The 135,717-nt window shown below is 61.1% G+C and overlaps 7 protein-coding genes across 15 annotated transcripts in view; 4 read left to right on the top strand and 3 right to left on the bottom strand.

Moving 5' to 3' along the window:
• Positions 1–14,697: 14,697 nt before the first annotated feature.
• PSENEN (presenilin enhancer, gamma-secretase subunit) lies at positions 14,698–19,473 on the top strand. The gene is made up of 4 exons (XM_077841072.1): positions 14,698–14,774; positions 16,091–16,174; positions 18,626–18,730; positions 19,130–19,473. The coding sequence occupies exons 2-4, from the start codon at positions 16,114–16,116 to the stop codon at positions 19,267–19,269; spliced, it is 306 nt and encodes a 101-aa protein (XP_077697198.1). The 5' UTR covers positions 14,698–14,774; positions 16,091–16,113; the 3' UTR covers positions 19,270–19,473.
• An 8,626-nt stretch (positions 19,474–28,099) lies between these two features.
• HSPB6 (heat shock protein family B (small) member 6) lies at positions 28,100–30,761 on the top strand. The gene is made up of 3 exons (XM_077841078.1): positions 28,100–28,417; positions 30,011–30,133; positions 30,210–30,761. Exons 1-3 carry the CDS (start codon positions 28,214–28,216, stop codon positions 30,405–30,407), a joined length of 525 nt encoding a protein of 174 aa, XP_077697204.1. The 5' UTR covers positions 28,100–28,213; the 3' UTR covers positions 30,408–30,761.
• Positions 30,762–31,622: 861 nt separating this feature from the next.
• LIN37 (lin-37 DREAM MuvB core complex component) lies at positions 31,623–42,389 on the bottom strand. Of its 5 annotated transcripts, none has more exons than XM_077841338.1 (10): positions 42,241–42,387; positions 38,833–38,887; positions 35,202–35,277; positions 34,767–34,817; positions 34,349–34,378; positions 33,594–33,679; positions 33,187–33,353; positions 32,854–33,000; positions 32,156–32,229; positions 31,623–32,019 (listed from the first exon to the last, which is right to left on the bottom strand). In XM_077841338.1, exons 1-10 carry the CDS (start codon positions 42,319–42,321, stop codon positions 31,938–31,940), a joined length of 849 nt encoding a protein of 282 aa, XP_077697464.1. In that variant the 5' UTR covers positions 42,322–42,387; the 3' UTR covers positions 31,623–31,937. The 5 variants fall into 5 exon arrangements, with proteins under 5 accessions (XP_077697464.1, XP_077697468.1, XP_077697467.1 ...); XM_077841342.1 differs by having other exon boundaries at positions 35,202–35,312; positions 42,241–42,258; XM_077841341.1 differs by lacking the exon at positions 42,241–42,387 and adding an exon at positions 42,192–42,215.
• Positions 42,390–42,726: 337 nt separating this feature from the next.
• Positions 42,727–54,369, top strand: PROSER3 (proline and serine rich 3). Of its 5 annotated transcripts, none has more exons than XM_077841308.1 (12): positions 42,727–42,864; positions 43,553–43,676; positions 44,032–44,309; positions 44,602–44,744; positions 44,913–44,956; positions 45,288–45,376; positions 45,616–45,746; positions 46,017–46,198; positions 52,258–52,956; positions 53,169–53,346; positions 53,680–53,761; positions 53,909–54,369. In XM_077841308.1, the coding sequence occupies exons 1-12, from the start codon at positions 42,800–42,802 to the stop codon at positions 53,976–53,978; spliced, it is 2,085 nt and encodes a 694-aa protein (XP_077697434.1). In that variant the 5' UTR covers positions 42,727–42,799; the 3' UTR covers positions 53,979–54,369. The 5 variants fall into 5 exon arrangements, with proteins under 5 accessions (XP_077697434.1, XP_077697436.1, XP_077697433.1 ...); XM_077841307.1 differs by having other exon boundaries at positions 42,740–42,998; positions 43,553–43,661; XM_077841305.1 differs by having other exon boundaries at positions 42,740–42,998.
• Positions 54,370–62,066: 7,697 nt separating this feature from the next.
• Positions 62,067–106,103, top strand: ARHGAP33 (Rho GTPase activating protein 33). The gene is made up of 22 exons (XM_077841368.1): positions 62,067–62,134; positions 66,288–66,382; positions 69,809–69,893; positions 70,451–70,537; positions 70,901–71,038; positions 71,517–71,609; positions 72,287–72,409; positions 72,820–72,897; positions 76,207–76,273; positions 77,240–77,308; positions 81,234–81,395; positions 81,960–82,062; positions 82,809–82,953; positions 83,225–83,307; positions 83,935–84,042; positions 84,292–84,437; positions 87,935–88,133; positions 88,324–88,421; positions 94,025–94,099; positions 94,481–95,125; positions 102,387–102,739; positions 103,362–106,103. The coding sequence occupies exons 6-22, from the start codon at positions 71,517–71,519 to the stop codon at positions 104,544–104,546; spliced, it is 3,732 nt and encodes a 1,243-aa protein (XP_077697494.1). The 5' UTR covers positions 62,067–62,134; positions 66,288–66,382; positions 69,809–69,893; positions 70,451–70,537; positions 70,901–71,038; the 3' UTR covers positions 104,547–106,103.
• Positions 106,104–111,747: 5,644 nt separating this feature from the next.
• On the bottom strand, positions 111,748–115,113 carry UPK1A (uroplakin 1A). Its single transcript, XM_077841435.1, has 7 exons — positions 115,051–115,113; positions 114,469–114,669; positions 114,040–114,114; positions 113,712–113,819; positions 112,327–112,506; positions 112,024–112,107; positions 111,748–111,792 (listed from the first exon to the last, which is right to left on the bottom strand). The coding sequence occupies exons 1-7, from the start codon at positions 115,111–115,113 to the stop codon at positions 111,748–111,750; spliced, it is 756 nt and encodes a 251-aa protein (XP_077697561.1).
• Positions 115,114–120,811: 5,698 nt separating this feature from the next.
• The window catches only part of APLP1 (amyloid beta precursor like protein 1), a 16,162-nt gene continuing 1,256 nt past the window's right edge, over positions 120,812–135,717 (bottom strand). Inside the window, exons 2-17 of the mRNA XM_077840958.1 lie at positions 132,572–132,736; positions 131,918–132,047; positions 131,593–131,705; positions 130,497–130,675; positions 130,086–130,327; positions 129,129–129,259; positions 128,704–128,778; positions 128,138–128,296; positions 127,275–127,403; positions 127,066–127,165; positions 123,929–124,093; positions 123,297–123,320; positions 123,109–123,179; positions 122,659–122,727; positions 121,300–121,443; positions 120,812–120,910 (exon numbers count right to left, since the gene is read on the bottom strand). Of these exons, the coding sequence (XP_077697084.1) occupies positions 120,812–120,910; positions 121,300–121,443; positions 122,659–122,727; positions 123,109–123,179; positions 123,297–123,320; positions 123,929–124,093; positions 127,066–127,165; positions 127,275–127,403; positions 128,138–128,296; positions 128,704–128,778; positions 129,129–129,259; positions 130,086–130,327; positions 130,497–130,675; positions 131,593–131,705; positions 131,918–132,047; positions 132,572–132,736 (1,995 nt within the window). The remainder of the gene's footprint in view (positions 120,911–121,299; positions 121,444–122,658; positions 122,728–123,108; positions 123,180–123,296; positions 123,321–123,928; positions 124,094–127,065; positions 127,166–127,274; positions 127,404–128,137; positions 128,297–128,703; positions 128,779–129,128; positions 129,260–130,085; positions 130,328–130,496; positions 130,676–131,592; positions 131,706–131,917; positions 132,048–132,571; positions 132,737–135,717) is intronic.

The raw sequence follows: 135,717 nt of genomic DNA, 5'->3' as shown, positions 1-135,717 counted from the left end.
CCTTGCATCTGGGTGGGCTCTGCCTGCTCTCCCTCTCCAGTCCAGAGACCCTGCACTTCCCAGCTGAGCGTCTGATATCACCAGCCCCAACAGCTCCTCCCCTGTCCTTTGTCTTCGTACCAGGTAAACAGGTTGCTGGGGTCCTCTCTCCTCAGCCCTTTGTCCTCCCACTGGCCAGAACAAGTTGACAGCCAAGTTGGGGTGGGCCTCTTAGTCAGCAGGTCACCAGTTGTTAGGGTTCCCCATCTCCAGCTCGTTGTCCGGGGGTCCCAGCTGCTAGGCGAGGTCATACCTGGTCCTCTGCAACAACAAACCCTCTCCCACCACCTTGTTAAACATGCAGCACACAGGGAAACTGAGGCGTGCACATGCTATTTATGTAAAACACTACAAAAATCCTCAGCTTCGTCACACCCCGTCCTGATGCTGGGCTGGAGGTGACCCATGGCTCCCCACCATCTCACTGTGGGGCTTACTGTGACCCATGGATTCCTCCTATACACACACATCCTGGTGCTGAGCTGGCTGTGACCCATGGCTATCCCTGTCCTGGTGTGGGGCTGGCTGTGACCCACAGCATCCCCCATCCTGGTGCAGGGCTTGCTGTGACCCACATCTCCCCCCATCCTGGTGCGGGGCTGGCTGTGACCCACGGCTCCTCCCTATCCTGGTGCAGGGCTCGCTGTGACCCATGGCATCCCCCATCCTGGTGCGGGGCTGGCTGTGACCCACGTCTGGTCCCATAGCCCGCCCCCCCCCCCCCGACTGACTCAGCCCCAGTGGCTGGGCGGTTTAGGGACTGTCCCGAGGGCAGGAGCCGGGTGAGTCACCGCAGGGCCTAGCAGACATTGCCGCCCATCTTCCCCCCTCCCCGCCGCCCGCGGTACCCATCAAGGAGGAGGGGGAGCCCCAGGGCCTCACGGCTGGCGGAGGGGGGACTGCTGCATCCCCCCTGGTGGATTCTCTCTGGGGCAGGCCACTAACCCCCTCGCAGGCCTGGGGTTCCCAGCCAAGGGGCTGAACAGCATCAGGCTCGGCTGTGGGCAGAGGGGAGGAATGGGATGATATGGGGTCTTTCCCCTCCGGGGGGAGCCAGCTCTCATCTGGCCCCAGGGTGGGGACAGGGAGTAGGGAATGGGGCTGGGTGGCTGGGCAATTGAACCTGTCTGCCTTAGATGTCAAGACAATTTCAGACCGGGTTTGGCCTGGGGCTACGACCCCCCACCCCCAAGTCTCCTCAACCAGCCCCTCCGGGAACACCCTCAGCACCCCCTGGAGTACCCCTTCCTGCCCCGCCAGCAAGGGGGTTTCTAGCCACAGCTGCTTCAAGGGAGGTGGCTGCAGAGCCATCGCTATGGTGATAACAACCCCCCTGCTCCTGCGCGGCCCCCATCCCACCCTGCTGTCATGGGACTAGGGGCCATCAAAGGGCCCTGGGCAGCCACACACAGGAGGGGTCAGGAGCTGGATGGGAGACTGAGCAGCAAACTCCAAACTGAGGGGCTCAGCAGGGGGCGCTAGGCCGCAGGGAGCGGGGCAGGGGCCCAGCGGGGGGGGTGGGGGGCGCTGGGCTGCAGGGAGCAGGGCGGGGGCCCAGCGGGGGGGGGGGGGGGCTGGGCTGCAGGGAGCAGGGCGGGGGCCCAGCGGGGGGGGGGGCAGGCTGTGAATAGCAGTCACTCTCCTCACACAGTCAGTGCCCATACTGCACTGCAGCACTAGGGGGCGCTTTGCTCCCACATCTGCACCCAAGACCCTTTTCCCCAGGGATCCCGCTCTCCCAGCTCAGGGGATTTCAACCTTTTTTTGTTTGCGGATCCCTAAAAAATTCTGATCTGGTCCCGAGATTTGGGTGGGGGGTTACAGCTGGCTTAGGAGGACTGGGAATGGGCCACAGGGTCTTGCCCCTCTAGGGGGCACCGGCCCCATCTTGCCGGGGTGGGGAGAAGCGGCTGGCACAAGCGGGGGCGGAGCTTGGTTACCAAGGGGAGGAAGGGGGGCTGCGTGCTGCGCCCTCCAGCGGGGGGGGCTGAGATTCGAGTGGGGGCAGGTCAGCAAAATGGCTCTTGCGGGGTTTCGTTTCCTGGAAATGGGCCCTTTGCCTGGGCGATGATTCAGCCTGTCAGTGACGCCCGGGGGGGCCGAGCGCTGGGGCGGGGGCAGGAAATGCTGCCGGGGCCTTGGTGATGACGGTGCCTGGCCTCACCAGCTCCTGGAAATGCCCCGTCCGCCGCCACTCACCTAACGGCACGGGCACCGAGCGCAGCACATCAGCCGAAGCATGGGGGCTGCGGGTCGGGAGAGAGGGGCACCGGCAGAGCTTGGGGGGCAGGGCTGGGCTAGCCGGGGGCTGCGGGTCGGGAGAGAGGGGCACCGGCAGAGCTTGGGGGGCAGGGCTGGGCTAGCCAGGGGCTGTGGGTCGGGAGTGAGGGGCACCGGCAGAGCTTGGGGGGCAGGGCTGGGCTAGCCGGGGGCTGCGGGTCGGGAGAGAGGGGCACCGGCAGAGCTTGGGGGCCAAGGCTGGGCTAGCCGGGGGCTGCAAGTCGGGAGGGAGGGGCACCGGCAGAGCTTGGGGGGCAGGGCTGGGCTAGCCGGGGGCTGCAAGTCGGGAGGGAGGGGCACCGGCAGAGCTTGGGGGCCAAGGCTGGGCTAGCCGGGGGCTGCAAGTCGGGAGGGAGGGGCACCGGCAGAGCTTGGGGGCCAAGGCTGGGCTAGCCGGGGGCTGCGGGTCAGGAGAGAGGGGCACCGGCAGAGCTTGGGGGGCAGGGCTGGGCTAGCCGGGGGCTGCGGGTTGGGAGTGAGGGGCACCGGCAGAGCTTGGGGGGCAGGGCTGGGCTAGCCGGGGGCTGCGGGTCGGGAGAGGGGGGCACTGGCCGCCCTGCGGGATGAAACACTCGCTCCCTTGGGACAGGGCTGATCCTGTGGTGCTGGAGCTCTGGCTTCCCCTTGTGGAGAGTTTTGGGAACCACAACCGGCTCCAGCTGCCAGTTAAATCCACCCACCCAGGTGCGGACTCAGAGCCCAGCCAGGCCCAGCGCGCTCCCTTCTGGCCCTGCAGAGCCCCTGCCCAGCCCGAGCCCCATCCCCGGGGCCTGGCTGCAGCCTGTGCTCCTCCCGCCGACCAGCCGGGCTGGCCCCTCCAGCACGTTCCTGCCACCAACTAAAATGCCTGCCCGGTGCCTGTTTGTACCTGGCAGGCACCAGCCTGCGGTTTCTGGCCAGCTTTTCCCCCTGAGCCCTCATTGCCTGGTTCGTGACCCTCTTGGTTCCTTTGGAGGAGCGAAGCCAAGTTTGCTCACGCTGCCGGGCACGGTTCTTCCATCCCCGGATCCCTTCTGAGCCTGGCCCTGCACCCGCCCCTGATATTTTGCTTTAATCTCCTTCTGCAGCATGCTGGGGCTGGTGCCTTGTCCCCCAGGAATCCTGCTCCCAGGGTGGGGGGCCTCTGGGACAACTATCTCCCCTCCTCCCCCGCACCTGCCGAGTCTCTACCATGTCCTGGCCCGAGATCCATTTGCCCCCAGATGTGGGAGCTGCTCTTGACTTTGGTGTCACAGACTCACAGGACTCATGCTCTCTCTCGGCTCCGTACGGTCCCTGGGGGAAACCCCCTTCAGCGCGACAGCCCTTCTCGGGGGTCCACTCTTGGGCTTAAGGCGTAGGCCCCTTCGCCTCCTGGAACCACACCCCTCTGAGCCCTCAGCACATCTCTCACTGCGGGCCCCCTCAGGGAGTCCACTCACTCTGGACCCCCTGGGCCTCCACTCCTAGAGGGAGCAAAGCAACCCTGGTCTCTAGCCTGCAGTGACTCTCAGCCAGTGTCACACAGGAGGTCTGCCTGCTCTCTCTTCCCAGCCCCTGCTTTCTCCTCTTCCCCTCCTTCCAGCTGGGCATCTGATATCACTGTCCCCCGAGTCCTGCCTCTGTCCTTTGTCTTCTCTCCCAGGTAAACAGGTCGCCTGGGCCTCCTCTCCTCTCAGCCTCTTCTCTCATCCGTCCTTTGTTTCCCCTCTGGCTGGAACCGGCTGGTCAGGTCACCGGGGTCCTCTCTCCGCAGCCCATTGTCCTCCCACTGGCCAGAACCAGCTGTGACTCCTGAGCTGGGCCTCCCGGTGACCAGTCTCTGGGGTGTCCATCCTCCAGGCCGTTTGCTGGTCCTCTGTAACCAGAAACTCCCTCCCCCACCACCTTGTTAAACCAGTAACACCCAGGGAAACTGAGTCCCACTCCCTCTGCATGCAAACCATTGAAAACAACAAAAAACCCACCTGCTTCGTCACACTTGGCCAGCCCCTGCCAGGGGACCAGAAGCCATTCCCGGTGCTGCCCAGCAGTGCCAGCACATTTCCATGCCCCAGGCTGGCTGAGTGCCACCATTCCCTGTAGGGCTGCAGCTGTGGTTCCTGCTGCCAGCCCCTGGGTTTTGTCTCTCTCAGGCTCTGGCAGCAGGGGCAGGGTCCATCTGGACCGTGACTGCAGACTGTCAATAACTCTCAGCGCAGTGGGCAAGGACAGGACGGAAGCGAATCTTGTGCCAATGTCTCAGAAGGGTAAATGGGACCCTGGAGTAATTCTAGACCAGCCAGTCTGACACTGATCCCAGCAAAGTAATAGGACGGCCGACAAAGGCCTGGGCTCTCCAGCGCTAAGGGGATGACGAAATGAATCTTGCCAAGCTTTCTGGATACCTTCTTTGCCAAGTTTGGCCGATAAAGACCAGGGTGCTGAGGTGCAGGAACTTTAACAGGCCTTCACCTTGGTGCCACATGGCATTTTGATTGAGAAGCTAGAACGATGCACAATTAACGTGGTCTACAGTAAATGGATTAGAAACAGGCAGACAGGCATCAAGGTAAAACTGTAACCAGAGAATAGGCACCGAGTGGGTGTGTTTCCAACAGGTCCTGTGGGGAGCGGTTCTGGGCCCTGCTAGGTCACATCTTTAGCAGTGACCTGGACAGTTTGCAGCTGACACAAATTTGGGGGAGTGGGAAATATTGAAGAGGGCAGCGAGACGCAGACTCACCGGCAGCGCCTCCTGCTGGTCGTCTTGGGGAATTAGCATTCCAGCCTCTGGAGCGCCCTCTTCAGGCTGGTATCTCGCCTTGCTGCTGGCTCCTGTGTCCCCCCCAGTACCCTGGTGCCCCTTTCACGGGGTGCTGTCCCCTGGCAGTACACCACAGTTCTGGGTCTCTCCCTTCCAGGGGAACCCCCCACCCACTATCCCTACCTTGCCTCAGTCATAGGCTCCTGCCAGTCACCAGCTAGCCCCTGCGCCCTGGGGCAGACTGCAGTATGAGCCACTCATCACAGGCGAGGGGGTTTGGACCTGCTGCCTCTGCCTACCCATGGCTGCCCCTGCAACCCCCGTACCTAATAGGCCTTACCAGGCCCTCAGCCTGGGGCTTTCCTAGGCTGGAGCTCCCAGGCTCCATTGGCCTTTCCCCAGCCCTGCTCCAAACTAGGTGTCCAGCTTGGCACCTTACAGCCAGGCCCTTCTCCCTCTACAGGCAGAAAGAGAGTCTCCCTGGGCTTCTGGCTCACAGCCTTTATAGAGCCAGCTGGGCCCTGATTGGGGCGTGGCCCCAGCTGAGGCTGCTTCCCCAATCAGCCCCGCTGCTTTCTACAACAGCCCTCTCCCAGCGCTGTTCTAAACCCCTCTGAGCCCAAGCGGGTGTCCACCCCGCTACAGCAGGGCACTGACACAGAGCAATCCGGGCGCAAGCGAACGATACGTGTTTTAACATGGCTAAAGGTCAATGTATCCATCTGGGAATGTGGGACATCGGCCGGAGTTACGGGATTGGGGAGCCGAGCCTCTGGAAGAGATGTGGGGTAGTGGTGGAGAATCAGCTGCACATGAGCTCCAGTGCGATGCTGCAGCCCAAAAAGCTAGTGCGGAGCAGAGGTGGTTTGACCTCTGGATTTGGCTCTGGTGCAACCACAACTGGGATCCTGGGTCCTGTTGTGGGGCCCAGCATCCAAGGAGGATGTGGGTAAATCAGAGCTGGGTCAGAGAAGAGCCATAAGAATGATTCAAAGCTTAGAAAATCTGCCCGAGAGGGACAGACCAAGGAGCTCACCCTCGCGTAACACAGAGATGGTTCGGGGTGGTCTGATCCCCAACTATCAGAACCTGGGGGACAGATCTTTAATAACAGGCTCTTCTAGCCAGCAGGGGACGGTCAAACACCATCTGGTGTTGTTGGAAATTGAAACTAGACAGATTCAGACGGGAAATAAGGTGCCCCATGCAGCACATGGGGGAAACTGATGCACATACGGTTCTCACCCAAAGCACTAGGAGAAATTCCCACTTCATCACAGCCCACAGCTTCCCCAAAGTGTGGCGCCCAGAACTGGACACAATACACCAGCAGAGGCCTAATCAGCGAGGAGGAGAGCTTAAGAATTACTTCTCGTGTCTAGCATCAGAGGGGTAGCCGTATTAGTCTGGATCTGTAAAAGCGGCAAAGAGTCCTGGGGCACCTTATAGACTAACAGACGTATTGGAGCATAAGCTTTCATGGGAGAATACCCATTTCGTCGGATGCATGTAGTGGAAATTTCCAGAGGCAGGTATAAATATGCAAGCCAGAATCAGGCTAGGGATAACGAGGTTAGTTCAGTCAGGGAGGATGAGGCCCTCTTCTAGCAGATGAGGTGCGAGCACTAAGGGAGGAGAAACTGCTTTTGTCCTTGGCGAGCCATTCACAGTCTGTGTTTAATCCTGAGCTGATGGTGTCCAATTTGCAAATGAACTGAAGCTCAGCAGTTTCTCTTTGAAGTCTGGTCCTGATGTTTGTTTGCTGCAGGATGGCTGCCTTTACATCTGCTATTGTGTGTCCAGTGAAGTGTTCTCCTACAGGTTTTTATATATTGCCATTCCTAATATCTGATTTGTGTCCATTTATCCTTTTACATAGGGACTGTCCGGTTTGGCCAATGTACATGGCAGAGGGGCATTGCTGGCACATGATGGCATATATTACATTGGTGGACGTGCAGGTGAATGAGCCGGTGATGGTGTGATGGCGTATATTACATTGGTGGACGTGCAGGTGAATGAGCCGGTGATGGTGTGATGGCGTATATTACATTGGTGGACGTGCAGGTGAATGAACCGGTGATGGTGTGGCTGATCTGGTTAGGTCCTGTGATGGTGTGGCTGGTGTAAATATGTGGGCAGAGTTGGCATTGAGGTTTGTTGCATGGATTGGGTCCTGAGTTAGAGTTACTATGGTGCGGTGTGTCGTTGCTGGTGAGAATATGCTTCAGGTTGGCGGGTTGTCCATGGGCGAGGACTGGCCTGCCTCCCAAGGCCTGTGAAAGTGAGGGATTGTTGTCCAGGATGGGTTGTAGATCACGTCTCTTGTCTTGCTTACAACACTCCTGCTAATACATCCCAGAATGGTGTTAGCTTTTTTTTTGCAACAATGTAACACTGTTGACTCATATTTAGCTTGTGATCCACTATGACCCCCAGATCCCTTTCCCCAGTACTCCTTCCTAGTCTGGCCTCGCCTGGCTGGGATTTAATTGATTGCTCCTTCCTCAGTGTCATACTTTCCACTTCCCCTTCTTGAATTTCATCCTAGGTATTGCAGACCATTGCTCCGCTTTGTCCAGGTCATGCTGAATTTGAATCCAAAGTGCTTCCAACTCCTCATAGCTTGGCATCATCTGCAGACTTTATATGTGGGCTCTCTGTACCACTATCCAAATTTGTGAAGCTATTGAACAGAACCAGAACCAGGACCGATCCCTGCGGGACCCCACTGGCTATGCCTTTCCAGCTTGACTGGGAACCACTGAGAACTACTCCCTGAGGAGCTTTTCCAACCAGTTATTCACCCACCTCACAGTAGCTCCATTCTAGGTTGTATTTCGCTAGTTTGTCTATGAGAAGGTCATGTGAGACACTATCAAAAGCTTTACTAAAGTCAAGTTATACCACATCTACTCTCACTGGTGCAAAGTTACGCCTTATTGCCAGTCCGTATTTGTCTAGCTTCAACTTCCAGCCACTGCATCATATTCAACCTTCCTCTGCTAGACTGACAAGCCTGTTATTAAATAGCTGTTCCCCAACTTATAGACGGAGATCAAGTCACCCCTGAATCTTCTTTTTGTTTAGCTAAATAGATGGAGCTCCTGGAGTCTCTCACTCTAAGGGAGGTTTTTAACCCATTAATCATTCTCTTGGCTCTTCTCTGACCCAACTCCAATTTATCAACATCCTTCTTGAGTTGTGGCACCAGAGATGGACACAGGATCCCAGCCGCAGTTGCACCAGGGCCAAATCCAGAAGTCAAATAACCTCTCTGCTCCTATTCAAAATTCCTCCATGTCTACAACCCAGGATCACATTTGCTTCTTTGCCCACGGCATCACACTGGGAGCTTGTGTTCAGCTGATTATCCACCATGACCCCAAATCTTTTTCAGAGTCACTGCTTCCCAGGAGAGCATCCCCCTTTTTTTAAGTCCGGCCAACGTCCCATATTGCGAGATGGCTACATTGACCTTTAGCCTTATTAAAACACATATCGTTTGCTTGCGACCCATTTACCAAGAGATCCAGATTGCTCTGTATCAGTGCCCTGCCCTCTGCAGTATTTCCCACTCCCCCAAACTGTATCAGGGATGATTTTATGTTTCCTTCCAGGTCATTGATAAAGATAGAAAGTAGTGCAGGGCCCACAACTGCTCCCTGCGGGACCCACTGGATACACACCCGCTCAGTGAGGATTCCCCAGTTACAGTTACATGAAAGAGCCTGTTTACGTGGATCTGATACCTGGAGCATCAGCACCATGAAACAAAAGTACAAGCTGATTAAACTCTTGGAAAGCTGAAACCACCTGTTTTAAAAATAAGTGAAAATACTGTCTTGACTGAACGTTAAGTAGAGAGACAAGGGGGGTGAGATAAATATCTTTTATTGGACCAACTTCTGCTGATGAAGAAGACAAGCTTTTGAGCTGTGTGGAGCTCTTCTTCATGTCAATATCGCTTCTGCAGCTCCGTGTAGCTCGAAAGCAAGTTGATCTAATAAAAGCTATTCCCTCACTCACCTTGTCTGTCTAATATCCTGGGACCAATATGGCTACAACAACCCTGCAATAAACACTTTCATGCACGCAAGTTAAGCGCACACTTTAATGCTGTACTATTTCAAGAAGCTTTGCTGGATGGGGCCGGTTGATTTTATTAGGTCCCCTATTATGACACGTTTCCTTATTTGCCATTCAGAGCTTGTTCCACTGAGTTTGAGCCAAGAACTCCACTTTCAGTCCAGGCATCTGCGACCCCTTAAGTGTGCTGTGCTGGCCGAGTAGGGTTGGAAACTCCATTGAGACGTGGAGGCCTGTGAATCACAGACTAAGCCACTCTCTGTGTTCTGGAGTAGCCCATCTTAGTTCTATCAGTTTACAGCCCATGGCCAGTATGGGTCAGACCAATGGTCCACCTAGCCCCGTATCCTGTCTTCCAACAGTGGCCGGTGCCAGATGCTTTGGAGGGAACAGAACAGGCCAATCATTGAGTGATCCATCCCATTGTCCAGTCCCAGCTTCTGCATCCTCAACACTTAGAACCACCGTCCACTGCACAAGCACTGAGGACCCATTTGCATCTCCTCGCAACAGAACCGAGGGTGTCTAGCTCATGGGAAGAGGCTTGAATGATTGGCAGGTCTCCAGTGGCAGCTGATTCTGGGCCCGTTCTCATGTGCAATTGGCTGAGATGTGTCCTTCCGCCTCATTCAGAGGTTTAGTGATAAAGGCTGTAGCAGAAGCTCCTACGGACTCAGAGCGCCATGCTTTGCAAACAGCTTTAGCTTTGCCATTGGCCAGCACAACAGTGTCGGCTGCCTCCAGGCATATACTGAGTGTGCTGTTGGATGGTGGCTTTAGGTCTTTCAGGACACGCCCCCCTTTGGCAAGCAGCGACCAGGGCTGCACGGACCGGGTCTCTGCCCTCCAGAGAAGCATCGTTGATGTCGATAGCATCGGCCGCATAGCAAACAAACTTCTGTCAAGGTTCCTTCCCCACTCTGAACTCTAGGGTATAGATCTGGGGACCTGCATGAAAGACCCCCTAAGCTTATTCTTACCAGCTTAGGTTAAAACTTCCCCAAGGTACAAACTATTTTAACTTTTGCCCTTGGACTTTTTTGCTGCCACCATCAAGCATCTAACAAATATATAACAGGAAAAGAGCCCACTTGGAAACATCTTTTCTCCCCCCAAAATCCTCCCAAACCCTACACCCCCTTTCCTGGGGAAGGCTTGATAAAAATCCTCACCAATTTGCATAGGTGAACACAGACCCAAACCCTTGGATCTTAAGAACAATGAAAAAGCAATCAGGTTCTTAAAAGAAGAATTTTAATTAAAGAAAAAGTAAAAGAATCACCTCTGTAAAATCAGGATGGCAAATACCTTACAGGGTAATCAGATTCAAAACACAAAGAATCCCTCCAGGCAAAACCTTAAGTTACAAAAAGACACAAAAACAGGACTATACATTCCATCCAGCACAGCTTATTTTATCAGCCATTTAAACAAAACAGAATCTAATGCATATCTAACTAGATTGCCCTTTACAGGAGTTAACCTGCATTCCTGCTCTGGTCCTGGCAAAAACAACACACAGACCGAGAGAGCCTTTGTTTCTCCCCCCCCTCCAGCTTTGAAAGTGTCTTGTCTCCTCATTGGTCATTTTGGTCAGGTGCCAGCGAGGTTATCCTAGCTTCTTAACCCTTTACAGGTGAAAGGGTTCTGCCTCTGGCCAGGAGGGATTTAAAGGTGGTTAGCTTTCCCTTTATATTTATGACAACTTCCATGCTGGGACACAGGCTGGGAGGGGTGGCAGCACTGTGGCAGCAACTTCCGAACTGTGCAGAGCTTCCTCTGCGAGGGCTGCACCCACCTTTGGGATTCCTTTGTCACAAGCACGTGGCCAGCCTGGCAAAGCTGAACACGTTGCTCTGACCTCATTGCCTGGCAGAGGGTGCGCCCAGAAGCAAAGGCTTTGGGTCCATTGCTTTCCACCACTCCCACACATGCCGTGTCTTGAGCCACACATGGCACCTTGACTTTCACTGACTCTTGTTTCAGGTTCTCTTCACCAGCACCACCCTCCAGATGAGATTCTCGCTGCCAGCGGAGGAACATGTGCAGGCTCCCAACCGCCAGCAGCCCCAGTGTCCCCACTGACATTGAAACCGTTGTGACAAAGTATCTCCTGGAATGTTCAATCCCACATGTCCCAGTGACAGAAACACGTCCTAACTGGGCTGGGGAACAGGGCTGGCCGTCTCGTCAGCTTGGCGAAAATCCCTCACACAAGCGATGGAAGGAACTGAACTGAAGCCCTGCTAGGAGCCTGGAATTTTCTCCTTGAGTGACGACCTACGACTGATGCAGGCACGTGGAACGGCAATGCCAGTTTCCTGCTGTAACTGTGCCAAGCCTCAGCTAGCTCCAAGCCTCACCCGTCAGTGGCTGCCTGCCTGAGCGCACTTGGAAGCCGAAGCACGGCTGTGTCAGGGATTTTTGGTGCCCTCCCTCTTTTTCTTCACAGGCCTCGCAAACGGGATGTAACAAGTCAGGTGGCTCTGCCCTTCAGCAGTTATGTGGTAATTCACACCAGCAAAACAAACACTTGTTCTGTGGTCAAAGGCGGCTGCCTTTGTTCTCTGTCGTTGATCTCAAAGGCAATTGCAGAGTCTCTGCTTAGGGAGCATTTCTGGACAAAACCACACAGCATCTCTAGGCCATCGGTGTCACAGAACCAGACTGTCTAGTAGGGCAGACACTGGTGTCTTTTACTGGGATCGCTGCACTCACCACACGTGTTCCATCAGTTGCAGACGCGCTTGCTTTCTGTAACCAGTGGATTTTGCCTTTGTCAGCGGGTTGGGCACAACGATTTCTGTGCCACGCAACTGGTACTATCTGTTCTGAATGGAAGACGGACTCTGTTCTGTCAATGGTCTCACTGCATTTGACATCATGCAGTTTCTTTCTACTGGCTATTGCCTCCTTATTCTATGCAATCACACACGTCTTCTTTACTCAAGAAATAAAATAATGGTAAATAATGCAGTGACTGCAGGAAACTGGCATGGCTCTCTTGAGATTTACAACTGGTTCCATGGTTTACCTTCAACTGGACCCAATCTGAGTGGCATAAACCACCACCTCATCTAACTCCATCCCCATCACATCTATGTTAATTCTAGTCTAACTACAAAGCCTCGTGTACAATAAAACAAACACTAAGCATGTGAGAAAATGAGAAAATGATTTCACATATTACAGGAAAAAGAATTTTTTTCTGTGTCATGATTAACATAGTTCGAATGTTCTGAGAGGCAGATGACTAAACACTGTGAGAAGTTGCAATCAGGGTCCAATAGGTGTTAAGACCATGGTGCGTGTCATCTCATTTCTGGTCTGAATAGACTGAGCAGGAGTTATGCCAAACCCTTTGATTTTGCTGACAAGTTCCCGCACGCAGGGTTGACAAATCAGCCATTGCTGGTGAATGTTGGTGACCATATGTATATGCATGGGCCTAAACACCAAACATTTGTCTTGGTAACAGCCGGGTTTGAAACCAGGAGGGTCAAATGATGTTGGAAAAAGTTACCACCAAACTTTTAACAAAAACTACTTCTGGAGCCCTGGGACCCGTATTCCCACCCTACACACTATTGTAATAATCAAACCCCTTAGAGAGGTCAATTCTGAGGTTTCTGTCTAATCTATTCATGGTTAAAATTGTTCAGGGTGAAGTTTGACTCTCCTGCAAGGGTTGAGCCAAACTGATGAGCCAAAGGGGTTGACAGGCGCTTGGGGCTCTCTTGAAAACCAGCGGGGCTGCTATGTCCACAGTGGGGTGACTCAAGGTGACATGCTTTGGCCATTGAACTTGAACAGCACTCGCATGGCATGAGTTTGAGCCTGGCCCTGTGCAGCATCCAGAGAACGTGTCTTGGGTGTAACCCTTGCATTCCGCAGGAGCGCCTTCAGGAAACTTTGCCCTTTGACCCGAGTTTCTGGAGTAAAAGGCGATATTTCAACGGCTCCAAAATCCACCTCGGACCCTGATTCTGCTTCACAAACACTGACTAAGAAAGCACCCAGGAGCCAGCAAAGAGAAGATGAAAGACTTGGGAAGCAGTCTGGTCACAGTTCCGGTCGCCCTGTCTCAACAAAGCTACAGAAGAATTGGAAACATTGCAGAGAAGGGCAATGAAAATGATGAGGGGGATGAAACAGCTTCCATAGGAGGCAAAATTAAAAAGACTGGGACTGTTTAGCTTAGAAAAGAGACAACTCAGGGGGGATATGATAGAGGTCTACAAAGCATAAGTGTGGAGAAAGTGACTAGGGAGGTGTTGTTTATCCCTTCACAGATCACAAGAACTAGGGGTCCCCTGATGAGATTGATAGGCAGCAGATTTAAAACAAACAAAAGGAAGTAGTTCACACAAAATACAGTCAACTTTTGGAACTCACTGCCAGGGGATGTTGTATGTACATGAAACAGCTATTAGGTAAAGAGGGTAAAGGCCTAAGTGCATTTAACGTGTTGTATATAAACAATTGACTTGTTGGCATAGTGGTTAGTGTGGTTGATAAGACCTTTGATGACCCTTTCAGGAGAGAGCGCAAAGGCAGCCTTCTTGGTGTGCTAAAGATCCTGCTACTGTGTTTTTGGGATGTCCCTGACTTGAGGACAGGGCACTGAAAGCACAAGCAGGGCAAACTAGGGAAGCGCTTGTCCAGTGATAAGATTAGTAGCTTTGTTGTTGCTAATAGGCAGAGAGACATGTTCCCTGCTCCAGCGTGTAATGGGGAATTTGGTCATGACTATTGCTCTGTGACGAATCGGAGGAGGGGATGGGGATAAACACAGGACATCGCTCAAGGTAGGGAAAGAAAGACTCCAGGCTTGACGTAATACAGCCTTTGGCTTGCGAAGGTGTTGCCGCCCCGTGGGTCGGGCCCCACAACGAGGCCTGCCAACAGCCCCTTCTTACAAGGGACGTCCCTTGTTTCTTCCTCGCTGTACAAGAAGGTCGGAGCAGCCCGGAATCCCCCGGGCGAACGTGTTAATTAATAACAATGCTGATTTTGGGAGGGGGTGGGGGAAACAAGCCCCTGTTTTTAAATGCAATGTTGGCAGCCCCACCCCGATGGACAAGGCAGCCGGGACCTGGCCTGGGCCTGTGATTTGAAATTGGAATTAGCTGCGGATTTTGTTTCCTCCCAAACTGGGGATAGAATCCAGGAGTCCGGGCTCCCAGCCCCGCCCTGCTCTAACCACTAGAACCCCCCTCAAAAAAAAAAAAAAGGCGGGAAAGGAACCCAGGAGTCCGGCTCCCAGCTGAGGTCCAGCTGACCTCTAACCCCTTGCCAGCCTTGACCCTCGCCCCGGGGCATGCTGGGAGTTGTAGTCCCCACCCCTAGTAGCGCAAACCGGTTCTGGCCGGGATCCCCGCCTGGCACCATCCTGAGCCTCGCGCTCGTGGGGACCGACGAGACCAGAGGGACAGCGGCGAGCGAGCCCTGCCCAGTCCCGCCAGAGAACGAGACTACAGCTCCCAGAATGCACCGCGGCAGGATGGCGGCTCGCCCTATTGTATCGTGAAGGAGGACTACGGCCCCCAACATGCACCGCGGGCCGGAACCGATCTCGGGACTACAACGCCCGGCATGCAGCAAGGCAGGCGCATGCGCTAGGCCGGGCTCAGGAGGTCGAGTAAGTGCTTCGGTGGGGGCAGACAGGCCGCCTGTCCCCAGTGCGGGGGGGGGCTTCACACGGGGGCGCTCTAGGCTCCCGGTCCCCAGTGCGGGGGGGCTCCCTGGGCTCCCGTCCCCAGTGCGGGGGGGGGGGCTTCACACGGGGGCGCTCTAGGCTCCCGGTCCCCAGTGCGGGGGGGCTCCCTGGGCTCCCGTCCCCAGTGCGGGGGGGGGCTTCACACGGGGGCGCTCTAGGCTCCCGTCCCCAGTGCGGGGGGGGGGGCTTCACACGGGGGCGCTCTAGGCTCCCGTCCCCAGTGCGGGGGGGGGGGCTTCACACGGGGGCGCTCTAGGCTCCCGGTCCCCAGTGCGGGGGGGCTCCCTGGGCTCCCGTCCCCAGTGCAGGGGGGGGCTTCACACGGGGGCGCTCTAGGCTCCCGGTCCCCAGTGCGGGGGGGCTCCCTGGGCTCCCGTCCCCAGTGCGGGGGGGGGGCTTCACACGGGGGCGCTCTAGGCTCCCGGTCCCCAGTGCGGGGGGGCTCCCGTCCCCAGTGCGGGGGGGGATCTTCACACGGGGGCGCTCTAGGCTCCCGGTCCCCAGTGCGGGGGGGCTCCCTGGGCTCCCGTCCCCAGTGCGGGGGGGGGGCTTCACACGGGGGCGCTCTAGGCTCCCGGTCCCCAGTGCGGGGGGGGCTCCCTGGGCTCCCGTCCCCAGTGCGGGGGGGGGCTTCACACGGGGGCGCTCTAGGCTCCCGTCCCCAGTGCGGGGGGGGGGGCTTCACACGGGGGCGCTCTAGGCTCCCGTCCCCAGTGCGGGGGGGGGGGGGGGCTTCACACGGGGGCGCTCTAGGCTCCCGGTCCCCAGTGCGGGGGGGCTCCCTGGGCTCCCGTCCCCAGTGCGGGGGGGGGGCTTCACACGGGGGCGCTCTAGGCTCCCGGTCCCCAGTGCGGGGGGGCTCCCTGGGCTCCCGTCCCCAGTGCGGGGGGGGATCTTCACACGGGGGCGCTCTAGGCTCCCGGTTCCCAGTGCGGGGGGGCTCCCTGGGCTCCCGTCCCCAGTGCGGGGGGGGGCTTCACACGGGGGCGCTCTAGGCTCCCGTCCCCAGTGCAGGGGGGGGGGGGCTTCACACGGGGGCGCTCTAGGCTCCCGGTCCCCAGTGCGGGGGGGCTCCCTGGGCTCCCGTCCCCAGTGCGGGGGGGGATCTTCACACGGGGGCGCTCTAGGCTCCCGGTCCCCAGAAGCGGGGGCTGCACGGGAGGGGGGGTGCTCTGGGCTCCTCAGTGGGGCGAGGGGTGTGTGGACCCCTAGGCTGACCCCATTGTTCCTCCCCCCAGCTGCCCGTGGGGCCGGAGCCGGCATGAACCTGGAGCGGGTCCCTAACGAGGAGAAGCTCAACCTGTGCCGGAAATACTACCTGGGTGAGTCGGGGGGGCCCCGGCATGGGGCAGTGGGCAGCGCCCACAACGCCAGGCTGCAGGGGGAGATGGTGCGTGGGGGCCCCTGTAGTTGGGGGGGCAGATGGGGTACTGGGTTAGGGAGTTGTGGGGGGAAGGAGGAGGAGGAGAGGGGACACCAGGCAGGGAGGGTGGAGAGGAGATAGGGCATTGTGGGTGCCCAGGTACTGGGATGGGGGGTAGAGGAGGGGGCACTGGGCAGGCAGGGTGGGAGGAGAGGAGGCATGGTGGTTGCGCAGGTACTGGGGTGGGGGGGAGAGGAGGGCAGGCAGGGTGGGAGGAGAGGGGGCGTGGTGGGTGCGCAGGTACTGGGGTGGGGGGGAGAGGAGGGCAGGCAGGGTGGGAGGAGAGGAGGCATGGTGGTTGCGCAGGTACTGGGGTGGGGGGGAGAGGAGGGCAGGCAGGGTGGGAGGAGAGGGGGCGTGGTGGTTGCGCAGGTACTGGGGTAGGGGGAGAGGAGGGCAGGCAGGGTGGGAGGAGAGGGGGCGTGGTGGTTGCGCAGGTACTGGGGTGGGGGGAGAGGAGGGCAGGCAAGGTGGGAGGAGAGGGGGCGTGGTGGTTGCGCAGGTACTGGGGTGGGGGGAGAGGAGGGCAGGCAGGGTGGGAGGAGAGGGGGCGTGGTGGGTGCGCAGGTACTGGGATGTGGGGGAGAGGAGGGCAGGCAGGGTGGGGAGGAGAGGGGGTGTGGTGGGTGCGCAGGTACTGGGATGTGGGGGAGAGGAGGGTAGGCAGGGTGGGAGGAGGGGGGCGTGGTGGTTGCGCAGGTACTGGGTGGGGGGGAGAGGAAGGCAGGCAGGGTGGGGAGGAGAGGGAGCATGGTGGTTACGCAGGTACTGGGGTGGGGGGGAGAGGAGGGCAGGCAGGGTGGGAGGAGAGGGGGCGTGGTGGTTGCGCAGGTACTGGGTGGGGGGGAGAGGAGGGCAGGCAGGGTGGGAGGAGAGGGAGCATGGTGGTTGCGCAGGTACTGGGGTGGGGGGGAGAGGAGGGCAGGCAGGGTGGGAGGAGAGGGGGCATGGTGGTTGCGCAGGTACTGGGGTGGGGGGGAGAGGAGGGCAGGCAGGGTGGGAGGAGAGGGGGCATGGTGGTTGCGCAGGTACTGGGGTGGGGGGGAGAGGAGGGCAGGCAGGGTGGGGAGGAGAGGGAGCATGGTGGGTGCGGAGGTACTGGGGTGTGGGGGAGAGGAGGGCAGGCAGGGTGGGGAGGAGAGGGAGCGTGGTGGTTACGCAGGTACTGGGGTGGGGGGGAGAGGAGGGCAGGCAGGGTGGGCGGAGAGGGGGCGTGGTGGGTGCACAGGTACTGGGGTAGGGGGGAGAGGAGGGGGCACTGGGCAGGCAGGGTGGGAGGAGAGGGGGTGTGGTGGTTGCGCAGGTACTGGGGTGGGGGGGAGAGGAGGGCAGGCAGGGTGGGAGGAGAGAGGGCGTGGTGGGTGCGCAGGTACTGGGGTGGAGGGAGAGGAGGGCAGGCAGGGTGGGAGGAGAGGGGGCGTGGTGGTTGCGCAGGTACTGGGATGTGCGGGAGAGGAGGGCAGGCAGGGTGGGAGGAGAGAGGGCGTGGTGGGTGCGCAGGTACTGGGGTGGGGGGGAGAGGAGGGCAGGCAGGGTGGGAGGAGAGGGGGCGTGGTGGTTGCGCAGGTACTGGGGTGGGGGGGAGTGGAGGGCAGGCAGGGTGGGGAGGAGAGGGAGAATGGTGGTTACGCAGGTACTGGGGTGGGGGGGAGAGGAGGGCAGGCAGGGTGGGCGGAGAGGGGGCATGGTGGTTGCGCAGGTACTGGGATGTGGGGGAGAGGAGGGTAGGCAGGGTGGGCAGAGAGGAGGCATGGTGGTTGCGCAGGTACTGGGGTGGGGGGGAGAGGAGGGCAGGCAGGGTGGGAGGAGAGGGGGCATGGTGGTTGCGCAGGTACTGGGGTGGGGGGGAGAGGAGGGCAGGCAGGGTGGGAGGAGAGGGAGCGTGGTGGGTGCGCAGGTACTGGGTTATGGGGAGAGGAGGGCAGGCAGGGTGGGCGGAGAGGGGGCGTGGTGATTGCGCAGGTACTGGGTGGGGGGGAGAGAAGGGCAGGCAGGGTGGGCGGAGAGGGGGCATGGTGGTTGCGCAGGTACTGGGTGGGGGGAGAGGAGGGCAGGCATGGTGGGAGGAGAGGCGATGTGGCAAGTGCCCGAGTGCTGGAGTGGGGATTGTAGGTTGGGGAGCAGGGTTAGGGGGGCAGGGAGTAGAGGAGCAGCGGGTGTAGATGGCAGCCACCCAGTGGGCCATGTTTTTCCGCCAGCCTTGGGGCTGCCTGCCATGTGACCCCTATGCTGGTGCCTGGAGTGCTGTGAGCTCCTAGTGGCAGTGCTCTGACTGGCAGCCTTCCAGAGCAGGATGGGATGGGGGTCAACTTCCCCTGGGCCTGACCCCTCTCTGCTGCCCTCTCCCCAGGCGGCTTTGCCCTTCTGCCCTTTCTCTGGCTGGTCAACGTGCTGTGGTTCTGCCGCGAGGCCTTCCTGGCACCCGCCTACACCGAGCAGCCGCAGATCAAGAGTTGTGAGTGGGGCAGAGCCTGCTGAGAGGTGGGGGGGCTGGGGCTGGGCACAGAGCTGCAGTGGGCTGGGGTGGGTATGGCTCTGTGATGGGAGCAGTGCCAAGGGTATCGGGGGCAAGGAAAGGGTAGGGAGAGCTGAGCTTGGGGGCAGGCACCAGGGGCATGACAGGTGGTTCCTGGGAGGGCAGGAGGGGGTATTGAGTGTAGACCATGGGGACAAGAGGAGGGCATTGGGGGTGCAGCTAGCGGGTATGGAAGACAGTGCCCAGTTGACTGGGAGAGGGTATTGGGACCTGAGCTAGGGGACAGGGCCCTGGGGGGCTATTGGGGCAGGAGGGAGCGGTCATCAGGGCAGGACCTACATGTGGCGGGCACCGCACTCAGCCCTCCGTCTCTTTCAGATGTCCAGCGCTCAGCTGTGGGGCTGCTGTTCTGGGTGATCGTGCTGACCACATGGGTCACCATCTTCCAGACACACCGGGCCCGGTGGGGCGAGCTGGGCGACTACCTGTCCTTCACCATCCCACTGGGCATCCCCTGATGGCACCCGGCGTGCTCAGAGGGCATCCAGGGGGCGCCCTCCAGCTGGGACCAGCGGGGGTCAAGTCGCTGCCCCTCCTGCTAGAGCTGCCGTTCCTGGCTGGGGGAGCTGGTCCTCCGTGTACCCAGTTCTGCCCCGTGATCCCACCTGGGCTGTGCCCCCCACTCCAGGAGAATCAATAAAGCTGAGGCCTGTTTCACCCTGTCCCGCTGGCTCTGCAGCTGTGTGTGGAGTGAGTTCCTGGGGGAGAGGTGTGTAGGGGCCCAGAGAGGCAGCGGGGACAAGGAAGGACACTTCAGTGATTCAAGCCACCTGAAGTGGGGGGGGAGCAGCATGTGAGGAAAGGGGGCACCCCCAACGCGATAGTCTTGGCTCCTGCCTTTTCTGGGGGGACGTGCACATTCCCTGCGGGGGTGGAGAGCAGAGAGGTGTCATGTAACTACGCCTGGGCGAGAACCAGAGCTACTGCTGCACAGCTATGTGGTGGAATGGACCAGGGGTGGGGGCAGCGAGTGCTGGGACACAGTCACACCTGGGGAAGTTTAGCTGTGGAACAACCATACATAACGCCACACGGGAACGACTCCCTTAGTGCTGAGATGCAGCCACATCTGCAGGGCAGCTGGGGAACAGCCACACGGAACACCACATAGGGACGGCTCAGCCAGCTCTGAGATACAGCCACCTCTGGGGAGCAGTCGTACAGTGACATTCCAAAGGCAGCTGAGCGCACTCTGTACAATCATAACTGCAGGGGGCAGGAAAGAACCCTCGGCTTGCTCGTGATAATGAAGGATCCCTCCGCCATCAAGCCTCTTATGAAAGGCAGGGCTGTAAGCTAGGAGAGGAGGGGGCAGATGCTCCTGTCATCTCCACGCCTGGCTTCAATAGGAGGAAAATGATTATTTATGGCAGCTTGGAGCCCTGGGCATGGAGCAGGGGGGCAGGGAGAGAGAGTGAGGGTAGGATGTGGTCAGGAATGGGCGGGCAGGGAGAAACAACTGAGATGTTGGCACATTACTGCCATGCTGAAGCCTGGGAACTGGGAGAGCTGCCAGAAGGGAACTGGGAGAACTGGGGCAGGCCGTGACGCTGGATATAGACTGGCAGGGGTTTGATTATCTGAGGTAAACGTGGATTTCACTATGGCTGGCGCCCAAGTGTCTCCATCCTTGAGAATTGCCTGCTACAGCTCGGCAGCATAATGAAAATGCAAGTGGAGCTCAGGTGACATACGGGTGTGTTTTGGCTGGGGATGTTCCCCGGGGTGTTGGAACGGGGTTAAAGCTGGCGCTGTCATTAAACAATAGTCTGATCCTCCCATTGTGTGACATCCCCCCCCCAATTTCTCACAACTGTGACTATTTAAATCAATAGAAATGGGTGGGGAGGCTTAAACCCCATAATTTTGTGCCACTGTGAAAATTTAAGTTGCTAAAAATCTTTAAAAATGCTTAAAACTAAACCCTAATATTATCTGCCAAAATGATCAAAAATCAGAATCTGATTCTTCCGGCTTGCTTAGGACCAGCAGAACCCCAGGGCCCAGCCCTCGTGACAGAACAGGAGTTGAAGGGTACAGGGTGTTCAGAAATGATGGAAGTAAAGGTAAGCGTTGGGGGGTAGCATTGTACCCGCACTTGACAGGAGTTTATTTTTGTTTTATGATTTCGATGGATAAGATCAGTTTCTTTTAAGCTTTTTTTAATTCAGATTTTTGATTTACATTTTTCCAGTTGCATGAGCTTAGGGGTTTCACCATTCTCTATGTTCATCAATTTAAATTTCCAATTTGTCCCTGTTTTCACTATTCAGGGGTAGTCTGCCTGTAAACTGATTATCGTGGATGGAAATATTTTTTGTCAGTGTGTCTGCAGTGACACCCCCGTTTACCGATAATAATCTAATCCTGCCAAGCCTAGCTGTACAGCAGTAATATGGAGACTGTAGAGGAATCAGAAGTGGCAGCGTGGATAAAACAGAAGCGATGTGAGTCAGAGATCACATTGGGGAAGGATCACAAGAGAGAGAGTCTAGCGGGGTAGTGTCAGGGGTCTGCTATAGACACACACACCTTCCCCCTATGGTCAGATATTTATGTGGATTGAGATCCCTAATATTAGAAATACATCTGTGGATGGTGTCATTATGGGAGGCTCCAGTCCCCCCGCCCCCTCCGGCTTGGCGAATAAAGTGCAAAGTACTTCACCTAGGAAGGAGAAATCACACCTCCAAACCAGGCAGTAACTGATGAGTGGGACATACTGTGGAACAGGCTGCTGCGGGGAGCATATCACTAGTGGAAGGGGGCAGCAGGGGGATGCAGCTGCAAAGCAGGCCAAGCTCGTTCTGGGCTGTGTTAATGGGTATGTCGGATGTGAGACACAGGAGGTCGCTGGCCCACACTGCTCGGCCCTGGTGAGGCCTTGGCAGGAGTTCTAGGTCCAGGTCTGGGTGTGGCACTTTGGGAAAGATGGGGACACGTTGCAATGAGTCCAGACAGCAGCAGCAAAACTGATCTAAGGGTTAGCAAACCTGACCTGGGAGGAAAGGTTGAAAGCCTGGGCATGTTTAGTCTTGAGACAAGACAACTGAGCGGGGACCTGAGAACAGTTCAGCCGCATGCAGGGCTGCCACAGAGAGGCTGGGGATAGTTGTTCTCTGTGGCCGGAGGCAGGAGAAGCAGCACTGGGCTTAACCTGCAGCCAGGGAGAGGAAGGGTAGATATTAGTAACCACTTGCTAGCTCCCAGCGGAGTTCAGCTCTGGACTCTGCGTCCAAGGGAGGTTGTGGGATCCCCGCCACTGGAGGTTTCTAAGCCCAGGCTAGACAAACCCCTATCAGGGCTGCTCTAGGGTTACTTGGTCCCACCTCAGCGCAGGGGGCTGGACTAGCTGCCCTCCAAGGTCCCTCCCAGCCCTGCATCTCTCTGATTCCCAGTCAGGCCGGTGACGGAATCCCTCTAACCATAGGGCCCAGGATTTCCTGGCTGTGGCAGCCAGCAGATTTCCTCAGCAAAACCCCCCTGGATGGATCCATGGCACCCAAGTCCTGCAGGCAGGGGCCCCCAAGATCTTCACATTCCCTCTTGAGTCTTGATGCTGCAGAGCTGCCAGGAAAGGAGCTCTGGGATTCACAAACTAGGTGTAACCTGGCTGGCTGGGCTGGGCCTGAGCCCACAAAGAGGGGTTGGGGGTTTGACCGCTTGGCCTGATTTGGAGCAGGGTTTGGCCTCTGTCTTTCCCCTCCATGGGGAACTCCTAATATTCTGGCCCATGTCCCTGCTGCTCCATGTTGGTTATAGAGCCATTGGGCTGGAGGGAGAAGGACTCTGTGTCTGGGCTTGCAAGGAGCTGGGTTTTATCAGTACATGTCACTTGTGCGGGATGCACACGAGCCAACCCGGTGAGATCTCCCTTGCCCATCAGCACACGGAGAGGCAGCGCCAGCAGACCGCAGCCTGGGACCAGTGCTGTGGCTGAAGGCTCCTTACGTGTCTCCTTAGACGGGATGAGACCAGTTTGTGTTTAACGCTTTAACCAGCTTTAGCCTTTCCAATCTCAACAGTGCCTGTTGTTGACTATTGGCTGATCCTGCATGCTGTTGTCTGATCTCCCCCCCCACCCCTCGCAATTTCCTGCCATGCTCACAGTGCCCCTGGATACACCTTGCAAAGATGACACTGAGCGCTGTAATTGTGCACAGCTGGGACCGTGCCCACTGCTGCAAATGCTGCAAAACGCAACATTGCTCTTGTCTCTGATGGATTTGGCCAGGGCTAGCTCTGCCCCAGGGAAGCAGCTGCTCTGGGTTAGGGAGCGCAGCACTGCCCCCCACCCCGCTCGCCGGAGCTAGTAGCTCTAGGGGGCAAGGGTCTCGCACCAGCCGCTGGGTGAAAGAGGCCGAGTTGCCCTAGGGAAGCGTGGCAGGTTGGCAACCAGGGGTGTTGCCCTGGCTCCGAGCAGGGCGGGGTGTTGTGCCCCAGGGCTCTGGCTGGAGTCTCATTTATTTAATCTCTTCATTAATGAGCTTGACCCAGCATGGGCGGGTGAAACCTGCTGATGGTGGGAGGGGGAAATTGGGCAACCGGGAGCGGGATCAGCCCTGGGTGACCTTGCCCACGGGAGGGGCAGACAGGGGATTTGACATCGGGAAAAAGCAAGGGCATGGCATAGGGCCCCTGGTAGGATTGACAGTGGCTTGTCAGTCGGAGGGAACAGGCACACAAAGCCCACAGCCAGCCCCTGGTGCTGTGCCAACAGCCAGCATGCTGCCTGCGCGCATCAGGCTTGGGATTTCCAGCAGCGGTAGAGCCGGGTTAGTGCTGCTGGCCAAGGGGCGGCTCAGAGCCCAGCTCTGCTCTGTTCCCCGCCTGTTCTGGACCCGGGGGTTCACACTGAACTCGGGTACAGCGAGGGGCTGAGCCCAGGCGCAGAGAGTCCATCTCATGTGGCTTGTTCGGCTGGGCACACAGAGACCTCTCATAGAATATCAGGGTTGGAAGGGACCTCAGGAGGTATCTAGTCCAACCCCCTGATCAAAGCAGGACCAATCCCCAACTAAATCATCCCAGCCAGGGCTTTGTCAAACCGGGCCTTAAAAACCTCAAAGGAAGGAGATTCTCCCACCTCCCTAGGTAACGCATTCCAGTGCTTCACCACCCTCCTAGTGAAAAAGTTTTTCGTAAAAACTCTCCCCCCACAATGCACAGGTGACCTTGGCAACAATCCGCTCACACGCTCCCTGATGGTACCTTCTCCCCGCGCACACGCTACACACAACAATACGCACACGTGTCCATGCCATTAACCCACCCACCCGTTCCCCAATGGCACCTTCTCCCCACACACACGACAATACACACACATGTCCATGCCAACACACCCCCACACACGCTTCCCGATGGTATCTCCCCCACCCTCCGCACACAATATACCCCCCCAATACGCACACACATCTCCACGCAAACATACCAACCCCCTGGTGGTGCACACACACAGGCCCACACACCCTCTGGCTGATGCATGCACACGTGCCCCTGCACATGCATGGATCTGGTGGCAGTTGTCAATTTCCACTCGTCTATTTTGGGTGCTAATTATATCGCTGCCCAGCTGGGAGCCCAGCCTTGGCTCAGCCTCAGCCCCCTGCTTGGAACCAGCCAGCCGCGGGGAGGGCTTGGGATAGTCCCCCTTCACCGCCACCAGCCCAGGAAAGACCCCCCCACTCCAGGAAGTGGGCGTGAGCTTAGCCACTCCCCGCTGTGCCCTGTCTGCTGCGGGCCACCCCAATCTGCAGCGAGCACATTCCGCGGCCACTGCCAGGCAGCAGCCAGGCTGACATGGCCTGCAGCCAGCACTGAGTCACGGGCCCCAGTTTACCTGCTGACGTCCCCAAAGCCCCTTCCAGGGGCCTCACCCAGCTCCCAGTCACAGGGCTGAACAGGCCCAGGCTGAGGCCCCCCCAGCCCTGGAGAGCTCAAGTACAGCCGGGCAACAGGACCCCCTGCTCTAACCACTAGCACCTGCCCCAGGGATAGAACCCAGGAATCCTGGCTCATAGCCCCCCCAAATCTAACCATTAGACCCCACTCCCTTCCCAGAGCTGGGGCTAGCACCCAGAGGCACCTAGTCTAGAGGACGAGCCCTGGCCCTAAGGGGACGCGACGGGTGGGGTATTTCTGGGGCAAGAGGCACCAGGACCCAGCCTGCTCCCCAGGCCCAGCTGCTCAGACAGGTCCTGGGCGTCAGGCCAGCACTAATTACAGGGCCCCACTGGCTCTTGCGTTCAGAACAGGTGAGACAATCAGCCCAGCCCTGGCACATCAAAGTGGGAACAGGGTGTAACATCCTGCTCCTCACTGAAAGCAGTCTCACTGCTCCCGGGGCCAGAGTTCTCTGCCCTACGCAGCCCGCACGGCTGAGTCCCGGCTGCTCTGCCTACAGCGGGCTGCGTGTCAGCACCAGGTGAGCCATCCCCATGCGGTGTTATGTGCGGCTGTTCCCCAACTGCTCCAGCCCAGGGGTGGCTACATCTCCACACCCATCGAGCTGTCCCTGAGCAGTGTTGCTATGCAGCTGTTCCCCAGCTGCCCTGGCCCAGAGGTGGCTACGTCGCCGTCCCCAGGTGGCATTATGTGCAGCTGTCCCCCTCCCCACCCACAGATGTCGGTGTCTGAGCACCAGGCCCCTGCTCTGAGGGGGTTAAACCCCATGAGACAGACATTGCAACACTGATTTTTTAAGTGAAACTTCCCAGCCCCTGGGTCAATTTTTATGGTCCAGGTTTGAGCTGAGTTAGTTCAGCTGTTTTGCATTAGGGAGATAAACACCCTTTCCTTGCCAGAATGTAATGCTAGAAAGGCGGAGCCAGGACGCCTGGGTTCTCCCCCTGGCTAGGGGAGGGAAGTCTGGGCAGTTAGAACAATGAGGGCTGGGAGCCAGGACACCTGGGTTCTCTCCCTGACTCTGGGAGGGGAGTGGGGTCTGGTGGGTTAGAGCAGCAGGAGCTGGGAGTCCAGTCAGGATGCCTGGGTTCTCTCCCCAGCTCTCGTCTCCTGTGCCCAGCCTGCACTCTCTCCCTGCTCACAGGATCAGCCTGTCACTGAACGGCCTTTGTGTGTCAGCCGCTGACGCCTCCTGTGCCCATGACCAGGGGGCAAGGCAGCAGGATGGAGCTTTTTGGTGGTTATTGCGCTGCTATGGGGGGCTGGCTGCAGGGGGCGGGAAATCCACCCAGGCCTGGGGGGCTCCAGAGGCTGGGCTGGGGGATCGCTGCAGCTGGTGTTTTCAATTCTGCTGTGACTCCTTGCCTGCGGCTTGGCTGTGCATGTATCTGGCTGTCTGGGTTTGCAGCTGTTTCAGGGCTCAGGCTGTGGCTGTTCTGTATCTCACTGCGTTTGCCGCTGTGTGTGTCTGGATGTGTCTGCATCTGTTGTGGGGCGTGGGCTGTGGCTGTTCTGTGTCTTGTGTTTGTGGCTGTGTGTATTTGTGGCTTTGTGTTTCTAGGTGTGGGTGTCTGGCTGTGTCTGCAGGCTGTGGCAGTTCTGTCTCGTGTTTGCAGCTGTGTGAGTCTGGCTGTGGGTATAGTTGTGTGTCTGGCTGTGTTTGCGGCTATGCATGTGTTTGTGGCTGTTTGCGGTTGTTGTGGGGCTCAGGCTGTGGCTGGGTTGGTGTTTGGTGTGTCTCTAGCCGTGTCTGGGCTGCGAGCCAGGTGGCATCCATGTCTGGCTGTGGCTCTGTAGCTGGGTTCATTTCTTCGGCAGGCGCCGTGCCGGGGGCATCGGGCAGTGTGCAGGCTTTGTCGTGGTGTGCCCCTGCATGTTGTTTTGTGGCTGCCTTTGCTGGGCTGTTCCCTCCAGGGGGTGGGGGTTTGTGCTGCGGAGAATGTTGTGTGTGTCACCAGGTGAGTGTTCGTGTCTCTGAAGTCCAATACAGTCAAACCACAGTATTCAGGCCGGGCTCAGACCCACAACACTCATTACACAGAGACCACCAGCTGGGCAGGGACCAGAGCTTGCACTCCTTAGAGGGGAAAGGCCCTATTCCCTGTCCCCCTTAGCCAGCCAGTCCCCTGCCCTGGGCTGGATTGAACTGGTGCCCCTAGAGGGGAAAGGCCCCAATCCCCATCCCCCTGAGCCAGCCAGGCCCCCCACCCTCCTCCCTATGTGTGGCAGGCGTGCACTTTAGCCACAGTCCCTTGGCGGATGCTTGACACATGGGCTAATCCCTGATATAGTAACATGAGCACATTTGGCCTCAGGCTTTGGGCACCAAATCCCTGGGACAGAGAGACTTAAAGAGACCCCCTGCTTTAACCCCCAGCCCCCACTGCCCTCTCAGAACTGGGGAGAGGACCCAGGAGTCCTGGCTCCCAGCCCCCTGCACCTCCCCCGCTCCAAGCACTACACATGATGTTTTTGCTTATCCAACCCAGCTAGGGACACTGCTGCTCTGAGCTTCCCCACAGCAGTGCCCAGCTGAGTACCCTGCCACTGTGAGCTTCCCTGCAACAGTGTCCGGCCTGACAGGACCTCAGCGCTGCGAGCTTCCCTGTGGCAGTGCCCAGCTCTACAAGCTTCCCCATGGCAGCATCCAGCCAGGCAGGACCCCGCGGGGTAGGGCAATCTTCTGGGCAATGCTCCTTTGTTCTGTGCCCAGCTGGCCCAGCCTGGCTCCATGTCTGGGGCGCAGCTCCCCGAATGGGATCGGACAGGATGGGAAACCAGTGCGCCCATGTGCCTGGGTTTGGGGCAGGGCGCATGTGCCAGATACGCACCCCATCCCACTGTCTGTCCGTCCGTCCCCATTCCCCTGCCCCTCCCCAGCACACACCGCATGCAGCGCCTTCCCCGGGCAGTGGCCCACAAATGTGTGGGGTGAGTGCTCGCAGGGCTGGGAGGAGGGGAGCCGAGTCCTGGTGGGGTGGGGGTCGGGGGGCACAGTCTGTGTTGTGTCTGGCAGCTGGCCTCTCAGAGGGGCTGACATGTGGGTGGGGGTGCACAGAGTAGGGCTCAGCCCCTCCAGCAGGGACAGAGGGACACACACACACGTGCACGGTTTGTGTGTGTGTGTGTGGTGTCTATCCATCCCCCAGCTGGAGGGGCTGAGCTGTCTGTCTGTCCTCACAGCTTCCCCCCCGTGGAACTCCTCCTCCCCCTGGGATCCAGGCCTGCGACCTGCCCCAGACTCGGTCTGTCTCTGGTGACAGTCGGCTGGGGACGGGGGGGTTGCCCACCCTATCCGTCTGTCCACATCAGTGCAGGTCGGTCCGTCCGTCTGTGCTGGTCTCGCCTGGCCCCGCAGGCCTGGCAGGCAGCCCGGCCCTCCCCTTGGCCCGGTGCCCGGCCATCCCTCCTCGCCCAGGCTTCTAGCGCCTTCCACGCCCGTGGGATATAAGGCCCCGACGGAGGGCGGGTGCAGACGGACGCCCCGACCCAGCTGCCATGGACGTCGCCATCCAGCATCCTTGGCTGCGCCGGCCTCTGGGCCCTGGCTTTGGCCCCTTCCTTGCCAACCGCCTCTTCGACCAGCGCTTCGGCGAGGGGCTGCTGGAGAGCGACCTGGCAGCCCTCTGCCCCGCCGCCGGCCACGGCCCCCTCTACACCCGCCCCCCTGGCGTGGTCCTGCCCGACACCGGCCTCTCCGAGGTGGGTCAGGGGTGGGTGCCCCTCATTGCCCCCAATCCCTGCTCCCCCTCCCTGCTCCCAGTCCCCGCACCCCCTCACTGCCCCAAATCACTGCTCCCCCAATCCCTGCACCCCAATCCCTGCATCCCTCGCTGCACTCCAAATCCCTGCACCCCCACTGCCTCAAATCCCTGCACTCCCCCATCCCTGCCCCAAATCCCTGCCCCCCTCACTGCCCACTGAATCCCTGCACCCCCTCACTGCACCAATCCCTTCCCCCACTCCTCGCCCCACCCTCAATGCACCCGAAAACTCCTGCCCCTTCACTGCCCCCCAAATCCCAGCATCACCCTCATTGTGCCCAATCCCTGTATCCCCAATCTCTGCACCCCGACTGTCCCAAAAATCTCTGCATCACCCTCACTGCTCCCCACATCCCTGCTCCCCCCCCCTTGCTTCACCCCCTGGATCTGTGCATGGTCTCCACCCTTCCTGTAGTCACACCCAGGCCCCACCCACTGCTGGCCCCCCAGAGCCACATGGGCCCCCCCCACCCATCCATCTATTAATGTCCACCACTCTCTCTGCTCCCCTAACTCCATAATCCACACCCCTTCTGTACCTCCCTGCATCCCCATTCCCTGCTGCCCCCTCTCTCTGCACCCTTAAATCCAGGTGTTGCCTGTGCTCACTGTACCCCCAGATCCATGCATGGCCCACATCCTCTCTGCACCCCTGAATTCTGCTCTGCCAGGCCCATACCCCAAATACCAGAGAGTCTCACCCCAGTGGCATGAGCTTCCCCAGGGCTGTGCTGGGAGTGGGGGGCTGCGGGGACTAATGCTGTACACAGCCATATTGGGGTGTGAGTGCCTCCCACCCCTTGGGGCATCGGTGAGCAGGAGAGGGGTAATGGGGGGTGGCACGGAAGCAGAGGCTGCCCTATTATGGTAACATTCCTGTGCTGTGCGGCGCCTGCTGCCAGCTGGTTGGGCTGCCGGCCATGGGGACGGGGGGGGGGGGAGCAGCTAGCTCCCCCCAACTTTGGACCCCGTTATTCCACCCTCCCCCAGGCTCTGCATCCCTCACCGCACCAGCATCAGCAGGGCCCGGCAGGGGCAGCACTCAGAGGGGTGGGACTCCAGGACTGCGAGTCCCCCTCCCCCGGCAGTGCCTAGCCCTGTAAGCTTCCCCCCCACAATACCCAGCCCTGTGAGCTTCCCCCCTGGCAGTGCCCAGACCTGGCCCCCGGCACTGTAAGTTTCCCCCAGCTCCCCAAGTCTGTGAGCTTCTCCCTGACAGTGCCCAGGACCGGTGCTGCAAGCTTCCCCCTGACAGTGCCCAGCCCCTGCAAGCTCTCCCCTACCCCGCAGTGTCCAGCCCTGGAACCTGGTGCTGTGAGTTTCCCCGTCAGTGCCCAGCCCTGGAGCTGTGAGCTTCCCTCCAGTGGTGCCCAGCCCCAGGTGCTGCGAGCTTCCCTCTGGCAGTGCCCAGCCCCAAAAGCTTCTCCCTGGCAGTGCCTGGCCCCCAGCCCTGCAACCTTCCCTCTGACAGTGCCCAGCACCAGTGAGCTTCTCCCCAGCAGTGCCCTCACCCCCTGGTCTGCCCCCACAGATGACACTGGACAAGGACCGGTTCTCAGTGCTGCTGGATGTGAAGCATTTCTCGCCTGAGGAGCTGAGCGTGAAGGTGGTGGGTGACTACGTGGAGGTGCACGCCAAGCATGAGGAGCGTCCGGTACGGCCCCCCCAGCCCAGAGTGCCCCCCTCAGCCCTCCTCCCCCCCACACTGACACCTTCTCTCTTGCCCCCAGGACGAGCACGGCTACATCTCCCGTGAGTTCCACCGGCGCTACGGGCTGCCCCGGGGTGTGGACCCCGCCACTGTCACCTCAGCCCTCTCGCCCGACGGCATCCTCTCCATCACGGCGCCCACCAAACCAGAAGGCAAGGCCCAGGAGCGCACCGTCCCCATCACCTGCCAGCAGAGCCCTGCCATCACTGGGAAATAGGGGGGGCAAGGATCTGCCTCTACACTCCCCCCCACCAGAGCCAGGGGGTCCCCCTCTCACCACTAGGGACACCCCCTGCCTGGTGGGCGTCACCCTCCCCCAGTGCCTTGGGACAGCAGAATTTCAGGGGGTCCCCCTTTCCAGGCCTGGGGGAGCAGAGAGCTGGGAGTTGCTCCTTCCCCTTCTCCCCTCCCCCGACCAGCTGCTTTGCAGGATTTTTTCTTATCTATGGCTGGTGCTGTATGAAGCCAGGAGCTCGGCCAATAAACTCCACCCGCCTGCTGGACTGGTGCCTCCCTGTGGTTGTTTTTGGGGGCCACTGCTGGGGGGGGTGGATTTCATCCAGGGGTGCTGCCTGGGAGGAGGTGGGGGTAAGTTACAGTGCATGGTGGGAGTTGTGTGCAGTGGCTGGTCTGTGCTTGTCAGGGAAGGGGAGGATAAACAGGGTTGTTTAGCGGTGGGGGCAGGTGGTACGAAGCAGAGAGGATGTGTTGGGGTGCACCTGTTTGAGGTTATAGGGCAGAATGCCCCTGGTGCCCAGGGCTGGGTGTGGCGGGCGGAAGCCCCTGGTGCCCAGGGCTGGGTGTGGCGGGCGGCTGTTTGGAGTTGTGTGTCAGAGCATAACAGGTGTCTGGTGCTGTGTAAGGAAGCACCTGTTGCATAGGGCTGAGAGAGACAGCCAGGGGGGCCCTAGGCCAGCAGTTGGGACCTATGGCTGCGTATGTGGGGTGAGGGGAGCTGCAGGAGGGACACATGTACCCATACTCCAGGGGCATGGGTTACAGTAACATCCCACCCTGCTCTCTCACCTCATGCTCCCCCCAGGTCCCACACACTGCACCCTCTCACTAGAGCCCCTGGGGCCCTGCTGCGACACCCAGACACGGGCCAGCCCGGCCACCAAAGTGTGGCTAGTGCAAACTCCCTGCCCCAGTGCAGCAGCATGACATCACTGCGACACACCCCTCTGTTCCTGAGGGGAGGGGGGCAGCTCAAGGCTGATTAACCCCTTGTGGAACAGCTCAGGTGGGGTCTACAGAGGTCTGGCCTCACCAGAGCCCCATTTACCCACAGGGGTGAGGCAGGACCCCACTTCCCAGCCACCCCTATCTCCCCGCCCCTGCTGCATTGCCTCCAGCTGTGAATTCTCCCCATAGGGGGCTTCTCCCTGGGCCACTCCAGGGTGTCATCTCCCCATGACACAGGTGAACCAGGTGGCAGGGACTCAGTTTATTGGCTGTGTTGGAACTTGGGGGGGGCAGGAGAGGAGACTAGGCCCAACCTGGGAGACTAGGCCCCCATACATGCACTAGCCGCTGCCTCCACTGAGGGGCAGCCCCACCCCACACAGAGCCCAGCCAGGGGACAGAAGAGGGGCATGAGTGGCACCCCCACACCAAGCCCAGGGTTTTCAGCTGCTTTCTACTACGAGTGGCCTCCCCAGAGGCGGGGCGCCCAAGTGGCCCCATTCCCAGTGTCTGGGCCTCAGTACAGCCCCACCCCCAAGAGAAAGGGCCTGGGCAGGGCCCCTCACTGCCGCTCGTACATCTCCTTGAGGATCTTCATGCTCTCAGCATAGCGCAGCTGGTTCCGGTGCGATGCCTCCTTCCACCTGCGGGGGCAGCAGAGATCAGAGATGGGGCAGGGGGACAAGAACCCCCCTCCCCGAGGCTGAAGTGCCCCCAGCCCTTCCCCCAGGCGGAGTATGAACACCCTCCCTCCATCCCCCACCACTCTGGCACACCCACCGCTGGCGGATCTTCTTCCAGCGCTCCATGTTCTTATAGATGAGAGATGACATCGAGGGCCGTGGGTCAGGGGTCTACATGGGGGGGCGGGAGAGAAGAGAGAGAACGAACACACATCAGGTTGCGGGGGAACCTGAGAGAGCAGGAGCCTACAGGGGGTGGATCCCCTGGAAGGGAGGGGCAGTGTCATGGTAGGAGCATAGTGGGGGGGGTGGGATAGCTCAGTGGTTTGAGATTGGCCTGCTAAACCCAGGGTTGTGAGCTCAATCCTTGAGGGGGCTGTTAAGTTGATCTGGGGCAAAAAGTGGGGATTGGTCCTGCTTTGAGCCCGGGGTTGGACTAGATGATCTCCTGAGGTCCCTTCCAACCCTGAGAGTCTGTGATTCTGTGTGGGGGGAAATGGGTAGTTGGGGGGTGGACCCCAGGGGAAGTGGGTAGGAAAAGAGCAGGGAACCAGGTGGGAGATAGGGGGCAGGCAGCCTGCAAGGCTGGGACAAAGTATCGGGGACCCCATGGGACCCATGGAGAATGGCGGGGCAGCAGTCCAGGCCGTGAGAGCAGAGCAGTGGATGGGGGACAGACTGAGGGGAGCTGCAGCACCCCCTGCAGGTGGAGGAGGGAAGAGGCCAGAGCTCAGCGGGCATGAGGCCCTGGGTGGGGCAGCAGGTGGACACAGCAGCCCGGGGCCCCACCCTCACCATGTCAGGGGGCAGCCCCCCATCCTCAGGTGGCAGCGGGGAGGGTATTCTGGTGCTCACAGACTCCCCACCAGCACTCTCCAGGCCAGCACACGGCGGGGGCAGCTTGTACACATCCTGGCTCTTCCCGTTCAGCCCCTCAGCCCCCTGGGAACACAGAGCAGGTCACAGCAAGGGGTGGGGAGACCCCGCACAGCCCCTCCCCAATCCCTGCCCCTCAGCCCCCTGGGAACACAGAGCAGGGGGAGAGGACACCCGACACAGCCCCACCCTCATCCCTGCACCATGGGGGGACAGGACCCCATACAGCCCCTCCCTCCACATACCCCCCACCTCCTCATCCTCAGGCAGGGTGGGCAGCGGGGGGCTGGGCGAGCGCTCCCTCTCGCGCACAGCGGGGCTGTTCCTCATCCAGGCCCGGCAGATGGGGTACAGTGGGGTGCTCTCCGCAAACTGCGCCAGGTCCACACTCCGGTCAAACAGCTTGATGATGTAGGTGTCTGGGGGTGAAAGCAGAAAAACCATCAGACGGGAACCCCCACTAACCAGCCCGCCGCTCGGGATGTGAGCCAGCACCCCCTGGGTGGGGGGGAAGGCCCCATGCCCCATTCCCTGCCCCCCAACCCAGCCATGTTCCAGTCCCCCCCCCCCACACCCCGAACCAGTCAGTCCCCTGCCCTGGGCCAGATAGGAGCCAGCACCACCTAGAGGGGAAGGCCCTGTGCCCCACCCCCACTTACTCTGTCTCTGCTGGCCACCCTCAGTCAATCCATCATCTGTCTCCTTCCTCTTCTTGCGCCGGTGATGGGAGAACCGTGCTGAGGGCCTGCCGTGGGGGTGGGGACAGATCAATGGTGGACTGCCAAGCCCCAACACCTCCAGGGACTGAGGCCAGGCCATAGAAGGGACTCCCCGCCATAGGGCTGAATGGGGGCCCAGACACATGGAGCCTCAGGCATGATCCTGGGAGAGGAGCCAGCCCTTCCCCACACAGATATCCCCATCCTAGCACCGTCCTGCCACCCCCTCCCCACAAGGGCTCCTTGCACAGGAAGGCTCGCCCAGCACGGAGATGCAGCCAGCTCTGGGGTGGGGCAGCTGGGAAACAGGACACAGTGACTATTGCCGGAGAATCTCTAAGCCCTTTAATAACAAAACTTCAGCCTCATAATGCCCTTCCAAGAGCTGGGGGTGTCACCTCTACTTCACAGACAGAACTGAGGTGCTGACTGCAAAGGGACTTGCATCAGGTCAAATGGCTAAAGAGGGAGAGAACCCAGGAGTCCTGACTCCCCCTCCCTCCCAACCCACCAGATCCCACTACTCACCCACGGCTGAGGGAGAACCCAGGCATCTCTGGTTCCCAGCCGCCCTGCTCTAACCCACTAGACCCCAGGGCCTCCCCCGTCTACTCGTCCATCTCCCGTCAGGGTGGTGTCTGGGCCTGACAGCCCTATGGTGCACAGCGAGGCACAATGCCACTGGAAGTACCCACCTCTTCCCAGTCGCAGAGGGGGAGGAGTCCCTGCAAAGACAAGAGGAGAGGGGAGGTGAGGCCCGAGGTGCAAGGCCCCCCAACCCTTCCCAGGGGCAGCAGACCCCCGCTGCTAGACATGGTGCCCCCTGCTCCAATCCTGCCCACACCCCTGACCCAGGAGAAGGAGGGAGGTCTGAGGAGCACGGGTGGTGATTGGAGGAGGTCAGCATGGGGGTGGGGAAGAACCAAGGGCTGGGAGCTGAACCCGGCTGGAGTAACGCGGGGCTCTGAGTGAAAGGGACAATCCTGCCATCCCACAGCTCAGCACTGGAATGTTATGGGCCTTCCCAGCTCTGACCTGGCTTCCCAAGGGGCCACAGGAGAAAGGCTCCTCCCACACAGCCCCCCCAACAGCTCCTGGTCAGAGGCTCCTTACTTGCTGAGCGGGTCACTGGACGTCTTCCCGGCATCCTCATCCATCTGCTCCCTGCAAGGAGCATGTCAGTCCGAATCAGAGCCAGCCCGATCCCATCCCCCATGGCATGCAACCCTGGGGGCCCAACCCCCGAGCCAGCTGACCCACTGCCGTGGGGCTGGAGGGACCCATCACTCCCCAGAGGGAAAAGGCCCCATTGCCATTCCCCACACCCGAGCCAGCCAGTCCCATGCCCAGGGGTGCCCCCTAAAAGGGAAAGGACCTGTGTCTCTTTTCCTGCTGCCCCAAACAGCCCGCTTGACCCCTGCCCTGGGGGTGGATTAGAACTGGTGCCCCCTAGAAGTAAAAGGCCCCATATTCCCCCAGCTCTGTTCCAAGCCCAACTCCCAGCCTATGCTCTCATCCCCCCACCGGTCCGTACGTATCTCCACCCACCGGTCCACATCACTTTTCTCCAGCAGACACTGCAGCACAGCATCAAGGCGGCTCCGGGCGTTGGTCATCTCCAGATCTGCAGTGGGAAGTGTAACTCAGACACCTGGAGCCCTGAGCGTGATAGTGGGAGAGGAACTTGCGCCTTCCCTCACAGCCAGCCTCTCCACAGCCCCGCCCAGCTCTGCACATCCCAAAGGGCTCCACCCACAGGGATGGCTTGTCTGGCACTGGAATGCAGCCATCTCCAGGGCGGGGCAGCTGAGGAAGAGCTAAACACAAGCTACAACTGGCCAGAGCGAAGGGGTTAGCACCTTGTCTCTTGGGGCTCTTGCAGGGTTAGAATAGAACCCAGGAGTCCTGACTCCAAGCCCCCCCTTGCCATAATCACTAAACCCCACTCTCCTCCCTGAGCCAGGACAGAACACAGGAGGTCCAAAAACTGCTTTGGGACAGGAACTGAAGAAACCTGAACACAGGGGGAGGCAAAATAGAACCGGTCATGTTGTTTTTGCTTTTGCTCCAGGAGTCGGCCTGTGATACCCAGCCTTGGTTATCAATGGGTCAAGTGAGTCCACACTCCAGCCAGCCCGGAATCTCCCCAAACCATGTTTTCTGAGATGTCCAGCCCTGTCCTGGGACAATCAGAGGGAGGTTTGGGTCTGTAGCTGCTTTACAGAGTCAATAGCTCACAGTTTGTTACGTGAACTGAAGTTCCCCAACAGCTGAGTTCAGACACAGCCTGGGATGGGTCGAGATTCAACATAAACCATGTTCATGTAATTCCAAAAAGCTTTGCAATGAGCTTAAGTGGCAGGAACGGTTACAAGAGAAAGGGAAAGAAAACGCGGTCCAGTGACTGAAACTTAACAAGGCAGACATGGTGGAAGGTAAAACCTCCCCACATCTCCGCCAAGCCAGCTGACCGAACCCCAGGGGCCAGATTGATCCCCCAAAGTCAAAGGGGGATAGATCCTCTCTCATCTTAGGGGTCGGCCAGATCACTTGGGGTCTCCTGGCCTCTCAAAAACGTCAAAGACAAAAGCCTATTTCCAGCTGTGAGGTGGCACCGTGAGGTCTGTCCCCCACCACCCAGTTGGAGTTGTCTGCAAAGATGGAAATCATTTAGTCCTGCCTCTGCCGGTGTAACCGAATGAACATGAGACATGTGATTGGCTATCTCCCTCCTCTCCACCGTGGTAGTGCGCCATTCGCCTCCCCCCTTTGTGAGTGTGGTGGGCCTGTTTACACGACATTCTCACGGTCTTTCAGAGCACTGCGGGAGTGGAAAACTCACCCTTCTGGCTACAGTGGGGTAGTTCCTGCTTGGCTGGCAACCAACTTGTCAATTATCATTTCAGTTCACATCCATAACTTTGCACCAGTTGCCTGCAGCCTTGTTACACGATGATATTAATACCCAGTGAGTCATGAGCTTTCCGCTAGCACCTCCCAAGGCATATTTTGTACAAAGGGTGTGAATCCAGGCATGCTTCGGGTCACCTGCCCCCCTTACAATGTTGCAGGAGGGTTACCCACTGGCTGACCCAAAGGCCCTGTTTCCTGGACCAGGGTCTCTGTTCCCTTTCTGTGTACAATTTCCATCTCATATTCTTAGAGCGGCATGCTCCATCAGAGTAGTTTGGGACTGGAGCCATCATGCTAATGCAGAGTGATCGGTTAGGCCCCAGAATTTCTGTTGCACTGCCCACGCTCCGGCCGAGCATTCTCTTTCTATGACAGAGTAATTCTGTTCAGCGGGTGTCAGATTCTCGCTTCATAAAGCATTGGGGGAGTTATTACTGTCCCGATTGCATTAGTGCAGCCCCTAACCCAGCGTGTGAGGTGTCTGTGCACAGCTCAAGTCTGGACTAGCCAGAACAGGCTTCTCAGCCCTCAACAAGCTTTCAACCACACACCATTGTCTGGCTTTTTGCACACATCTGTGATTGCAACTACAATGTCACTGAACCCACATGCCCAGAGAAAATTGGTCAGACTTCTACTGTCCAAAGCAAACATTGCAAAGGTTGATTGGGCTATAAAGACAGGGCGGGGGGGCTGAACCTCAATGATAAGCAATTGACTCAACGGGTTGCATACGATATTATGTATTAACAGAGGGTATCAAGTGAGGTCTTTTCTGAAAGCTAATGACACTTGGTGATGAATATCTGGGGAGATGTCTGTATTAATGCTATGGGGAGAAATACTGACACTTAGTGAGGTTACACTTTACAGCCTGTGTCCACACACAGGGAGAAACAGCTCACTCCCAGCCAGTCAGCTCCCTGCCTCCCAGAAGATTAAGCAAGATGTGATCAGAACTGATGACAGGCCCATTTACACAGAAACCATATAGAGCATGGGAAGCCCATGGGAACGGCAAACAGTCTGAGGTCAACCTGCTGCTTAGAACAAGTTCTCTGAAGGTATAAGGCAAGGACAGAAACCACCTTTGGCACCTGTCACTAGACACAAGAGATCAGAGCTACTGCAAGCTAAGAAAAATGGGTTCTTCCACCACAGGGGTGTTGAAGTCTCTAGAATGGAACACAGGTGAGAAATCTGCTTAGGTAAAGATCTTGCACCTAAAAGGACAAGGGAAGCCAGCATGTTGTGCTTTTGTGAAGGTCCTGATTGAGGCTGGGAAGAGCAAGCAGGCAGACAGACCATCTTGACCACCACCTGTATCTTGACCACCACTGCATTCAGTGGCTGAATCCCACGGCATGCATCCGATGAAGTGAGCTGTAGCTCACGAAAGCTTATGCTCAAATAAATGTGTTAGTCTCTAAGGTGCCACAAGTACTCCTTTTCTTTTTGCGAGTACAGACTAATACGGCTGCTACTCTGAAACCTGTCATTATTGTGTCCTATTGTTCATAAACGGGTCTTATTCTTACAAGCCAACCCACCTCTGTGTTTGAACGGCGGGTGCATTCATCCCAGTGAGATTAATAAGCTGTAATGTGTGGGTGTCTTTCGAGGAGGAAAGGAACCGCATTATTTCTCTGAACTGGCCAGGAGAGGGCTGGACATGGCAGAGCACACTCTGGGGGAAATTCGGGAATTGGAACATGTTGGGGTCAGCTTGCTGGTGGGGCTGTCTAGCACACACTCAAGGGGTGACCTGCATGCTGGTAGATTGGCTGTGAGCCTTCCAGCAGCAAAGCACTGGAAGGCACTCCAGGCTACCGGGCAAGTGGAGACAACCCCTCACTGGGCTGTATTGCACCCTGAACCCTGACTGGACCATCATAAAACTTGTCCCTTTGAATGGGCGTGGATGCCGGGTATGCACCCCAAAGATCCTGATGGCAAGCAATTGGGACCCTCCACTCGCCAAAGTATTTTGAGGATCAAAACATGCCCAGGGTGGGTAGAGCCCATGCAGAGACAGGCATGTAACCCCCAACTGCCCCCATGATGACCCTCCCCCAGGGGGTGTAAGTTCTGTGGCCTCCTTAGAATGGATCAGCTGCTGGGCACATAGCAGCTGTGGTGTGGGAATGTCTTTCAGTGCCTGGCTGGGGGGCAGCTGGAATCCCAGACTAGGTAGCTGGAGGTGCCCACCCTGCCATCTGGTACCACCAGGGCTCTTCAGGCAGATCCACAGAGGTACAGAACCTACCCTGCTTCTCGATTTCCACCTTCGTAGGCAGCATGGTAACCTGGGGCCAGGAACCCTGCAAAGAGAGACCTGGAGTCAGAGAACGTGCTATGGGGACATAGACATGGAGAGCAGGATGGTGGGTTACAGCCGGGGGGGTGTTGGGAGTCAGAACTCCTGGGTTCTATCCTGGCTCAGAAGGGGGATGGGGCAGAGGGAAATAGAACCCAGGAGTCCTGACCCTTTCCATGCTGAATCTGGTTCCAGATTTTTCAACAACAAGCTCTATTGGCCCTCAGAAGCCCAAAATAAGTCACCAACCAGCTTTTAAAGAGAACCGGAGTGCTCAGCGCTACAGGATCACAACACAGCAGCAACGAAGGGACCGACTGCCCAAAGCAACATGGTACAAAGCTTTTGCTTGGCCTGTTTTTCTAGCAGTTGGGCAAAGCCACACAGACAGAAACCAGGGTCATTTCCCTTCTCTTTGTAGCTTAGCTGACCGATATGATGGGCTGAAATGGGTCAAGTCCATAGCCAAGTTCTCCAGCCACACTCAGCTCCAGCTGACAGACTGAAGGGGACGCAGACCTAAGGGGAAATGTGCTAGCCCGAAAGCCCCCACAAGGGCAGGGGGAGAAATGGAGCAGCACTTCACAGATGCTTTTCCGGCTCAGGACGCTGCACAAAACCTGCACAATCTTCACGTCTGCAGCCAGCCAAAATGACATCCCCTAAAAAGGGGACAAGCTGGGATTTCAGGGCTTTTGTCTCCTTGCCATTGGCTGCGGTACCTTTTTCCATTCTGGGCCCATTTCCTCAGGGATGGTGGATTGGGAACTGTAAGCCATCCATCTACCAAAAGTAGCAGCAAAACCAGAACCAGCCAAGCTTGCAGCAGGGGACACACCTCCTCGATTTCCAGACCATTCTGCTTTGACAAAGCCGCACACCCAGCTAGAGGCAGAAACTCCCAGGGGCCCCTCAGGGACCACTCTGCTCTGACAATGCCAGATAGAGGCAGTAATGCCCAGGTGGCACTGGCCAGTTTTTGTGCCACTCAGGAACAAGATGGTACCTGGGGCAGGGCTGTGCTGGGAAACAGTTGGATTTTGAATTTCAAGCACAGTTCCATGGGTACTCTGGGGTCAGTGAGGCAGCTAGTGGGCCTGCCGTTCCCCAGCCCACACGCAGCCCCCGTACCTGGCCAACCTACTACCATGGGCCTGCGCCCCCCACCCAACGCAGACCTGGCTCAGCCCCGGTACAACGCATACACCACCCCATACACACCAATGCAGACCAGGCAAGAGCCCAGTAACATACACCCCCTCACCGCACATACCCCACCACTCAAACGGGCCACGCCCAGCCCTGGTATCACCGCCACACACCCCATACTCTCCCCCACAGGTATCTCCCCCCCCCCAGCATACACCTCTCAACCCTGCCCCCACATACCCCACACATTCCTTCCATTCCCACATCCCCAACTCTCCCCCCCACATAGCTCTACCCCCAAACCCACCCCATACGAACTACCCCACCCCCTGAACTCCCCCGCACAGCACTACCCCACCTCCAACCTCACGTTCCCCATACACCCCCTACGCTTCCCCCCTTCCAACAGACACCGCTCCAACATCCCATCCACCCTCCCACCCAGATCTCCAGCCACATCCACCCCACCCCCGAACTCTCCTCCCCATATAGCTCCACCTCAAACCCCACATTCCCTATACAACCCCTACGGCCGCTTCCTCCCAAGCACCCCTCCGAGCTACCCCACACATCTCCACCTGCTCCTACCGACACCACTCCCACATTGCATGCACCTCTGCACGCCCTACATCCCCCTACCCCCAAACTTCCCCCCCAGCACCACTCTTACTTCCAACCCCACATTCCACATACACCCCCTACACTTCCCCCCACCCCCTCCTACCGACACCGCTCCCACAACCCACACACCTCCCCACCCCCTACATCCCCCCACCCCCCTAGCTCCACCCTGATCTCCACCCCCGCCTCCCACCCCACGTTCCCCATACACCCCCTACGCTCCCCCCACCCCTCCTACCGACACCGCTCCCACATCCCACACACCTCCGCACCCCCTACATCCCCCACCCCCGAACTCTCCCCCCACCCACCTAGCTCCACCAAGATCTCCACCCCACCTCCCACCCCACGTTCCCCATACACGTCCTACGCTCCCCCCCACCGATACCACTCCCACATCCCACACACCTCCGCACCCCCTACATCCCCCCACCCACCTAGCTCCACCCTGATCTCCACCCCACCTCCCACCCCACGTTCCCCATACACCCCCTACGCTTCCCCTACCCCTCCTACCGACACCGCTCCCACATCCCACACACCTCCGCACCCCCTACATCCCCCACCCCCGAACTCTCCCCCCACCCACATAGCTCCACCAAGATCTCCACCCCACCTCCCACCCCACGTTCCCCATACACGTCCTACGCTCCCCCCCCCCACCGACACCGCTCCCACATCCCACACACCTCCGCACCCCCTACATCCCCCCACCCACCTAGCTCCACCCTGATCTCCACCCCACCTCCCACCCCACGTTCCACATACACCCCCTACGCTTCCCCCACCCCTCCTGCCGACACCACTCCCACATCCCACACACCTCCGCACCCCCTACATCCCCCACCCCCCGAACTCTCCCCCCACTCCCCTAGCTCCACCCTGATCTCCACCCCACCTCCCACCCCCACGTTCCCCATACACCCCCTACGCTCCCCCCACCCCCTCCTACCGACACCGCTCCCACATCCCACACACCTCCGCACCCCCTACATCCTCCCACCCCCCTAGCTCCACCCTGATCTCCACCCCACCTCCCACCCCCACGTTCCCCATACACCCCCTACGCTTCCCCTACCCCTCCTACCGACACCGCTCCCACATCCCACACACCTCCGCACCCCCTACATCCCCCCACCCCCCTAGCTCCACCCTGATCTCCACCCCACCTCCCACCCCCACGTTCCCCATACACCCCCTACGCTTCCCCTACCCCTCCTACCGACACCGCTCCCACATCCCACACATCTCCCCACCCCCTACATCCCCCCACCCCCCTAGCTCCACCCTGATCTCCACCCCACCTCCCACCCCCACGTTCCCCATACACCCCCTACGCTCCCCCCACCCCCTCCTACCGACACCGCTCCCACATCCCACACACCTCCCCACCCCCTACATCCCCCACCCCCGAACTCTCCCCCCACCCACCTAGCTCCACCCTGATCTCCACCCCACCTCCCACCCCCACGTTCCCCATACACCCCCTACGCTCCCCCCACCCCCTCCTACCAACACCGCTCCCACATCCCACACACCTCCGCACCCCGCTCCAGGGCCCGGACACCCCTCCCCCCGCTGTCTCACCTCCCTCCAGCCGACACCAGCAGCAACGACTCGGTGCTGCCCGAGCGCGCCCAGGGGCCCGGCCGTCTGCACCCCTCCCATTGGCGAGCATCGCCGCCAATCAGCGCCCAAGACCCAATCGCCACCCGGCCTCTCTGGCTAGGCACGCTGGGTGCTGTAGTCCGCGTCGTGTCTGCGGACCGGCTCTTTGCCTCCTGGGAAGGGTAGCGCGAGAGCGCCCGGCGGTCATTTTGAACGGGTGGAAGTAGACGGGAGCACCACGGGAGCTGTAGTCACAGCGCGCTATGACTCATAGGATATGTCGTCATAGGACGCACAGACCTGCCCCGCGGCCATTTTTATCGAGTGGCCAGTGGCGCGCTGCGCTGCGCTGCCCCATGGAAGTTGTAGTCAGTGGCGAAATGACTCACGGTAGTTGTAGGCAAAGAGGCGCGGGGCACCATGGGAGCGTAGTCAGGAGGCGCTGTGCCTTATGGGAAGTTTAGGATCCGCCGACGGGCGCCTGGGCTGCCATTTTCAGCGGCGGGGCCGGGGGAAATCCCGGACAGCGTGGTGCATTATGGGACACAAGCCCACTCCCATTCTCTGCCGGCTTTTCCCGACATGCCTGGCGGTCGTTGCTAGGTGATGGCCTGGGCGGCAAGTTCGGTTGGGGGAGGGTCCTGGGGGTTGCTGGGACAGGGGGTGGAGCCCGGACGCCTGGGTTCCCATAACCCCCACGGTCCCGCACTTGCGGGGCTGGGAAGGATGGAGTCCAGGTAGGGTCCTTCCGAGATCGGGTCCTGGGTCCTCCCGCTTCCCCAACCTTCTCTCCGGTTCCCCCAGAGCTGGCTGCATACTAGCGTGCTCAGGCCGTGGGGCGGCGATACCGTCTGGTCCCTGGGGACGGGGGCGCGATGGTGTCTGGTCCCGGGGTGTGTGTGGGGACGGGGGGGCGATGCTGGCGGGGATTGGGGGAGAACTGGGGGCGCGGTGGTGTCTGGTCCTGGGGTGTGTGTGGGGACGGGGGGGACGATGCTGGTGGGGACGGGGGCGCGATGGTGTCTGGTCCCGGGGTGTGTGTGGGGACAAGGGGGGTGATGCTGGCGGGGATTGGGGGAGAACTGGGGGCGCGGTGGTGTCTGGTCCTGGGGTGCGTGGGGGACTGGGGGGGTGATGCTGTTTGGTCCCGGGGTGTGGGAGGGAGTGGGGGCGCGATGGTGTCTGGTCCCGGGGGCGGGGGGGGTGCTGTCTGGTTCTAGGGGTTGGGTTGGCGGGGGGGGCCCGGCCCGGCCCTGCCCCTGAGCCCTGCTAATTCCCCTTTTGCCTGCAGCACAGCTCTGTTCTCTGTCCAGGGGAGTCCCTTTGCCTTGGGGAGCCCAGCCCGGAGCCACTACCACCCTTCGCCTGCCCGCCTGCCTGGCCCACAGCACCAGTGCACGGTCCGGTGGGGTAGGGTATGAGAAGGCATTGGGGGGCTGGAGAGGGGAGCTGGGTCATGCTGTGTTATGGAGTTTGGGGGGAAGCTGAGTCAGGGTGGGGGCTGCAGAGAGGCATTGGGGGTCCTGAGAAAGGCTATGTTTGGTGAGTTAGGGGAAGCCGGGTTGGGCTGTGTGGGGGAGTGCTGCAGGGGGGAGCTTGGTCACATTAGGGGGCTGCAGGGGTGGAGCTGGGTCAGGCAGGGGCTGTTACGGGGAAACCAGGTTGGGCTGTGGAGGTCTGTGGGGGCTGCATCCTGGGAGAGATGGGGGTGCAGTCTCTGCCCAGGCTGGCCCCCATCACACTCCTGAGCTTTCTCCATTTCCCCCCTAGGCCCTGAGCCCAGCCCACCTGCTGCCCAGTGTCCCTGCCATCGCCCTGCACCGACAGTGCCCCCCTGAGCCCACAGCCTCCAGCCCCCAAGACCTCAGCTTCCTGCAGGGCCCCAGCTGCTGGGGGACAGCTCTGGACTCAGACTCCACCAATCCCGTCCTGGAATCATGGCCCTCGACCGACTGCAGCTCCCCTAGCACCCCCGAGAAGACGCCAGATTTGAGGCAGCTGCTGGACCCCCTAGCCTCAGCCCGGGCTGGGGTGTCCATCATTGCCAAGTGAGCTGCTCCCAGGGCAGTGGAGCCTGGTGGCCAGAGTGTGGTGGGTGGGGGCTGGGAGCCAGGGCTCCTAGGTTCTATCCCAGCTCTGAGAGGGGAATGGGGTCTAGTGGTTAGAGCAAGGGAGGGCAGATTGGGAGCCAAGACTCTTGGGTTCTCTCTAAGTTCTGGGAGGGGAGTGGGGTCTAGTGGTTAGAGCGGGGAAGTGGTGATTGGGAGCCAGGACTCTTTGGTCTTAGGCCTGGCTCCGGGCGGGGCAGGTGACCATTAACACCATCTCCTTTCCCTGCAGGTACATAGAGCGTTTCCGCCATGGGCAGCCGAGCAGCCGCAGCCAGCGCCAGGTGCCCCCCATCCCCACAGCCAGGGAGTTCTGGTGGCTCGAGCCAGCACCTCCCTCTGACAGCTCCACCCTGAAAGGGGGGGCAAAGCCAGGTACCCCCCTTGCTGGGCAGGGGTCCCCCATTCCCTGTCTCAGGGTCCCTGCTTGCAGGAGGGCCCTTAGACTAAAGGGTCCATACCCCTCCCCCGCTTGAGGTTCCTGCGGCTGGAGGGGCTGGTTGGTTCCCTGGATCCTCCTTTAACTGGGCCATCTCCTTACAGACTGCACCAAGCTGGAAGAGGCCAGACCGCCGCTGCGCCCCATGGTCAGTATGTCGCTTGCAGGGACGCAGAGCTGGCGGGCACCGGGCAGTCACTTAACAAGGGAGAGGGCCAGGCTGGCTCTGGGGTGCCCCTGGGACCCTGTCTAGCCCCTCTCTCTCCACTCTGGGGATCCCACCCCACCCCCAGGACCCTGCCCAGGCCTTCTCTATCTGCTTTGTGGATTCCCCCACAAGACCCTGCCCAGCCCCTATCTGGGGCAGCAGGGGGCCATGTACTCTGGCTGGCTCTGTGGGGGACAGTCCCTGGTGCTGCCAGCTCCCTGGGGCCTGTTTGTGGGGCTGTTGCCTGCACTGCACACTTGCTCTGTTCCAGGGGGTCCCCTCAGACACTTCCCTGCTGGAGTCGCCTGACCCCGACACCTGCAGCCTGCAGGAGAGAGCCACCCGGCTGCTGCTGAGAAGGTACTGTCCAGACACCCCCTCTCCCCCGCACTGGGTATTCCACCCCCCCGTTGGCACCCTCTTCCCTGCCGTGTACACATCCCCACCCCTGCAACCCCCCCCATCTCACCCCCTGTTGGACACACGCACACCCCCGCTGGGTATCCCCCCTCTGGCCCCTCCTGCACACTGGGGAGAGGAGGATGCCCTCCAACGGACAAACCCGCTGCCCCCTCTAAGCTTGCCTGCTCTTCCTGCAGTGAGTCCTCCCTGAGCAGCACCATCCCCGTCAGCTCTGAGGGGCTGCGCTCCACACCTCCATCCAGCATCCCGGACTCGGACCAGGCGCTTCCCAGCCCCCCTCACCTCTCCCTGCTGGAGCCCTCCCCAGGTAGGAACGTGAGTACTGGGCCTTTCCCCTCTAGGGGGCACCAGCTCTGATCCAGCCCCTGGGTGGGGATGAGCTGGCTCAGGGAGAGGGGAATGGAACACAAAAGCTTCCCCTCTAGGGGGCACCGGCTCCCATCTGGGTGGGGAACTGGCTGGCTCTGGGGGCAGGGAATGGAACACAGAGCCTTTCCTCTCCAGGGGGCGCCAGCTCCCATCCGGGCCCAGAGTGGCTTATCCCCAGTCTCTTGTTCCTCCCTTTGTGTCCCCCCAGGGTCCCTGCCTCCTGCCTGCTGGCCTCCTGCCCATATCCCACAAAGCTCCTCTTCCACTCGGCCGGAGGATGACATCCTTTTCCAGTGGCGCCTGCGTCGGAAGATGGAGCAGGCAAGCCAGGCCGGCAGGTCACTGCCCATGCTGGGCTGGAAGAGTCAGCTGGCCTGGGGCCCAAAGACGGTAGGAGCCCAGGGATGATTTGAGGGGATGATTCTGGGAGACCTGCCTCTCCCAGCAGGGATCATGGGGACACAGCCAGCTGTGGGGCTGTTCCCTGTCTGCCCTGCCCAAGAGCTGGCTACATCTCAGTGCTGGGCGAGCTGCCCCACTGCAATGTTGTATGTGCCTGTTCCCTGCCTGCCCTGCCCCAGAGTGCTGGACAAGTCAAACTACCCTGGGATCAGGTCACGGACTCTCATTCCCCCTGCACTCCCGGCTCTGTACGGTCCCTGGGAGGAGCTCCCATCAGTGTGACAGCCCTTCTCGTGGGTCCACACGCTCTCCGGGGGTTAAACCCTGTGCTCTAGCGCCTCCTGGACCTGCACCCCTCTGAATCTTCCATGGGTCCCCTCAGAGTGTCCACTCACGCTGGACCCCGGGGCCTCTGTGCCTAGAGAGAGCAATGCAACCCCAATCTCTACCCTGCAGTGACTCCCAGCCAGTGTAACACAGGAGGGTTTAGTGAGCATCTGAACCCAGCACAGGCAGTTCTCGGGGCTCTTGAGCCTGGCCAGTCTCAGCACCATCCATGTGGGTCTGTCCCAGTCCTGCTGGGCTCAGGCTGCTCTTTGTCCCCAGCTCAGCAGCCTTCTCCTTCCAGCCGAGCGCCCTATATCACCTTCCCTACAGCTCCTCCTCAGTTCACTGTTTTGATCCCAGGTATACAGGCCACTGAGGCCCTCTCTCTTCCATCCCTTGTTCCCCCACTGGCTGGAACCCAGCCGCAGAGGTCCTTCCTCTCTCCTCAGCCCATTGTTCTGCCATGGGCCAGAATCGGCTGACTGCCAAACTGGGGGTCCTACTAGTCACTAGGGTACCCAATCTCCAGGCAGTTGTTGGGGTCCTGACTGCCAGGTGAGGTCACACCTGGTCCTCTCCAGCAACAAACTCCCTCCTACCACCTCGTTAAGCACGCAGCACACAGGGGAACTGAGCCACAGACCGCAGTCATACAAGACACCAAGAAAATCCCCCCCGCTTCATCATAGTTCACCTACCGTTTCTGTGTAACTCCCCCCACCCCACTCAGAGCACCCCCCACCAATTCTTGCACCAGTGATGCTCCCGGGTGAGCCTTTATGTGTGACAGGGCATCATACAGCTGCTGCCTTTCCTAGCCACAAACTGCTCAGAGCCTTTCTGGTCCAGCTCTATTGCCAGCTCTCGCCCTGTCTCAGTGCTGTCCAGTTCATAGCCCGCGTGCTGGACCTCACCATCTACCTCTGTGCTACTGCTCAAGGATAAGGATAAATAGGAGGGGGACCAGAGAAGGGTTCAACGGTTAGAAAACCTGCCCAAGAGCGACAGATGTAGGCCTGGTCTGCACTACTCGGTTCGTTCGAGGTAGGCTGCGTTGGGTTGACCTAGTCGTGGAAGTGTCATCCCTAAGCCCTGGTCTACACTAGAGTTAGGGTGATGCAAGGTAGCCAACTTACGTGGGCACACAGTCACCATTCAATAACTGCAGCAGCCACATGCCAATGTAAGTTAGATCGATGTCCTTTTGTAACATAGTCGCAGCCTGAGATTATAGCTTAACGAAGAAGGGAAGGTGAAGGGGTGATTTATCGTAGCCAGGTCAACCCTGTGACAAAGTGGGGATTTTCCCCTTGTTATGTTGTATGTGAGACTTATTGTTTTGCATGAGTGCTGTGTGTGCCTCAGTTTCCCCGTGTATTGCACCAATGTCTAGGTGGTGGGAATAAGGGTGTGTGACTTTTGCGGGGGCTGATCCAGCTGCCCACATGGATGCTATGGCCGCCCCTTCGTAAGCTGAGACCTAGGAGGGGGATGCGAACAGGAGACTCTTGGCCCAGGAAGTGAGACAAAGGCCGGAGGAGGAGCAACGGCAGGGCAGGGGCCAGGCAGCTGGAAGCATGTTGGTCTTGGCTGGTTTGGTACGCAGGGGGAGAACCAGAGCCCTGGCTCTGGGCTCCCCTCCCCCCCAAGATGGACTTGGCTGAAAATCACTGATTTCTGCCCTACGCTGTGTTCCTGTTGACGAATAAACCTTCTGTTTTACTGGCTGGCTGAGAGTCATGTCTGACTGTGGAGTTGGAGTGCAGGACCCTCTGGCTTCCCCGCCCAGGCGGTGTGGAAGGGGATGCTGAATGCTCTGAGGTCAGACCCAGGAAGGTTGAAGCTGTGTAAGCTTCTTGCACTGGAGACAGTATAGCTCAGAGAGAGGAGGCTGTCCCAGAGTCCTAACTGGCTTCGTAGGGAGTAGTAACAGAGCATCGGCCCAGGGATTCCGTGACAACTGGTGGCAGTGGTGGGATAGATTGCCTTCTATGATGAGGTAACTGGCTCTGTGGATATAGGGAATACGGTAGATGTGATATGTCTTGACTTTAGCAAAGCTTTTGATATGGTCTCCCACAGTATTCTTGCCAGCAAGTTTAAAAAAAGTATAGAGTGGATGAATGGACTATAAGGTGGATAGAAAGCTGGCTAGATTGTCGGGCTCAACGGGTAGTGCTAAACAGCTCGATGTCTAGTTGACCACTGGTATCAAGCAGAGTGCCCCAGGACTGACCCCTGGGGCACTCGTTTTGTTCAACATCTTTATTAATGATCTGAATGATGGTGTGGATTGCATCCTCAGCAAGTTCACACACTAAGCTGGGGGGAGAGGTAGATATGCTGGAGGGTAAGGATAGGGTCCAGAGTGACCTAGACAAATTGGAGGATTGGGCCAAAAGAAATCTGAGGTTCAACAAGGACAAGTGCAGAGTCTGCACTTAGGAAGGAAGAATCCCGTGCACAGCTACAGGCTGGGGACCGACTGGCTAAGCAGCAGTTCTGCAGAAAAGGACCTGACCTGGGGATTACTGAGTACCAGAAGCTGGATATGAGTCAGCATGTGCCCTTGTTGCCAAGAAGGCCAACGGCATATTGGGCTGTATTAGTAGGAGCGTTGCCAGCAGATCAAGGAAAGTGATTATTCCCCTCTATTCGGCACTGGTGGGGCCACACCCGGAGTATTGTCCAGTTTTGGTCCCCCCGCCACTACAGAAGGGATGTGGACAAATTAGACAGTCCAGTGGAGGGCAATGAAAATGATTAGGGGGCTGGGGCACATGACTTACGAGGAGAGGCTGAGGGAAGGTGAAGAGGACAGGCTTGGGGTTATTTAGTCTGCAGAAGAGAAGAGTGAGGGGGGATTTGAGAGCAGCCTTCAACTACCTGAAGAGGGGTTCCAAAGGGGATGGAGCTATGATCTTCTCAGTGATGACAGAAGAAGCAGCAATGGTCTCAAGTTGCAGTGGGCGAAGTCTAGGTTGGATATTAGGAAACACTATTTCACTAGGAGGGTGGTGAAGCACTGGAATGGGTTACCTAGGGAGGAGGTGGAATCTCCATCCTTAGAAATTTTTAAGGCCCTGCTTGACAAAGCCCTGGCTGGGATGATTTAGTTGGTTTTGGTCCCGCATTGAGCAGGCGATTGGACTAGATGCCCTCCTGAGGTCTCTTCCAACCCTAAGATTCTATGATAAACTGCACCCTGTGGACAGAGCATCCTGCAGTAAGTGACTGGGGAGCAGTAGAACGAAAGGGGATTAGCGAGAGAGAGGCATGCTGAAGGCTCTGAGAGCTGAGGTTCCAGGAAGGTCAAAGCTGTGTAAGCTTCTTGCCCTGGAGACAGTGTAGCTCAGAGAGAGGAGGTTCCTCCAGAGTCCTGACTGGCTTCATAGGGAGTAGTTCCAGAGCATCGCCCGGTGACTCTGTGACAAACCCCAAACCCAGCCACATTGTAATGAACCCCACATTCTGACCCTGTCTGTCCGTCCATCCAACCTCCTTGGTCAGGTCCCGGGGAGAGCCCCCAGACCTCTCCAGCAGCCAAGGCTTTATTCCCCCCACCTCGCACTTTCCCTGTCTTCTTTTCCCCAGCTGGGTCTCTGCTCTGCTCCCTGTGGAGAGGTGGGGAAATCCGTCTCCTCTGGGACACTTCCACCTACAGGCAGCGTCCTGGTGACTGCTTGCCATTTCTTCTTGGCTTTTCTATTGATACAGGGCCTGCCTTGGCCAGTCGTTTTGAAGGACCCGGACACCCTTCATACCTTTGTCTCCTTTCCCAGCCCATCCTGAGAGCAAACAAACCTTTTCCCCTGTGATGGTGTCACAGTCTGGGTGCTCTGGAACTGCTCTGTGTGAGGTTCAGCCCAGATTCTGGTGTAGCAAGTCTCCCTGCAGGGGCCCTTCCACAAGAGCAAGAAGCATCTTCAGCTTCGGCACTTCCTGGGGCCAACCTCGGAGCGTTCAACCCCATGAGCTCCCCGCTGTGAATCCACCTGGAACAGAGTCCATTTTGGTGGGTGGGGTATGGAGCCCTGCACTCCACCTGCCCCCCCCTTCCCCCTCATCCCAAACCAGGAGACTGACCCTTTCAGCTGCCCACTGCCCCTCCTCCTTCCTTTGTCTCTTTCCTGGGCCAGCAGGTCCCCTGGTCTGCACCAGCACCTCCGGCTGGTTCTTGCAGAGGAGGGGGCCTGGCCAACAGTTGCCAGGATACACCATGTGGGCCATTCTCTGCAGCCCACCGGCAGTCACACCTGCCCTCTAGGGGTCTCTGCAACAATCATCCCACCACCTAGATACTTGAGTAACATATAAGGCAGGGGTGGGCAAACTTTTTGGCCTGGGGGCCACATCTGGGTATTGAAATTATATGGCAGGCCATGAATACTAACGAAATTGGGGTTGAGGGAGCGGGCTCTGGGGTGGGTCCAGAAATGAGGAGTTCAGGCTGCCGGAGGGGGCTCCAGGCTGGGGTTGGGATACAGGTGGGGGTGAAGGCTCTGGGGTGGAGCCAGGGATGCAGGAGGGGGCTGGGGGTGGAACAGAGGGGTTTGGAGTATGGGAGGGGACTCCGGGCTGAGGCAGGGGGTTGGGGTGTGGGAGGGGGTACAGGCTCTGGGCTAGGGACGAGTGGTTTGGGGTGTAGGAGGGTGCTCCGGGCTGGGACTGAGGGGTTCGGAGGGTGGGAGGGGGATCAGGGCTGGGGCTGGGGCGCAGGAGGTGGTATGGGGTGGAGGCTCTGGGTGGTGCTTACCTCAGCCAGCTCCTGGAAGCAGCGACATGTCCCCCCTCCGGCTCCTAGGCAGAGGTGCAGTGCCAGCCAGGTAGCTCTGTATGCTGCCCCATCTGCAGGCGCCGCCCTTGCGGACAATGGGAGCTGCAGAGATGGCACTTGGGGATGTGGTCAGCATGCAGAGTCCCCTTGTGGGGGACATGCTGCCGCTTCCAGGAGCCATGTGCGGAGCGGGGCAAGCTCCAGCTCCCCGGCAGGAGCTGGAGGGCCGATTAAAAGGTCTCACGGGCTGGACGCGGCCCATGGGCTGTAGTTTGCCCACCCCTGATATAGGGGAAGCTGAGACACACACAGTATTCAGAGAAAACATTAAGAACGTTCCCATTTCGTCCCATCCCCCCCCACCGGGTAACAATGCGTCATATAGGGGAAACTGAGGCACACATTGGCATCATAAAAAGATGACAGAAAATTCCCCCATTGCCACGCAGCTCAAGGAATTCTTCAGAACAGTTCTCAGGTTGTGTTACGCAAGGGGCCAGACTAAGTAATCACTATGGTGCCTTCTGGCCTTGGGATCTAGGAATCTGTAGCAAGTCTTAGCTCCGCCCGAGCAACCCCATCCGCCTGTGAGTCTCCCTTGTCCAGCTTGGGCCCTTGGGCTGGGCTTCCTGTCGCAGGTGAGTAGTTGACAGCAGGTTTCCCCTTGGGCTGCTCTGGAAGGTGCCTTCCCCGCCACCCGAGCTTCTCCTAGGCACTCCGAGCTGGCGTTGGCTGGCCCATTGATTCGGAGAGTGCCTTGAAGTTTGTAGCATTTCCCAGGGTTGCCATCTGGTGTGTCTCCCAGCGAAGTCATGGACGATCCCGTGGTGATGCACAAATGTTTGTGTTTTTAATGCAGTGAGCTCCAGCGATACTTAATATTATTCCAGGATGTTGCAGGCAATACCCCTTCATCGGCACACCTCTCCCCTTATTCCTGCAGGGTGATGGGGTGTGCATGACACGTCCTGGCCTTGGGCTGCTGCCAGGTGTGGCAGCATGGAAGAGCGGAGATGGCACTGCGTTCCCAGCACCTGCTGCCGAGCCAGAAGTGAGATCTGGCCTGGAGTGGGCACCAGGATCCTCTGTGCTTCACCAAGGAATGGGGCACCCCCTGGAGGTGCCCTTCCTGAGTGCTGAGCCAGCTGTGAGGCAGAACCCCATAGCAGTTCATGTCCTGGGGCAGGTGGCATCTGTTGCAACTCCCTCCAGCACACCACAGCCTGAGGGAGATGGAGGAGGAGCTGCAGAGAGGTGGAGCTCCCGGGATGCTCGGCGAGCAGCGGGACCAGGACCGGCGGAGCGGGCCGCCTCCCGGGATGCTCGGCGAGCAGCGGGACCAGGACCGGCGGAGCGGGCCGCCTCCCGGGATGCTCGGCGAGCAGCGGGACCAGGACCGGCGGAGCGGGCCGCCTCCCGGGATGCTCGGCGAGCAGCGGGACCGGGACCGGCGGAGCGGGCCGCCTCCCGGGATGCTCGGCGGGGAGTGTGGGCAGTGGGTGTGGCACAGAACATACTTAAAGAGACCCAGCAGCCTTCCAAACCTCAGCCGTCGCAAGGCAGAGCTGCCCTGGAGCCAGAGACCACCCCCAGCTGGAGGAGCGGGAAGCGGGAGTCCTCCATCCACGGTGCCCTGGGGCAGGTGCAGTACCCAGAGAGAGCCTGGCTGTGGGAAGTGAGGCGGGGTGTTAGTTGGGGGTGGGGTAGGGGAGCGGGGTGGGGCAGGGTGATGGCACAGTAGGGGTGCTGCCTCTGGGGAGCGGGGTGGGGCACTGGCTGCAGGGAGCAGGATAGGGGTGTGGGCTAGAGGCGCAGAGAGCAGGGCAAGTGACCTCCTGTATCTCTCTTTCCCAGGTGATCTCTGAGAGGCTGTTCTCCCCCCCGGCATCTCCCCACCCCACCAGGGGACACCAGTCAGGGCAGGGAGCAGTCTCTCCTTCAGAGCAGGGTGCAGCAGGGGAGCTCCCGGTCCCTGGCTCCCAGCACCCACAGCTGCTGCAGCTGGCAGCTCAGCTGCTAGAGGAGGCAGAGGGTGAGGGGGTACAGGGGGTGGCTGGCAGCCCGGGTAGGGAGGAGAGGGCTGGGGGACGGGGGGGCTCAGTGAGGAGTGGCAGCAGGAAATGGGAGATCTGCTCAGGTCTCATTTCAGGGTGGAGGGGCTCTGAGCAGGGCTAGGGAGGGATCTAGCCAGGGTCCCCGTGGGGACTGGGGGGAACTGGCTGGGGTCTTGTGGGAGGGGGACCTGGCTGGGGTGTGAGTGGGGGCAGGTGGGATTTGGGGGGACCTGGCTGGGGTGTGAGCGGGGCAGGTGGGATTTGGGGGGACATGGCTGGGGTATGAGCCGGGCTCTCTCTGTCGCCCCCAGAATCAGATGGCACTGAGTTCGAGGAGGATCCACTGCTGGAGGTGCTGCGGGGCCAACGAGAGGATCTGCGCAGCCAGCTCCGGTAATTACCCTGGAGCAACACTAGAGGGTGCTGTGGGGCAGGGCAGGGGATGGCTGCCATCCCCATGGGGCAGCTGGCCTGCCCGGCTGGGAGATGCAGCTATTCAGGGCACACTCAGTGCTAATTTGAGCTCTCTCACCCCCCCAGGGCCGTCGACATCGCAGTGTCCAGGCTCATGTCTCAGGGCTTGGCTGAGCCGCCCGGCCGCCCCTGCTGAGGGTCTCTGGGTCGCCCTTTCTTCCAGCCCTGCTCTGTCTGGAATCAGCCTTGGGGGGCCGGTAACAATATCCTGAGCCAGGGCGACTGGCTATGAGTCCACGTACCCCCATCTCAGGGCCGAGTCAGCCCAGAGCCAGGGGTGGGCGAATCTGCCAGCTCCCCTTGGGCCAGATAGGCTACCTAGCGCTGCCTGCACCTCAGCCAGGGCCTCGTGCCCCTTGGGGTAGGGTCATTGGCCCAGCGGGAGCGCTGGCTGTAGGTGGAGCCCCCAGCCTGGTCCAGCGGGGGGCACTGTAGGGCACAGGTGTGCTGGGGGGAGCTGTTCCCTGGCCAGGTGTGTATGGTTTTTGCTGTTTTCTTAGGCAGTGTAATAAAAGTGTGTTTCCTAATTGGCATGGGATGGGCTTGTCTGCAGCCGGCTCTGAGATGTGGAAATGGGGTATGGGGGGTGCCAGCTCCTATCTGGCCCCATGACGGGGGGCTGGCTAGCTCAAGGGGGCAGGGAATGAGGCCGGAGGCCTTTCCTTTCTAGGGAGTTTGCCTCCCAGAAAGAGCTGGTGCTCCCTAGCGGGGAAGCCCCATGTCTCCTCCTGTACTGCCCCCCAGGTGAGGAAGCCTGGCCCTCTGCCCAGCCCCCTGTGCCCAACTCTGGCTCTCCCTGGCCTGGGGCTAGTGCCTGTGTCAGGCCCACAAGTGCCAGCTCCTGGCCCCCCCAGCCCCTCATAATCAGCCCCTTGTGTGTCCAGTCCTCCATGGCCGTGTGTGTGCTGCCAACCCCATGGCCCCACCCCACAGGGAACCACAAAGTCAGGGGCCCCGCTCCCTGCCTATGGCAACCACATCCTGCCAGGACAGCTCCCCTGGGGGGAACTGGGCAGTGGGGTGCTGAGTGAGGGGGCTGTGAGACACTGCCCCTGGCTGGGGGTGTATCCCACTGCCCCGTGTTGAAGAGCGGGGTGTGTACACATACATACACCTCACTGCCTTCTGCTGGCTGGGATACCAGCTGTATCGCTGTGTGTGCTGCACCCTGTCCCGCTGGCAGCAGAGCGGGATTTTCCTCTGCTCCAGCTGCCTCTAGTCCACCAGAGTGATCCCTTCCCCCCAGCGCTCTGGGGCTGGGCCCAGCTCAGTCCCGTGCTCAGGAAGTGAGCACAAGCTGGAGGCTAAATTGGGCTCTTGGCACTTTGGCCCTAGCCGCCTGCAAACGGGAAGTGGGAGCCAGCAGCACGGGGGCGGGGACAGTTCCCGTCCCCACAGCTACTGGGGGGGAGAAGGGCGGGGGACCTAAAGTCCCCTGCTGTCCCAGCCTCCCTCACCTGCCAGCTCTGCTGGTGCCCCTCAATCCTGACCCACAGCACCCATGGGTGTTCTAGTTGGCAGCCGGTATCAAGTGGAGTGCCCCAAGGGTCGATCCTCAGGCCGGTTTTGTTCAATATCCTCATAAATGATCTGGAGGATGGTGTGGATTGCACCCTCAGCAAGTTTGCAGATGACACTAAACTGGGAGGAGAGGTAGATACGCTGGAGGGTAGGGATAGGATACAGAGGGCCCTAGACAAATTAGAGGATTGGGCTAAAAGAAATCTGATGAGGTTCAACAAGGACAAGTGCAGAGTCCTGCACTTAGGACGGAAGAATCCCATGCACCGCTACAGACTAGGGACCGAATGGCTCGGCAGCAGTTCAGCAGAAAAGGACCTAGGGGTTACAGTGGACGAGAAGCTGGATATGAGTCAACAGTGTGCCCTTGTTGCCAAGAAGGCCAATGGCATTTTGGGATGTATATGTAGGGACATTGCCAGCAGATCGAGGGATGTGATCGTTCCCCTCTATTCGACATTGGTGAGGCCTCATCTGGAGTACTGTGTCCAGGTTTGGGCCCTACACTACAAGAAGGATGTGGAAAAATTGGAAAAAGTCCAACGGAGGGCAACAAAAATGATTAGGGGACTGGAACACATGACTTATGAGGAGAGGCTGAGGGAACTGGGATTGTTTAGTCTGCGGAAGAGAAGAATGAGGGGGGATTTGATAGCTGCTTTCAACTACCTGAAAGGGGGTTCCAAAGAGGATGGATCTAGACTGTCATCAGCTAACAAGGAGTAATGGTCTCAAGTTGCAGCGGGGGAGGTTTAGGTTGGCTATTCGGAAAAACTTTTTCACTAGGAGGGTGATGAAACACTGCAATGCGCTACCTAGGGAGGTGGTGGAATCTCCTTCCTTAGAAGTTTTTAAGGTCAGGCTTGACAAAACCGTGGCTGGGATGATTTAATTGGGGATCGGTCCTGCTTTGAGCAGGGGATTAGATGACCTCCTGAGGTCCCTTCCAAATCTGATATTCTGTGATTCTAACTGGGGGGACTGGCTGGCTGCCGGGGTGGGGGTGGGGGCTTTCCCTCTAGAGACGCCAGCCCTATCTGGCCCCAGGGTAGGGGCTGGGAAGCTCAGTGCCATGTGCTGATGCTGCCTGTTGCCCCCAGCCCCCTCGTGGTGCCCAGGGCAGCTCCCTGCAGGCAGTCTGGGAGGAACGGATCAGCAACTCGACTTCCCCTCTGAGCAGCGCGACAATGTGGTTTAACCTGTGGGTTCCAGCTTCCTGCACTGGGCGGCCCGAGGCAGTGCAGAGTCACAGCTCCCCAGGCCCCACACTGGAGCCCCTGGTGCCCCCGGACACGGGCTCTGAGCCACCACAGGTAGGAGGGCGTGGGGGGATGCTACCAGTACCCTGGATGCCTGGGTCCCATGGGCTGGGCAGCACCAGCTGCAGAGTCCCGAGGGGGCGGAGACACCACCTGAGTCCGAGGGATCCTGGCCCGCTTGTTCAGTGAAGGCTTTCCTGCTCTGTCACTTCCTGGCTCACGCCCCGCTCGCTTGGTCTGCCGCCTGCACCCATTTGCACTGGCTGCCCATCAGGGCAGTGCCTGGCTGGTCTCCTGCCCCTCCCCATACACCTTCTGCCAGGGGCCTCTGGCTGGCCTCCTCCCCATGCAGCCCTACGTGCCCCTCCATCCACCCTGCCATCTACCCCTCCCAACGTGCCCTCTCCATCCATCCATCCACCTGCCCCTCTCCACGCGTCCCCTCCATCCATCCACTCGCCCCTCCCTACATGCCCACTCCACCTTTGCGAACTGGTGGGGGACAGGAGAGATCCCAAAGGCCTGGAAAGGGAAACATCGCACCTGTCTGTGCATAGGCACAATCTAGGAGCTCCTAGACCAACCAGGGAGAGAGATTGGCCCTTAGCAGGTGGGGTAGTGAGACCTGACTGTTTGGGGCACATGGGTTTGTCCAGAACAAATCATGTCCATGACCCACTCTCCTCTGACAGGGCCTATCCTTGGGGAAGGGGGGGTGGTTGACATGAGCTATTGCCCCTTCAGTGAGGCTGTTGATATTGTCCCATGTGACCTACTGAACAAATCAGGGCCACGCAGCCTAGCCGAGTCTGCTTGGGGGCAGGTGCCCATTCCCAGGGGGTCGGGTCGGTGGTTGGCACCGAGTGGGGCCTGCCAGGATCAAGCCTGGCTCCGGTTTTGAGGACTATCTTCATCAGGGATTGGGCTAATGGCAGCTTGTAGCGTCTGCAGACAGCACCCAGCCAGGCGGCGCACCAGTGCTTTGGGGGACAGGATTCGAAACCCAAGTGATCTGGAAAAACGGCCCAGGAGACACCTGCTGAAATTCACGGAGGCCACGTGCAAAACACAAGGCTAAGGCAGGTCGATGCAATGCTGCCTGGTGCCGCTGCACCACCTCCATGAGCGGGGTATGAATGTCCCCGGGAGCACTTTTGAGTCTCCAGGGCACTGTCTGTACTGGGGTTAGGCCAGTGCAGCTGCGTCGCTCGGGGGGATTTTCACACCCCCAGTGGTGTGGTTCTACTGTCGCACGATTTGAGTGTAGCCCTGGTTTGAGGGGGAGCTCGTGCTGCCAGCCTAGGAGAGTCCTGCAGAGAAGGAGCTGGGGGAGAGCTGTAGCTCACGAAAGCTTATGCTCAAATAAATTTGTTACTCTAGATATAGGTCACCAGAGTAACACTAGTGCCAAGCCAGCGCCCGTGGTTCCAGCTGGGCCAGCAGGGGCCTGGGGACCAGACAGGAGCCACTCTGCAGCCGTGCCGAGGAGGCCTCGGTCAGTGTCCTGGGTCCGGTTCTGGGTGCTGCGCAACGGGGGTGAATGTGGCCGCTGGCAAAGCCGCAAGGAAAGCAGCAAAGGCGGAAAGGGCTGGACCCCTGGGCTGGGAGGAGAGACTGAAACCTGGGGCCGGGAAGCTGGAGCTGAGACACTGGCTCTGGCGTGTTGTGCAGACGGGCAGCCAGGCCTCTTGGTAGGGCCAGGCGGAAAGGGCAGCAGTGCCGCGAGGCCAGCTAAGGTTGGACATTGTATGTGGGAAGCTTGGCAGGTGCCCTGGGGCAGGACAGGAACCTAAGCAGGGAGTCCCGGCGCAGGAGGCTTCTAAAAGCAGGGCAGACAGAGCCCTGGCTGGGCTGGATGCCCTCTCCAGGTCCCTTTCAGCCCCACATTGCTATGGGTCTATGATCCCTCCATCTGCCCCCCTCCACACATCCACCATCCTCCCACCAATCTACCCTGCCCCACATGCACCCTCCATCTGTCCTTCCCCACACCACCCCTCCCTCCATTTGCCCCCCACGTGCACCCTCCACCCCCCATTTTTCCCCACACCCACCCCTTTCCCTGACACATATCCTCTACCTCTCAATCCATCCGTCCTTCCCCTTCATTCATCCATCCATCCATCCATCCATCCTTCCCCACATCCACCCCTCCCTCCATCTGCCCTCCCACATGCACCCTCCACTCACCCACCCCTCCGCCCCTGCCCACACATATCCTTTACCCCTCCATCCATCCATCCCTCCATCTGCCTGTCCATCCATGCCCACGTGCAGACGTCTGTCTATCCATCTGCACATGTACACCCCCCCCCCCCCATTGGCCCTGCTCCCAGACATCTACCAGAGTCACTCTGGTTCCTGACGCAGCTTCTTCTTGCTCCACGGGACTGGGGTTTCCTTCCACCCCACGTCTGTGCAGCTGGCATGTGTGTGCATGTGAACACTGCCCCCCCTTATAGGGGATGAGCCCAGCTCTGTGTGTGTACTGACCCCTGCTGGAGGAGCTGAGTCCCCCTCCATATGTGTGTCTGTCACTCACTGCCCCCCAGCCCCTCTCCTGCGAGGGGGTCCTTTCTCCCCCAGCCTCCTGGGAAAGCCCCAGCCCAGCTGTCAGCCCATCTGCCTTCCCAGTGGGCGGGGCGGGGGGGGGGCGAGAGGGAAATCCCTTGTCCCCACCCCCCTTCCCTATACAGCCTTTTTTTTTTTTGTCTCCCTCCTTTCCCACCCTCCCCACTTGCACTTCCCCCTCTGCCTGTCTCTTCCTTTTGCATTTCCTGCCCTGCCCTCCACCCAGCCTTTGCGCCCCCTGCCACCAAGATCACCAGTGGGAAAACAGTGAATGTCAGGGACACTGGACTTTGGAGATCATGAGGAGGCAGGCAGGCCAGCTCCCCCCACACACACACACCCCGTGATTGGCTCAGGCTCTCAGCAGACCCAGGCAGCGTTGCTGGGTTGGTCACAGGTGGGGAAGCTCCCCATTCTCTCAGCGACAGGCACAGGCTCTCAGCAAACCCAGGAAGCTTCTATCCCAGGGCTTCTCAAACAGGGTTGGGACCCCTCAGGGGGTTGCGGTGTTATTACATGGGGGGTTGCGAGCTGTCAGCCTCCACCCCAAACCCCACTTTACCTCCAGCATTTATAATAGTGTTAAATATATAAAAATGTGTTTTTAATTTATAAGCGGGGGATGCACTCAGAGGCTTGCTGTGTGAAAGGGGTCACCAGTACAAAGGTTTGAGAACTGCTGGTCTATCCCAACCACTGAGGCCAGAAGCTTTAGCAGCCCGTGAAAGCTGAAGTTCTGTGGGACGTGATGGCACCAGCACAGCCAGAGACCACGTGGGAGGTGACGGAGCTAGCTCACAACTGAGACTCTGACAAGCAGCTGGCTTGGGGGGTGGGAATGGGGCATGAGGCCTTTCCCTTCCAGGGGGCACCAGCTTCAATCCAGCCCCAGCCTGTGCTAGGGGGTTCTGCTCTCTGACCCCCCAGCCTTGTTCCATCTGCAAACTTGGTGCGCAGGGGCGCTGTGCCCATGACAGTGGGACAGGCCCAGCCAGGCCCCCAGACATACCTGGCAGAGCCCCACAGTGCTACCACCCCAGCCCTGCTCTCTGAAACCTGCTGCCCTGCTTGGCAAGTCTCAATCCAGCTGGGGCTGTCCTGGCGCTGATCTTGCAGCCTCGGGCTGGGTAGGGATGTGGGTGGGGAAACCTCCAGAACAACCAGGGGGCTGCAGGGACCAGGGTGGGGGATCAGCAGGGGACGCTCTCCCCTTGCAGTCAGGGCTGGCCCCAGTGTGGTGTCGCTGGGTGGCTCTTCCCCAGCTGCCCCATCCCAGAGGTGGCTGCATCTCATTAGTGGACGAGCATCCCTGTGTGGAATTATGTGTCGCTATTCCCTGGCTGCCCTGCCCCAGAGGTGGCTGCATCTCAGCGCCAGGCGAGCCTTCTATGTAAGCAGTGGTGCTGGACTATTGATAAAGAGGACAGTTGTGGTGAGCACGAAGGGCGTCCTAGTGCAAAAGGCATGGGGGGATGTGCATGGCGGGGCAGAGTAGCCTTGTTCACTGGGCACAGGTGAGTGTACCCAGGAGGATGTAGGTCAGGGGTGGGCAAACTATGGCCCGCAAGCTGTTTTAATCTGCTCCTGCTGGGGACTGGGGTCTGGGGCTTGCCCTGCTCCAGCCAGGGAGCAGAGACGGGGACTGCTCCACACAGCTCCCAGAAGCAGTGGAATGGCCCCCCTCTGGCTTCTACGCATAGAGGCAACCTGTGCCGCACCCTCAGCTCCCTTTGGCCAGGAACTGTGACCAATGGGAGCTGTGGGGGAGGTGCCTGCGGATGGGGCAGCGAGCAGAGCCACCTGGCTGTGCCTCCGCGTCGGAGCCGGAGAAGGGCCATGCCGCTACTTCCAGGAGCTGTTTGAAGTAAACGCTGCCTAGAGCCTGCAGCCAGAGCCTCTCCCCGCACCCCGACCCCCTGCCCCAGCCCTGATCCCCCTCCCACCCTCCAAACCCCTTGATCCCAGCCCAGAGCACCCTCCTGCACCCCAAACTCGTCATCCCCAGCCTCACCCCAGAGCCCACACCCCTAGCCAGAGCCCTCACCCCCCCCAGCACCCTTCCGTCCCCGTCTGGAGCCCCCTCCTGCACACTGAACTCCTCGTTTCTGGCTCCATCCCAGAGCCCGCACCCCAACCAGACCCCTCACCCCCTCCCGCACTCCAACCCTAATTTTGTGAGCATTAATGGCCCACCATACAATTTCTATTCCCAGATGTGGCCCTCGGGCCAAAATGTTTGCCCACCCTTGCTGTAGGTGCACAGGGCCCAGCCCAGCGTGTGTGGCAGGGAGGCGCTGGCGCGAGACTTGTGAGTAAGCATGCACAAGGGGATCTCAGTGCCAGGAGCACAGCCGTGCCAGCCTGCACCCAGCTCACGCTTAGCTCAGAATACAGTCCCCAGATTTAACGCGCCAACAGGATCTGGCGACCCCCAGCCGCTTCCTGCTGCAGTTCCCAAATGCGGGCAGGAAGCAGAAGCAGTATCTGCAGGAGGAGCGAGATCTGATCCAAGCAGCTTAGACCTTTGGGGATGCTCACCCAGCACTGATGTGCAGTCACCTCAGGGGCAGCTGGGGAACAGCCGCACATAACGCTGCACAGGGACGACTTGCCCAGTGCTGAGATGCAGCCACCTCTGGGTTCAGGGCAGCCGGAGAACAGTTGTGCATAACACCACACAGGGACAGCTCACCCAGCGCTGAGAGGCAGCCACCTTTGGGGTGGGGCAGCTGGGGAACAGCCACATGTAAGGCTGCACAGGGACCTCTTATTAGTGTCCCTGTGTGGCAGGGACCCTGGTCACAGCTGGACCCCATCAATTGACCCCACCCTGCTTCAGGGTCTCCAGCTCCCCACCATGGAGCCCCGTGTGCGGCGCCGATTCTCCTTGGTGGACAACAGCCAGCAGAAGTGGACGCCTCGTCTGCGCTCGCTCTCCACGGTAGGGAGCAGAAAGGGAACTCGGCATCCCCCGGCCCCACCATGGGCACAGTGAGTGCTGGGGGGCAAGGCAGGGATTCCTGGAGGGGTCTGGGAGCTGCACCCCAATGCTGCTCCCTGATCTCTCCCCAATGCACAGCCCCCCAACTTCTCTGCCCTGAACCAGATATGCAGTCCCCCTCCCGAGGAGTCTCCCCAGATTGGTAACTCCAAACCCAGACAGCGCACCCAGCCCACACAGAGCAGACCCCCAGACGGAGGCAGCAGGGACTCCCTCACTGACTCACACAGGCCCCCTTCCCTGCACAGCCCCCCAATCCCTCCACAAACCCTCCTGACCCTCAATACTTTCCGTCCCCCCAACTGTTAGAGACTCCATGACCCACCCCATCACTTGCAGCCCTGCTTGGAATACTCTGGCCACCCCGTAGCCTCCATCCCTCCCCTTCCCTTCACCTTGATCAGTTCCCCCCACAGCCCCCTCCTGCACCCTACAGCTCCTTACTCCCCCCACCCTCATGCCCCCCATGCAGTCCCCAATTGCCTCACTTGTGTCATCCCCTCTCCACACCAAATACCCCTGGCACTGACACCCCCCACACCCTAAACTGTCCTGTTCCTCACACTGGGTAGAGAGTGGGCTGGGGGGGCCTCAGGTGGGGAGGAGGATTTGGGGGGGTCAGTCTGTGGAGGGCTGGGGTCAATCTGTGGGGCACAGGGGCTCAGTCTGTGGGGCACTGGGGCTGGGGGTTAGTCTGTGAGGGGCTGGGGGGTCAATCTGTGGGGGGAAGGGGTTGGGGTCAGTCTGTGGGACACTGGGGCTGGGGGTCAGTCTGTGGGGGGCTGGGGGGTCAATCTGTGGGGAGAAGGGGTTGGGGTCAGTCTGTGGGACACTGGGGCTGGGGGTCAGTCTGTGGGGGAAGGCTGAGGGGGGGGTCCTGATGTATCCTGTGCTGAGAACGCAGCCGCACACAGTGACCTAGGAGCATCCTCCCCCGGGAATTCCCACCCCTGACACTGCCACCAAGGGCCTGGGCCTCAGGAGGGGAGTGGGGGGCTGGGGGCTGGGACTCCAGGGTTCTCTCCCTGGCTCCGGGAAGGGAGTGGGGTCTGGTGGTTACAGCGGGGGGGCTAGGACTCCTGGGTTCTCTCCCTGACGCGGGGGGGGGGGGGGGGCTGCGCGAGCCGGGCTAACAGAAGCCCCTTTGTGCGGGTTGCCCAGCTGCTGGCGCCTGGCCCATTGTGCCTCTGCCCCTTTGCATCTCAATGGGAACGTACCAGCGGGCGCGGCCCTCCCAGCCCCCCGGCCCCAGGGGCGCTCCCTGGGGCACCTTCCCGGTGGGGCCGGGCGTGGGGGGCACCCCTGCATCCTGCCCCCCGCCCTCCTCTCCCAGGAGCTTTTCCGTTCTCTCCTTCCCCAGGCGTCGGGGTGGGGGGCTGCCAGCGCGCGCGCGCTCCCCCCTCCCCGCCTCCCTCCCCGGCTCCCCCGTCTGTCTGTCTCCGTCCGCCTCCCCCTCCACGCCCCTCCCTCCGCCTGGCTCCTTCCGTCCCCCCATCCCTCCGCCTGGCTCCTTCCCCCGCTCCGCGGCTCGGAGCCCGGCGAGGCTCTGTCCTGGGGGTAGGAGCGCCCGTCCGTCCCTCTGTCCGTCCGTCTCCCCCCCACCCCCGGTGTGTGTCTCCTCCCCCTCCCCGTCTGCCTCCTTCCCTCTCTCTCCAGCTTCTCCACCCTCCCGCCCCATTGTGCCGCTCTCCACCCATGGCCAGTGGGAGCTGACCCCCCCACCCACGCTCCCTCCCTGGGGGGCTGCGGATGGGGGTCCTGTCCCTGCTAGATGCCGCCCCCCCCTCCGCATGGCTCCGGCCCTCACCCCCGGCTTCTCCTAGCGGTCCGGAGACACAATGGTGGTAAGTGGGGGGGGGGTTATTGTCTGGGCTGACGGGGAGGGGTCCCCATTGGATTGTGCCCCCATGTTTGTTTAACCCTCTACCCACCCCAAAATGCTGCCCGCCCTTCCCGGCTTGCTTCGGCGCCAACGCTCCCCACACATGCACCTGTTCCTTAGTCCCACCCCCATCCCAACCCCCATATATATATTTAGGGTCCCCTCCCCTGCACCTCTAATCCCTCTTCGGGGCATCTCTCAGGTTGGGGGCTCTATTCCAGAGTGTATTTAGGGTCCCCTCCCGTGACCCCACAATCCCGCCTCGGGGCATCTCTCCGATTGGGGGTTATGGAGTTTTAGGGGTGTCTTCCCCCATAAACCTCCCTGACCATAAAGATTTGGGGGGAAGACACAGTGCACACCTCTCACACTTTTGTGGGGAGATTTTGCAGGGAATCCCAGTTCCAAAATCCCCACACCCTCAAAATCCTCTTTTGGGGGGCCAGGGGAATCTCCCCTATAAATGCTCCAAGATTTGGCAGTCCCACTCCCATGCTGTAAGTATTTTGGGGCACCCAGTTTCTCATCAGTTTTTATTTGGGAGGGGGCTATAATTTTTCCAGCTGTCTTGCTCTGTATTTTGGGGACTTGGCCCCTTTCTGCCTGAAATCACCTAGCAGCCAATCTTAGCCTCCCATGAGGGGTTGTGCACCCCACTTTTGCACAGGAAATGAGGGTCTCTGTTAATCCAGTGCGGGGATATTCTGCCCCCTAACCCTGAATGATGCAGCTAGATGGGGGAAATGAGTACGCACACCAGAGGTGTGCAGGGAGAGAGCCCCAACCCCAAACTATTGGGGTGGGTTATAAGGGGGCCAGATAGGCTGGGGGTGGGTTATGGGGGAGCAGCTCACCGAGGGGCAGGTATCGGAGGTGCAGCTAGGTAGGGGTGGGAGATAAGGGGGTCAGCTGGGCTGGGGAAGAGGGAGCTGGGTTATGGGGGGCGTCTTGTGCTTTTCCTGGGTCCCCGTGGGAGGAACTGGGCCATTGCAAGAAGCTGTTATGTAACCCCCACCACGTGTCTTAACCCCCCCCCCCCAACGTGGAGGTGGCGGGAGTGTGGGGGGGTGTCTCCTACGCAACCTCTTGTGGGAGGAAGGGAGGCAGTGGGGGAGCAGGGATATGGCCAGGTGTTTGTGGGGGTCAGTTCCTTGCGGGGAGATGGGAAGGTAAGGTGCGGGGGTGGGGGTGTTACACTCCTGTGTCTGTCTCGCCCTTTGTCTTCTGTCTCCCTTCCCCAGATCTGGTCTGTCGGGCTATGCCCCACAGAGCCCAGGCGCCCCCTTCCCCCCATGGCATCCCCCACTCCCACCCCGCCTTACACCCATCCCACTTGGAGAGAAGGGCCAGGCCGGGGTTCTGGGCCTGACTCGGTTCTGAGGCCATTGGGGCTCCCCCACTTGCAGTCAATAACCGGAGCATCCATGCAACTGACAGAGAGGATGTGGTCTCCGATCCAGCCCCAGGGCAGGGAATGGGGCCTTTCCCCGCTAGTGGGACGCCAGCTCTGATGCAGCCCCAGGTTGATTTGGATTTTGGGTTGCAGTTTGGGGCTCTGTATGCATTTGGGGCTGTAGGGTGTGGTGACTTCTACCCCTCCTGAGCTGCCTTTGCCCATGCCTGTACCCCTACCTCTCCATCTCTCAACAAGGTCCTGCCCCCAAATCTGTCTGGTGGAAATAGAAGGGGAGATGTCCCTTTCCCAGCAATCCCCCAGCCTCTCTGCACAGTGCCAGGGATTTGGGGTTGATGGGGTGCTTTCCCAAAGGGTAAAATGGGGAGCTGCAGGGAGTGGTGGGGGTCATGGCAAAGAATATCTAAGCAGGCAGCTATTGACGGGAAACCTGATCCATGGAGATTGTTGCTCCGCAGGCTGCTAAAGCTAAAGGGGATGGGATTACATGGCGCAGGGGGGAGAACTGGGATGGTTGGCGTGCAGCAGGGATGCAGCCACCTCTGGGGTGGGGCAGCATCTCAGTGCTGGGTGAGCTGTCCCTGTGCAGCATTATGTGCAGCTGTTCCCCAGCTGCCCTGCCCCAGAGCTGGCTGCATCTCTGCACCAGACAATCTGTCCCCGTGCAGTGTTATGTGCGGCTGTTCCCCAGCTTTCTCCCCTGTGAGGTGGCTGCAACTCAGCACCAGGTGAGCACTTTGGGCTCCTTTTGGGGGATGGTAAATTGGGGCTGAGGTCTGTTTGATTTGCTGTTGCAGGCCCGCAGCACGGACAGTCTGGATGGGACAGGGGATGGGCCGATCCGCCCCCTGGGCAACACAGCCACCAGCGTCAAGGGGAAAGCCCCCAAGAGGTAAGCAGGGGGAGCCCTGCTCTGGGAGGGGCACCCCTATTGGTGAGTGTGGCATGACGTGTGCCTAGCCCGTCCATGCAATGGGGGAGTGAGTGGGTTCTCCGCTGGGGTCCCTGTGGGCTGGGCGGTCGCTGATGGGAGAGGAGGGTTCAGATCTCAGGCTCCCCTCTTGGGGGCACGTGTCCCATGGGAGTCCAGCTAGAGAAACAGACAATTAAAGGGACAATAGAAAGGACAGCATCCTCTAATATGTGGGCTGAGATATAGCTCCAGGGGAAGGATGGGGCTGTGTCTGGGTGCCAGAGAGTCTGAGGGGCTACGGTATAGTGCAGGGCCAGGGACATGTCTTGGTGCTGGGAGGCCCGGGGAGGGGGATGTGTCTTGGTGCTGGGAGGCCTGGGGATCTGGGATATAGCAGAAGGGAGGGTGTGTCTCGGTACAGGGGGTCCCAGGGCTGGGATATAGCTTGGGGGAGGAAGGGGCTGTCTGGATATCGGGGAGTCTGGGGCGCTGGGATATAGCGCGGGGACGGGGACGTGTCTCAGTGCCATGGGGGCTGGGATGTATGGGGGGGTTCTAGGTCCTGGGGTTCCAGGGCTGGGATATAGAGGGGGGGCGTGTCTAGGTGCTGGGAGTGTCTGGGTGCTGGGGGGTCCCAGGGCTGGGATATGGGGGGGTGTCTAGGTGCTGGGGGGTTCCAGGCCTGGGATATGGGGGGGCATGTCTGGGCGCTGGGGGGTTCCAGGGCTAGGATATAGAGGTGGGTATCTGGGTGCTGGGGGGATCCCAAGGCTGGGATATAGCAGGGGGCAGGGGAGACACTGGGCTCTGTCTCGCTGTTGGGTACATGGCTGTTACCTGATTAGGATATTGTGGGTGCTTGGAGTATTCTGGGGGTGCTGTATGCTGGGCAGTTGGAGTTTGAGATATAACAACAGTGGGATATAACAACAGGATAGTGTTCTGTCTGCTGTCGGGGTCCCCAGTTGGGATTGGGGTAGAGCTGAGGGGGGATGGGTTCTGTGGGGTGGGGTACAGCAGAATGGGGATGGTTTCTGGGGGGTTGGGGTACAGCCAAGGGGGATGGGTTCTTTGGGGGGTTGGGGTACAACAGAAGGGGGATGGGTTCTGTGGACAGTTGTAGTCCCTGGTTGTGTATAGCAGGGGGTTGGGATATCATGGGGGGGTGGAGTACCCAGTGCTGTGTGGGTGTCAGGGTGTCAGGTTACTCTATGCTACCTGGCATACCACGTGGGGTTGGGTACCTCATGGTGAATAGGATATCATGGGGAGTTGGTACCCCATGTGTTCTCTGGGGTACAGCAGTGTTGGGGTTCCCTGCGGGTGGGTATGTTGTGCTGTCTGGTGTACAGTGGTGCTGGGGTACCCTGTGCTGTGTCCGGTACCATGGGGGTGAGTACCCTGTGGTGTGTGGGGTACAGCAGTGTTGGGGTATCCTGTGCTGTCTTAGTGTTGTCATAAGAACAGCCCGGCTGGGGCAGCCCAGAGTCCGGGGCCTGGCAGGGGCCTGGGCCAGGGAAACAGAACAGGGCCAGGAGCCATCCAGCCCCTGGCTGCCAGTCAGCGGCTCAGGGACAGCGCGTGCCGGCCCCTCCTCCAGGAACTTAGCTCGCTCTTTGAACCCTGTTACACTTCTGGCCCCCCCCACAACTGGCGGTGAGTTCTCCAAGCTGGCTGTGCGCTCAGTCCATCCTTCTGTTTGTCTGAAACCTGCTGCCTGGTAATTTCCCTGGATGCCCTTGGCCCATGTTAGCTGAAGGGGTAAATAACACCCCACAGTCTCTCCCTCCACCCCAGACAGGCTTTTAGAGCCCTCTGGCCTACCCCCTCAATCCGCTCATTTCCAAGCTGAACAGTCCCAGGCCTTTGACTCTCTCCTCGTCCCCTGTTCCCTTCCCTGCACTTTGCCCAGGTCTCTGCTAGGCAGGGGCCTGGATCTGCAGGCAGGCAGAGTCCCCGGGGTGGTGTCCTGGGATAGTGTCCCCAGGCAGTGTCTGTCACGGAGTCACCGGGCAATGCTCTGGAACTGCTCCGTATGAAGCCAGCCGGGACTCTGAAGGAGCCTCCTCTCTGTGAGCTACGCTGTCTCCAGGGCAAGAAGCTTCGACCTTCTCGGAGCATTCAGCATCCCCTTCCACACCATGCACTTCCTGCAGCGAGTCTGCCGGGGCAGGGCTCCCGGGGAAGCCAGAGGGCCCTGCATCCCAACTCCACAGACAGCAGTGACTTGCAGCCAGCTGATAAAACAGGTTTATTATTCGACAGGAACACAGCGTAGAACAGAACTTGTTAGCAAGTCCATTTTGGGAGTCTTGGGCCAGACTCCCTGGACTCCCCCTCTTCCAGTCCCCGCAAGTAGAGTTCCAGCTTCCAGCGACCCGAACTCAGATACCCCTGTTGCTCCTCCTCCTTCTCTTTGACTCGCTTCCCGGCCAAAGAGTCAGTTGGTTGTATCCCCCTCCTGGTCTCAGGTTAGGAAGGGCACCGGCCATAGCATACGTGCAGGCAGCTGGAGCAGCCTCACCTGCCCCAGAGGTCTCAGCCAAAGTCACACACCCCTATTCCCACCACTGAGGTATTGGTGCAGCGCACAGGGAAACTGAGGCACACACAGTATTCATGCAAAACAGTAAGACTCACATACAACATAATAAGGGAAAATCCCCACTTGGTGGTGGTGTCCCCAGCGGTGTCCCCGGGCAGTGTCTGGGGCGTGTGCACCCGGGGTTCACACGGCGCCGGTGTTACGAGATTTTTCTCTCCGATGATCTGTCCCCGTCCCAAGGGTTTCTGGTGCTGCGCAGTTGCAGAGAGCAGCCCACATGGATGCCTGACTCTTGCTCAGTCACACCCCACCCTCCTTCTAAATAGTGGGATTATTTATCGTTGGGTACCACGGCATGTTGGGGTAATCTATGCTTTGAGGGGTACCATGAAGGGATCAGGGTACCCAGTGCTGTGTGGGGTACAGCAGGGATGGGGTATACAGTGGGGTGCTTCATGAGGCACACTGGGGTACAGTGGGGACAGTGGGGTACAATGGGGGTGCTGTGGGGTGCAGCGGGGGTGGGGTACAGTGGGGTGCTGTGTGGGGCACACTGGGGGACAGTGGGGACAGTGGGGATGGGGTGCTGTATGGGGTACAGCAGGCGTGGGTTACAGTGAGGTGTTGTGTGGGACACACTGGGGTACAGTGGGGATGGGGTGGGGTGCTGTGTGGGGTACAGCGGGTGTGGGGTGCTGTGTGGAACACACAGGGGGACTAGGGACAGTGGGGGTGGGGTGCTTTGTGGGGTACAGCAGGGTGGGGTTCAGTGTGGTGCTGTGTGGGTTGCAGCAGGGGTGGGGTACAGTAGGATGCTGTGGGGGCACAATGGGGTACAGTGGGGTGTCCTCTCCCCCCAGGCTGTCCATCACCCGAGCCCATTTCCCCAAGCTGGCTGAATGCGCCCACTTCCACTACGAGGCCGTGGACTTTGGACACATCCAGGTGAGCAACCACCGTGGCCCCCTGCGGAGCCCCAATCCCTGATGCCTGGGTCCCCCCTGGGATCCCTCTGCCTGTACCCCTGGTCCCCTCCCCAGAGAGCCTCTTCCCCGACTCCTAAGTCCCATCCAGGCAATCCTCTTCCCAGGTGCTGCCCCAGTCCTTTCTGGGCGAGGATGGTTGGTCACCCGGATGCCTGGGTCCAATTTGGGGGGCTTTTCTGGTTGCCTAGGTCCCATGTACAGGGACAGGTGGGGGGTCATCTCCCAGACAGCTGGGTCCTTGGGGAGGTGGGAGCGTCTCTTGCTGGAGCAGAAACTGTGGAGGGCTACCTAGACATTGGGTCCCAACTGGGGATCAGATGCAGGTTTGGTGTTGGGTTGGGGACTGAACTCCCAGATGCTTGGGTTCTCTCCCGGACACTTGGGTTCTCTCTCCTGGGATAAGGGGGGACATTCAGGGGATCTGGACTGAGCGTGCTCCAAGTGATGCCGGGGAGACAACTTGCCCCGGATGCCTGGGTCCCTCAAGGGCACCTCTCACCCACTGTATGCCCACAGCTCCTGCTGGCCTCTGAGCAAGGGGAGGGGCTGCCTGGTACCCTGGGGGACGGGGAGCTGCTCTTCATCGTCCAGGTCACCTGCCAGGTGAGTGGAGCCTCCCTCCCAGCCCCCCCATTCCCAATCTTCCCCAGAGCCCCCCCTTCCTGACCCTCCCATTCCCAACCCGGGTCCCTCCTCTCCAGCTGGGGTCCCCTCTGCCATGCCAACTGCTGAGGGGGAGAGGGGACCCACCCCCTCCCCTTTCCCCTGCAGTCCCCCCTTGGTCCATCCTGTCATGCCCCACAGTGGCACCCCACACAGTGCCACTGCTCCCCACTTTCCTTCTTTAGACCCCCAGATCCATCCCCCACTCCGTCCTCAGCAGCCACAGCACCTCCCAGCCCCACCTCACCAATGTCCCCCTCCCTCGCCCCCAGCTGACATCCCACTTTGCCTCCCACCCCGCAGGGGAAGACGTGGCCCGTTCACCGCAGCTATGAGGAGTTCTGCAGGCTGGACGGGCACCTGCACTGCTGCATCTTCGACCGCCGCTTCTCCCAGCTGCCCGAGCTGCCACCGCCCTGCCAGGCCCGGGAACAGGCTGAGGTGAGTCATGGGGGGTGCTGGGCAGAGCTTGGGGACTTGCTCTGTGGCTGTTCCCAGGCTGCCCCAGCCCAGAGGTGGCTGCATCTCAGTGCTGGGCGAGCCATCCCCGGGTGGCATTATGTGTGGCTGTTCCCCGGCTACCCTGTCCCAGAGGTGGCTGTATCTCAGCACTGGGCGAGGTGTCCCCAGGCAGCATTACATGTGGCGGTACCCCGGCTGCACAACACCTGAGGTGGCTGTATTTCAGCACTGGGCGAGCTGTCCCTCAGCATTATGTGCAGCTGTTCCCCGGCTGCCGCACCCCAGAGGTGGCTGCATCTCCGCGCCAGGCAAACCTTCCCTGGGCGGCATTATGTGTGGCTGTTCCCCAGCTGCCCCACCCCAGAGATGGCTGAATCTCAGCACAAGACGAGCCTTCGCTGTGGGGCAGACATGAGGGGGGTGGTTGCCAGGCCCTGACTCTGCTTCTGCCCCCTAGATGCTGGCCCCAGTCCTGCGGCAGTATCTGGAGAAGCTCTCTGCCATTGTGGACAGCAACATTAACTGCGGGCCCGTCCTCACCTGGATGGAGGTGAGATGGGGGGGCAGGAAAGGTAGGGGCCGTTCAGCACGGGACCCGCACCCAGTCAGACCCATGGGCCTGTTCAGCCCACCATCCACCCCCACACCGGCCCCCGGCCCTGTCCAGGCTGGTAACCCCACACACCCCCGTCAGACCCACAGGGCTATTCTGCCTGGCATCCACCCCCACACCGGCCCCCGGTCCTGTCCAGGCCGGTAACCCCACACACCCCCGTCAGACCACAGGCCTGTCCCGCCCAGCATCCACCCCCACACCAACCCCCGGCCCTGTCGAGGCCAGTAACCCGCCATCCCCGCACCAGACCCAGCCCCTGTCCAGACAGGTAATCCCACACCCACACGGCCCAGCCCGCGCAGCATCCCCCCACCTCCTCATCAGACCCATGAGCCCATCCAGCCTGGCATCCACCCTACCCCTGGTCAGACCCACAGCCCCTCCTGTCCTCCCCCCTGCCAATCAGACTTACAGTCCCCCAGCCCTGTATCCCTCCCATCAGACCTATAGGCCTTCCAGCCCAGTATCGGCCCCACCCCTGACCACCTACAGCCCCCTCCTGCCCTCCCCCGCATCAGACCCAAAGCTCACCCCACCCCCCCAGATCAGACCCACGCCCCATCCAGTCTCCCCCTTGCCACATGCTCATTCTTGCACCTCCTCTGTTGCAGATCGATAACCATGGCAACCGGCTGCTGGTGAACGAGGAGGCCTCTATCAACGTCCCAGCCATCGCGGCTGCCCATGTCATCAAGCGCTACACGGCCCAGGCCCCTGATGAGCTGTCCTTCGAGGTGAGGTGTGGAGGGGCACCACCAACCCCACAGCCCCCTCCCACTCTGGTTGGGGCACTGTCCTGGGGATTCTCGCAGCCCTGGAGCCCCCCTCCTGCTCTGGCTGGGGCACTGTCCTGGGGAAGCTCACAGCACCAGAGCCCCCTCTGGCTGGAGCACTGTCCTGGGGAAGCTCACAGCACTGGAGCCCCCTTCCAACCCAACTGAGGCACTGGCCTGGGGAATCTCACAGCACCAGAGCTCTTTCCCCTTCTGACTGGGGCACTGCCCTGGGGAAGCTCACAGCCCTGGAGCCCCCTCCTGCTCTGGCTAGGGCACTGCCCTGGGGAAGCTCACAACTCCAGAACCCCCTCTGGGGCACTGCTCTGTGGGGCTCGGGGTCCCCCTGACTGTCTCTCTGCTCAGCGCAGGTCGGGGACATTGTGTCAGTAATCGACATGCCCCCCAAGGAGGAGATCAGCTGGTGGCGAGGAAAGCACGGCTTCCAGGTGGGTGTGGGGCTTGAGGAGGGTCTGCGAGGGGGAGGGCTTCCCGCTGGACATTGCCCCCACATGCCTGGGTCACCGTGGGGGGGGGCTGCATGGGAGAGCCAGGGGCATGGGGGCACATGGGGGGGTGGGAATGCACGGTGGGGGGCAGCTCGGGGCATGGGGAGTCGCCGCTCCGGCTGAGCTGCCCCACTGGCTCCTGGGGTCTGGGCAGTGTCTGGTCCCTGGTCCTGCCACTGGGTCCCCCCAGCACGCACCCCATGGCTGACTTCCCCCCCGGCTACGGCAGTGAGCCCCCATGGCCCAGATGCCTGGCAGGCCTGGCACGGGGCGTCACGCGGGCTTAACCATTGCTCACTAGCTGCCCAGGTGGACGCTTGCCATCTGCACTGCAGTTGCCTGGCCCCAAGGAGGCGAACCCACTTAGCAAGGGAATGAAGCTAAACGGAATTCAGGCTGCTTCAGTTTGGGAGGAGGAACTGAATGAGATTTAACTTGGGCTTGGTCTACTCTGAAAATTGATCCTGGTACAGCTCCCTCAGTCTGGGGTGTCAGACCTTCCCATCCCAGGCCAGAGCAGAACAGACCCAGCTGTGTCGACAGAGGAGGGCTTCCATCTGTGTGCCGTGCTGGGTGTGTATGTATGCGCCTGCAGAAGAGCCTCTGTTGGCGTAGGCTGCATCTACACCAGGGGGCTCTGGGGGCAGAGGGTCTGTCATAGCCATTGACACGCAGGAACGGGCATCCAGATTCACGGGTGGAGGGTTAATTCGGATTTAGTGTTGGTGGGTTAATTTGGATTTGCTGCTGTTAGGTTAATCCGAATTCGCAGTTAAAGTGGTTTAGGAAAGGAAATCTGGATTCACTGGTGATGGTTTAATACAGATTCATTATTAAAGTGGATTAGGTCAGGAAATCCAGATTTGCTGTTGGTGGGGTAATATACATTCACTCTAGGTTGGTTAATCCAGATTCACTGTTGGTGGGTTAATCCAGATTTGCCAGGAAAATGGATTAGGAAAGAAATCCAGATTTGCGATTGGTGCGTTAATCTGGATTCACTGGTGGTAGGTTAATCCAGATTGGATGTTAAAGTGGATTAGTTAAATGGCGGTGTGGAAGTTGTGACGGAGTCACAGGCCCGATGTGCCGGACCTGCTCTGTATGAAGCCAGTCAGGACTCTGGGGTGGCGTGACTCCCCTCAGGGCACACTGCCCACAGCAAGGAGCCTCCTTGGCTATGGCCTTCCTGGTCTGACCTCAGAGCATGCAGCATCCCTGTTCATACCATACACTTCCCATTGGCAAGTCCAGCTGGACAGGACCCCTGGGGAAGTCAGAGAGCCCTGCACCCCCACGCTGCAGCCAGCAGTGACTCTCAACCAGTGAGTAAAACAGAAGGCTTATTAGTCAACAGGAACACAGCAAAGAACAGAGTTTGTTAGCACAGAAATCAGTGACTTTCAGCAAAGTCTATTTTGGGGGGACCCCGGGCAGGATGCCCTGGACTCCCCTGTCTCCAAGTCCCCCAAAGCTGACTGCCCAGCTACCAGAGACCTGACCTCCAACATACCTGTAGCCCTCCCTCCTGGTCTTTGTCTCGCTTCCCGGGCAATGTGTCCCCTGGTCACACCCCTCTACCGGGTCTCAAGTTATGAAGCCATAACGTATGTGCAGGCAGCTGGAGCTGCCTCAACTGCTCCAAGGGTCTCAGCAAAAGTCACACACCCTTATTCCCACTACCAAGGCATTGGTGCAGTACACAGGGAAACTGAGGCACACAAAATATTCATGCAAAACAGTAAGACTCACATAGGCTCATGTACATTGTAACAAGGAGGAAAACCCCACTTCATCACAATGTTTTCCTTCCGAATGGGAATGGGCAGCAGCTGGGTGAGCGTCACTCCCTTTGGAAGTGGATTAGGAAGAACTGCTGCCATTGGGAGGCTAAGCACCCACTCAGGGGCTTAATTCAGTTTAAGGAATGCACATTGAGTTCACACCTTTGGCTGCTCCAGATTCAGCCCTGGGGTTCATCGTGTCCAGTGGCCTCCATCATGTCACATGGACAGATCCCCATGCCATCCGGGGGGTGGGGCAGGAATTTACCACACAGGACGAGTGGGTGTCCGTCTTGGAGTAGCGTGTGGGGATCCTCCTGTAACAAAGCAGCCTTTGGCAGGACACACTGAGAGTATCAGTTCAGGACAAATTGCTTAGAGCAGGGCAGTCACAGCCCGAGGCTGGAGGTTCCTTCACTACTAAGGCACACCAAACCAGCCAAACAGAGAGGACTTTGGTTTCACCGCACTGGCTAACCAGAAGTCACACAAGCAATTCCCTCAGGCACTCCAGTTTCTCAGTATCACCACCAGTGCCCCTCATTGTGGGGACAAATGGTTATGAAAACCAATACCCCAGTAACCAAAAAAAGGTTCTCTCGATCCCAAAGGACCAAGCCCCAGACCCAGGTCAATATACAAGTCAGATCTTACCCACAAATCACGCTGTTGCCAATCCTTTAGAATCTAAAGGTTTATTCATAAAAAGAAAGAAATATAGATGAGAGTTAAAATTCGTTAAAGAAATCAATTACACAAAGTAATGGCAAAGTTCTTGGTTCAGGCTTGTAGCAGCGATGGAATAAGCTGCAGGTTCAAATCAAGTCTCTGGAGAACATCCACAGCTGGGATGGGTCATTCAGTCCTTCGTTCAGAGCTTCAGTTTGTAGCACAGTTCCTCCAGAGATAAGAAGCAGGATTGAAGACAAGATGGAGAAGATGCAGCTGCCTTTTCTAGTCCCTTACCATGCAGCCTGTGCGTCCTTTGTTTTAAACACAAGCTGGCCAGCACATGGCTTGAAAGCCTCAGAGTTCTCTCCATAGGCAGGTCCCTGCTGCCTTGCTGAGTCCTAAGGTGTATCCACCTTCTCTCAATGGGTCAGTTGTGTAGTTGATGGTCCATAATGGGCCATCAAGCAGGCTAGGCTGTGCTGATGCCACACTGTCTGGGGTGTCACCCAGAAGCATAGCACAAGTTTGAAATACAGACAGTATAGAGCCAATACTTATAACTTTAAATTAAAAAATGATACAGGCATATAGACAGCATAATCATAACCAACGGATCATAACCTTTTCATAGACACCTTGCTTGACCTCCTTTGTACAAGATTTGGTGCCACTATAGGACATTGATTGCAACAATGATCTATACAGTCACAGTTCATGTCAATACATCACACCCCCATGTTCAGCTATTGGGGGTGGGGCAGTGGACCCTGACTCCATCTGTCTGTCTCGCCAGGTCGGCTTCTTCCCCAGCGAGTGTGTTGAGCTCTTTCCGGACCGCCTGGCGCTAGGGCTCAAAGCAGGTGATGCTTGGGTCCCACAGCTGGGGTGCTACTCATACACAAAAAGGTGGCCTTGGGGACTTGGGGGGGTAGGGGGCAGGGTGTTTAGGGGGAGACAGGGTGAGGGGGGCAGGGTGTTTAGGGGGATATTGGGAAGCTGGGGTGGGGGCAGGGAGTTGGGAGGAGATGGTGTGTTGGGGTAAGGAGGGGGTGGGGTAAGGGGTGCTGGATTGTGAGGTACAGAGGAGGCGGGTAAGGGGTGCTGGGGTTTGGGGGCACGGAGGGGACGGGGTGTAGGGGTAGGGCAGGAGTGTGGGGGGACAGGGTGTAGAGGTTGGGCAGAGGGTACTGGGGTGTGGGTGCATGGAGGGGATGGGGTGTAGGGGTGGAGCAGGGGGTGCTGGGTTATGGGGGTATGGAGGGGACGGTGTTAGGGGGTGCTGGGGTGTCAGGGTACAGAGGGGATGGGTTGTGGGGTGTGGTAAGGGGGTGAAAGGGTGTCCGGGGGTTTGGGTTGTAGGGGTGTGGCAGAGGATGTGGGGGTATGGAGAGGACAGGGGTTAGGGGGCACTGGGGTGTCAGAGTATGGAGGGGATGGGATGCAGGGGCGGGGTAAGGGGGTGTTGGGGTATGGAGGGGACAGGGTGTAGGGGTGTAGCCAGGATTGTGGGTTATGGAGGGGATGGGATATAGCAGTGGGGCAGGGGGCACTGGGGTGTCAGGGTGCAGAGCGGATGGGGTTCAGGGATTGGGTAAGGGGGTGTTGGTATATGGGGGCATCCTTTTCCCCCTAGCTGGGGTCTCCCCAAGGACTCCAGGGTCTTTCCGGCACTCTGCAACACGTCTTGGGTTCTGGTGCTCAGCAGGGCCGGGCCATGTCTGCTCCATGGAGGGGCGAAACAGGGTGACCCTTATCGGGGGGGGGGGGGGGGGGGCTCTGTCTCCACCATCCCAACCCCTTTTCTTCCCCTCTGTTCCCCCCAACAGACACAGACGGGATGGGCACCAGCATCCCTGGGGTCCTCACGCCTCAGGGGCCCCTCTCCCCGACGTTGGGTAAGTACAGCTGGTATAGAGGGCCTAAACAAGGGAGGCGGGGGAAACACTACAATAACATTCTGCATCCCAGCGCTGGGCAAGCTGTCCCCGTGCAGCATTATATACAGCTGTTTCCACTTGCCCCGCCCCAGAGGTGGCTTTGTCCCAGCACAGAAAGAGCCGTCCCCATGTGGTGTTGTGTGGCTGTTCCTGTCCGCCCTACCCCAGAAATGGCTGCGTCCCAGTGCCAGGTGAGCTGTCCCCGTGTGGTGTTATGTGTAACTGTTCCTGTCCGCTGTGCCCGAGAGGTGGCTGTGTCCCAGTGCTAGGCGAAACTCCCTGTGCGGGTTTCTGTGCGGCTGTTCCCGACTGCTCCGCCCCAGAGGTGGCTGTGTCCTAACGCTGGGCAAGCTGTCCCCGTGTAGCGTTATGTGCGGGTTTTGCTGGCTACCCCACTCCAGAGGGGGCTGTATCCCAGCGCCAGGCGAACGGTCCCTGTGAGGTGTTATGTGCAGTTGTTTCCGGGTGCCACACTCCAGAGGTGGCTGCGTCCAAGCACCGGGCGAGCCGTCCCCATGTGGTGTTATGTGCAGCTGTTTCTGGATGCCCCGCCCCATAGGCGCTGACTTCTACTGGTGCTGGTGGGTGCTCGACCCCCTTCTGCCCCCAGTCCCACCCCAATTCCACCCCAGCCCTGCCCCCTCCTACCCCCATTCTAACCCCTTCCCCAAATCCCCACCCCGGCTCCGCCTCTTCCCTGCCTCCTCCCCTGAGCGTTCCACGTTCCCCTCCTCCCCCTCCCTCCCAGAGCTTGCTATAGCTGTTTGGTGGTGGCAAGCACTGGGAGATAGGTGAAGGAGCAGGGATGCGGTGCGTTCAGGGGAGGAGGCAGAGACGGAGGAGGAGGAGGTGAGGTGGGCTGGGTGCCTGGGAGCTTGGCTGCCTCCCAGCACCAGCCGAGCTGTACCCGTGTGGTGGTATGTGCGGCTGTTCCTGGCTGCCTTGCTCCAGAGGAGGCTGCATCCCAGCGGTGGGCAAGCTGTCCCTGTGAGGTGTTACATGTGGCTGTTCCCAGATGCCCCAACCCAGAGGTGGCTGCGTCCCAGTGCCAAGCAAGCTGTCCCCGCGTGGTGTTATTTGCTGCTGTCCTTGCTGCCCTGCCCCAGAGGTGGCCAGACGAGCTGTCCCCAAGTGGTGGCATGTGATGCTGTTCCTAGCTGTCCTGCCCCAGAGGTGTCTGCGTACCGATGTTGGGCGAGATGTTCCCATGTGGTGATTATCACAGACTCCCAGGTCGTACCCACTCTTGGCCCTGTACGGTCCCTGGGGGGAACCCCCTTCAGTGAGACAGCCCTTCTCAGGGGTCCACTCTGTCTTGGGGGTTAAGCCCCTCCACATCCTGGGAACCGCACCTCTGAGCCTTAGCACGCCTGACTCTCTCCATGGGCCCCCTCAGGGAGTCCATTCGCTCTGGACCCCCAGGACCTCCGTGCCCAGAGGGAGTAATGCCCCCCTGTTCTCTAGACCGGAGCGACTCTCAGCCAGTGTAACACAGGAGGGTTTATTGAGCGTCTGAACCCAGCAGAGGAAACTCTCAGGGCCCTCAGGCCTGGCCTCCCCCAGCACAGCACATCTAAGCCTCCCCTGCATCCAGGGGGGCTCTGCCTGCTCTCCACTGCCAGCCCAGAGAACCCCTCCTTCCAGCTGGGCATCCGATATCACCTGCCCCCAAGCCCCGCCTCTGTCCTTTGTCTTTTGTCCAGGTAAATAGGGTCGCCTGGGGCTCCTCTCCTCTCAGCCCTGCTTTGTACCCCTCTGGCTGGTCAGCTGACCAGGGTCCACTTTGCACAGCCCATCGGCTGTGGCGTCTGAGCTGGGCATCCCGGTCGCCAGGTCACCAGTATCTGGGGTACCCATTCTCCCGGCCATTGGCCATGGTCCCAAGTTCTGTCGCTGATCCTCTGTAACAACAAACTCTCTCTTCCACCACCTCGTTAAACCAGTAATGCCCAGGGAAACTGAGTCCCACCCCCTGTGCATGCAAACCATTGAAAAAACCACGAAAATCCCCCACTTAGTCACATCTCTCCCCCCTTCGAGTCTGAACTGAGCGGGGTCACTTAGCCAGTGACCTGGGGAAGTTCAGGGCCCCCCGCCCCATGATAAAGCATGGGCTATAACATTGGAACTCCCCCACACATGGACTTCCTCCATGTCATAACCCTGGAGGAGAAGGCCCCATGTCAGCAGCTTGGCATTAGCCCCTTTCATTAGGTGCAGCCACATCAGGGGTGAATGGTCAGCGTACACAGTAAAGTGCCACCCAAATAGATACGGCTTCAGCTTTTTAAGGGCCCACACCATGGCCAGGCATTCCTTCTCTATGGCTGCATAGTGCTACTCCCGGGGCAGCAGCTTCTTGCTCAGGTACACAATGGGGTGTCTCTCCCCCTTAGTATGAGTTTGCATCAGCACCGCACCCAGCCTCATGTCTGAGGCGTTGGTGAACACCAGGAAGGGTTTGTTAAAATCTGGGTTTACCAGCACCGGGCTTTGGATAAGTGCCCCCTTCAGCACACAGAGAGCCCTCTGGCACTGCTTGGTCCAGACCATCTTATCCAGCTTCCCCTTCCTACAAAGCTCCGTGAGGGGAGCTGCCAGGGAGCTAAAGTGGGGCACAAACCTCCAGTAGTACCCCACCATCCCAATGAAAGCCTGGACCTGCTTCTTAGACTGGGGAGCAGGCCAGTCCTTGATTGCCTTCACTTTGGCCGGCTCCAGCTTCAGGTGGCTGCTCCCCACCTTGTGGCCCAGGTATGTCACCTCTGCCATCCCTACCTTGCACTTTCCAGCTTTTATGGTCAGCCCTGCATCCTGGAGGCAACCCAGCACCCTCTTCACTTGGGACACGTGGTCCTCCCAGGTCTGGCTAAAGACACAGATATCGTCAATATACGGTAGAGCAGTGCTACTCAAAGTTGTGGTCCGCGGACCAGTGCCGGTCTGCGAGCCATCGGCTGCTGGTCTGCGCACACGTTGGGGGAAAAAATTGCTGGTCCCGCACATCAGAGAGCTTGAGAAGCACTGGGCTAGAGCAAAGTCCTCCATCCCCCTTAGTAACTGATCCACCAGGCGCTGGAAGGTGGCAGGTGCCCCCTTGAGGCCAAAAGGCAGGACTAGGAACTCGAAGAGCCCGGGGGTGGGGGAGGTAAAGGCGGATGATATTAAACTGGGAGGAGTGGTAGATACGCCGGAGGGCAGGGATAGGATACAGAGGGACCTGGACAAATTGGAGGATTGGGCCAAAAGAAATCTGATGAGGTTCAATAAGGATAAGTGCAGGGTCCTGCATTTAGGACGGAAGAACCCAATGCACAGCTACAGACTAGGGACCGAATGGCTAGGCAGCAGTCTAGTGGCTGCGTCCCAGGACCAGGAGATCTGTTCCTGTGTAGGGCTATGTGCCACTGTTCCCAGCTGCCCCACCCCAGAAGTGGCTGTGTCCAAGCACCGAGCGAGCCATCCCCATGTGGTGTTATGTGTGGCTGTTACTGTCCGCCCTACCCCAGATGTGGCTGCGTCCCAGGGCCAGGTGAACCATACTCATGAGGTGTTATGTGCGGCTGTTCCTGGCTGCCCCGTCACAGAGGTGGCTGCATCCCAGTGCTGGACAAGCTGTCCCCATGCAGTGTTATGTGCCACTGTTTCTGGCTGCCCTGCCCAAGAGGTGGCTGCGTCCTAGCGTGGGGTGAACTATCCCTGTTCGGTGTTGTGTGGCTCTTCCTGGCTGCCCCGCCCCAGAGGTGGCTGTGTCCCAGTGCCGGGCGAGCTGTCCTCATGCAGTGTTATGTGCGGCTGTTCCCAGCTGCCCTGCCCCAGAGGTGGCTGTGTCCCAGTGCCGGGCGAGCTGTCCTCATGCAGTGTTATGTGCGGCTGTTCCCAGTTCGTGACACAGTGTGTAAGAAGCACGGGAAGCTCCTCGGTTTCCTTCGCACCTTCATAAAGTCGCGGCCCAGCAAGCAGCGACTGAAGCAGCGTGGGATCCTGCGTGAGCGTGTCTTTGGCTGCGACCTGGGGGAGCACCTCCTGAACTCGGGGCACGACGGTGAGACCCCTGGCATACAGGGCGTTATCTCCATCCACCTGCCACGGTGCTTCTCTCGGCCTTGTGCTGTGAGGGATTGCCTCCCATCCCCCCGGCCGGATCTCGGCTCCCTTCCCGGGGTTATGGGGCACTTCCTCCAATCCCCCGGCTGTACCCCGTCTCCCAGCCTGATGCTATGGGGTGCTGCCTCCCATCCCCCTGCCCACACCCCTCCCACAGCCTGGCGCTATGGGGCACTGCCTCCCATTCCCCCTGACCACGCCCCATCCTCCGTCCATGCCCCATCTCCTGGCATGGCACTATGGGGTGCTGCCTCCCATCCCCCCCGGCTGCACCCCGTATCCTGGCTGCACCCCGTCTCTAAGCCTGGCACTACGGGGCACTGCCTCCCATCCCCGCTGGGTGCGCCCTGGCCACGACCCATCTCCCGGCCTGGCGCTACAGGATGCCACATCCCATCCCCCAGCTATGCTGCCCCCCCGCCGCCCCCTCCCGGCCTGGCGCTGGAGGTCTTGGTGCCGCCGTCCATTCCCAGGACATCTGCTTACCTCGTGCCTCCTGCAGTTCCCCAGGTCCTGCGCTGCTGCTCGGAGTTCATCGAGAAGCATGGCCTGGTGGACGGGATCTATCGCCTCTCGGGCGTCGCCTCCAACATCCAGAAGCTGCGGTGGGGCCCGGGGAGCAGGGGGTGCCTAGCGGGGGGGGGCACAGGATGGGGGGCACAGGGGAGTGGCAGGCAGCGGGGGGATTTGGGCACAGGACAGGCGCAGGGCACAGCGATAGATAGGGAAGGGTTGGGGGGTTCAGGGCACTGTGTGGGGTGGTACCAGACTGGCCCCCAGGGTTAGGGGGTAAGGTGAAGAGGCAGGGCAAGGGAAGAAGGGTGCAGGGAGAAGAGTTAGGGGGCTGGGCCCAGGGGGAGCTGGCTTAGGAGGCAGGGCGGCAGGGTCTGGGGGCAGACTGTAGGGCACAGGGGGGCAGAGTGTAGGGTGTAGGGGGCAGGGCATGGGAGAGCAGGGTTAGAGGGCAGCATTGGGGGGCAGAGTGTAAGGAGCAGGATTGGGTGGCTGGGTTAGGAGGCAGGGCGGCAGGGTTTGGGGGCAGAGTGTAGGGCATGGGAGCAGGGTGTAGGGGGCAGGGCATGGGAGAGCAGGGTTAGAGGACAGGGTTGGGGGGCAGAGTGTAAGGAGCAGGATTGCGTGGCTGGGTTAGGAGGCAGGGCGGCAGGGTTTGGGGGCAGACTGTAGGGCACAGGGTGTAGCTGGCAGGGCACAGGAGGGCAGGGTTGGGGGGAGGGATTGAGGTCAGGGTGTAGGGGGCAGGGCACGGGAGAGCAGGGTTGGGTGGCTGGGTTAGGGGGCAGGGGTTGGGGCAGACGCTGGCCCGCCCATACCTGCTCTCCCCTTCCATCAGGCACGAGTTCGACAGCGAGCGGGTGCCAGAGCTGGGCCGGGCGACCTACCTGCAGGACATCCACTGCGTGAGCTCCCTGTGCAAGCTGTACTTCCGCGAGCTGCCCAACCCGCTGCTCACATACCAGCTCTACCACAAGTTCGCGGTGAGCCCGGGATGCCACCCGCCTGCCCCCCAATTCCCCTACCCCTGCATTCCCTGCCCTCCAAACTCCCACCCCCGCATCCCCCTGCGTTAACGCCTGACCCCCAACCCGCTGCTCACCTACCAGCTCTACCACAAGTTTGTGGAGAGCCCGGGGCTGCCCCCCACCTGCCCCCCAGTTCCCCTACCCCTGCATTACCTGCCCCCCAACCTCCCAACCCCATGTTAACACCTGAGGTCCCCCCCCAGATAACAGCCCATTTGCCCTGCAGGAGGCCATGGCTGTGCCCAGCGAGGAGGAGCGCCTGGTGCGGGTGCATGACGTCATCCAGCAGCTGCCCCCGCCCCACTACAGGTACCTGCCCCACAGGGCCGTGGAGGGGGTCGGTGCCCCGCAGACCCGTGGGTGACAGCTGGGGGGGTCGGGGTAGTGCGTGATGGCTGGGTGGGGATGTCGGGGCCCTGCAGACCCGTGGGTGACAGCTGGGGGAGTCGAGGTAGTGGGTGATGGCTGGGTGGGGATGTCGGGTGCCCTGCAGACCCGTGGGTGACAGCTGGGGGGGTCGGGGTAGTGCGTGATGGCTGGGTGGGGATGTCGGGGCCCTGCAGACCCGTGGGTGACAGCTGGGGGGTCGGGGTAGTGCGTGATGGCTGGGTGGGGATGTCGGGGCCCTGCAGACCCGTGGGTGACAGCTGGGGGCTCGGGGCCATGGGTGACGGCTGTGGGGGGGGAGGTCAGGGCTCCGCAGCAGTGTGGGTGACATCTGGGGGTGGGTGGGTGATGACTGGTAGGGTCGGGGCCCCATGGGGCCGTGGGTGACGACTGGGGCAGGGCTTAGTGCCCGGCTGGGTGGTGGTTGAGGGCTGGGGGACCCCAAGAGGTGTGGATAACAGTTGGAGGGGGTCAGGGCCCTGTGGGATTGTGGGTAATTGGAGGGCAGGCTGGGGCCGGGTCCCCCTCACCAGCTGCCGCCCCCCTCAGGACCCTGGAGTTCCTGCTGCGGCACCTGGCACGGGTAGCCACGCACAGCCCAGACACCAGCATGCACGTCAAGAACCTGGCCATCGTGTGGGCCCCCAACCTGCTCCGGTAAGTGCCCCCTGGCTTCCCTCTGGACCCCCTGCCAGTCTCCTGCACCAGCTACCATCCCCCCAACCTGCTCTGGTAATTGCCCCTCTGACCCCCCTCTAGCTCCCTTCTGGATCCCCTGCCCATACCCCACCTACAATCCCCCCAACCTGCTCCACTGAGTGCTTCCCACCAGCGCCCCCCTCCCCCCCCCAACGCGCCAGCTCCAATCCCCCAGACTGCTCCGCTGAGCGCCCCTCTGCCTCCCAGGTCCCTGGAGCTGGAGGCCGTGGGGCTGAGTGGGGCGGAGGCCTTCCACGAGGTGCGGGTCCAGTCCGTTGTGGTCGAGTTCCTGCTCAGCCACGTCCAGGTGCTGTTCAGCGACAAGTTCACCTCCATCGGCAAGGACAGCGCAGGTGGGGCATGTGGGGGGGCCTTGGGGGATGGTGTGGGGAGGGCACGGGCGGCCGTGTGAGGCAGTGCAGGGGGGCAGCATGGAGGGACAGTGTGGGGTGGACAATGTGGAGAGGGCAGCCGGGGGGAGCAGCGTGGGGGAGGAGACAGCACAGCACAGGCTGGGGGGCAGCGTGGGGTGGCTCTGGGCATGCGGGGGGTAGCAAGGTGCTCAGTGGGGGGCATACAGAGACTGGCTGGCTGCTGAGCTGGGGGGGTGGGGGCAGGCTGTGCCCTAGAGGAGGCTGGGATCTTTGCTGCCTTGTTTGTGATGCTGCACTGCTGGGCACCGCCCACTGGGACCTGTCCCTTGACCCCCAGCAGCGGGGTTGGGGTGGGGCTGGGTGGGGGCTGCTGCTCTGAGGGTGGGGACCTGCCCCCAGTGGCATTGAGTGGGATGCCTGGGTGGGGGAGGGCCACCAGCAGAATTTGGGGGGTGGTCTCCTTGCCTCACCCTGCCCCAGACCCTGCTCTGCGCTTCGTGCCATCTTGCTGTCTTGTGTCCTTGGAGGTCTCACAGGAAGGGGCTCGGGGGGATGGGGGCAGCAAAGGATGGATGAGACACCTGAGGGATTCTGAGAGGTAGGGGCAGGGGGAGCTGGGGAAGGTTGGCAACAGTGGGGGGGGTGGAGGGGCATTGGGGAGGCTGGGGACAGTGGGGTTTGGGGTGATGGGGGTAGTTTGGGGGCAGTGGGGTTTGAGTTCCCTGCAGTGAGTCCACCTGGAAGGGACACCTGGGGACCCTCACCCCCTTCAAAGGGCCCTGTACCCCCACTCTGCAGTCACAGGGACTCAGCCAGAGTGTGACACAGGAGGGTTATTAGTCGTGGGGAACACAGCGTAGGACAGAGCTTGTTAGCACAGAAATCAGGAACTTTCAACAGAGTCCATCTGGGGGGGTGAGGGGGAGGCCCAGAGCTCTGGGCTCTGCCCTGCCCCCAGTCCCAAACCAGGAGACTGACCCTTTCAGCTGCCCACTGCCCCTCCTCCTTCCTTTGTCTCTTTCCTGCGCCAGCAGGTCCCCTGGTCTGCACCAGCACCTCCGGCTGGTTCTTGCAGAGGAGTGGGCCTGGCCATCAGTTGCCAGGATACACCGTGTTGTTCTCTGCAGCCCACCAGCAGTCACACCTGCCCTGTAGGGGTCTCTGCAACAATCACTTATTCCACCACCTAGATACTCCCCTTATCCCACCACCGAGATACTCAAGTAACACAGGGGAAACTGAGGCACACCACAGTTTTCAGAGAGAACATTAAGAACATTCCTACTTCATCACACTGGGAAAGGCTGGGGGCAGTGGGGTTTGGAGGGGTGGGAGGCAATGGGCCACTGGGAGAAGTCTGGAGGCAGTGGGGAACGGGGAGCTAGTAAAGCAGCCAGTGCCGCGACCCCCGCCCCATGCTTTGCTCCCTGTGTAGCAAGCCGGTCTGTTCTCAGCAGCTACCTCCTGGTCCCTGGCCTGGGGGCTGGTCCCCCCCTCCCCTGCTGTGTGTCAGGGTCCCAGGCCCAGGGAGAGGGGGCCCTGCTCTGGGCATGGGGGTGCCCCTGGGCTCTGGCATGCTGCCCCCCAGGCCACCCTCTAACCCTGTTCTCTCTCCAGCCCCCCAGCCGGCGTCCCGGAAGCTGGCCTGGCCCCCCAAGACCGGCCGGCTGCTCACCCTGCCCGAAGCCCTGAGCAAGGCCCAGAGGGAGCCGGAGACGCAGCAAGATAGAGTGGAGGGTGTCCTGGAGGCGCAGGGGGACTGAGGGGTTGGGGAGGTCATACCCCCGCCCCGGATCAGATTCATGGACCCATGCACCCCGGTGTCCCACTCCCTCCCTGCCACACACGGGCCCCTCTACCCCGGTATCCTGCCCCCTCCCTGCCGCCCGTGGGCCATTCTACCCTGGCATCCCACCCCCTCCCTGATGCCCACGTGTCCCTCCACTTGGGCTGTGTGGCTCCATGACCCCCTGAAATCCTGGTGCAGTCAGCTGCATCCCCAGATAAGCATCGATCCCAGACACTATGGTGGGGAGGTGCCCAGTGGCAGGGGGTTCCAGTGGCCCAGGTCGCTGATTGCGGGGCAGGAGCAAGGCGGTACAGCTCTCCTTGCATGGGGCCCTGTGGGCTCTCAGAGCTTGGGCGGGGCAGGGCAGGACAGGGGCATTGCCCATCCGGGGAGGGAGGCTCAGGTCCTGGGTTTAACTGGCTCCCGTTGAGCACAAGAGAACATTAAATGCCCAGCTGGCAATGCCCCACATTGGTGATTCATGGTGCCCGGCGCCCAGCGGCTCGCCTTGGGGAGACAACTTGCTGGGGGGGGGCTGACATTGACTGGGCCTGATGTGGGGGGACACTGAGCCCAGCAGGGGTGGGGGTGGGAGGTTGCTGAAGTGGGGGGCTTCCAAGGCAGACTGGGGAGGCAGGTGCTGGGGGCATTGAGACAGGCTGGGGAGGGGGGTGCTGAGATGAGTGGGTGCCAAGGCATGCTCGGGGGCAGCGAGGTAGGCTAGGGAAGGGGGATGCTGAAGTAGAGGGGTGCCCAGACAGGCTGGGGAGGGGGGTGCTGAGGCAGGTGGGGGGCCTGAGGTGGGGGGTGCCAAGGCATGCTGGAGGGGTGCTGGGTGGCACCACAGAAGACTAGGGGGTGCCACGGCAGGCTGGGAAAGGGGGTGCTGAGGTGGGGCAGTGCCAAGACAGGCTGGGGAGGGGGGTGCTGGGGATGCCCAGACAGGCTGGGAGGTGCCCAGACAGGCTAGCCCTGTGGTGGGAGTGGGGGTGGACAATCCTACGACCAAATGCAGTGGGGTGTGGAATTGGGGGGCCCATAGAGTGGCTGGGCACGAGGCCGACGTGAGCTGCAGTGAGGGGGGCAACCCCCCCAACACACATCCCAGGGAAGCTGCCTTCTGCCCCTGACCAGCTGGGACCTGCGGAGCCCAGCGCCCGGCCATGCTAAGGGGGATGGGCCCTGCACTGGCACCTGGCTGCCCGCCCCTCACCCAGGTAACAGCTCCCAGTGCCCAGCTACGCTGCTGCTTCTCTGCGGGGTTGAGCCTCTCCCTCTTCCCATGGGCTCACAGTGCCCTCACTGGTGTGAGGAGTGGGATCCCTGCGGCCTGCCAGGGTGTTAAATCCTGTCCTGCTGCTAGCACTAGGGGGCACCATAGTGCTTAGGGCTGAGTAGGGGGTGCTGTGTTGCAGGGAGGGGAGCAGGGGGCACTGTGCTGTGGGGAGCGGGGTGGGGGGCTCAGCAGGGGGTGCTGTGGGGGTGGGGGGCTCAGCAGGGAGTGCTGTGCTGCAGGAAACAGGGTTAGGGGTTAGGCGGGGGGCACTATGCTGTGGGGAGTGGGGTGGAGGAGCTGCAGAGAGGGGCTTGGGGGCTCAGTAGGGGGCGCTGTGCTGCAGGGAGGGACTGAGGTTCCTGTGGGGCAGGCCCAGCTGACCCCCCTTCTGTCTGTCTCCCTGTCCCCCAGGTCGCTCCTGCCTCCCGCGCCCCAAGTCCCTGCTGGGCAGCTGCCCCTCGACCCGCCTGCTCTCACTGGAGGAGGCTCAGGCCCGGACGCAGGCCCAGGCCCAGCATGCGGCCCCTGGCCAGGCCAAGAGCCCTGAGGCCAAGCTTGGACGGGGTCCCCCGGGGAGGCTACCCCTCATGCTGGACTCGCCCCATGTCAGGTAATCCCGCACTGGGGTTGCTGACTCTGGGGTAGGGGCTGGTGAGCTCAGGGGGGCAGGGGATGGGGCATGGGGGCCTTTCCTCTCAGGGGGTGCCGGCCCCGATCTGGCCCCAGGAGGTGGTGGCCTCAGGGGTGTGTGGAATGGGGCTGACAGGGCCATGGGTCGGGCTGACACTGTCTCTCCTCAGGCGCCAGACGCGGGGCGGAAGCTGGAAAACCTTCTTGGCCTTGGGCAGGGCACCCGCCATCAGCCACAAGAGAGTGCAGTGCCCGGGCAGGCAGACAGGTGAGTGAGCCCTGCCCCACGCAGTCCCCCGACTCCTGCCCCACGCAGCCCCTCAGCTTCCCCCAGACCCACACAGCCTCCCAGCTTCCCCCCGCCCCACAAATCTTCCCCCAGTTCCACACCAACCTCCCAGCCCCACATCTCTCTTCCTCCTGTTCTCTTTGTCTCTCCCCCTGCCCCATGGAGTGGGGATGAGGGGTGTAAGTTCGAGTGCTTGCTCATGTCCATTCCATGCTAGGTGTGCGCAAACCCATGGGCCCAGCTGTCGGAGATTTTTCCCTTAGCAGTATCTGTAGGGCCATCTCTGGTGCCCCATGGAGCCCTGCACCCATGCTCCGGTATATGGGGTGCCGCCGGTATATGGGGTGCCTCAGTTCCTTGTCTCCCTTTGCGATTCCAAAGTGCTCCGAGCAGTGTAACTTTATAGTTGTTGGATATATTTGGATCTAGATCATGAAGTAGTTAGTTAGGTGAATAAGTAGGTTAGATAGTTGCGTAAGCGGGGGATGGTCCCGCTATTGTGGGGAACTTTCCTGGCTTATACACGACCCCGGTATATGGGCTAGCGAAAGGATCTGAGTCCTCACTCCCACTCCCTTTACCCAGAGGCCTGCCTGACCTCAAGGGCTCCCCTTCCACTCTCCTGTCTGGCAGAGCCCTCGTAACACCAATAAGGCTGGGCCCAGGATTCCTGGGGGGCTCCACCCCCACTTTGGGCAGGGGCTAGGGTGTCCCCACTCTGCGTGCTCTCTCTGCACTGGACACTTCCCTGACCCACTGATTGTTACAAACAGTTCAAAGCAAATACAATTTATTAAACAGCAACCAATTAAAAAAATAAGGAAAAAATGGGAAAGGTGAAAGGAAAACCCGTCGCCCCGCTCTGTGGCACGGGGACATCACAGCCAGCGTCTCTGAGATGTCAGGGCAGTTCAGTCTGTTCCTCACACGTCCCAGGCCCCTGCCCAGGCCCTGGCTGTGCTGCAGGGATGCTGCGGGTCGGACACTTGCTCTGGTGGTGGCCACATGCCCCCAGGCTCTAGGTGGCAGGACCCTTCTTCCCAGCGTCGCCCCCGCCCCATCGGGGTTACGATCCCCCCCCCAAATCTGGCCTGCCAGGCGTCTTGGCTGGGGGTGTCTCCCTGCGCTGGGCCCACTGCCCAGGGTCCCCCTCGCTCTCCCCAGCTGCTTCTGGCTCTGGACAGCTCCAGCTCCAGCCCCAGCTCCACCACTCTGCCTCAGCACTGATGCTGCTGCTCTGCCTCCAGCCCCCTGGGCTGCTTCTCTGGCCCCTCTGGCTCCAGTTGCTGCAGCTCTCCCCATCCCAGCACAGGTCTGCTCTGTGGGCTGCTTCTGTGGCTCTGCTCCCAGCACTGACCTGCTCCCTGGGCTGCTTCTCCGGCCCCTCTGGCCAGCGCGGCCCTGCTCCCCCACTCCACTCGGGCCCCTGCTCTCTCCTGAGCTCAGCCCCACTCTGTCTGACCCAGGCAATTCTAGCTCACTAGGGGGACTGGACCCCCCTGGCCTCCTGACTCCCTCATTAGCCTGCCCGCCCTGTCAATCAGGCTGACCTGGAGCATTGGCCTCTCCCCATTGCCCCGGGGGACTGTCAGTCTCAGGGTCCTGATTTCCCATTGACCCTTCTCCTTCCTTTTGGTTCTGAGAGCTAGCCAACCAAACCACCCCCACTGAGTTTTAGTAAGGGGACAGTTAGTGCCCTTAGGGACTTTGTCCCCGGCACAGGGCTTGCCCCCTTCCCCGGGATCCCAGCCGTCTGCCATAGACCTATGCCGGTCAGTGAACCCCGCACCAGGTGTCTGATTCTGGGGGAATCGCACATCAAAGAGAAATGCCAGATCTGTCAGGGCTTCACGGCACACTTGGAAGAACAGGGCCATTCATCTCCAAGCCCTTCTCTCAGACGGGCCTCAGAACCCTCCTGCTCGGACTCAACACCAAGTCCCTCTGCCTACAGCGAGCCCCACCAGCTCCGGGTTCCTCCCAGCACTGCTCACCATCACCGGGGCCACCACAGTGCTAACACCTGGGACTGCAGCCAGCAGGCATTGCTGGGGAGACACGGTGCTAACATCTGGGACTCCAGTCGCATAAATTCTCCAGCCCTCAGTGGCAGAGCCAGGGGCTTTAGATGCCGCTGCCCCACCGCTGCCCAGCCAGGTCCTGTGCACTGCTCAGGAGGCCGTCGGCAGGCATTCTGAGGGTGTGCCCGAGGCCGGAGTTGCCGTCTCCTCCCAGGATCCATCTCCCCGTTTGTTTCGGGACTGCCTGTCTCCCTTTCTCCTGCATGGGCCAAGGTCACCTCAGGCCGCTGGGTGCTCAACACCATAGCCGTTGGCTACACCCTGGAGTTTTCCTCCATTCCCCCCTCACACGCCAGTTCCCTGTCCCTCTTCAGGGCCCCTTCTCACGAGCAGCTCCTCATCCAGGAGGGGGATTCCCTCCTACGTCTGCGGGCCGGGTAGGAGGTTCCCCTAGACATGAGGGTAAAAGGGTTTTACTTCCGGTATTTCCTAATCCCGAAGGCCAAGGGGGGCCTCAGACCCATCTTAGGCCTGTGTCGCCTCAACAGGTATCTGAAGACATCAAAGTTCTGCATGGTCTCCCTGGCCTCCATCATCCCCTCTCTGGATTCGGGAGGCTGGTACGCTGCTCTCGACTTAACGTACGCCCACTTCCATATTCTTATCTTCCATGGCCACAGGAGATTCCCCCATTTGGTGGTGGGACAGCACCTCGACTAGTTCACGGCACTGCCCTTCAGCCTCTCTTCTGCTCCGAGGGTCTTCACGAAGTGCATGGTGGTGGTGGCCACTTCCCTTAGGTGCTGCAGCATTCAAATCTACCCATCTCTCGAGGACTGGCTAGTCAGAGGCAGGTCCCAGGCTCACGTGCAGCACGTGTCGGGATCTAGGCCTGCATCTCAATGACCAGAAGTTGACTCTGTCCCCTGTTCAGAGAATAGAGTTTATAGGAGCAGTGCTTGACTCCACCCACGCCAGAGCCTACCTGCCAGAGTCCTAATTCCTGGCATGTCAGAGCCCAGCCGCTCCCAGCCACCCGAGTATGCCACCAGCGGCTGGCTCACATGGTGGTGTGTACCGACGTGGTGCAACATGCATGGCTGTGGCTCAGTGTCCAGATGTGGCTGGCGTCGTTCTTCTCACGACTTGTAACTAATGGTCACAGTTCCGTCGAATGTCCTGTTATCTCTGGTTGGGTGCCCAGCCCTGTGACTGTTCTGGATGGGGTCCCCTTCGTAGCACCAGTCCTATCGGTAACGTTGGTCTCTGATGTGTCGGATCGGGGGTGGGGAGCCCAGCTTGGCAGCTGCAGTACCCAAGGTCTCTGGTTCTCTTCACAGAAAGGCCAGGGAGCTCAGGGCGATATGCTCGGCTTGCCATGCATTCCTTCCTATCTAAGAGGCAGAGTGGTGCAGATCTTGACGAACAATACAGCAGCAATGTTCTTCTATGAGCAAGACGGGGCCTCATCTGCCCTGTGTCGAGAGGCTCTTCGCCTGTGGGACTTCTGTGTGCAGTAGACTGGTCATCTCAAGGCTTCACACTTCCCGAGCGCCCGAAACGCGGAGGCAGATCTCCTCGGCAGGTCCTTCTCCTCTCACCATGAGTGGTCACTCCACCCGGAGGTTGTCAGCACGATCTCCCCCAAGTGAGGGACTCCCCAGGTGGACCTCTTCATGGCCACTCAGAACAGGACATGTCAGCAGTTATGCTCATTTCACAGGCTAGCTGGCTGCTCCCTGTCCAACGCTTTCCTGCGCCCTTGGATGGAACCCTGCTGTATGCCTTCCCGGGGACAAAGCAAAAGGCATCCTGGTAGCTCCAGCATGGCCATGGCAGCTTTGGTGCGGCAGGCTTTCGGACCTCTCGATGGCAACCCCACTAGAGGTCCCACTTTTCCCAGACTTGCTCTCGCAGTACCAAGGCTGTCTGCTCCATCCAAACCTAGCATTACTGCATCTGATGGCGTGGCTTTGCATGGCTGAACACAAAGGAGCAGGCCTGCTCGGAGCAAGTCTAATACATCCTGTTGAGTGTCAGGAAGCCCTCCACCAGGGCAACCTACCCGGTCAAGTGGAAGTGCTTCATCTATTAAGGGCCGCAGATTGAGGTCTTTCTCCCTCCTGGTCATTGCTACAATCCATCTTGGACTACCTGCTCCACCTCAAGCACCAGGGTCTGGCAATCAGGGTTCACTTGTTGGCCATCTCAGCCTTTCACCCGCCGATCCAGGGCAGGTCAGTCTTTGCTCATGACATGATGATCAGGTTCCTGAAGGGTCTGGAGAAGCTATACCCACAAGTTCGGGATCCTGTCCCTCCTTGGGACCTAAACCTGGTGCTAGCGAGGCTCACAGGTCCCCCTTTTGAGCTGCTGACTTCGTGTTCTTTGCTGCTTCTCTTGTGGGACGTCTCCTTCTTGGCGGCTATCATGTCGGCCCACAGGGTCTCTGAGATTAGAGCATTGATGTCAGAACCCCCTTACATGGTGTTTTACAAGGACGAGGTCCAGCTGAGCCCCCACCCAGCCTTCTTACCGAAGGTGGTATCACAGTTCACAATAATCAGGACCTCTTCCTACTGGGTTTCTTCCTGAAGCCTCACAAGGCGAACAGGGAGCATCGGTTACACTTTATGGATCTTAGGCAGGACTTAGCCTTCTGCATCGTGGACAAAACCCTTCTGTAAATCAGTGCAGCTCCTCATCGCAGGGCGGACAGGATGAAAGGTTTGCCTGTGTCCGCTCAGAGAAGCTCCTTGTGAATAACTGCCTGCATCAGGCTCTGCTGTGAGCAAGCAAAAGTGTCACTGCCAGCCATCCTTCCTGCCCATTCCACCAGAGCGCACGCTTCGTCAGCGTTTTTCCTCGCACAGGTACTGATCCGAGGTATCTGCAGAGCCGCCACCTGGTCGTCGGTCCATACCTTCCCGTCCCACTACGCCATCAGCCAGCAGGCCCGGGGCGAGGCCAGCTTCGCAGAGCAGTGTTGCAAGCAGCACGGCCATGAACTCAGAGCCCACATCCAGGGATACTGCTTGGGAGTCACCTAACCTGGAATCGACACGAGCAAGCACCCGAAGAAGAAAAAACGGTACCTACCTCTCGTAACTGCTGTTCTTCGGGATGCTCTGCTCACGTCCATCCCACAACCCGCCCTCCTGCCCCTCTGTGGCAGTGTTGGCAGGAAGGAACTGAGGGGGCGACGCCCCATTAATGGGCACAGGGCTCCAAGGGGTGCCAGAGCCTGCCCTACGGACACTGCTAAGGGAGAAATCTCTGGCAGCCGGCCATGGGCGCGCACACCTAGCATGGAATGGACACGAGCAGCACACCTCAAGGAAGAGCAGTTATGGAAGGTCAGGAACCGTTTTTTCCAGGGGAAGGAAGGAGAGTTGGGGGGCCTGTCTGGGGTGTTCCCGGGAGCAGAGGTGGGGACTGGGGGCAGTGCTGGGGGCAGGAGCAGTGGGAGGGTATCAGTGGGGTCCAGGCAGGGGATGGATATGGGGGTGGCTGAGGGAGGACTGCGGGGCTGACATTCTCACCCCTCCCCTCTCCCTGCAGGACGTCGGGCCGACACCGTCACGCTGCGATCTGCCAAGAGTGAGGAGTCACTCACGTCCCAGTCCAGCACTGCAGGTATGAGGGGCAGCACCAGGGTCAGGGAGGGGATGTTCAGGGGGAAGCCAACCCCAGAGGTGTCAGGCAAGCCATCCCCATGCAGCGTTATGTACAGCTGTTCCCCAGCTGCCCCATCCCAGAGATGACTGTGTCCCAGTGCTGGGCGAGCAGTCCCTGTATGGTGTTGTGTGTGACTGTTCCCAGATTCCCAGCCCCAGAGGTGGCTGCATCTCAGCCAGGTGGCGTTAAGTGCGGCTGTTCCCCAGCTGCCCCACCCCAGAGATGGCTGCATCTCAGTGCCAGGTGAGCTGTCCCCATGCGACATTATGTGTGGCTGTTCCCCAGCTGCCTGCCATCTCAGGGTTGTTTACGCCTGCTGTTTGTCCATCTGTCCCCCAGGCCTGCGCAAACTCCACCGCCTGCGGCGCCCACGCTCCAGCAGCGACGCTTTCCCGGCCCTGCCCGGGGCCCCCCCCGGGTCCCCGCCAGCCCCCCTCAAGCCCTGCCGTTCCTGCGAGTCGCTGAGCTCCTCGGCCTCCGGTGGCTGCAGCGAGAGCCTGGCCGTGCTGCCGGACTTGGCACCCCATCGCCGCGCCTCCCTCTGGCTGGATGACGAGGGCGAGCTGGACTCAGACCTGGAGCTCAGTCCCCCGGGCTTCCTGGATTTGGACCCACTCCCCTTCCGGCACAGCCCCCCCCGGCGCCCCTCACTCTCCGATGCCTCCGACTCGGCCCCCAGCCCCGCCCGCCTTCCCTTCGCCTGCAAGGTGGCCCGGGCACTGTCGCCCCGCGGCCCGGAGCCCCCCACAGCCGCCCTGGAGATCTCTGAGCCCGTGGCCATCTCGCTGCCAGCCAAGGTGCTGGAGATGCTGGGGGGGGGTGAGGCCGGGGGTGTGCTGAGGCCCGGACAGCGCCGGGGGACGCGCAGTCCCCCCCACATGATCTCCCGACTGCTGCAGGCCGGTGACGGGATGCTGACTGACAGCTGCCAGCGCGAGGTGCGGCGCAAACTGACCCAAGCTGAGAGCGGAAGCCTGGCCCAGAGTGAGTGTGCCAGAATCTCCCAGCCCCATCCGGAACCCCCTGCCGGCCAGATCCGCCCCCCAGCCAGAACCTCCCAGCCCCATCCGGAACCCCCTGCCGGCCGGAGCCCCCCCCCGCCAAACCTCCCAGCCCCATCCGGAACCCCCTGCCGGCCGGAACCCCCCCCCGCCAGAACCTCCCAGCCCCATCCGGAACCCCCTGCCGGCCGGATCCGCCCCCCCACCAGAACCTCACAGCCCCATCTAGAACCCCCTGCCGGCCGGAACCCCCCCTGCCAGAACCTCCCAGCCCCATCCGGAACCCCCTGCCGGCCGGATCCGCCCCCCCACCAGAACCTCACAGCCCCATCTAGAACCCCCTGCCGGCCGGAACCCCCCCTGCCAGAACCTCCCAGCCCCATCCGGAACCCCCTGCCGGCCGGATCCGCCCCCCCACCAGAACCTCACAGCCCCATCTAGAACCCCCTGCCGGCCGGAACCCCCCCTGCCAGAACCTCCCAGCCCCATCCGGAACCCCCTGCCGGCCGGAACCGCCCCCGGCCAGAACCTCCCAGCCCCATCCGGAACCCCCTGCCGGCCGGATCCGCCCCCTCGCCAGAACCTCCCAGTCCCATCCGGAACCCCCTGCCGGCCGGATCCGCCCCCCCGCCCCCCCGCCAGAAACTCCCAGCCCCATCCGGAACCCCCTGCCGGCCGGATCCGCCCCCCCGCCAGAACCTCCCAGTCCCATCCGGAACCCCCTGCCGGCCGGATCCGCCCCCCCGCCAGAACCTCCCAGCCCCATCCGGAACCCCCTGCCGGCCGGAACCCCCCCCCGCCAAACCTCCCAGCCCCATCCGGAACCCCCTGCCGGCCGGATCCGCCCCCCCGCCAGAACCTCCCAGTCCCATCCGGAACGCCCTGCCGGCCGGATCCGCCCCCCCGCCAGAACCTCCCAGCTCCATCCGGAACCCCCTGCCGGCCGGATCCACCCCCCTGCCCCCCCGCCAGAACCTCCCAGCCCCATCCGGAACCCCCTGCCGGCCGGAACCCCCCCCCGCCAGAATCTCCCAGCCCCATCCGGAACCCCCTGCCGGCCGGATCCGCCCCCCGCGCCAGAACCTCCCAGCCCCATCCGGAACCCCCTGCCGGCCGGATCCGCCCCCCTGCCAGAACCTCCCAGCCCCATCCGGAACCCCCTGCCGGCCGGAACCCCCCCCGCCAGAACCTCCCAGCCCCATCCGGAACCCCCTGCCGGCCGGAACCCCCCCCGCCAAACCTCCCAGCCCCATCCGGAACCCCCTGCCGGCCGGATCCGCCCCCCCGCCAGAACCTCCCAGCCCCATCCGGAACCCCCTGCCGGCCGGATCCGCCCCCTCCGCCCCCCCGCCAGAACCTCCCAGCCCCATCCGGAACCCCCTGCCGGCCGGATCCGCCCCCCCACCAGAACCTCACAGCCCCATCTAGAACCCCCTGCCGGCCGGAACCCCCCCCCGCCAAACCTCCCAGCCCCATCCGGAACCCCCTGCCGGCCGGATCCGCCCCCCCGCCAGAACCTCCCAGTCCCATCCGGAACGACCTGCCGGCCGGATCCGCCCCCCTGCCCCCCCGCCAGAACCTCCCAGCCCCATCCGGAACCCCCTGCCGGCCGGATCCGCCCCCCCGCCAGAACCGCCCAGCCCCATCCGGAACCCCCTGCCGGCCGGAACCCCCCCCCGCCAAACCTCCCAGCCCCATCCGGAACCCCCTGCCAGCCGGATCCGCCCCCCCGCCAGAACCTCCCAGCTCCATCCGGAACCCCCTGCCGGCCGGATCCACCCCCCTGCCCCCCCGCCAGAACCTCCCAGCCCCATCCGGAACCCCCTGCCGGCCGGAACCCCCCCCCGCCAGAATCTCCCAGCCCCATCCGGAACCCCCTGCCGGCCGGATCCGCCCCCCTGCCAGAACCTCCCAGCCCCATCCGGAACCCCCTGCCGGCCGGATCCGCCCCCCCGCCAAACCTCCCAGCCCCATCCGGAACCCCCTGCCAGCCGGATCCGCCCCCCCGCCAGAACCTCCCAGCTCCATCCGGAACCCCCTGCCGGCCGGATCCACCCCCCTGCCCCCCCGCCAGAACCTCCCAGCCCCATCCGGAACCCCCTGCCGGCCGGAACCCCCCCCCGCCAGAATCTCCCAGCCCCATCCGGAACCCCCTGCCGGCCGGATCCGCCCCCCTGCCAGAACCTCCCAGCCCCATCCGGAACCCCCTGCCGGCCGGATCCGCCCCCCCACCAGAACCTCACAGCCCCATCTAGAACCCCCTGCCGGCCGGAAACCCCCCCCGCCAGAACCTCCCAGCCCCATCCAGAACCCCCTGCCGGCCGGATCTGCCCCCCCGCCAGAACCTCCCAGCCCCATCCGGAACCCCCTGCCGGCCGGAACCCCCCCCCGCCAGAACCTCCCAGCCCCATCCGGAACCCCCTGCCGGCCGGATCCGCCCCCCCGCCAGAACCTCCCAGCCCCATCCGGAACCCCCTGCCGGCCGGAACCCCCCCCCCGCCAAACCTCCCAGCCCCATCCGGAACCCCCTGCCGGCCGGATCCGCCCCCGACCAGAACCTCCCAGCCCCATCCGGAACCCCCTGCCGGCCGGAACCCCCCCCCGCCAAACCTCCCAGCCCCATCCGGAACCCCCTGCCGGCCGGATCCGCCCCCCCGCCAGAACCTCCCAGCCCCATCCGGAACCCCCTGCCGGCCGGATCCGCCCCCCGGCCAGAACCTCCCAGCCCCATCCGGAACCGCCTGCCGGCCAGATCCGTCCCCCCGCCCCCCCGCCAGAACCTCCCAGCCCCATCCGGAACCCCCTGCCGGCCGGAACCCCCCCCGGCCAGAACCTCCCAGCCCCATCCGGAACCCCCTGCCGGCCGGATCCGCCCCCCCGCCAGAACCTCCCAGTCCCATCCGGAACCCCGTGCCGGCCGGATCCGCCCCCCCGCCCCCCCCGCCAGAAACTCCCAGCCCCATCCGGAACCCCCTGACGGCCGGATCCGCCCCCCCGCCAGAAACTCCCAGCCCCATCCGGAACCCCCTGCCGGCCGGAACCCCCCCCGCCAAACCTCCCAGCCCCATCCGGAACCCCCTGCCGGCCGGATCCGCCCCCCCGCCAGAACCTCCCAGCCCCATCCGGAACCCCCTGCCGGCCGGATCCGCCCCCCTGCCCCCCCGCCAGAACCTCCCAGCCCCATCCGGAACCCCCTGCCGGCCGGAACCCCCCCCCGCCAAACCTCCCAGCCCCATCCGGAACCCCCTGCCGGCCGGATCCGCCCCCCCGCCAGAACCTCCCAGTCCCATCCGGAACGACCTGCCGGCCGGATCCGCCCCCCCGCCCCTCCGCCAGAACCTCCCAGCCCCATCCGGAACCCCCTGCCGGCCGGATCCGCCCCCCCGCCAGAACCGCCCAGCCCCATCCGGAACCCCCTGCCAGCCGGAACCCCCCCCCGCCAAACCTCCCAGCCCCATCCGGACCCCCCTGCCAGCCGGATCCGCCCCCCCGCCAGAACCTCCCAGCTCCATCCGGAACCCCCTGCCGGCCGGATCCACCCCCCTGCCCCCCCGCCAGAACCTCCCAGCCCCATCCGGAACCCCCTGCCGGCCGGAACCCCCCCCCGCCAGAATCTCCCAGCCCCATCCGGAACCCCCTACCGGCCGGATCCGCCCCCCCGCCAGAACCTCCCAGCCCCATCCGGAACCCCCTGCCGGCCGGATCCGCCCCCCTGCCAGAACCTCCCAGCCCCATCCGGAGCCCCCTGCCGGCCGGAACCCCCCCCGCGAGAACCTCCCAGCCCCATCCGGAACCCCCTGCCGGCCGGATCCGCCCCCCCGCCAGAACCTCCCAGCCCCATCCGGAACCGCCTGCCGGCCAGATCCGCCCCCCCGCCCCCCCGCCAGAACCTCCCAGCCCCATCCGGAACCCCCTGCCGGCCGGAACCCCCCCCGGCCAGAACCTCCCAGCCCCATCCGGAACCCCCTGCCGGCCGGATCCGCCCCCCCGCCAGAACCTCCCAGTCCCATCCGGAACCCCGTGCCGGCCGGATCCGCCCCCCCCGCCCTCCCCGCCAGAAACTCCCAGCCCCATCCGGAACCCCCTGACGGCCGGATCCGCCCCCCCGCCAGAAACTCCCAGCCCCATCCGGAACCCCCTGCCGGCCGGAACCCCCCCCCGCCAAACCTCCCAGCCCCATCCGGAACCCCCTGCCGGCCGGATCCGCCCCCCCGCCAGAACCTCCCAGCCCCATCCGGAACCCCCTGCCGGCCGGATCCGCCCCCCTGCCCCCCCGCCAGAACCTCCCAGCCCCATCCGGAACCCCCTGCCGGCCGGATCCACCCCCCCGCCCCCCCGCCAGTATCTCCCAGCCCCATCCGGAACCCCCTGCCGGCCAGATCCGCCCCCCCGCCAGAACCTCCCAGCCCCATCCGGAACCCCCTGCCGGCCGGATCCGCCCCCCCGCCCCCCCGCCAGAACCTCCCAGCCCCATCCGGAACCCCCTGATGGCCGGATCCTGCCCCCCGCCAGAACCTCCCAGCCCCATCCAGAACCCCCTGCCGGCCGGATCTGCCCCCCCGCCAGAACCTCCCAGCCCCATCCGGAACCCCCTGCCGGCCGGAACCCCCCCCCGCCAGAACCTCCCAGCCCCATCCGGAACCCCCTGCCGGCCGGATCCGCCCCCCCGCCAGAACCTCCCAGCCCCATCCGGAACCCCCTGCCGGCCGGAACCCCCCCCCCGCCAAACCTCCCAGCCCCATCCGGAACCCCCTGCCGGCCGGATCCGCCCCCCCGCCAGAACCTCCCAGCCCCATCCGGAACCCCCTGCCGGCCGGATCCGCCCCCCCGCCAGAACCTCCCAGCCCCATCCGGAACCGCCTGCCGGCCAGATCCGCCCCCCCGCCCCCCCGCCAGAACCTCCCAGCCCCATCCGGAACCCCCTGCCGGCCGGAACCCCCCCCGGCCAGAACCTCCCAGCCCCATCCGGAACCCCCTGCCGGCCGGATCCGCCCCCCCGCCAGAACCTCCCAGTCCCATCCGGAACCCCGTGCCGGCCGGATCCGCCCCCCCGCCCCCCCCGCCAGAAACTCCCAGCCCCATCCGGAACCCCCTGACGGCCGGATCCGCCCCCCCGCCAGAAACTCCCAGCCCCATCCGGAACCCCCTGCCGGCCGGAACCCCCCCCGCCAAACCTCCCAGCCCCATCCGGAACCCCCTGCCGGCCGGATCCGCCCCCCCGCCAGAACCTCCCAGCCCCATCCGGAACCCCCTGCCGGCCGGATCCGCCCCCCCGCCAGAACCTCCCAGCCCCATCCGGAACCGCCTGCCGGCCAGATCCGCCCCCCCGCCCCCCCGCCAGAACCTCCCAGCCCCATCCGGAACCCCCTGCCGGCCGGAACCCCCCCCGGCCAGAACCTCCCAGCCCCATCCGGAACCCCCTGCCGGCCGGATCCGCCCCCCCGCCAGAACCTCCCAGTCCCATCCGGAACCCCGTGCCGGCCGGATCCGCCCCCCCGCCCCCCCCGCCAGAAACTCCCAGCCCCATCCGGAACCCCCTGACGGCCGGATCCGCCCCCCCGCCAGAAACTCCCAGCCCCATCCGGAACCCCCTGCCGGCCGGAACCCCCCCCGCCAAACCTCCCAGCCCCATCCGGAACCCCCTGCCGGCCGGATCCGCCCCCCCGCCAGAACCTCCCAGCCCCATCCGGAACCCCCTGCCGGCCGGATCCGCCCCCCTGCCCCCCCGCCAGAACCTCCCAGCCCCATCCGGAACCCCCTGCCGGCCGGATCCACCCCCCCGCCCCCCCGCCAGTATCTCCCAGCCCCATCCGGAACCCCCTGCCGGCCAGATCCGCCCCCCCGCCAGAACCTCCCAGCCCCATCCGGAACCCCCTGCCGGCCGGATCCGCCCCCCCGCCCCCCCGCCAGAACCTCCCAGCCCCATCCGGAACCCCCTGACGGCCGGATCCTGCCCCCCGCCAGAAACTCCCAGCCCCATCCGGAACCCCCTGCCGGCCGGATCCGCCCCCCCGCCAGAACCTCCCAGCCCCATCCGGAACCCCCTGCCGGCCGGATCCGCCCCCCGCCAGAACCTCCCAGCCCCATCCGGAACCCCCTGCCGGCCGGATCCGCCCCCCCCCCAGAACCTCCCAGCCCCATCCGGAACCCCCTGCTGGCCGGAACCCCCCCCCGCCAGAACCTCCCAGCCCCATCCGGAACCCCCTGCCGGCCGGAACCCCCCCCCGCCAGAACCTCCCAGCCCCATCCGGAACCCCCTGCCGGCCGGAACCCCCCCCCGCCAGAACCTCCCAGCCCCATCCGGAACCCCCTGCCGGCCGGATCCGCCCCCCCCGCCAGAACCTCCCAGCCCCATCCGGAACCCCCTGTTGGCCGGATCCGCCCCCCCGCCAGAACCTCCCAGCCCGCCGGATCCACCCTCCTGACCCCCCGCCAGAACCTCCCAGCCCCATCCGGATCCCCCTGCAGGCCGGATCCGCCCCCCCACGCCCCGCCAGAACCTCCCAGCCCCATCCAGAACCCCCTGCCGGCCGGATCCACCCCCCTGACCTCCCGCCAGAACCTCCCAGCCCCATCCGGAACCCCCTGCCAGCCAGATCCGCCCCCCCTTCGCCCTCCCGCCAGAACCTTCCAGCCCCATTGGGAACCCCCTGCCGGCCGGATCCGCCCGCCCGCCCCCCGGCAGAACCTCCCAGCCCCATCCAGAACCCCCTGCAGGCCAGATCCGCACCCCCCAGCCGCCAGAACCTCCCAGCCCCATCTAGAACCCCCTGCCGGCCGGAACCACACCCCCAGCCCCAGCCGGAACCCCCCGCTATCCAGAACTCCCTAGGCCAGAAGCCCCCAGCCGGATTCCCGCCATCCAGAGCCCCATGGCCGGACCCTCCCAGCTGGAACCCCCCCACAGCTGGAACCCCCGCCCCCACTGAAACCACCTGGCCAGAACCCCCCAGTCACAACTGCCCAGCCCCAGCCAGAACTGCCCAGCCAGAATCATCCCCGCTGCAGCCAAAACCCCCCAACAAACGGAACCCCCTGTGTCCCCTGCTGGGGGAGTTGGGGAGCACACAACAACCCCCCAGCCAATGTGCCCCAGCCTCCTACAGCGCCCCCTGCTGGGTGAGGCCAGGGCAGGAGTATCCAGGAGCTCCCCGCACAGCCAGCGCCCTGCTCCACCCCCCTACAGTGCCCCCTGCTGGGTGTGGCTGGCACTGACCACCCTCTTTTCTGTTCTCCCTCTTCAGGTCCTGAGTTGGAGGCTTCCCCCCTGCTGCCCGGGACGCTGGGCCTGCTTCGGCACGTGCCGCCCCCCCCACCCCCGAAGAACCCGGCCCGGCTGATGGCACTGGCACTGGCGGAGAGCGCACACCGGGCCACCCGGCAGCAGCAGGGGGTGTCACACAGGGAGCAGCGTGCCCAGTTCCGGCGCTCCCTGTCTCTGGAAGGTGGCAGGGAAGGGGCAGCAACGGGGCCGGGAACCCTGTACTCTGTGGTGCGCCCTGGTCCTGCTGCCCAGCTCCCTGGTCCCTCTCTGCAGCGCCAGGAGAGTGAGGGGGAACCCCGGGGCCAGCACCAGGAGCGGGCAGGGGGCCCCCAGGTGAGTGGGGGTGGAGGGGAAGGGATCACTGATTGGGGGATAGGGCGGGAGGGACCCTTAGGGTGTGGGAGGGGAATTTGTGGCTGGGTTGGGGCAGGGGGATTTGCTAGTTCGAACAAGGCGGGTTTGGGGGGGCTGGGAGGAGGGCAGATAGGTGGTGGGGTTTGGGGGGCAGTGGGTTGGGCTGGGGGCAGTAAGTCAGTCAGGTTGAGGTGAGGTTTGGTGGCTGGGGGGATTCAATGGGATTGCGGCTGGGTGGGGGAATAGGGGGTGCAGTGGGGGGGCTACATTGAGGGAATTCAGGCAATGGTGGGTGGATGGGGAGATTGGGGGCTGCAGCAGGGGCAGTTTGAAGGGTTGTGGTTGGGTGGAGGGACTGGAGGATTGGGGTGCAGTGGGGGGCTGTGGCAGGCGTTGTTCGGGGGAATGCAGCAGGCTGGGGGGATGGGATTGGTTGTGCAATGGGAGGGACTGAGGGATTGGGGGTGCAGTGCGGGTGCTGGGGGTACAGTGGGCTGCTGGGGTTGGGGCTGTGATGGAAGGCTGGGGGGTTGACTAGAGGGGGAACTCTATGTGTCTGTGTCAACCCCCCCTTGCTGACCTCCCTTCTCTCTCGCTACAGGTCCCATTGGTCCAAGCCCCTGCCCCGGGTGAAGAGGGGGGCAGGGCCAGCTCAGCAGCCCCTCCCCGTTACAGCAAAGGCCCCCCCGACACCCACCACTGGGACCCCCCACGCCACCTGCCCTGCCAGACCCAGCCGCTGCCCTTCCCCCAAGTACTGGCCCCTGGCCCCCGCCACCCGCTGGCCCCGCCCAAGCCCCCAGCCCCCCTGCACTTCCATCCCCCACCCGCGGCCTGTCTCAGCGTCACCCCCCCGTGGATGGGCCCCCCCTCCGCTGCCCCTCCGTACCCTGCGGAGCCGCAGCTGCACCAGCGCCAACGCTTCCTGGCTCCCCACCCCCCCAGCGCTGCCACCCCCCCCCAGCGCCCACTGCTGGAGCCCGCAGCCGAGAACCTGTACTACGAGATCGTCCCAGAGCCGCCCGTCCACCGGCCCTGGCCTCTGGGCCCCCCGCAACCCCCAGCGCCCCCCGAGTACCTGGCCGCCCTCAACGCCTCCTACGGAGTCTTCCAGCGGCCCAGGCCCGGCCCCTCAGCCCCCACGCCACCCCTCTGGGCCGTCTTTGAGGATGGGCGTGTCCACTACGAGCCACCAGAGCCCGTCTACGTCAACGTCCCCTTTGCTGGTCCTGCGGGAGGGCCAGAGGCCGGGGGGCTCTGCCGTGGCAGGGCCAGCCCCCCTTCGTCCTCATCCTCTGCCTCGGCCTCCCCTCCGCTGGAGGGCGGGCACCTGCGCAGCCGCTCTGACCCTGGCGCTGCCCGCGCCGCCCTGCGCCGCCCCCCGGTGCCGGCCCTGCCACAGAAGCAGAGGCAGGGCCTGCGGGCGGCACCAGGCTGGGCCTACGGGCCCCCGCCGGTGCCTGGACTTTACCGCCAGCTGCTAGACGTGCTGCCCTGCGGCAGCACCATGCTTCGGTTCTACCGCCCTGCGCCACCTGGCTGGGAGCCAGCCGCCGGCTGCACCACCCCCTTCACTGCCTACGCTGAGCCCTCACCCCGGCCTCCTGCCCTCCTTAGCCCCAGCCTGATGGACGGTTACCGGCTGGGGCCCTGCCCCCCCTACTCCAAGCGCCTGCCCCCCCAGTACGGCAATGTGGAGAGGAAGGAGGGGCCCCCCCCGCCACCCACGTGCCTGGCTCCCAACTGGACGGTGCGCTCTGAGGGGCAGACTCGGAGCTACTGCTGAAGGGGGGGCCAGGCTGGACCACGAGGAAGTCTGGGTGGGAGGCTGGAGGACCTGTGTTGAGCCCCCCCCAGGTGCTGACACACCCCAGCCTCCCCCGGGTGGAGGATCTGAGCATTGGCTGGGGTCCATTGCTGAGACAGTCAGGCTGTGACATCACAGGAGGCACCAATGACATCACGAGGTCTGTATAACATGCCTGAGCTGCTGCAGGACTGGAGTGACATCACAATGGGCTCATCAATGGCAGGAGGATGGGCACTGTGACATCACAATGAGGTCACCAGTGGCAACACGACTGGTACAGTGACATCACAACAGGCCATCAATGGTGTTGGGATGAACACCTGATGTGATGGCAGCCCAATTGCATCGCTGCTCCCCCATGATGTAACAGCTGCTCTCCAGTGACATCACCACATCCCGTATGATCTCACCAGGCTGCTGTCGCCATCACACCCAGTATGACATCATTGCCCTCCTTGACTAGGCCTCCACCTGCTGATGCTCAGTGACCGCATCAGTGTGACATAGGGAGGGGGCAGTGGTGACATCACCAGAACCATGATTGACATCACTACCTGACTCCACACCCCCCAGGGGGCCAGTGTGAGGCATAAAACTATCAGGGTCTTGCCCCATTGCCAGCCCTGGTAATAGGGGGACCCTCCCTGTCCCCCTGTGTGTAGGGGGGAGGAGGGCTTTTCTATAAAGCTGAGCAAGATTTCTAACGTTTTAACCTTTCATTAACCCAATTAAAACACCCCTGCCCTGAGATGGGATCCCCCAGGGAGAGGGGGGTGCCAAGGGTAGTGGTGGGAGGCTAAAGGAAAAAAATCCCTCCCCAGCCTACCTGTCTGACCTCCCTGGTCAGCATAGGCTGAGGTGGGGGCATACATACAACCCCCACTCCCGCAGAGTATCTGCCTAGATCTAGGGGTGTGGGGGTGCCTACTGCCCCCTGCTGGAGGCGCTGAGCCCTGCTCAGGGGGCTTGATGGTGGGTGCTTGGTTGTGTTCGTGGCTGTGGGTGTAGTGTTCTGGTTGTGGCAGTACTGCAGGGGGTGTGGGGGGGTATGTTATGGGGTAGCAGAAGGAACCGGGGGCACCCCCTGGCCCACCCAGTGGCTGAAAGCAGCGATTGCTGGGGGAGGGTGGTGTCTGGCTGATTTTATTGCACTAACTCCCACTGTGACTTTGGGGGATCCCCTGGGAGTTATGACCTTTGACCTCCCCATACCCTGTAACCCCCCCCAACCCCATGATAAAGGGGCAGTGCTGTGACCAGCTGGGCCCAGTGTGGGTGGGGTTACCCTGGGAGTGCTGACCTCCACCAACACCCCAATCCTATAAACCCCGCCCCCCTCCCAGCCAAAGTCCCACCGATAGTGGGGGGGGGGCTAATCCTGGTTCACCTAATTCAGCCCCATCCCCACTGCAGGGCCCTGGGGTGCTGACTGACGTGGGCGGGGGGGGGGCGGGGTGCTGCTGTGACTGTTCCCCTGGTGAGTGTATTTGTTGAAGATCCTCCCCTCCCCCCATTCTGTACTAAATGGTTTCAACCAACCCCATTAACTAATAAAGACCAAAAAAAAAACCCACCCCAAACTGCCCATGTAGTTCCTCCTTCTCAGAACACAAGAACTAGGGGGTCACCCAATACAATGACTAGGCAGCAGGTTTCAAACAAACCAAAAGAAGCACTTCTTCACACAACGCACAGTCACCCTGTGGAACGCCCTGCCAGGGGACGTTGTGAAGGCCAAGGCTATAACAGGGTTCAGAAACAAACTAGATAAGTTCCTGGAGGATAGTCCATCAATGGCTATTAGCCAGGATGGGCAGGGATGGTGCCCCCAGCCTCTGTTTGCCAGAAGCTGGGAATGGGCAATGGGATGGATCACTTGTTCTGTTCATTCCCTCTGGGGCACCTGGCATTGGCCACAGTTGGAAGACTGGATCTTCGTCTGACCTAGTATGGCCATTCTTATGTTCTTCAATTTGGGGGTAGGGGCTGGAAGCCAGGACTCCTGAGTTCTGTCCCCAGCTCTGGGATCAGGAGAGGAGTGGGGTCGAGTGGTTACAGGGGTGGGGCTGGGAGCCAGGATTCCTGGGTTCTATCCCCAGCTTTGGGAGAGGAGTGAAGGCTAGAGGGTTAGAGTGGGGCTTGAGTGTGATGGAGTGGGCATTCGGTTTCCCCATATGCTGCATTGCTAACTAGGTGGTGGGACAACGTGGGTGCATCACTGCACAGCCCCAGTGTGGATGCTCAGCTGGTTGGGGCTGGGCCCACTCTGGGGGTACACGTTGCCCTTGGGATCCCACCAGCGGACTCGCTGGAGAGAGCACCTGGTGGGGAGCAGGAGGCTGGAGGCCCTAAGGTTCAGTCCCAAGGGATAGAGAAGCCAAGTGGCTTCCCCTGGTGGCTGAGTGAGACCATAAGGGGGGCGGGCCTGTGGGTGCCCACCCCCAGGGCACTAGGCCTGCAGAGCTGTGACAGGTGGTCACAGGTCGCAGTGGCTGGACGGATGTTGAAGGGCCTGGCAGTGGGAAATGGCCTGTAGCCAGTTCCCCCCAGCTGTGCCGGGAGCAAGGGGCAGGCACGGGGAGGCTCAGCAAGGTGCAGAAGGGCACACGCTCCGAGAAGCAGGTTCCAGGCCCAAGTGGGGGGTCACGAGGTGCCGGGAGCAGGAGAGGCAGCCGCTGGGCTTCCCCCAGACCTGGTTCCCCATCTGGCAGGGGAGTTTCATGCCATGGCTGCCCCACCCGGGAGCTGAGAGTGAAGGAGCTGGAGGTGCAGGAGAAGTAGTGGAAGCATAAACTGGCGATGGAGACGCAGAGAGGCAGAGGGACCTACCGAAGGACAAGTTGGGAAAGATGCCACTTCCACAGGGAACCTAGATACCGGCGGTGCGGGGGGGGCAGAGAAGGGGGCATATAGACAGCTCCTTGCTGGGGGGAAGGCCTGTGATATGACCCTGGCTGCACCTTCAGCACGGCTCCGCTCACTCACCCCAGGTACGTCTCCGCAAATGGGGCAAGGGTGCAAGCATTGCTGGGGGGGGCGTGGGGGGGGGCGGGCATGTTTCACCTGGCTGGGTTGGCGCAGCTGGGTGAAATCCAGGCTCAGGACCTGACAATGGGGTTAGGGGGGCCGTAAGCCCAAGGATCTGCGCAGGGTATGCAGGCAGCCAGCTGTGTTTGCAGACAGTGTGAAAAGAGACCCACAGGGGACTGGCCTAGGTTGGGGGGGGGGTCACTCAGGGCACCCCAGAAGTGGGAGTCAGGCAAATCCAAACCAGGGGTGATGGCCACTGGGGACAGACTGCAGAGACCTAAGCTGTAATTAGTCCGGGCAAACAGGGCCCAAGTGGGCACGGTGCCCGAAGGTTAAGGAATTAGTGGCCAAGCAGAAGGGTTAACTGGGGAGGGAGCCCAGCCAGGGGGGGTGGGGGGCGTACCAGCTTCCCAGGGGTGGGCGCCAGGAGCACTCAATTTACAGGGTGGGCAGACCCAGGAAGCAATCGCTACATCCCCCCTTGAGGTGGAAGGGAGGAGGGTCCTGGGGTACCAGGCCATGGGTGCTGAGATGATGCTGGCCTGGCCCCAGGTGGTGGGCTTGGCCCAGTTAGTGCCCAATGATACCTCATTCGGGGGGGATTGGCCCCCGGTTACAGTGCCTGTAGCGAGGGTCTGAGAGGGGGCACCAAGGAGGGGCCCAAAGAGTTGGGGTGCAGGCAGGGCTGATGGGGAATGATCTGGCAGCTTGGCTGGGCGATGTCCAGAGTGCCCATGTCCTTCCCTGGAGCTAGAGCCAGACGGCCACCCCGCCTTGGTGCCAGGGGAACGGCTCTACCGGGCTTAGCAAGGCTGAGCTCAAGGCTTTGTCTTAAAGTGGGGAAACCAATGCACCGCCAGCGAGGGCCGGGACCCCAGGCCAGCGAGGAGGGACAATTCCCACCCTCTACCCCAGCAGCCAAATTTCAGCCGGAGCTGCAGAAGGATCTCTGCTTGGAGGAGCTGAGGGCCCTGACTGGCTGCAGCGCAGCAGGACCCCTGAAGGAGGCCAGCAGGGCTGGATTCCTGTGGGAGAAGTGATTCCTGGAGCGGGTTCCCAAGGGAAAACTGAACGGTGGGGGATCAGGAGGCAGCTGGGTGGGGGGTCCCCCAGAAGGGCCGCTGCTGACTATTGTACAGGGCCTTTGACAGGACATCCAGAATCCTGTGTGACACAGTCAGGCAGCACTGCAGGTCCCATGATCCCTGCCAAAGGGTGGGGAAGGCCCAGAATAAGCTAAAGCAGCCTGGAGACCCCTGCCCATCACAGAGGGACCTGTTCAGAAGGTGGCTGTGGACATAGTGGGGCCCCTCAGAAGGGTGACTCGGGCCAGGAAGAAATACATTCTGGTGGCAGTAGATTTCACCACCCAGAGGCGGTGGCTCTGTCCTCCAGCGAGGCAGACACATGGCAGATGTGCTGCTGACCATCTTCATAGAATATCAGGGTTGGAAGGGACCTCAGGTGGTCATCTAGTCCAACCCTCTGCTCAAAGCAGGGCCAATCCCCCACTAAATCATCTTCAGCAGAGTGGGGTTCCCCCAGGAGGTCCTTACAAACCAGGGGTACAATTTCATGCCAGCCCTGCTTCAGGGCTGTGGGGAAAATATGGGGGCCAGCACATCCCCCTCAGTCCAACGGGCAGGCACAGAGGTTTAAGGGGACCCTGAAGCTGATACTGAGGACTTCTATGGCCCAGCACCCACAGGCTGGGGACAGGTATCTACCCACCCTGCTGTTTGCACACTAGGAAGTGCCCCAGGAACCCACAGGGATCCTTTTGAGTTGCTCTACTGGGGGAGAGTGAGGGGACCCCTGGACTTGGTGAGGGACGAATTGGAGGGGAAGGTCTCTCCCAACAGAGAACCAGTGGTGGAGTACATGCTGTCCTTTCAAGAAAGGCTCACTGAGCTCATGGTCTGGGCCAGGGAGAACCGAGCCCGGGACCAAGGGAGGCAGGAGGTCTGGTATGACCGCACAGCACGTGTTCGCTCCTCCGCGCTGGGGACGGTTCTCAGCCGAGTGCAGCAGAATGAGCTACAAGCTGTCTGGGATGGGCCCTTTAAAGGTCCTCACAGAACTGAATGAGGTGAACTACATGGTGGTACTGTCCAAATGGGTCCACAGCCCCCAAGTGTGCCATGTCTACAGGCTGAAGCTGTATTTGGACAGGGAGAGGTTGGTGCTGGTTGTGTGTGGGCAGTGGGAGAAGGAGGAAGATAGTCCTGAGATCCACCAGGGTGAGCCAGCCTCCTGATGGAATCAATTTCCCTCTCTGACCAGCTAACCCTTGCCCAGCAGGTAGAGAGCCGAGAGGTGCTGCGTTCCTACCAGCTGCTGTTCTCCAGCTGGCCTAGGCTCACTAACCTGGCTGTCCATGGGGTGGACACAGGAGCCAACCCTCCCATCAGGTGATCCCCATTTAGAGTTACTGGGAACACAGCCCAGGCCCTGGAGAGAGAGGTCAGGGACATGCTGGCCCTAAGAGTTTCCCCAAAGAAGGGTCAGTCAGATCCAGTGTGGACTAGCAGCAGCTCAGGGCCATCACCATGTCTGACACCTGCCCCATGCCTGGGATGGATGAGATTCCAGGCAAGCTGGGGGACCTGGTTCCTTACCAACACTGACCTCACCATGGGCCACCCGCCAGTGCCCTTGGCCCCAGCCACCTGGCTGAAGTCTGCCTTCATGACCCCAGTTGGGCTCAGTGAGTTCCTGGAAGGCCTGTCAGTGCCAGGTGGGCCAGTCACTGAGGGGGAGGGAGGACTTGGCCCAGGGCTACACTGACCCTAGCTGAAGCGGGAGCTGGGTGAGGCATCAGACCTCGGTCACAAAATGGGCAGCAGCTGCAGCTGGCCTGAGCCAAGGTGGAGATAATGAGAGACTGGCCTCAAGTAGGCTGGCAGAGGCACTCCTAGAGGTGTGCCCCCAGGAGTGCCCATGGGGAAGCGGGAGCAGGACAGGGCGCTTTGGCCTGAGTAGTGCCAGGGGCTCCAAGCCGGGCCCCATTCTGAGACCCCCCCCCGACTTTGCCACACCGATCCTGGTGTTCACAGCTGCCTCGGGGCTGGGCGTGGTGCAGATGCCGGAGCACGTACCCAAGCAAGAGCCAGCTTCCCCTGGAGCAGAGCCGTGCTGCCGGACGGCCTGGGCTCCGAGAGCTGCGGCAGATCAGGGTGGGCAGCACCTGATGGTGCTCCCAGCTACTCTCCAGTAGAACGGGGCTGGGGCCGAGCTCCTGAGCTGGTGCCCCACCCTTGCAGCATTCAGAACTGAGTCACATTAATGGGCAGGGGACCCTATAGCAGCTGCCTTGCCATCGCTAGGAGAGGGTGAGGATGCAGCAAATGCAGTACAAGCTCCGTGCTGGGCGGGGCCAAGGCTGCAGGGCCCCACAATGCCCTCAGTGGGCTGGGGCAGGAACAGCTCTCAGCACTAGAGGGCAGCATGGTAAGAGCTGCTGTGACACCTAACTTCCTGCCCCCGCCCCAAGTGCTGCAGCTGGGGAGCCCCCCTGGGAGCCAGGGCCCCTAGGGTCCAGCCCTGACTTCCCCAGTCTCACCCCAGAGAATGGGGTGGGGGCCACCCCAGGAGCTGCCAGCCCCAAAGGGGGCCCAAGCTGTTGCTGAAAAATTCACAGCCCAGCTGAGGGCAGCCAGGCAGGGGATGTAACTGCTCCCCCTGGGGAGCAGGCAGCTGTTCCCATTCAAAGGGGAAGGGCCCCCATGCTGCTGGGGCAGGGGACATCCCACCCAGGCACCAACACCAGTGCACAGCAGCCTGCTGTCACAGACCAGGGACATTTACAACCCCACCTCAGGGCCCTGGCCCCCAGCACTGCCCCTCCCTGCCCCCCAGCACACAGACCCAGATGGATTTTTCAGGGGGTTTAATGGAGACATTTTAAAAAGATCAGAAGTCAGCAGGGGTGTTTTACACAGTGATCAGCTCTCCTGAGGTGCTGCCTCCCACTCCCAGCCACCACGATGGGGTCAGGAGCAGGGCTGACAGGGGCCCAGGTGGTCACCAGGATGGTCTCCCCAGCTCAGAGAGAGAGGCTGGGGCTGGCTGGCTCCCTCCCCTCACTGACTCCACAGGTGGCAGGTCAAAGGAGCCCTGCCACATGGCAGGTGTGTGTGTGGGGGGGTCACAGCGTGGTGTAATGGTACATGGCCAAGAGCATCACTGGGCACTGCAGGGAGAGAGAGACCCTCAGATCATACCCACCAGTCCACCTAGCCCGTTGGCCCATCTGCCCTGTTATCCCATCTTCCAAACCTGCCCCCCTCCCCCAAGCCCATCTGCCCCCCTGGTATCCCACATGCTGAAGAGTATCTAGAACCTCCCCTCCCAGGCAGGATTCGTCCCCCCCCCCACACACACACACACTCCCTCCCCAGCCCAAGTTGGAGCCCAGACCCACCGTGAACATGAGGATGGCGAATCCAAACCAGGAGATGCCCCAGGTGTAGCTGTTAATGGCATTTTCAATGTGCTCAAAGCAGCCCTAGGGAGACAGACGCTGAGTCCCGCACAGATGGACGTCTGGGTAGGGAGTGGGGGCTGGAGGAGGGACTGGAAACCAGGACTAAGGCAGAGCTAAGTAGTTGGGTGCCAAGGAACAGCAGGGGGCTGTGGGTTGGGAGTGTGGGGTACTGGCAGAGATGGTGGGGGAGCCCAGGGCACTGGCAGAGCTGAGGGGGCAGGGCTGGGCAGCACCCCTTACCTTGGTGTTGATATAATCCACATGCCCCACACGGCAGCCCTCTGGGCTGAGGATGACAAAGTTGGCATCGCGCTTGCAGCAGAGGAAGGGCCATGGCGCCAGCCCCTCGGGGTAGAAGGAGCGGAAGGTGGACGTGTGGTTCACCCAGTCCAGGGGGCCTGTCGCGCCACAGCACTGTTGCTGTGCGGGGGGGGGGGGGGAAGAACAGATGACACATCTGTTAGCGCTGCCCCCTTCCCAAAGCCCCCTCCTACCCAACGTGCCTGGTCCCCCCCCGCCCCTTCTCTGCCAGGCTCCCCTCCACCCCACCAGACAGTCCTGAGCCCCAGAGCCCACCATGAATATAGGGGGCATAAAGCTGAGCACAGCCCCCACCCTGCCCAGGATCAGGCCTCCTCTTCCATCTGCTGCAAAGGAACAAGAAAGGGTTAATCTGCCCTCCTAGCCAAGGCTTTCATCCCTGGGGTGAACAACCCCCCCAAACCCCACCCCCTTGCTGGCCTCCCAGCTAGGGTTGCCAACTTTCTACTCCCACAGAACTGAACACCCCAACTCACTCCCCCACCCAAGGCCCCCCATCCTCACTCATTTTCACTGGGCTGGCTCAGGGGGCTGAGGTGCAGGATAGACTGAGGGCTCCAGCTGGGGGTGCAGGTTCCAGGGATGAGGAGTTTTGGGTGCAGGAGGGGTTTCTGGATTGGGGTGGAGCCAACAGGTTTGGAGTATGGGAGGGAGGCTGAGGTAGGGGGTTGGGGTGCGGGAGGGGGTGAGGGATCAGGGCTGGGGTGCAGGAGGGCATCAGGGTGCAGGCTCCAGGCAACGCTTACCTCAGGCGGCTCCTGGAAGCAGCAGCAGGTCCCCACTCTGGCTCCTTCGCAGAGGCACAGCCAGGCAGCTCTGGGTGCTTCCCCCATCTGCAGGCACCAGCCCCACAGCTCCCATTGACCATGGTTCCTGGCCAACGGGAGTTGCCGAGCCGGGGCTTGGGGAGGGGGCAGCATGTGGAGCCCAGGACCAGCTCTACAATTTTGCCACCCCAAGCAGAAAAAAACCCCACCCCTGCCAAATACGCTGCTGGAGGAGAGAACTGGAACATTGGAGGAAGCTGCCACTGAATCGCCGCCGACAGCGAGCCCCGAGTCAGAAGAGTCGCGGCGGGAAACAATGGAGAGGTGCTGCAGCCAGAGTGCCACCCCTTCAGCTTGCTTAGCTGGTGCTGAGAGCCAACCCTGCGTGGAGCCCTGACTGCCCCTACACAGAGGAGCTGGATGGGGACATGCTGCTGCTTCCAGGAGCCACAGGGAGCCTGCCTTGGGCCCACTGCACTACCAGCAGCCAGCAGGTGGGGGGGCGGGGGGGCGCATCACAGGGCAGGTTAGACCCACCTCCATCATGATCCGGTCCCACATGCGGGTCAGCTCCCGGCCCTGGGCTGTAGGGGCCGCGTAGAATGTCAGCATCTGCTTGGTGACCATCCTGTGATTAGAGACCACCTGGAGGGGCAGGAGGGACCCATGGGGGCAGGGCCAGGCTGAGGCCCTCATGGGCCCATCCCCCAGCCTGCCCCGCCAGCCTAGGTATCCCGACTCCCAGTCTCCCCCCGCTCCCAGAGCTGGGATACATCCCAGATGTCCTGGTCCCCAGTCCCCCAGCTCTACACACTAGACCCTCCCTCCCAGGGAGGGAACCCCGGTGTCCAGATGCCACACTCACGAAGTCACGGTGGGTGTAGGAGGTGATGCAAGAGGCACATTCGAAGATGTAGACTATCAGCATCAGTACCAGGTACTGGGGGAGAAGAGAAGAGAGCTGGTGAGACACTGCTGTGGGGGGCATGAACCCCTGAGGGCCCCCCCATGGCCCAGGCTGCCTCACTGATTTCACCCCTCCCTGCCCCCAGGACACTCCTCTTCCGAACTCCCCCTTAGGTCTTCCCCCCAGTCAGTAATACCATGTGGCTGCCCTGCACCCCCCCCCCCAATCAGCCGTTTGCCCCATGGCACAATCCTCCTACTCTCCAGTGCCCCCCAAGCAGCCACCTCCTGCCCCACAATGCCCTCCATACAGATTTCCCTCCCCCAGCACCTGCCCCACAGCACCCCCATACAGCCCTCCCTCCCAACATGGCCCCGCCCCAGTCACCAGCATGAGCTGCAGGCGGCTGCCCCTGGCCAGGGCCACAATGCCAAAGACGCCAAGACAGAAGAAGGCGAAGCCGCAGAATATGGCGATCCAGGCACCGGCGTAGACATCATCCTTGCCCGACACACCCAGGATGGGGTAAACCTTGTATTGGTCGGCTGTGACCCAGACGGTCTCCGCGTAGAGCGCGATGCCGCACATCTGGGGACAGGGTTTGGGGTGAGCCCTCAGACCCTGAACTTCAGCCCCCAACCCATCCCCTACTCTGCATGTCTGGGGCAGGGTGGGGGGGGGATGAGCCCCAGGACCCCAAACCCCACCCCCATGCAACCCCCCCCCCAGCACTCAGGCCACACATCTATGGGGTAGGGGGTTAGGGGAAGGGGTATGAGTGCCCTGGGACTCCCAAGTCTGGCCCAGCCCCCTGAACCCCCCATGGCATACAGCACCAGCCCAGCCAGCTGTGAGGGGATCCCTTAGAAATTCAAATTCCCAGATCCCCCCAAATAGCCTCAACACCCCAACCTCCAAAGCCCCACATACCCACCCCCCTCAGCCTGGCAGGCTCCCCAACCACCTCACCAGGATGATGATGTTCCCAAGTATCAGCAACCCCACAATAAAGGGGTTTCCTTTTTCCATCATGTTCTGCCTTTAGGGGGGAGGCTCTGCTAGCTCAGACCCTGCAACAGACAAGGGGGTTTAGAGACCGAGTGCCACCCCCAATCCTGCAGAGGGGGCCTCTGGATTGGCATGCTAATTTATGCTGCTAGTTTATGCAAATGCAAGCCCCCGCCCCAAAGTGAGCCTGGAGTTCTGTTCCCCCTCACCCCCCAGAGCCTGCACCAAGTCCAGAACCAGCCACAGCAAGCATTGACAGACCCTGGGGGGGGGGGGGGGGGGAGAAGGTGTCAGAGGCATCAGGCCAGTCTGGGTCAGCACCCCAGCACAATGCTGGCCTTCAGGGGGTCACAGCCCCACAAGTGGCCAGAGAGGTCTGGATCCTCCCCTGGCCTCACTGTCCACCCCCTCCATGGGCTCACTGCAGCCCACCCCAGGGACTCACCCAGCCAGATTCCTCTGGCCACAGGGGAGCTCAGCAGGTTTTTCCAGCTGCCCCACATTTCTTCCCCCCCAGCATTTTACAGATTCCCTTCCCAGGCACACCCAGCCCTGCAAGCCAGAGCCCCTCCCCACTAGCCCCCACTCCTGTGGGAGAGACAAGGAGGGAACCCAGGAGTCCTGGTTTCCTTCCAGAGCTTAGAAGTGAGAAGTCTTCACCCCTCCAGCCCCACATGCCCTCCAACATCTGTTACATGCCCCACAGCCCCCCCACACCCAGTACATCCCCCTGCTCCTATCAACCCATCAGCACCACCTGTTCCCTACACAGCTGCTCCCTTACTCCCCACCTGTCAGCCTAGCCCCCCACCTCACCCATTGGCCTGCCTCTGCCCCCCAGCCCTGCTCATCCCCCCACTGCCCTCACCCAAATCAGCCACAGCCCAGCCCAGCCCCCCACCTCACACATCACTCTGCCCCAGCCCTGCTTATCCCATCAGCCAGGTCCCGGTCCCGGTCCCGGTCCCGGTCCCGGCCCCGGCCTCCCACCTCACCCATTGCTCTACCCCCCCAGCCCACTCACCTGCTGTTCACTCCTGCAATAGCTGACTATAGCCCCAGCCCAGCCACCCCTTTATACCCACCTGGCTGGGAGGAGCCAGCGAGGGAAGCCCCAGGCTGGGCTGATTAGCAGCCAGGGGCAAGAGGTCCAGAGTCCCGTCCCACCCCAGCCAGGCTCCACCCCCAGCCCTGCAGCCCCCAAAGGGTTAATGGGTCCCTCCTACAGTGGGTGGGCTGGGGAGGGAGATGGGTTTGGGAGCCGGGCTCGTGGGGGGGTGGCACCACTGTGGGAAGGCACCCCCATGGGCAGCCCCTCCCGCACACCACAATGGTTCTCCTGCCCCAGTGTGTCCTTAGCATCTCCAGCAGCACTGGGAACACCCCATTGTTCCCCCGAACACGATCCATCTGGGCGCCGCCCTTTCACCCTGGTGCAGAACATGCCACAGTTCAGATACAGGCCTGTTTGCAGCTGGCTGAGGAGGGGAGGTCTTGTATCCCCACCCCCAAACCCAGGGTGCTATGTGAATGGGGATATGTTGAGGTCTTGTAAACTCATCACACGTCAGAGTAGAGGGTGGTGACCGTGGGAGGCTAGTGGCAGGATAATTACCAAGATTCATGGCTGCTGAATTCAGGATTCCTGAGTTATATCCCCTTCTCGGGGAGGGGAGGGGGGGGTCTAGTAGGTTGGAGCTGGGAGCCAAGACTCCTTGGTTCTACCCTGGCTATGGCAGGGGAGTGGGATCTAATGGATTAGAGCCGGGGGTCTGGGATTTGGGACTTACGAATCACAAGTTTTGTCCCGGCTCTCTGAGGCCGCTGCATTGTAATAGTTTGAGGAAGGGGCCCAAAGCTCCGAGTCAGAGCACATCCCATCTGAAAGGTGGCACATGGGGGCTCCGAGTCTGTCCTGGCCTGGGCAGCAACCTCGGCTAAGACAGCAGTAGGCCATGGCTGCCCGAATGAGCAGGGACAGGGGCTTGTCAGTGACTGGGGCTGTGGTGCTCCTGGACAGAAGACCTGCTGGCCTTAGGCTGAGCCCAGGCTCCCAGCAGAGAGCTCCTTCCCCTCGGATCCAACACAACCCGAAGAGCAGGGGCTGCCAACCTGAGCCTGAGAAGGAGCCAGAATGTACCAATGTACATTGCCAAAGAGCCCCAGTACCACGTCAGGTCCCACCCACCCCGCTCCCAGCCGGCAGCCCTGCCAATCAGCGCTGGCTGGGGATGTGGAGTGAAGGGCAGACGTGTTTGTCTGGCTCACGGCCACACAAAATGGACCCAGCTGAGGGGTCCTGTTCTCTGCATCTACAAGCTCTGTGTTAGACCATGTTCCTGTCGTCTAATAAACCTGGTTTTACCAGTTGGCTGAGAGTCACGTCTAATTGTGGAGTTGGGGGGCAGGACCCTCTGGCTTCCCCAGGATCCCGCCTGGGCGGACTCGCTGTGGGAAGCGCATGGAGGGGCAGAGGATGCTGAATGCTCCAAGGTCAGACCCAGGAAGGTGGAAGTTGTGTGAGCTGTGTGTCCTGGAGACAGTCTGCTCATGGAGAGGAGACTTCCCCAGAGTCCTGACTAGTGAGGGCGTGGCAGGCTCAGGGGAGGGGGCAGGAAGGGGTGGAGTGGGGGCAGGGCCTGGGCAGAGCCAGGGGTTGAGCAGTGAGCCCCCCCCCCCCGCACAGTGGAAAGTTGGTGCCTGTAACTCCAACCCTGGAGTCGGTGCCTAGACAAGAGCTGCATGTGGCTCCGGAGCCACAGGTTGGCCACCCCTGCCTAATAGCTTGAGCAGCACAGCGTCCCCTAATGCTGTACTGGGCCAGCAAGAGGTGAGCGAGCCTACTGAGCCCCCTGGTGCACCCTGCTGAGCTAGGCAACCCCTGCTGAACCTCCCCACCTGCTCCCTGCACCACAGCACCCATCCTGAGCCCTGCCCCCCTCCTTGCAGCATGGCACCCCTCGCCGAGCCCCCGCCCCCTCCCTGCAGCACCATGCTCCCTATTGAACACCCTACATCACAGCGCCCCCTAGCTTTAACACCCCATGTGGCAGCATCTCTCCTTGCCCTGCCTCCCCCAACTTCAAGCAGCACAGACAGTCCAGGCACAAGGTGGGTTTCAGGAAGTGACAATATTTTATTAGTTGGGGTGGCGGCCGGGTGGTACAACCCCCGCCCCCCCGCTCCCAGCGGGTGATATTCTGCATCTCGCCATTCCCAGCTGGGTGAGCCCCGAAGCGTGCGAAGGAGAGCGAGCAGCCTGGGAAATAGCACCCACCTGGTGCTCTGCAGCCAGGGCACAGAAGGATTAAAGAGAGGCAGGCACATGGGTGGGGGGGCAGAGACGTGGTGGGTAGGTGTGTTTGGGGGGCAAACACCCTCTTCCTGTCATCCCTCCCTTCTCTAATCACAGACATACGAAATAGGGGCACGCCAACAGCTGGGGGGGGCTATATAAGGGGTGGAATGATCAAGGGGACCCCTCCCCCTGGGGTGCCACTCGTGGGGAGAGGGATAAGTCCCCATGGTCGTTGGTTTGGCCCCCACACACCTAAGGAGCGCAGGTGGGAAGTGCCAGCGTCACTGCAATCTCCCTCCTCCCAGCGATGAAGTTGATGCAGCTCCTGTAACGCCCCCTGCTCCAGGGGATAAGATGGTAAATCCCCAATGCAACCCCCCCCCCCCCCGCTCCAGGGGCAAGATAGTATATCCCACGGCAAGTGTAAAATGTGGCACCTTAGAGACTAACACATTTATTTGAGCGTAACCTTTCAGGAAAGCTCACGCTCAAATAAATGTGTCAGTCTCTAAGGTGCCACAAGTACTCCTGTTCTTTTTGTGGATACAGACTAACAGGGCTGCTACTCTGAAACAGGTGTAAAATGATAGCCCTCGCCTGTATCAATCTGTGCCTTCTACAGGTGACACCATGGTATATCCCGAATACCCCCTAAATGCGGCAGGTGGTACATCCTGTCAGACTCCTCCCAACAATAAAACCCAGCCCCAGAGCAAAGGCGAATCCCCCAGACCTCGGGACCATGGGCGCTCCGTTACTGGTACGGAACGCAGAGGGAACAAAGGACGAAACCCAGTGTGCACGGAATTTTACGCAGAGAAAATAAATTACCCTCATTTTTTATTTCGTTAACCCCTCCATCTACCCCCCTGCAGGGAGTAAGATGGTATGTCCCAAATACACTCCCACCCCCAATGGCAAGCGACAAGATGGTATATCTCAAATACCCCCCACCCGCTGCAGGCACGATGAGATATCCTAACTGTTCCCCCCACCACTCCAGAGGGTAGATGGTATATCCCCAATGCCGCCCCTCCCTGCAGGGAGTAAGATGGTATATCCTGTTTCCGCCGTTCTACCGAGTCGGGGAGTTTACGGAGTCACGTGTGTGTGGAGTTAGATTGAACACACGTCTTCATACAAATTGGCAGGGCAGGGAGCAAGTGTAGGTCTGGAGACCCAGGGCGCCGCTGTCTGGTCCTGCCTCCTCCAGGCACCGTGCTCTCCAGTCATGGGAGGTGGATTTACCCTATCCCATTCCCCCATCCCACTTCCCCCCCAACCACCACCCCGCCCCACAGGCAGTTCATATCCCACCGACTGAATGGACTGGCCCCGTGAAGCCCTCCACACGGTGGAGTTGAGAATGATGGGTTTATCCACCCCTCTCTGACTCCCCATTAAAGTGCAGCTGAATATAGTAGTGGGGGATTTGGGGAGCGGTGTGTGTGTGTCCCTGCCACCCCCTACTGGAGGGGATGAGCCCTGCTCTGTGTATGTCCATCCAACCCCCATCCAGCTTTGAAATAAATTAAAGTACAACTAAAACAAGGAGGAGTCTGGGGGCACCTTAAACACTAACAGTTATTTGGGCATAAGCTTGCAGGGGTAAAAAAACACTTCTTCAGATACATGGAGTGAAAATTACACATACAGGCATTTCACTCCATGCATCTGAAGAAGTGGTTTTTTACCCACAAAACTTTATGCCTAAATCCATGTATTAGTCTTTAAGGTGCCACTGGCCTCCTCGTTTCTGTGGATACACACTAAGATGGCTACTCCTCTGATACTAAGTACAGCTAGTGAAGGGCGGGGGGGGGGTATAATATGGGTGTACCTAACAGCCAGGTGGTGAGCTAACAGCACATGGATTTGGATGCAAGTGTTGCTGTGTGCAGGGTTGGCTGTAGGTTATGGTGCCATGTCTGCGTTGTGTGAGCATAGGGCTCAGCGGTGCCCGTGGGAGTGGGTGTACGTTGATAGGGTGCTGTGTGTAGCTGGGGTGCTGTGTGCACGCACACACATTAGAAACACCTAGAAAAAACACCTCCCTGAACCCCCCACAGCCCAGTTGATGGGATCGACCCTCACAGCCCACCCAAAGCTCTCCTCGTTGTAGGGACATGATTCCATGTGGGTTGAGTGGATTGTTTAGAAACCAGGGCAGGGGAGGGGGAAAGGGGCTGTGGGAAGCACTAGGGGTAGGGTTGTCAGGGGCTGGGAAAACAGTGGAGGGAGACACACTGTGGGGGTGGGTAGTATTGTGGGGGGCAGTGGGCAAAGGGGAGATGGGACGGGAAGGCATGGGGGGGGAGCGGATTTAATCCTCTCCTGTCAGTGTTGGGGGAGGGGTAGTGGTTTGTGAATGCTTCACGCTGTGTCCCCCCCACTGCCCCTCCCGCCCATGGTGCAGTCGGCCTCTCAGTGCATCTCCTCGAAGAATTTGTAGGTGGGGTTCTCATAGCCGTGGTTCTGCATCTTGCTGAGCTGCCGCTCCTCGGGGCTCACCATGGGGTCCACCTGCCCCAGGGATGGAGACAGACAGACACAGAGGTTAGGGGTGTCGGGGCTGGAGGCTCCACCCCCTTTCCCCACAAGTGAAAAGATTTAGGGTGACTACTCCCAAACCTCATTGCTAGGAGGCAGCACAGTGGGGCTGGGAGCCAGAACCCCTAGGTCTCTCCCCAGCTCTGGGAGGGGAGTGGGGTCTAGTGGGTCAGAGCAAGGTGGGGGTCTAGAAGCCAGGACTCCTGGGTCTGTCCCGAGCTCTGGGGGAAAGTGGGGTCTAGTGGGTCAGAGCAAGGCCAGGGGCTGGAAGCCAGGACGCCTTTGGCTCTGCTTGGCTGTGCCACCCCACCCTGCCCCCTATGAGGGCAGCAGTCCCTGTGAGGGGTTGAAGGGGTCATTACCTCGACAATGCCGTGGCTGATGGTCCCATAGGGCTTCCGGCGAACCATCAAGAGACTGATGATGATCACCATGGCGACTGCCACTGCCACCACCAGCAGGCCAATCAGGGCACCCCTGTTAATGGTTACCAGGGTGTCCGGCTCCTGTGGGGGACAGAGAGAGAGTCATGTTCCCCCTCCCCCTTCTTGGTAGACCCACTGGGGGAGGCTGGGGGGCTTAGCAGGGGGGAGTCCCACAGCCTTAGACGGAGGAGCCCCAGTTTAGGGTTCAGGTTAGTCTCACCCCCCATCCCCTCCGAGGGGGTGGGGTGCGGATCAGGGACACCCTAGACTTTCTAGGGTTCGTGATGGGGCGAGGTGGCAGCAGCTGGGGGTGCACAGCAGAAGGACTGGGGCTGCAGAGGGGGAAGCACTCAGCAGCAACTATAGGAAGAGGTGTTACTAGACGGGGATTGTGTCCAGTGGTGGTGGAGGGGCAAGTGAGCAGCAGGCACCATCGCAGGGGCGGCGAGTAAAGGGTGCACACAGCTGTGGGGGCATCAATGCAAAGGGGGACATTGTGGTAGAATGCACGCAGCTGTGTGCGCACGCAGGAGTGGAGGGGCTTAAGGGAGAACCACATGGGGGAGGCCATGCTGCAGGGGGCCTGAGATGCGGAGAGCACATGGCAGGGCCATGAGAAGGCAGCACTACAGGGGGAGACAGTTTCAAAATGCACAGGGTGCAGGGGGACACAGTTGCAGGTCCCACACAGCGGGGGGGGGGAAGTCAGCACTGCAGGGGGACACAGTTGCGGTGCACATGGCGGGGGGGGGGGGAGGCAGCGCTGCAGGGAGACACAGATGTGGGGCACAGGTGGCAGAGTGGGGGGAAGGCAGCGCTGCGGGACAATAGTTTCAAGGCGCATGCCAGGTGGGGGGAGGCAGCGCGACAGAGGGACACAGTTGCAGAGTGCACACAGCAGGGGGGAAGGCAATACTGCACAGGGACACAGATTCAGAGCGCACATGGCGGGGGGAGGCAGCACTGCAGGGGGACACAGATGTAGGGCACATGCAGCAGAGCGGGGCGGGGGGAGGCAGCGCTGCAGGGGGACACAGTTGCGGGGCACAAAGGCACACCCAGCAGAACGGGGTGGGGGAAGGTACACTGCAGGGGGACATATTTGCAGGGGGACATATTTGCAGGGCACACACAGCAGGGGGTGGGGGTAGGCAGTGCTGCAGGGGGCACAGATGTAGGGCACACGCGGCAGAGCCGGGTGGGGACAGGGAGCGCTGCAGGGGGACACAGTTCCAGAGTGCACACAGCGGGGTGGGGGGAGGCAGCGCTGCCGTTGCGGATGTCGCAATTGCTCACCAGCTCGTCGCGCTGGATCTCCGGGGACTTGTACACCACTTCCTTGATGTCCCCCATGGAAATGTTTACCTGGGGGGTATGGGGAGATAGAGACATTAGAGCTGAGAGGGAGCACCTATCCCTCCATGGCAACAGGGTGCAAAGTACTGTGTGTAAATGGTGCTTAGCCGCATACCCCTTCCACACTGCCATCATACAGTCTTAGAGGAGATCATGTCTCCCATAATGCACTGTGCCCTCATTCCATTCAGGGGGAGTCACATCAAGCTGCTCCCACAATGCAGATCTCCCATCATGCATTGCACCCTCATCCCCAGCTGAGGGGGGGGTCATGTCAAGCTGTGCCCTCATTCCATCCAGGGGAAGGTCTTGTGCACCCCAGAGTGGCTGTTCCCCTCCCACCCCTACTCACTAATGTGGGGTGGCCCCCGAGTCCCCAGCCCTGCTCACCCTCTGCTCATCCTCGCCCAATGGGGTCTTCTCACTGGTGAGGTAGTCATACTCCGCGACCATCCCCGAGGCTGTGGGGAAGAAAAGAGTCCCGTAGGCAGTGGGGGAAGTAGTCCTGGTGTGTAAAGGTCAAGCAGGTTGACCCCTGCAAGGGGATGAGGTGCAGTCAGCCACCCCCAGACACTCACCTTTCTTCTCGACTGGCTGGGAGTCTGCCGAGGAGGGGTCCCCGCGGGAGCGGCAGAAGGAGACGGCCCGTTGGGTGGAGGAGCAACAGAAAGAGAGACAGAGCAGAGACAACAGATGTGTTGAAGTGGGGGCTGGGGGGCCCATCCTGACCTCCCCCCCATGGAAAACAAGCTGCCCTGTCTCCCCACACACAGCCTGGGGTAGGCACAGGCACATGGGGGGGTATCCCCCTTCAAATCCCCCTCCCTGCCCCACAGCACCGCTCCCACCAGCTTTAGCCCCTTCCCTGCCCTTGGCCTGATGCTTTGGGTCATGGCCCTGGCCCTGCACCTTTCACCTTCTCTACACTCCCAACCCTGTAGGTTCTAGTCCTGTCCCAGCAGGTTGTGGAGTCCTGATCAGTTCCTGCTCCACAGGCTCTGGCCCCACCCTTGTGAGATCCACCCCCACAGGCTCTGGCTCTGCCCTTGCAGATTCTGGCCCTGCCCCACAAGACCTGACCCCACCCCCACAGGCTCTGACCCCAGCCCCAATGAAATCCATCCCCACAGGCTCTGGCCCCACACTTGCAGGTTCTGACCCCACCCCCATAGGATCCATCCCCCACCAGGTTCTGGCCCCACCCCCTCACCTTCCCCCTGGAAGAGGTCCCCGGCTCCCAGGTGGTCAGGATGGTCCTCGGGGTTCAGGTCCTCACTGCTGTCCAGTGGCAGGAACTCCTCGGTGGTGTGTGTCTCGGAGATGGATGTGGTGAGCAGGCTGCTGGTCCCTGCCCGCTCTGCCCGCAGCAGCTCCTCTGAGGAGACGGAGACATGGTTCAAAGCAGGGAGAGACCTTCCCCAGCAAGAAGCAGCCCCCCCCACCCCACCTCTTGGGAACCTAGCACCTCTGCACTAACCACTAGACCCCACTCCCCTCCCAGAGCTGGGGATTGAACCCAGGAGACCTGGCTCCCAGCCCCCCTGCTCTAACCACTAGATCCCATGTGACATAGCATATTTCCATAAAACATATAGAGTGCAAATGAGTGTGAATATAATGTAACTGGAATATGCTTCATAAAAAAGGTTTCTTGTAAGATATCATTACAAATCTTATAATCCACTGAGTGTGTTCATCCTATTTGTATGTATGTATCATTCTTGTATCTGAAGCTAGAAATATGGAGTATTACTCTGAAGTCCTATTGTAACTATGCAAAGTGTGGGCCATTAATGGTGGCTTGGAATCTTGATGGCTCCCATTAACTAGGACAATTGGTTGTAAACAGCTCTGTTTACTTGTAAGCCTTCCTGTGGGTGCCAGCCAGTGAGTAATGAAGTCTCACAGGACATGTGAATATGTCACATGATACCGGAACCCATCTTAAACCTGGTGCTTTTCCATTTAAAAGGAAGAGTGGAAACCCCAGAGACAGACAAAGGATTTCCGCCTTGTGCCAAAGCTATAAAAGGGGGTGGAACTGAACAAAGGGGGCTGCCAGTCATGAGAAATCCCCTAGTTACCACCTGAGCTGGAACTAACAAGAATTGTACTTGGGAAATGATTGGGCCCAGACTGAAAAGGAGTCTAGTGTGTGAAAAAAGCTTATTGGAACAGCTCTGAGGGTGAGATATACCTGTATTCAGTTTCTTAAATGTATTAGGCTTAGACTTGCGTGTTTTATTTTATTTTGCTTGGTAGCTTACTTTGTTCTGTCTATTATTACTTGAAACCACTTAAATCCTACTTTTTATACTTAATAAAATCACTTTTGTTTATTCATTAACCCAGAATAAGTGATTAATTCCTGGGGGAGCAAACAGCTGTGCATCTCTCTCTCTATCAGTGTTAGAGAGGGTGGACAATTTATGAGTTTACCCTGTATAAGCTTTATACAGAGTAAAACAGATTTATTTGGGGTTTGGATCCCATTGGGAACTGGGGGTCTGGGTGCTGGACATAGGTGACTCGCTGAGCGGTTTTTGGTTAGAGCCTGCAGCTTTGGGAGGCGTGGTTCAGACCCTGGGTCCGTGTTGCAGCAGAGTAGTGTGTCTTGCTCAACAATGCAGGGTTCTGGAATCCCAAGCTGGCAGGGAAAACGGGCTCAGAGGTAGTTTCATCACATCAGGTAACAGTCCCAAGGGGGTCTCTGTGACCCAACCCATCACCCCACTCCCCTCCCAGAACCAGGGATAGAACCCAGGAGTCCTGGCTCCCAGCCTCCCTGCTCTAACGCACTAGACCCCACTCCCCTCCCAGAGCTGAGCATGAGGGTGTCAGCGCAGGAGGCATCCCAGGTGGGTGTGGGCAGGGGCGGCGGGTTTGTATAATTTTTGGTGGTGCCCAGAATGGGTCCAAGTCCCATCCCCCCCCCCCCCACACACACACACCTGCCTTAGGCTCTGGGAGGGAGTTTGGGTGCGGGAGAGGTCAGGCTCTGGGAGGGAGTTTGGGGACAGGGTGCGAGTGGGGGGGTGGGCTCGGAGGGAGTCTGGATGAGGGGTCTGGACTGGGGCAGATGTGCAGGAGAGGGTGAGGGGTGCAGCCCTTACCTCGGGCTGCTCCCAAAAGCGACTGCACCCCCTCTGGCAGCAGCTCCTAGGCGGGGGGACGAAGGGGTCTCCACGCACCACTGCCCACAGGCACCGCCCCCGCAGCTCCCATTGGCCACTGTTGGCAGAGTTGGCGCGCGGGGTAGGGGCAGCGCGTAGAGACACCCTCACCCCCTGCAGGGACGTTCTGGCCACTTCCGGAAGTGGAATGGGCTTAGTCCCATTGTGCTGCCAGTGGTGGCAGCAGGGGCCCCAGGTGCTTTTAAATTGCCTGGGGGTGGCAGGCGGGGCCAGGGGAAAGACCCGGCCCCGAACTTTGGTGTAGCGGGGCCCCCATGCTCACATATTGGTGGAACACGGGCACCACGGGCCCATACAACTCGCCTCCCCTAGGTGTGGGAGCTGGCATGTACGTATTCCCACACCCCCTCCGAGAGCCGGGCGAGGGCAGCACGTGCAAGTAGCTGGTGGGGTGAGTGTCATGGGGAGAAAGTGGGGGGAGTATTGGGGGCAGAGTTGGCAGGAAGGTACACACAGGTCCCACAGCTCCTCCAAGAGCCAGGAGTGGGTGAAGGGGATGTTAAAGGGGGTTGCTGGGGGAAGGCGATGTAAGAGGAAGGGGTCATCAGCGGGGCTTGGCCATCGGGGACACTGGCCATTGGGGACTGGGACATTGTGGGGAGGGGTGTCAGGTGGCCATCAGGGGCAGAGGCCTTTGGGATGCTGGGGACGTTGTGGGGTGGCCATCAGGAGAAAAGATGTCGGGGGGCCAGGCCATCAGGGTTTGTACGTATCTTGTCCTGCAGCCCCATGGAGAGCCAGAGGGGCCGGCAGGGGGATGGGGCCGTCGGGGTATGTTCATGTTTAGTCCCGCAGCCCCACGGAGACCTGAGGGGCGCTATCGTGGGAGGACATATCAGGGGGCGTAAGGGGGTCATTGGGGTACGTAGGTGTCTCGTCCCTCAGCCCCACAGAGAGCCGGGAGGCTGTCATGGGGGAGGGATGTCAGGGTCCCAGGGGGCCATTGGGGTACGTATATATCTGGTCCCGCAGCCCTGCGGAGAGCTGGGGGAGGGGCCGTTGGGGTATGTATGTTTCTGGTCCCTCAGCTCCACGGAGAGCCAGGGGGACTGTCTGGGGGAGGGATGTCAGCGGCCCAGGGCCATCAGGGTATGTATGTATCTGGTCCCGCAGCCCCACGGAGAGAAGGGTGAAGGGCCATCGGGATACTTACGTATCTGGTCCCGCAGTCCCGTGGAGAGCCGAGGGTTCTTGTAGAGCAGGGCCAGGCTCTGGTTCATGCGCTCCTCGATGACGTGCAGGTGGGTGTACACCTGGGAACAGATGGAGGAGGACAGAGAGATGGGGGGCTGCTAGGACAGGCATGCCCCTCCCCTGCCCACCGGGGGTGGGGGATGGCTGAAGGCACAGGGGGGTCCCCACCTGGAACTTCATCTGCTCGGCCTTCTCGGGGTCGACGGCGCAGACATGCTGGTAGTGCCGCAGCGTGTGCCGCTGGTCCTTCTGCTCCGCCCGCACGTACCGCCTCAGCGCCTGCAGCACCCGCTCTGGCTGGGCAGCCAATCGCAGGGGAGAGACGGAGTCAGAGCTGGCTAATCAGCACCCCTACTCTAGAACACATTCTAGATTGGCGCACCCCTGCCAATACACTCAGCACTTGCTCTGGCTGGGCAGCCAATCGCAGGGGAGAGGCAGAGTCAGAGCTGGCTAATCAGCACCCCTACTCTAGAACACATTCTAGATTGGCGCACCCCTGCCAATACACTCAGCACCCGCTCTGGCTGGGCAGCCAATCGCAGGGGAGAGACGGAGTCAGAGCTGGCTAATCAGCACCCCTACTCTAGAACACATTCTAGATTGGCGCACCCCTGCCAATACACTCAGCACTTGCTCTGGCTGGGCAGCCAATCGCAGGGGAGAGGCAGAGTCAGAGCTGACCAATAGAAATCCCAACTCTAGAACCTGTTTGAGAACCAGTTCGAGACTGGCCCACTCCCACCAATCCATGCAGCACTTGCTCTAACTAGGGCAGCGAAATACAGGAGAGAGGAGGAGTCAGAGCTGGCAAATCAGAACTCTAGAACCCCTTCTGGAACCTGTTCTAGTCTGGCTTATCCCATCAACCTGTGCAGCACTTGCCCCAGCTGGGGCAGCCAATCCCAGGGCATAGGTGGCATCTGAGCCAACCAATTAGCACCCCTGCTCTAGAAACAATTCTGGGCTGACCTGCCGCCCCCTCCCCGCCCCCGGATCCAGTGCCCCCGGATCAAGGCTGCCTGGTCCACCTGTGGGCTGTCGCTCTGCACAGCGCTCAGGTAGCTCTCCAGTGCCACGCGCCGATTGTCGTTCAGCAGGGCCACCACCCGGGCCAGGTGTGTCTCCACCAGCCGCTGCCTCTCGCCCGCCACCTGCTCCTCCAGCGTCTGCAGGATGGACTGGAAATGCTGCTTGGGGAGAGGCCGGGGGTCAGCAGGGGCTGGGCCAGGAGCCCTCAAGGGGGCAGGGCTGAGAATCCAGGGGGAAGGTTACTGGAGGTGGGGCAGGGAATCCTCCATGGGGGGCAGCGGGTCCATGGTCAAGAACTCAAATGGGTGAGGCCAGGGAGGTCAGAGGAGGCAGGGCTAGTCAGTGGAGGCGGGGCCAGGAACCCATAGGGGAAGAGTGAGGGGCCACAGTGGGGCAGGGGCGAGTGAGTGAGGTCCCCCAACCCCTCAGGCAGACTTGAGTGCCACTGCAGGGTGGCTGTGGGGCAGCCCTGGGTGTCAGGAGTGAGCAGCCATAGAGGGGGCGGGGTCAGGAACCGGTCGGGGGGGCAGCCCCACCCTGCTCTCCCTGCAGACATGGGCCTCACCTCATTCAGCGCCTGCCGGTCAGCCTTGGGCAGCTCCTTGGCCTGGTTGTCCGCCTCGGCCCACTCCTTCATCACCTGGGGGGGGTACCGGGGATGAATGGGGAGCCTGGCCCTATGCCCAGCTCCCTCCCTGTCGTCAGCCTTCAGCCCCCAGGCCTGCAAACTCCACAGTCCAGCTCGGGATGGGGCATGTTCTCCATGCTCGCCGGCGCACAGGCCACCAACATGGACCACTTACGGACATGATAACATGCCCCAAGGCAGCAAGGACCTGCTGACAGGTGAGTCAGAGGCAGCCCTGGCCATGCGGAACTGGCCACGGAGGACATGGGGGTGGAGCCCATGTGTGGGCTACTGTGCCGGGGAAGACCAAGGGGGGGCAGGGTGGTGGATGTGGGGGGCCCGAGTCCTTCCCCCCCAAGCACCTCATTAATTTGTTTCATCCTGCGCTCCTCTAGGTCCATCTTGGCTCGCAGGAAGTTAGCATGTTCACTCCCATCACCTGGCATCTCAAAATAGATATCCACGCCATCTGTGGGGCGTGGGGTAGGAGTGGCTGTGGGGAGAGGAGCTGTCAGCATGGTGCCTCCTAATGAGCCCCCATCAGACCATGCCCCACAGCTCAGCACCCCTGCCGAGCCCTGCTGCCCCTGCAGTATGGCGCCCCTCCTCACTCCCCACACCACAGCACCCTCCACCCTGCAGCACAGCGCCCCCCGCCGAGCTCCTGCCCCGCTCCCCGCAGCACAGCGCCTTCTGCCGAGCCCCTGCCCCTACAGCTGAGCGCCCCCTTAGCACTGCACTTGGGCATTGGGCTGCAGTTTCTTCTGAGCGCGGGCAGGGTGGAGGGTCTCTGGCGGCTGCCTCTGAGCCTGGCACAGCTGGGCACTGCGCCACGCAGAACAGGAGTCGCATTGTGATGTGGGGAGGAAATGAAAACAGCCCAGGCAGCTGAGCATCCCATCTCCCGCCCCCCCATTCACAGGTGCATCAGCTCCATGCCAGACTGTGCCATGCCCCTTCGCCTGGGAACTCCTGCCCCTCCTGAAAGGGTCCCCCCACAGCAGCGCCTGCCCCAGGGGATTCTGGGAAACTGCCAGGTCCCCCCACAGCAGCACCTGCCCCAGGGGATTCTGGGAAACTACCAGAAGTACCCCACCCTAGGGGATTCTGGGAAATCGCCAGCTCCCCCTCCCCAGCAATGCCTGCCCCAGGGGATTCTGGGACACCGCCAGCTCTTTCCCCCCCACCAATGCCCTGCCCCTGGGGGCTGTAGGACACTTCCAGCTCTGCCGCTGCAGTCATCTGCCCTGGAGGATTGTGGATGACCCGCCCCCCCCGCACCCAATGCAGCTGCACCCTGCCCGGGGACTGTGTCTCACCTTTGCCCTCCTCCTCGGTGCTCCGCATGGTGGTGGTGATGGTGGTCGGGGTTATGCTGTCATCGTAGTAACCGGGCTCCACAAAATAGTCATCCCAGGTGGCGGGGAAAGGGTCGGTGTCAGCTGCGCTGTCCCTGGGGCCTTGGTTCTCTTCCTCCTCCTCCTCAACATCCTCCTCCCCATCCCCCTCTGCCTCCAGCGTCTCCTCTTCTGTGGGGGCCCGGCCCGTTGGGAGCCTCTCACTACAGCAGAGTTGAGGGGCAAGAATCAGGGATGGGCTGTGAGCTTCCCTCACAGCGGTGCCCTGAGCTGCAGGGGATGGGAATTCTGTGAGCTTCCCTCCCAGCAGTGCCCCGAGCAAAGGAGACAGGGTGCAAGCTCCCCCACAGCAGTGTCCTATATGTCCCTCACCTGCGCTTGGGCTCTTCCTTCAGATGGGCCATGTTGCGGGGGACTGGGGTGGGCTCCTCCAGCTGGAGAGGGAGGGGGCGTGAGGGACAGCACACGTACTCCACGCCCCGGAAGCGGTCAGCCCCACAGGGCAGCAGCATCCCATAGCTGTGCAGCTCCAGCCCCTCACTGCTGCAGGCCTGGAAGGGGGAGGAGGAGGGGGAGAAAGAGCAGCATCAGACACCCTTACACAATCCAGGATTGGTATATCCACAAGCACCCTCCTGCCTACCTCCAGGGCAGTGGAATCTCCCAATAGCAATGGTATCTCCTGAGAGCTCCCCCCTTGCAACGGCAGTGGTATCTCCTAACACCCCCAAATAGCAACAACATTTTCCCCAAGAACTCCCCCCGGCAATGGTATGTCCTGAAAACTGCCCACTCCCCGACAGCAATGGTATGTCCCCAGACTTACCCTCCCCCACCAACCCTCCCTGATGGCCATGGTATCCCGCTCGACCAGTGGTTCCCAAACCTTTGTACTGTGACCCCTTTCACACAGCAAGCCCCTAAATGCGACCCCGCATATAAATTAAAAACACCTTTTTATATATTTAACACCATTACAAATGCTGGACGCAAAGCGAGGTTTGGAGTGGAGGCTGACAGCTCACAACCCCTCATGTAATAACCTTGCGACCCCCTGAGGGGTCCCAACTCCCAGTTTGAGAACCCCTGCGCTAGACCTTTCCCAGATGGCAATGATATCCCCCTTAATAGCAGTGGAATCTTCCAAAAACTGCCCCCACCCCGATATCTCCCACAAACTCCCTGCTCCCAAATGACAATGGTATCTCCCAAGAATTCCCTGGAATAGTATCTCCCAAGAACCCCTTCCCCAGATGGCAGTGGTATCTCCCAAGCCCCTCCCCCCACTGTCTGTCCTGAACCCCTACCTACCCCCATGAGAGTGGTATCTCCCGAGAACCCCATCCCCAACTCTCCCAGAAGGCAGTGGTACATGCTGGTGCCTGCAAGGGGCAGTCTTCCCAAGCGGGGGTGCACTGGTGGCCCGGGGGCAACATGGGGATCCTCTGGCACCCCTGCCCACACTCACCTCCTTGGCCACGCCGTGCCAGTAGATGTAGCTCTCACATGAGTCCATCTTCTCCTGGTGCAGGAACTTGCAGGTGTCAGGCACAAGAAGAGCTTCACTGACAAACTCACCCACTGCGGGGGTGGGGAATGACACACACACGTGGTCAGCATGGCCCCCCCACACCCTGCTTGCACCCCGAGACCTTCCTCCCCTCCCAGAGCTGTGGAGAGAACCCAGAAGTCCTGGCTCTCACCCCCCATCCCCACACACACTACCCACTAGACCTCAGGCCCTCCCAGAGTCAGGGATGGAACCCAGGCATCCTGCGCCCTACCCCACTCACCCAGGCACCTGTAGGGGACCACAATGTGCCGATGCCCCTTGCACTGGGGACGGCCTTTCTTGCACCAGTTGTCAATGGTGACTGGCTGGGTGCCTTCCACTGCATTGGTGATCTGCAGCTCAGGGTACACCTGTGGGGCAGACGGGGGTATGGCAGTTATCACCGGTGGGGTCAATAGAGGCATAAAATCCTGCCCTCCCCCCCAAAGATGGGGGCAGACAGCAGGGGCTGTGGGGAGGAACCATGGGACAGCAAGGATTCAATAGGGGTCTCGGTCCCTTTTTCCTCACCCTGGGTCTCCCCCAGGGATGGAGCAGCTCCCCACCCCCAAATATCTTCAGCCCTTTGCACTGTTGTGTGAAGAGCACGGCATGGGGAGACCCCATCACTGGGGGGGGAGGAAACAGACTATGGAAAAGGACCTGGTGGGGGTGTGTCAAGGAGTGTGGGAGAGAGGGGGTGGGTACCTTCTGGCAGTAGGTGAGGATCTCTGGGCAGGATGCAAGTGCGGAGGGTGTAGGGGGAAAAGGATGGGATGTGGGGGAGCCATGGGGCAGGTACCTCCTAGGAGTAGGAGAATATCTCCTGGCAGGGTGCAGAGAGAGCCCATGGGATGTGCGGGAACCGTGGGGCAGGGGCCCATGGGGCGGGTACCTCCTGGCAGTAGGCGAGAATCTCCTGGTGGCTGCGGAAGCAGCTGCGGGCACCAGCAGCATCGGGGTCCCACCTGCCTGTCTGCAGGTTTCGATGCATGGTCAGCTTCCCACAGAACACAGCCACCTGGGGTTCGGACACAGATGTCCCCACCATGCCCAGCGCCTGCCATGGAGGGAGGGGTTAGTAACCAACCAGCCCCACCCCCGCTATGCCCAGCCCCTGCCATGGAGGGAGGGGTTAGAACCTGGCTGGCCCCACCCCCACCTGCCACAGGGGTTAGTGCCCATCCAGCCAGGCCCCTGCCACACCCAGCACCTGTCACGAAGTGAGGGTTTAGTGCTTGGCCAGCCCCCACCATGCCCACGCCCTCCACCCATGGCAGGGTTAGCACCTGGCCGGCCCTGCCCCACCACGCCCAGTGCCAGCCACGGGGGAGAGGTTAGTCCCTGCACTGCTCCACCCTCGCCACACCCAGTGCCTGCCATGGGAGGAAGGGTTACTCTCCAGCCTGCCCTGCCCCTGCCCCACTCAACCCCACTGCACCCGAACATGCCATCCCTGCCCATCTTGCTGGGATGAGAGCAGGAGATGCAGCTCCCAGCGGCCAGGTGGGGGAGCCCTGATCCTGATGCCGGATTGGGCCCCCAGCTGATCCCGTCCCTCTTCCCCTTCGGTGTGCACGAGCAGAGTCTGAACCCGGGGCCTGGAGACTCAGGCAGGACAAACCTGACTGCACTGGCCCAGCTGTCCCTGCACATCGCCCCCTGAGGACAGGGGCAGGACATGGGGCCTTTCCCCTCGAGGGGGCGCTGGCTGCGATCTGCACAGTGCAAGGACTGGCAGGCTTACGGGGGCAGGGAATGGGACATGGGGCCTTTTCCCTCTAGGTCAGCAGCTGGAGGGCTGTGGGTTGGGTTGGGGGGCACTGTTAGAGCTGGGGGACCGTTGGGGGTGGCTAAATGACACATTTGTTCCCCCCCCATCCATCTCTCTCTCTCTCCCAAGCAACAACCGGGATGTTGTTGCTGTGGTAATTGCTCCCCATGGAGTTGCCCGATCTTCCTGGTCGCCATGGAGACAGTCTCCCAGAAGGAATTTTAAATAACCCTCCCCACATCATCCTCTCCCTCCCCCCCAGTAGCCCCCTCCAGGATCACCCTCCCCCATCTCAGCCCCCCTCCACTCACCCTTCCTTCTCCCCCATCCCAGCCCCTCTCCCCACCTCCTGCCCCGCAGGATCACCCTCCCGCATTCCAGCCCTCCCTCCCCCCATCCCAGCCCCTCCCTGTCTCACTCATTCCCCCATCCCCCATCATTACCCCTCATCAGTGCTGAAGAAATGGGATCCCCACCCCCCATTTGCCCCAATACCCCCCATCTTCCCCAGGGAGGAAGGTTCCTAGCAGGGCATGCAGGTCATCCCCCCTCCCCCACGGAGCCCTGGGGCTGAGGAACCAGGTGCCATCCCTGCCCCCACCAGGCACAGTGCCAGCCTTGGCCCTTTAACAAACTGCCTTTCACAGCCTCACCCGGCCCAATCTAAACAACAACAACAAAGGCTCATTCTCACCCTGCCAGGGCAGCCAAGGGGCTGCGGGTCGGGAGTTGAGGGACACCAACAGGGCTGGGCTAGCGGGGCCTGTGGGTTGGGAGTGAGGGGCACTGGCAGAGTGGTAGAGGGCAGGGCTGGGCTAGCAGTGGCTGCGGGTCAGGATTCTCTGCCCTGTTTTGTGGCACTGAGCCATAATCCCAAGGGCCTCACCCTTGCCCCAAGCTCAGATGCCCCAGTGAAGGTCAGAGACCCCAGGGTTTTGGGGGGCCTACACAGATCCCCCCATATGTCAGGAGGGCTCTTCCTTTCTCAGCCCCCACTTGGGTACCCACTGGGAGGAGTATCAGGTTTTGGTGGCGGAGGGGTGCAGAGTGTTTCCCTTCCCATCCCCAGTAGGGTGACCCTCATCTCTCTGTGGGGTGCATGGAAGATGGGGAGCCCTTAGATGGCAAGAGAAGTGGGGGGCAGGGAGCTGTGTGTCTGTGGAGGCAGGGCAGGGGTCTGTGTCGATGCAGTGGGGGATGAGGACTGAGGTGGGGGAGCATGTGGCTGTGTCTTGGGGAGGGGCACTGGCTGGGCAGGGGGCTGTGTCTCTGTGGGGGAGGGACACTGAGGTTGTGGGGTAGGGAGCTGTGGAGGGGCACTGGCTGGGCAGCAACCGTGGGGGACGGGGGCAGGGGCAGTGTCTCTGTGGGGGAGGGGCACTGGCTGGGCAGGGGGCTGTGTCTGTGCAGTGTGGGAGGGGCAGGGCTGGCACTGGTGGGGAATGCCAGAGGGGCCTGGCCCTGGTTCAGCCCGGATTACCCCGGCTCTCCCTGGCTAAGCCGCTCACTGTTGGCTTTTCAGCAGCTGCTGCGATTTAGCCTGGGCTGACTCCGGCCTCCCATCAGTCCAGTACTTTGGGGTGGGGGTGGGGGGCAGGAACAGGGGGGTAGATGCTACCTGGGGCAGCTAATGGGATGGAGGGCTGCGGCAGGAGAGGGACCAGTGGGGGCGGGGGACAACAGAAGGAATGGAGGTTGCCAGGGCGAAAATTACGAGCTGTGCCCCTCACCCATCCCCTTCCCACCCCATCCACCCTTCCCCCTACTTTCTGTCCCTCCCCCAACCCCCTCCATCCCCACCCCTTGTCTCCCCGCAGCCCATGAATTATCCATGCTACATCCATCAGTACATTAAGGCACCAGATGGCAAGCTGGAGCCCGTGTCCGGGGGGTGGGGGGGTGGGGAGAAACTAGCAGCAACATAGGACCAAGGGGCAGACGGAAGGATCTTCCCAAATTCATGGGGGGAGCAAAGCCATGGGGAGCAGCATCCCCCACTACAGAAGAACCCCCTCCCCACACACACCCTCCCCGTTCCCCTCCCAGAGCTGGGATAGAACCCAGGAGTCCTGGTCCCCATCCCTCCTGCTCTATCCCCTGTACCCCACTCCCCTCCTAGAGCCAGGGATAGAACCCAGGCATCCTGGCTCCACACCCAGGCCTCCTCACCTCTCTCCAGTTTGGCTTTCTGGTATCAAGGGGCCCAGAGCCAAGAGCTGCCCTTCCACCCGGCTTGAGCCAGAGCCAGCAGTTGGCATGGGATAGAG

Source organism: Eretmochelys imbricata, chromosome 24 (genome assembly GCF_965152235.1).
Source record: "Eretmochelys imbricata isolate rEreImb1 chromosome 24, rEreImb1.hap1, whole genome shotgun sequence".
In the NCBI taxonomy this organism is placed as follows: Eukaryota; Metazoa; Chordata; order Testudines; family Cheloniidae; genus Eretmochelys; species Eretmochelys imbricata.
This window is presented reverse-complemented; position numbering and strand designations above follow the sequence as displayed.

Excerpts from the sequence above, each read along its gene's own strand:
- PSENEN (XM_077841072.1), top strand. The coding sequence starts at position 16,114 with ATGAACCTGGAGCGGGTCCCTAACGAGGAGAAGCTCAACCTGTGCCGG. Across the intron at positions 16,175-18,625 it reads GTGCCGGAAATACTACCTGG|GCGGCTTTGCCCTTCTGCCC; the intron begins GTGAGTCGGGGG and ends CCCTCTCCCCAG. Across the intron at positions 18,731-19,129 it reads GCAGCCGCAGATCAAGAGTT|ATGTCCAGCGCTCAGCTGTG; the intron begins GTGAGTGGGGCA and ends CGTCTCTTTCAG.
- HSPB6 (XM_077841078.1), top strand. The coding sequence starts at position 28,214 with ATGGACGTCGCCATCCAGCATCCTTGGCTGCGCCGGCCTCTGGGCCCT. Across the intron at positions 28,418-30,010 it reads CCGACACCGGCCTCTCCGAG|ATGACACTGGACAAGGACCG; the intron begins GTGGGTCAGGGG and ends CTGCCCCCACAG. Across the intron at positions 30,134-30,209 it reads CCAAGCATGAGGAGCGTCCG|GACGAGCACGGCTACATCTC; the intron begins GTACGGCCCCCC and ends TCTTGCCCCCAG.
- LIN37 (XM_077841338.1), bottom strand. The coding sequence starts at position 42,321 with ATGGGAGGGGTGCAGACGGCCGGGCCCCTGGGCGCGCTCGGGCAGCAC. Across the intron at positions 34,818-35,201 it reads GAGAAAAGTGATGTGGACCG|GGAGCAGATGGATGAGGATG; the intron begins GTGGGTGGAGAT and ends TGCTCCTTGCAG. Across the intron at positions 32,020-32,155 it reads TGGAAGAAGATCCGCCAGCG|GTGGAAGGAGGCATCGCACC; the intron begins GTGGGTGTGCCA and ends CTGCCCCCGCAG.
- PROSER3 (XM_077841305.1), top strand. The coding sequence starts at position 42,868 with ATGGCCTGGGCGGCAAGTTCGGTTGGGGGAGGGTCCTGGGGGTTGCTG. Across the intron at positions 42,999-43,552 it reads CTGGGAAGGATGGAGTCCAG|CACAGCTCTGTTCTCTGTCC; the intron begins GTAGGGTCCTTC and ends TTTTGCCTGCAG. Across the intron at positions 46,199-52,257 it reads TGGCCTGGGGCCCAAAGACG|GGTGATGGGGTGTGCATGAC; the intron begins GTAGGAGCCCAG and ends TTATTCCTGCAG.
- ARHGAP33 (XM_077841368.1), top strand. The coding sequence starts at position 71,517 with ATGCTGGCCCCAGTCCTGCGGCAGTATCTGGAGAAGCTCTCTGCCATT. Across the intron at positions 76,274-77,239 it reads GGCGCTAGGGCTCAAAGCAG|ACACAGACGGGATGGGCACC; the intron begins GTGATGCTTGGG and ends TCCCCCCAACAG. Across the intron at positions 95,126-102,386 it reads GAGCGGAAGCCTGGCCCAGA|GTCCTGAGTTGGAGGCTTCC; the intron begins GTGAGTGTGCCA and ends CTCCCTCTTCAG.
- UPK1A (XM_077841435.1), bottom strand. The coding sequence starts at position 115,113 with ATGATGGAAAAAGGAAACCCCTTTATTGTGGGGTTGCTGATACTTGGG. Across the intron at positions 114,670-115,050 it reads TTGGGAACATCATCATCCTG|ATGTGCGGCATCGCGCTCTA; the intron begins GTGAGGTGGTTG and ends CCCTGTCCCCAG. Across the intron at positions 113,820-114,039 it reads CCTACACCCACCGTGACTTC|GTGGTCTCTAATCACAGGAT; the intron begins GTGAGTGTGGCA and ends CTGCCCCTCCAG.